The sequence below is a fragment of the Sarcophilus harrisii genome, chromosome 6 (assembly GCF_902635505.1).
Source record: "Sarcophilus harrisii chromosome 6, mSarHar1.11, whole genome shotgun sequence".
NCBI lineage: Eukaryota > Metazoa > Chordata > Mammalia > Dasyuromorphia > Dasyuridae > Sarcophilus > Sarcophilus harrisii.
In genome coordinates, this window is record NC_045431.1 from 213,367,644 (window position 1) to 213,511,822 (window position 144,179).

At 35.5% G+C, this 144,179-nt stretch overlaps 1 protein-coding gene across 3 annotated transcripts; it reads left to right on the forward strand.

Moving 5' to 3' along the window:
• The first annotated feature begins 5,036 nt into the window (after window positions 1-5,036).
• BBOX1 (gamma-butyrobetaine hydroxylase 1) lies at window positions 5,037-107,496 on the forward strand. 3 transcript variants are annotated; one of them, XM_031943456.1, is made up of 9 exons: window positions 5,038-5,391; window positions 31,055-31,300; window positions 47,926-48,170; window positions 49,713-49,827; window positions 76,690-76,888; window positions 91,553-91,658; window positions 100,084-100,280; window positions 105,266-105,432; window positions 106,903-107,496. In XM_031943456.1, the coding sequence occupies exons 3-9, from the start codon at window positions 47,949-47,951 to the stop codon at window positions 107,061-107,063; spliced, it is 1,167 nt and encodes a 388-aa protein (XP_031799316.1). In that variant the 5' UTR covers window positions 5,038-5,391; window positions 31,055-31,300; window positions 47,926-47,948; the 3' UTR covers window positions 107,064-107,496. The 3 variants fall into 3 exon arrangements, with proteins under 3 accessions (XP_031799317.1, XP_031799316.1, XP_023362074.1); XM_031943457.1 differs by lacking the exon at window positions 31,055-31,300 and having other exon boundaries at window positions 5,037-5,391; XM_023506306.2 differs by lacking the exon at window positions 5,038-5,391 and having other exon boundaries at window positions 30,839-31,300.
• Window positions 107,497-144,179: the final 36,683 nt, after the last annotated feature.

Here is a 144,179-nt window from a genome sequence, read left to right on the forward strand (position 1 = left end):
TTTTTGTCTAGGCCTATGCCCTCACTATAAGGAGACCTCCAAGATTAAATACCTTCTACAAATACAGATGAATATGTATTCTGTTACTTAGTCTTAGCTTAGTTTTCTGGAGCATTGAGAAACTTAAAGAACTTATGCAAGGCCACTCAGCCAGAAAGTATCAGAAGTGGCCCTTAAACTCATATCTTTATGACATATCTTTCTGGCACTCTATGTTGCCTCTCACAACGTCTAATAAAATAATAAATAAATGCATTTGTTCTTCATAATTCAATATTTAAAGTACCTGTGACTCAGTGAATACAGACATTTCCTTTCACATGTACATTGAGTATAAGTTCCCTGAGGGCAGTGATATTTTCCATCCACATTAATATTCCTTTTTCATGATGCAACACCAGCCACTCCATGCCTGGAGTTCAGAGATTTTAAAACTACAGCTCCAGGCCAAATGTAAGGCCTAGTTTTGTACAGTCTATTTTTACATTTAAAAATGTAAAACTATTCTTAGCTGGTTTGGCCATATAAAAATAGAGTGGTAGTTTGCCAACCTCTGGCTTAGTTGGAGGTCTTTATGAATTACAATGGATAAGGAATTCATTTCTCTGTATTTTCCCAGAAGCATCTTCAACCAGCACACATTTAGAGGTATAGCACCTAAAGAGAAAAACCCTGAAACCTTACCCATATGGTAGAACTTTCCAAAACTTGTACTCTACTATGTTTTTTGTGAACCCCGGGAACCTCAACAGCACAATGTTACACTTCAGTTGCATTCAGTTTCAGTTGTATAGGTCTGTTAGAAAACTGGAATATGGTGGAGATCTATATTCCAGTTCTCTAACAGACCTATAATATCATCTATTCCTTTTATTTTTTTATTTATGATTTATTAATTACCTCCTAGTGCTAAGAATTCTGCTAAAAGTGGGGATACAAACACACACAAAAAATGAAACTCTCTCTACACTCAACATTCTAACACAGGAGTCAGAGACATAAAAGGGTATACATAGACAATATAAAGAGGATAATATAAATAAATATGAAGAGTTAAATACTAAATTTCAGAAGGGGAAAATATAGCAATTGTAGAAAAGACATTAGCAAAAAAAAAAAAAAAGCTTTAAAAAGAAGGTGATGCTTGATTTGAGTCTTGAAGAGAGAGATTTTATGAAGAAAGGATGAGGAAACTGCTTTGGGCATGGGAGAGAGTCCATGCACGAAAGGAAGTACCTCTACTATGTGCTGGACGCTGTGCTATACACTTTAAAATTACACTGGAAACTCTGTGGAAGATGGACTAGAGAAGGAAGAGATTTGAGAGAGACTAATTAGGAAATGATTGCAAAAATGTAGGCAAGAAGTAAGGAAACCTGGACTATGGCAGTGGTCATTTGAGTAGAGGGAAGGGGACATAGGAGAATATATTTTAGAGATAGAAATGATAATATTTGGCAACCATTTAGAAATGTGAAATAGGGAGGGAGACAGTAAGGGTTTGAAGATGGGATTCTAAGTCAGTGTGGGAGACCAGAAGAATAGCGTTATCTCTAATAGGAATAGAGATATTTGAAAGAAAAACAAGTGGTGAGGAGAGATAATTAATTTAATTTTTAGACACACTGAGTTAAGATCTCTCTGGAAATTCAAATTTGAAATGTATTTTAGTAATGAGGAACTGAAGATAAGTAGAGATTATGACTCATTATTTGGATCTGAACTTCATCCTTATAGAGATGATAATTAATTAAACTAATGAGAGTTGATGAGGTCACCAAGAAAGAGTTTAAAGAGAACAGAAATAGGATCCAGGATAGATCCTTAGGGATTACCCATAGTTAGAAGGAATAGATGCAAAGGAGAATGAGATGGGGTGGTTGGACAAATAGGAGAGCCAGGAAAGAATGTCACAAAAGCCATTAAGGAGTTTTGAGAAAAATGATCAAGAGTGTCAAATACAGCAAACTGATCAAGAAGGAAGAGAATCTGAGAAAAATATATCAGATTTGGCATTTAAGAGATCATTGGAAACTTTAGAGAAAGCAATTGTAACTGAGTGATGAGGTTAAAAGCTAGATTACAAAGGGTTCAAGAGTGAGAGAAAGTGAGAAGAGAAGTCTATGAACTGGCCACCATATAATCAGAGCAAAACAAACCAATGCTCAATTAGCCCCCAACAAAAAAATATGAGAACAAAAGAATGACCAAATATGATGCATTGACCACCCATAGTGGAAATCAAGGAAAAATATCGCAAGGAACAGGTCGCCACAGGTAGGTATAATGTACAATTTTGGTGAGAATGTTGGCATTTTTGTGATCACAGCTTCAATGACATTTTGGAGTACATTTTAAAGGATGAGGGAGGAGAGGAGATGATATATATCATATTTGCCTTACTAATGATACTCTGATTAAATTAAATCTGAAGTATAATTGTATTTCTGTTCAGTAGAAGAAGCCTGGAGAGGGACATGGCATGGCTCTATGCCTTTGGGTGGAGATCACAGGAAAAATGGACCAGGAACGGCTGGAGAGTCTTCTCTTTGAGGTCTGCCCGGGGCCAGCTTTTTCACAGTTTTTTGTCAAGATTTTTAGTCATTTGTATGTCCCATCCATCTCATGTTCTGCTTCCCAGTAATGACTACTCTATACAAATACATATATAGACTGTTTACCAGAAGTAATGATCTTGAATATAAATCCTCTTTATCCACATTCAAACTCTTTCATAAAGATCTGACCACAAGCTCATTTGGAAGAATAAACTCAGTTATTTTGGGCCTGGGAGGAAAAGAAGGTACTTTATATCAACTTTTTTTCCCTACAAAAACAGTTGAACAGATTTTCCTAAACGTTTCCCAAAAGTTGCATGTTTGGGTTGAGATCAGCTATGGAAAGACTCACCCTAAAGACAGAATTTGGAGACGGTTATTAATGGCAAAAAAATAAAAAATAAACTGCAAATTGGAATAGAAATACATAGGGAAATTTGAATTATGGGTTGCATTCTGTCCCATTTCCTTTAAAAAATAGCAAGATCGACTAAAAGTCCAAGCTTTTAATAGAAGGCATCCCTTCATGTAGTAGAAATAGTTTTTTTTTTCCTTTAGCAGACTGCTGAAGTTGGAAGTCACCTCATCTCCCTGTGCCTTAATTTCCTCATTTGGTAAAATGAAAGGGTTGGACATTACCTTTAAGGTCCCTTCCAAGAATGACCTTGGAACACAGGATAGAACACAAAATGTTTAAACTGGACAGACACCAGGCAGCATCCTGTCTAGCGCCTTCATTCTACAGGCAAGAAAAATAAGGACAGAAAAGGGGAAATCACTTTCTCTATGTCATGTTGAGTCTGTAGCAGAGCCAGGACTGAAACAGAGGCCTCCTGATTTCCAAGCCAGTTCATTCCCCATCATAGTGTGAAGTCGGATTACAAAGAAAATTAGGAATGGGCGTTAGTCATCAAGAGATCCCTCATAAAATTCTTCACAGAATTTTCATAAAATTCTTCATAGAATACTTGACTCTAACATAGTGATGTCATTTCGGTTCTCTTCAAGAATGAAGGACATTCACCATAGAATTTTACAGAGTTAAAGTGCCTCAAGTGCCTCAACAATTTTTATTTTGTTTTGTTCAAGAGTCATTCTTTTGAGGCAGTTTTCATCACAAACTCTTAATTGGTCTCCTGTTCTCTACTCTCCCATTCATCCTCCACACAATTGACCGATAAAACAACATCCATTACAAATCACAACAACAACCGTTCTTCTAATGCATGATAGTGGTCATGTCTTTTTCCTGTTCAAAAATTCTCAACAGTTCCCCATTGCCTACAAAATAAAATACTAGTTTCTTATTTAGGTATTTGAGGCCCTCCACAAATGGATGGCCATGTACCTTCCCCACCTTATTTAATATTGCTCTCATTCATGCACTTTATAGTTTAACTAATAGTTATTCTGTGATTTTCCCCTGCCCTTCCATGCATTAAAGCTGGGACACAATCTATCTCCATTTATTGAGATCTACTTCCTACAAGATGCACCTCAAATCCTAGCTAATATATAAAGGTTTTCCTGATCTCGCCAACTGAAATTGCTTTCTTCCTCCTCAAATCTTAATTGTGCTTTTTTCTTACAACTAATAAGGAAGGCCTCTAGCTTATAGCAGTTCAAAAAGGACACACCATCCTTCAGATATAGCCCTTTTGAAGGGTTGAAAGAATGTATTTCTCTAGAATCTGACTCAGTAACTATGATGAGAATACATAGTTTTCTCACCGTTCAGCCTAGCTCTTGGAGAGTGAGCTCCTAGACTACTTGGTACATAAACATTATACTGTCATAAGTTCAAATTGAGATTCACCTCTTCTAACTCTCTCATTTTACATGTGAAGTCATTGAGAGTTGGGGAAATTATTGTCCAAGGTCACACAGATGATAAGTTAAGGTAACATTGGAACCCAAATTTTCTGTCTCTGAAGCAGCGCTCCATCCACTATAGCATATTGTCTCTGGCTTCCATAGTTTATATAGGATTTTAAAACTGGAAAACCCCTTTAGGTGTCTATTCCAATGGCTTCTTTTTATGGATAAGGATGCCAAATCTCAGACAAATTATCACTGGTCCAAAGTCACACAGATAGTAAATGGCTTTGATTCCAAATCCATACCCCGACTTTCTATTACTGCCCTGTCTCTTTCATGCCCCAAAATATCACAGGCTCCTTAAAAACAGATCCCGTCTCTTCCACTTTCTTCCATTGCGTTCCCTGGACAACACTGGATAGAGATTATCTATGGAAGCATTCCACAAATTCTTGTCAAATGGGATCAAGCAGAATTCTCCAGCGTTTGACTCCGTGACAATGGTGAGAATAAACAGTTTTCTCACCATTCAGAAACTTGTGAATCCGAGGTCATGTTCCCAAACCGCAGGCAGATAAGATTTCAGTAACTCTTTCTTTAAACGTCCCACGGACAAAGTGTGGATAACAACCATGTTATTAGAAATCTTGGCAAGTAGCTCCCAGTAGCACTCTGTGTCAGCACAGCAAGTTAGGCTATCAAGACATTCACATCCCCAAGAGCACTGAAAACAAATACAAACTCGGGCACCTCATGGAACCAGGAATTATGAATCCACAGCAGGATTTGCTCTTCATCATCCAGTAATGGCTCTGATTGAAGGGATGTTCCTTTCCTGGATGCTCTCCTGATTTTTGGACTTTTCTCTACCAACCACAGCAACCCTTTCATCACAGAAATTCAATCAACCCTTGGGGCCTCTTCCTCTAATCCGGGTCAGCCACGTTGACTCCTCCAAATCTCTCTCAGCTTTACTCCTGAGTCTCTGGACTTCTTTCTCCACCATAGCTCCATGGTAAGTCCATTCCCTCCCTTCCTTTTTTTCAACTTCCATTCAGCTACCATTAGAAAATAAGCTCCTTAAGGGGGAGAACTTTAATGTTTTTTTACTCCTTTTTTCCCCTAGGACTTCAAAGAATCCCTAGGATATATTCTTTTGTTTTCTAGTCATTTCTTCAGTCATATTTGATTCTTCATAAAGAAGGGCTGGGGTTTTCTTGGCAAAAACATTAGAACAGGTTTGCCATTTTCTTCTCCAGCTTATTTTACAAATAAGGAAACTGAGGCAAACAAGGTTAAGTTCCTGCCTATGGCAACAGAGATAATAAGTTTCTGAGGCCAGATTTGAACTCACAAGCAAGAATCTCCCTGATTACAGGGCCAGTACTCTATCCACTGCACCACCTAATATAATAACTGCTTAATAAATGCTTATTGATGACAACAAAGAATGCTATGGATTGCTGTCCCGTTCCCAAATCTGTAGTGCCTTGTCTGATAATACTGTATATCTTTGATCTTGATTTAAGGATAAGATAATATATTTGGAAATAAAAGGGACCTAACAAGGATAGTTGAGTGTCACAGTGATTAGAATATTGACCTTGGAGCCAGGAAGATCCGAGTTCAAAACTTTTTATTCACTTAGTAACTGCAACACTCTGGCCACCCACTTTTAGACTCACCTATAAAATGGAAATAATACTACCTGCTTCCAAGAGTTTCAAGTGAGATAGTATATATATTTAGAAAACTATAAAACACTTGAAAAATAAATTTATATAGTATTTATATAGTGCTTACTATGTGCCAAGCACTGTGCTAAGGACTTTGATCTTCACAACAATCTTGGAAGGTAGATGGTTCTATTGTTCCTATTTTATAAATGAGGAAACTGAGGCAGGCAGAGGTAACATGATTTGCTTGAGGTCACTCAGCCAGTAAGTGTGAACGGTCAAATTTTAACTCAGGTTTTCCTACTCCAGGTCTAGTATTCTATAAATAGACATATGAAATTTATAAATTCATGTGTTTTTTACATATATATTTCTTCATATGTTATATCTACATATGGGTTTGTCTAAAACTTTTTCCAACTATGTCTTCATCAAAATATTTGAAGATCACTGATCTAATCCATTTTACATTTGAGAAAACAGGCCAGCTACATTTGGCTATTGATCAGAAGTCTATTCAGACATCATAGTTTGTTTAAACAGAATAATTCCTCTTAAACAGCTCACTGCTATTAAGAAACTTTCCTTTTTGCTTTTGTTCTTGTTGCTTCTTGTCCTTCATACTGAAAGAGTGACTTTGGGAAGCTGCTACAAGTGAGCTGGATTTCAGTGAGGGAAGCTAGGCAAGGTCACCTGCCTCACTTTCCCCTCCATAGCCATGTGGGTCCAGTGGCCAGATATAGATCAGACCACTGGAGATGGTCTTGGATGTATTGAGAGAACTTGGCCTTCTTTAAGCTAAGGTTTTCAACAGGTCTTAGTTTAATTGAGGCAACACCCATTCAGTGATTAAGGCTAAGCAGCAAATAAGGCAAAGAATCTCCACTTCCACCTAGTCAAAAACAAATAACCCTAAATAAATAAATGTCTGGGAAGGAGAGACCTTTTTTAAAGTAAAAAAGCAAAAGAAAATAAATTTCAAATTACAAGGACAAAAAATGTTCTCAAAATGTTGCTATCTGTATTATGGCCCAACAGATGGAATCTTGGAGTCAGAACTGCAGGGAGGCCTGGCCAGAATGGCCTATGCTTATCTTGCAGATAAGAAAATATCTGAGAGCAGCTGTAGTCCAGGGTCACACATCTTCTTATAGGATGATCAACTCTGATGTGCTTGGCTCTTCTCAACAATGAGGTGATTCAGGCCAGTTCCCACAGCTTTGTGATGGAGAGAGCCATCTGCATCCAAAGGGAGGATGATGGGGACTGAGTGTGGATCACAACAGAGTTTTTTCACCTTTTTTGTTGTTTGCTTGCTTGTTTCCCCCCACCCATTTTTTGCTTTTTGATCTGATTTTTCTTATGCAGCAAGATAAATGTGGAAATATGTATAGTAGAATTGCACATGTTTACCATATATGGGATTACTTGCTGCCTAGGGGAGGAGATGGGGGAAAGGAGGGAAAAATTTGGAACAAGATTTTTCAAGGATAAAAACTATCTTTGCATTTATTTTGAAAATAAAAAATCTATTATTAAAAAAAATTTAAGAAGTCATACTTTTTGGAGACGATTAAGGTTTCCTGATTCCTAGTCCAGAGAAGATGCTAATTTTGAATAAATCATCAATTCCTGAACTCAATTCCCCCAGTGACATATAGCAAAATGAAAAAAAAAAATGTGTTATCTTGAATTCAAATCCTCCTTCTGATGTTTGAGACCTCTGAAACTTTGGATATCATTTAATCCCAAGTTTCTTTATCTGTAAAATGAAGGGAGGGATGGGATAGATTTTGGGTCTCTTTCAACTGAAAATTAAGGATCTCATGGTATTCTGTGTTTTGCAGTTTTCTATCTTCATATATTTTTATAACTTCTCTCACTTTTAAATTAATTACTAATCAACAATCATTTATTAAGGGTCTATTACGAACCAAGCATGGATGGAAAAAGGGAGGAAGGAAGGAAAAGAGAAAAGGGAAGAATAGATGGAGAGATGTGTGTACCTGTCAGAAGGTCTTACTTTGAAGTTCAGAGAATCTAGAAAAAGGTTAGATGTTGGGGATTATTAAAGGAAGACTCTCCAAGACTTTATTTTCAATGTTTCATACATATCTCCTTTTTCATCTGCCACAGCTATGTTGAAATTAGGACTTGGAATCAGAAACACCTGAATTCAAATCCAGTCTCAGACAGTAGCTATGTGATCCTGAGCAAGTCATTTAACCCTGTTTACCTTAATGTCCTCACCTTTAAAATGGAGAAGGTAACAGCGCCTATCTCTGAGCATGGTTATGAAAATAAAATTATATATATATATACTTTGAAAACCTTAAAACACTAGTGTTATAGTAACAGTAATAATTATTTTTAGAACTATATATAACAAAAATAGTCTTCCTAGAGTAGGTGTATGAATTTTAGTACAGACATCACTTGAGCTGTTCAAAGATCTATTTTCATTTCTTTTCTGATTTTCGTCTGGGTTCCATATAAGTGAAGTTATTGCCTATGTGATAGCCGGATAAAGGAGGCAAAACATGGATAAAGTTTAAGAACTTTCCCTGACATCTATCTCTCTTAATAGTGAAAATTCAGGGACTAACTTTTATTGTTTATGAATATAGAGAAGAAAATGACAATTCCAGTGAAAATTTTACCTGAACAACATTTTTGTTTGTAAAATTTTCCAATAACAATGGGAGTTATACTGCTGCTATATAAAAGACAAGATTTTATTGTAAACAAAAGGCTCCAGGTTTTTTGTGAATTGGGTCTAACTCGGTTCCTTTTAGAACTCATTCTTGGCAGTCATTTAGTCTTCACTGTATCAAGAGATTTGACTATGAAGAAATCAGCTTTAGAAAAAAAGCGATATAGGTGGATACTGGACAGGGTGACAGCCAATTATGTCTTTCCATGTTACATCAGGTCTCCTACTCACACCCTAAGCATCATATAGCTATAATAAGATAAATATCATAATATAGAATAAAAAGAACTACAAACTGGGCAGCTAGGTGGTACAGTGAATAGAGTACCGGTCCTAAAGTCAGGAGGATCTGAGTTCAATTCTAATTTCAGACACTTAATATTTTCTACCTATGTGACCCTGGGTAAATCACTTATCCCCAGTTGCCTCAGGAGGGAAAAATCCTACAACCAATCTATTTTTGCAAATCTCCATAACAGACTCATTTCAAAATCACATGAAAATACTAGAAAAGTATTCTGACTGATTTGTCACAATGGAGGTACAGGCTTCCAGTCTCATATTCTCACAGTCAAATCAAGCCAAACTAAACATCTAATTTAAAGATAACAAAACACAGATGCAATATGGTGAACCTATCTTTAACAACAAGAAACATCATTAATGTAAGTTTTCCAGCCTACTTGCAAATAGCCACTATATTATTAGTAGCCCATATCAAAAGATTTAAGTTAATCTATTAAATGGGAAAATTATCACCCCACAAGATAAAGAAGTTCAAAAAGTCAGAAATTATATTTTTCTTCATTTGTTTCTCACCCTGTACTTCAAGTAACATTCTGCACATAGTACATTTTTCACAGATATTTGTCAAAACTGATGTTTTAAATATTTTAAATCTTCAGGGTAAAGATTATTTGGTTAACCTCATCTTTAAGGCATGCTCTTTGAACATCTCTTTTCTCTCCCCATCCATTCTTCCACACATGTACATTTTTTTGTATAATACAAACCTCAAAAAAGTAATCAAAACAAGCCATTTTGAAGAATACGATTTTGAGAGTGGGGTAAATATGGACAGGAGAAGGGATAGTTATTCCAGAACAGAGAGATACTGTGATACTTTAATATCCTGTGATGTAATCAGTATAATAATGAGTTCTGTTTGGGCACAAGAGATGTAACCAAAGGAATATAATAGTGGACAGTTGGTTATGAAGGATCAGAACTCAAGTCGAGAGTTTGAGACTGGATATATAGATCTAGAAATCACCAGCTTGGGGATGACCATTAGATTCTGAAACCTGGAGAGATGAGTAAAAGAAAGAAGTGAGAGCCCAGGTGGCAGCCTTGGGGCATACGCCATTTAGCTTTTAGGAAACAGATTATTATCTAACAAAGTGGAGCTAAAAGGGTATCATATAAGAAAAAGTAGAGAAAGGGCAGCTGAATGGTTCAGTGGATAGAGCACTAATCCCGAAGTTAGGAAGATTCCATCTTTCTGAGTTCAAATCCAGCCTCACCCATTTACTAGCTGTATTACCCTGGACAAATCACTTAGCCAAGTTTGCCTCAGTTTCCTCATTTGTAAAATAAGCTGGAGAAAGATATGCCAATAAACTGCAAATAGGGTCAAAAAGAGTCAGATACTACTGAAAAATGATTGAATGACAGCCAAAAACAGTGATGAAAAATCAGGAAGTAAAGAATAACCAGGAGTAAATGTAATCAACAAAAGCAAATGCCATAAAAGGCATTTTAAAATAAAAATGGCATAACACTGAAACTCAAGAAAGAAACTAGGACTGGATACATACACTATTTTAAGTCAAAATTATGCAAAATAGGGTCTTTAGTTTTATATTCCCAATGAAGACATATAATATGAATCTGAATAATGAGATCACATCATGGGATTCATTATTTGCATTAGAAAATGAATAACCTTTGTCCAGAAGTCAATTTTCCAAAATCATAATGGCTCACATTTATATAACACATTATTGTTTTCAAAACATTTTCCTTATGAAATTTCTGAGGTAGAGAATGGTCATCATTTCCATTTTACAGATGATGAAACTAAGATGCAGAGTGACAATGTCATTCTTTCAGTTTTATATCACCTGCAATTATCAGGCAGAAGTCAGATCCAGATCTTCTAAGACTTTCAGGGCTTTCCACTTTAACACACGACCTCACATGTCATCCTCACCATCATTTATGGAGCATCTATTATTTTCCAGTTACAAAGGATAAAAAATAAGATATGGTTCCTGATCAGAAGAAAGTTGCAATATACTCTGGTCTCCTCTAGCTCTGAGGGGGATCATACTGCCCAAGACTAATAGTGAAATCAGAGTATCCTGGAGGAAAAAATGTGTTCTAATTCAAAGTTGTTATTGTTCATTCCATTCAGAGCCAGTCCACTAAAAGGCAATGCAGTATGGGGAAGAACACTGCATTTAAAATCAAAGGATATGGATTCAAATTCTGGGTTGCCTCTGTGATGATAAAGACCAAGTTAATCCCATTCTCTAAGTCTGAATACCTCACTGGTAAAAATAAATAAATAAATAAAGAATTTGGTCCTATTGACTGAGATTAAATCTAATACTCTATTGAATCATTTGACAATTTGAGGGAATATGCTAAGTGCTGGTAACACTAAAAATTTTGTGTTGAATCTGCATTCAACAAGATGTGAGTTCAAATCATGATGGAAAGCATTTAACAAATGATTGCTCTGACAGAGCAAACATACTCGTTTCCCCAGAACAAATAATCTTTGAAAATATTTTGCTCCTGGCCGGCAATTTTTAATTATATGTGAGTGGGTCCATTTCACAAACCATCTCGCCTTTAGCACTTCCTCCAGTACAAAGAAAACTAATAACCAAGAGACTAATAACTAAGACTAAATAGCCAAGAGAAATAACAAGGCAACTTGAGCCAAACTAGGAAACAAAAATTGTTTGAAATCCCTGAACCAATAAACTAACAAGTATTTATAAAGTATCTACTATGTGCCAGGCACTATATTAGGCACTGAGGAACCCAGCACAAATATTAATATATATATTTGTGAAAAGGAACAGAGCACTAAAACATGACTCATGGTGAAGGGGGCACCTGAGTTAAGTTTTCAAGGAAGCATGATGACCATCCTGAAATACATTCTGATACACATTCTGATATACTTCCCCAATTCCCCCTCAAATGATGAGACTAGCTCCCCAGAGGGCAATTGCTACTATTTCTTTAGGATTCTAAGAGTAACCCTAAGAATTTGTGGTGTTGTCTCATATTGTTGCTTGAGTCCCCACTTCTGTGCTCCCCATTAAGTATCAATCGGATTTAATAAGCTTTTTTTAAACTTTGTTATAAACAAGTATAACAAAGACAATTCTTATTAAAACATCTCCCTCAAAATGGAGGAAGGGGTTGCGTACTCTCCCCATGCACATAAAAGGTCCTTGGGGAAAGGTTTAAATTTAAGGGAGTCCACGTGGCTAAAGAATAAAGTGAGAACTCCTAGTTATTAGAAGTTTTTTTCTCTTTCCTGGAACCCTCATGAAGTTCCCTTTAACTGTAGTTTTATGTCAGGCTCAGACAGTCCAAGAATAAGCATCCCTGTAGAATTTTGATGATGCCTTTCCTTGGTGTAAGATGCCTTGCTCTGACTCTCAGCTCCCGATGTAAACAATTCAGTCAGCCATTGACGTTCTGAGGAGATCACGATTATTGCTGATGGATACTGCTACCGTGGCTTATTGGGAATCTCTTGGCTTTTCTAAATTAAAGGAGGGAGAGAGAAAATTCTCCCTTCACTTTCCTTCTGTTGCACAAAAAATAATTCCTGCAGGAGTCTCTGACTACTGGATTTGATATTCACTTTATTGGTCTGTTACTCAAATGCAAAAATGTAACCCCAGATTACTTTTGATTGATTGATTCAATTGAGATGTTTGGGTCTTTGGTGACTACAATAATTTTGGGTAAAGGAAGCAATCTCCCATCCTTCCAGAAGAAAAATCTTTTGAGCAGTGTTAAGGAGGGAGGTTATTTTTTAACTTGATAATATTCAATTAAACTCTATTTTTGCAACATGTGCTGTATTTATTGAATGGTTTTATGTGCTATATTCTTAACTTTTAAATTGTTGAAACTTTTATCCCCTCTAAAACATAAAACTCTATTGCAAAAAAATTGCTTTGTATTTCCATATGGCCCTTGATTTTTTTTTTTCTAGATTGGCGATTCCTAGCTCTGTAATTTTAGCCAATACCATACAGCATCTACTTGAAACCTTTAAAAAAATGTTTAAGTGATGCTTTTTAAGCGGCATTCACATTCTTCTTTAAGGATCATCTTTTTTTCTCCTAACTACATTAAGTTCAGTTTATAAATCTGTGAATATTTGTTGAATTTAGCACTTCACACCCACAGTAAATAGAGTATTACTTTGATGAAATCAAATCAACCACAGGGTATCCAATAAAAGAAAACCATGTTTTTATATTATTAGTTGGTTAAGCATCACCAAAAATATATTATCTCCTAACTAATTATGGGGATTCATAGAAAATAACTTTCTCTTACAAGAACCTCTAAGTAAGGTTGTAAAAGTTACCAAGCAATGTTAATGCACTATAAAATAAATCAGTTCCAGATTTTTTGTCTGTAACTTGGCAGAGTGTTCATTTCTGAATTCTATGTTTATCAGGATTTTTTTTAAGTCTTAATGGATCATACTAAGACCTTTTAAGTAATTTATTGGGAGAAGAACAGAACTTTTCCATTTGGATGTTTTTATGTTTGCAACTTATCTAGCTAAAAGCGTCTCAAAATTAAAGATGCCTCATGCACTCAGAAATAAAACATATATGTCAACATGAAACCTTCTTGGAGTTGGTTGAAAATTCTCAAGTTTCTGACATTTTTCCAAAGTGTTGTGTTTTCCTAAGTGATAATGAGATAATTGAAATTTTATTTGGTTTCTCACAGATGAAAACTGCTAAGAATATCTATAGGAAAGACAACCTAATACAAAGAAAGAGCCGTAGATTTGTAGCTAGACAAGTAAATATTTGTTTGTTTCTCCTGCTATTTGTATGACCACGGGCAGTCATTATTCAACCTCGTGTCTAAGGCAATGACAACAGTGTTTACAGAAGGGGAAGGGGAAAGATCAATGGTAATGCAAGACACTCTGCCCATACTTATGATATGGGATAATAACTTCCAAACCATTTGACTAATGAGGTAGTTATGACTAAAGTGTTTTGGGTCAACATGAGCTACTGTGCTATGATTTACATGAGGTATATTGGTTTCTTAGCTCACTTCCTCCATTGTTCAAAGCTTATATGTGTATTTGCGCTTTAAGAAATTCACTATAACAAGATCACAAGAAGTTCAATATCTTAGAATCTTAGATTCAGAAGAAATTTCTGCAGCCATAGAAAAATCAGGAGTTAAAGAAGAGTACCTCCTTCAACATTCCCATAGTCCAATAGAATCTTCTGTAAGACCTAGAATGAGGGAGAAATCAATTCCCTGCAAAAGTATTCCAATCCCCTTTTGAACACCTCTGATTTGTTGTTGTCATTTTTTTTCATTGTGTCTGAAACTTCATGACCCTTTTGGGGGTTTTCTTGGCAAAGATACTAGAGTGGTTTGCCATTTCCTTCTCCAGCTCATTTTACAGGTGAGAAAACTGAGGCAAACAGAGTTAAGTGACTTGTCCAGAGTCACAAAAGTAGTAAGCTTCTAAGGCCAGTTTTGAATTCAAAAGTATGAGTCTTCCTGATTCTAATTCTAGTGATCTTTAACACTGTCTAAATCCATCTCTCTGATACTAACTCATTGGTTCCAATTCTGATTTCTGGAACGATGTATTGCTCTTCTATATGGTAGTCTCTCCCCTCTCCAATCTATCTTCCCCGTAACTGTCAAATTAATATTTCCCCTAATACTTCCTCTAGAATCTTCAGGGACTTAAAGCATTTGAAGCCTATAGAAATGACTCCTGTGTCTGTTCTTCTACTGTGAAAATATTTCCAGTTTTGTCAAATGATCCTCTTCCTGTGATATGATCTCCAGGGTTTTTTCCCTTTCCTTTTTGTCCTCTAATGGATTTCTAGAGCTTAGAAATGTCCATTAAAATGTGGAACCAAGAATGCTACATAATTTTGTAAATGTTCTGTAAGGAAGCAGACCAGAGAAGAACTCTCATCTACTAATCCTGGATATTATTTCTCTCTCAATTACAGTTTCATCCTTTGGATACATATAAGGTCATTGAAGCTTCTGAGTGGGAATTATGACATGGTGTAAAATGTGTTTTAGAAATATCACTTTGGCAGCTGTGTCGAGAATGCATTGGAGAAGGGAGAGACTTGAGTCAGGGAAACAAATCAGGAGGGTTTATTTATTATAGGAGAGAGATGATAAAGGACTAAATTAGGGTGATGGATGAAGGGAGTAGAAAGAATCACCTACATAAGATATGCTGTGTCCTGAAAGGAGTATTCAGAACTCTTTCCATGAGTTAGTCTTAAACTGAAGGATCTTTCAGTCCTTTTGTGAGTCAAACCCTTATAGCCAACAAAGAGTAGCTCAGGTCAAGTCTGTTTTTTGGGAAGCTTTACTTTACACTTGGCAGGAAGCCCCCTCCAGGTTTATTTAATAGTTGGGCTGGGGGTGACTAAATCTCTTTCGACTCCCATTATCTTTTTTAAAGCTAGTATTAAAACCATGGAGATTACCCTAGAAATTTAGTTACCAATAAATACTGAGCAGGCACCTTAAGTCTACCTTCCATAAACAGAATAGCTGGTAAATGCAATCAGGATAAACAATTTTTTATAAAGATCTCAGGAAAATTAGGCAGCTCATATTTGTATTTTGGTCACATGCCATTAGAGTCTTTTTGCTTTAAAATTATATTACCTTTTCTAAGAATAAGTATCACACCATAAAAAATACTTCCTTATAGCCCACCTAATGCCTTGAAATTATTACACCATTATAAATCAAAAGACTGGTTTAGTTTCATGATTCATTCAAGATTTTGCCTTGAGACAATGGTGACTCTAATTAATTCCAACATGGAAATATGGGAATAAGACACAATATTCCCTTAAGGTACCACTTAACTATCATGAGAAGCCAATACTTAATGAATCCCAACCCCATGCTGAAGTATAATTGACCCTCTCTCATCTCTAGTTTCTCAATTTAGTATTTTCAACAAACATTACTTTTTGGTAAACACTTATTCTTTAAAGTAAACAGCAAGACATTTAGAGTTCCAGGGATGAGGATAGAAATAGAAGAGAACAGCTGACTATGATTAGTGCAAGTTTTAAGTGACTTGGGTACTCAGCCTCAAAAGATTGCTTTGAAAATCAGATGCCTTGAGTTCACCAGTTGCCAGGGATGGCTTGACAACTCCTGTGACATGGAAGAAAGGCAAAAGGAGAGAAGATTAAGAGGAACCTTCCATATTTCCTTTTTGGAGACTTTTTAACCCGAGTCTCAGATACCCATTGCCCTCTGGAATCACTTTATTTGCATTAAGATACTGGTGCTTGCACATATATTGTATCTAGGATATACTGCGACATATTTAACATATATAGGACTACTTGCCATCTAGTGGAGGAGGTGGAGGGAGAGAGGGGAAAAATCGGAACAGAAGTGAGTGCAAGGTATAACGTTGTAAAAAATTATCCTGGCATGGGTTCTGTCAATAAAAAGTTATTATAATAAATAAAAATAAATTAATTAATAAAACAAGATAGTGGTGCTTTAATATTGAATGTTTCCTAGTTCACTTCATAATCTGAAAAATGATCTCTCCTAGGAAAAGTCAACAATTAACACAAAAACCCAATGTTCTAACCCTATTAAATTAAACACTATGCTACTGTATGCTTTCTTATAGCATGGTGCTTAGGCATCCCTCAAATGTTATACCAACAGAATATTATAAAGCAAAGTCAGCAAGGCTGAAAATACAGGCCCAGTGATGGATAAATTCTGTCCAAGGAAAATCCAAGGTAAGGCTAGAGAAAATCAATTTCGTCACAACATAGCCAATATGTTAGTTATCATTCACAAAGAGTTTCTTCTAAATCACAGAGGAGTTGGAATCCCCATTTCGTGGAGAAAGTATCTCACGTAAAGCAGGATCATTAAAGCATCTTCAGACTCTTCAAAATTATAACAATTTCTATGCAGCTGTAGAAGTATTTTTCAGATGAAGCTACATTTAAAAACACAATGGAGATATTCAGATGTCTTTGCTTAGAAAAGATGTTCAAATAATCCAAAGAAGAAAAAGAAAAAGAAATCATGGAATTATAAGTATAGAAAAATTGCCAATTAATCAATAGACAATTATTAAGTACCTACTGTAAACCAGGTACTGTATTAAGCACCAAGAAGAACAGATTTTTTTAAATGAGGCAAAAAAAACCCATCACTTCTCTTAAGGAACTTACAATCTAATAAAATTCATCTAGTCATCTTCCATGTTTTAAAGATAAAGAAAAGAAGGTGAGAAATTAAATGATTCATCCTTGTTGAATGATCGATAGTTTGAAAGGCAGTCTATTATATTGGAAAATATAGAAATATTAAGTCAGAAGGCTGTTGGTTATAGCTGGGTCCAAAATTAGCTAAAATCTATCATTATGACCCCTTTATTCTACAAATGGAAAAAATTAGACCTGAAGTGGCAAAGTTATGTCCCCAAAGTCACAAAGGAGTGGTTGATGTAACCAAGACCAAAGCATCAGAAGTAGCACTTTAAGAATCACAAAGTCCTCATATAAGAAGGACATTTTTTGAATATGTGAACAATAAGCATCAGAGCTAGAATTTGAACCTATTTCTAATTGTAAGTCCAGTATGACTTCTATTATATCTGAACTGATAATTTTAAGATATTAATAATACATTGTTAAGGGACAGGTCAATTCTCCCAGAGCCTCCACAGCTGTGTATCATAACATCCGAAGGAGTTGCAGGGCAGCCTTTGCTGACATAGGTGTTGGGGATTGAGAATGAGATAAATTGGAGGCAGAGGGAAGAGGAGAGAGGTCAGATAATACAATGGCCTCTCAGTCAGAGAACAGCAACTGCCTCTCAGTCTCCTTGCATCATCTTCTCACAAGAGGAGATCCATTCTGTGTTGGATCTCCAGCACCGGCTATCAGGTGGTTCCCGTGTATTCCAACATATGGCGCCTGAACGTGGGATAAGAATTACAAGAAGAACTAGAGCTGTTAATAAGAAGGATCCTTCCACAGTTAAGGAAGAAGAGCCCTGGTAAGACTTTTTTAGTCGGAGTAATTAAATGGGACAACACATCAAAGGCAAAGGGCTGGGCCAGGAGACTGATGAGAGACTTAAATGCCCATTCTGACTACAGTCCTCTTCTCCATTTGAAAGTTTTCCTCCATGATAAGATCAACACCTGCTATAACCATCCAGAAGTGATACTGCCACTTGCATTCCTCAGTGTGCAGGCCATGCTGCAGGAGGAAAATAACAGCAAAAAACAAAAAACTGGGAATCATTTAAGGGACAGGTCAGTTCTCCGAGAGCTTCCACAGCTGTGGATCACAACAATACATCTTAGTAAAATCTTTCAATCAACAGTGGACTTGAAGTCAGGAACAGTTTGAAGAGTTGAAAGAGGTTGGTGGAGGTAGAATACTTCTTTTGAAACTTCGTGGTTGAATGAACATGGAAGGTGTAACTTAAGTCTGAGTCTCAATTTCCTCATCTGGACCCAAGAGCTTCTTTGACCTGTTATTGCTACATAAAAATACCATGACATTTCTGTCACTTTTTACACTTCAGCACTTATCACAGGATCTCACACATCATAAGGCATTTAATCAATGCCTTGACTTGATCTTTGCTGATTATGCAAAGTCTTTTATTAAGTTCCCCAATCCTTGACTAGTCATAAAGTTTAGATACATAAGATAGATCCAAGCATAGTGAGATCATTATGGTGTTAGATATCCATGTGGAAAATGGTTCTTTCTTTAAAACATGTTGCCAACATAATACTGTCATATATAATATATATAAAATGGGATTCCTCCCCAGCAGACAGCTTAAGCCTTCTGTGGTTTCCCATAACCTTAAGTACATTAGCATCACTTTCAAATAGAATTGAATATAGTTTTCAAGTTAAACGAGCAATTATAATTCATATTAATAACATGATGTATTACAAGTGATGACATCAGGTTATAGGGACTGAATGAATGGAACATTAAGGAATTAAGCCGGCAATTCATCTTGAAAAAGTTTCTCCAGTGATATCAAAATGTCTTTTGGACTAGATAAGTATAATATTTTTAATATGTATCTAGGAGGAATCTAGACTGAAGGCCTTGGGATTGAACCAGCGGATGAAAACAAAAATACCTTGTTTTTGGCTAAGCAAAACTTACTGAGCAAAAACTAAAGGATGAAGCTCTGTATCTTAAAGAGACTTAATGGAGCCAAAGCCTAAGGGGAAGAACACAGCAATTAAACACCTACACAAAACCAGTCTTAACATATATTTCAGCAGAGTAAAAGGAACACAGTGGACCTAGATGTTTAAAAAAAAAAAAACACTCATACAATTTTGCTTCAATAAAGGGCTTATTTCAAGGAAAGTATAAGGAAGATGAATACTTCCTTGTCAAAGATTAAGATATGTTCTCTAAGTACATGATAAGCTTTTTGTTTAATTACATAAATGGTTATAACTCAATCACACTTAACTTTACAACAATAAAGGTTAACAACAGTTCAATACTACTTGGTTAGTTAAATGGTTGAGTTAAGTGGATTTTTTTTTTCTAGAAATGGGGAAATTTATAGTGATTCACAATCAGATCAGTGACATGAGAAATTACAGAACAGTTATTCTTTAGCAACCCAAACTTACTGATCAATGTAGATTATGCAATGAAATGGCAGAATATAATATTGTGTTGAAAAATTAGTATTTATTTAGCACCAAGTTATTTTTCTACTAGTTAGAAAGATATGATCATATACCTAACAATTATCCACCAAACTAATTATACTAAATTATCAATTTACACAATCAAATCACATAAAAGGAAATAGGACAAGCTATAAAGAAACTACCAAAAGAAAAGAACTGCTGGTCCTGATATATTTACAAAGAATTAAATCAAATTTTTAATAATTAAGGCCTGTAGCTACATAAATATATTCACAAAAATGGAAATAAAACATTCCATTAAATTCTATTACATGGATATACTTCCAAACTAAACAATAAAAAGATGATACAAAGGAGAATCACAGACCAATATATCAGCGAATAACAATTTAAATGTTTTAAATAAAATCCTGCAAACATACAGCTATTATCCAAAAATAATTATTAATCATGATCAAGTTATAAAAATAATTTATTAGGAAAATAACAAAAATAATTAATCATGTTAAAATTAAAAACCACATCATCTCAAAAGATTCAGAAAAAGCCTTTGACAAAGTAACACAACCATTTTTGCTGAAAAAAATCTACAAAGTAAAAAAGTGAACATTATATGGGAATAGAGTAGAAATTCCCAAAATATAGGAATAAAGCAAAGATGAATATTTCCCCTACTATTGTTTCATATTATTCTAAACAGGCCAGCAATAAGACAAGAGAAGGAAACTAAAATTGCAAAGAGGGCACATATGAACTAAAAAAAATCCATATCTGTTGATGACAGAACAGTTTGCTTAGAGAATCCTGGAGAATAGGCAAAGAAACTAATTGAAAAACTATTAATTTCGCAAAGTTGCAGGATACAAAATAAACCCATAAAACAGCAAGTTGTTATATAACTTAATTAAATCCACAAAGCAATAATAGAAAGTAAGATAATATCCAAAATAATTACAAATTGCCTAAAATAGTTTGGAAACAATCTACTAAAATATGTCCAATATTTTTATACATTCGATTATATCTTCCTTAAAGAAATAAAGAAAAAACAGACAGCTGGAAAATTATTCAGTACTCATGATTAGTCTAATAATAGTAAGTTAAAACACTATTTCTATAAGAAAAATGACAAATTACCAAAGTTAATTTAGAGATTTAATGATATACCAAAGTGATACTTTCCAAGGCAAAGTAAAATAATTTTACAATTCATGTAGAGAAATAAAAGACCTAGACTATCAATATAATTTTTTAATGTAGGAATAAAAGGAGAATACTTCCAGACTAAAACCATATTATAAAACAGCCATCAGTGAAACCACTTGATACTAGTTAAAGAATTAAAATGTAATTCAGTTGAACAGACTAGATTGGTGAGAATTAGAAATAAAGGAACTCAATAACTGAATGTCAGATAAATCCAAGAACATATATTACCTAGGAAAGAACTCAACATATAAGAGTTGATGCAAAAATTGGAAACCAATCTAGAAATAATTAGGCTTAGACCCATAAATTATTTCCTATTTCTAAATCAATTTAAAGTGAATGCATGGCCTGAATATTAAAGATGATAACATAAAAAATAAGAAGAGGAGCTGATCAATCCCCAAGCTATGGGAAGGGAATGCATTCTTAATGAAAATAGGGGATAAAAGAAATTACAAAAGATAAAATGGGAAGTTTTGCTTCCTTCAAATTGAAAAGATTTTACTCCAAAAAATTAATGCACATGGGATAAGGGAAATGATCGATGTGGGAGAAAGGAGAACTACAAAATATATCTGATAGAGATTTGCTAACAAAATACATAGACAACTAATGGAAACATTTTTTTTTTCCAATAGAGAAAGCAAAGAACAAACCCTTCTCAAAAGAAAACTTGTCAATTATTCACAACCACATGCAAAAATGCGAAGAATCATTAATAATAAGAGAAATGCAAATCAAAGGACTCCTGAGGTTTCACCTCATATTCAGAGAATTGGCAGAGATATCAAAAATCAGAATAGCTAACATTGGAGGGATGTAAAGATTACTTTTTTGTGGAACTATGAATTTATCCTACTGTTATGTAAAGCAGTGTGGAATTGTACCTAAAAAATGGCTAAAACATATCCTCTAAGAACTTTTTCTCTTAGGAAAGTTCAGTGGACAAGGAGTTCACTGACAAAATAATAAAAAAAGTTTCATATACCCCAAAGCATTTGTAGCAACATCTTTTTGTGGTAGCAAAGAACTTAAAACAAATGAGATACCTATCAATTGGTGAATAGGTAAATAAACTATAGCATATAATTGTAATAGAATATTATTACAATGCTATAAGCAACAATGAATATGATCATGAAATAATGAGATGTTGAATATAAACACTTGGCAAACTTTTTAATGCTATAGAAATACTTATTATTATTAATATTATCATTACCCTACAGTAAACCAGGTCTCCAGTCTGGTGACAACTTCATTCCCTAAGGCTCATAATCCACTCCTACCTCTCTCAAGTAAGATTTAGAGAATAACAGAGTCCCAGGGGTACATTTTTAACAAAAGGGTGAAAGTAAAATATACACTTTGAAATTTAATCTGCATTATTAATACTTTTTCATGTTTAGATAATTAACAAAAATGCTTTGTAGATTACATACACTAAAAATTTAATAACTGGTCAAGCTTAGAGCTGGCTCTAGTTCACTCTTGAATATGATGAATACAGAAAAGCATTGAAAGGTTTACATAAACCTTACATAAACTTATGCATACTCAAGTAAGCAGAGCCAGAAAATATACACAATGGATAAAACAATGGAAAGAACATAAACCACAAAACAATAAAAAACAGAATGTTATAAAATTATAAAAAAAAAAAATTTGTTCCCAAATTCCTCTGCAGAGGTGAGAAGCCTAGAAGTGTGAAATATTTTATATAATATGAGGATTTTTTATGTCTCAATTACTTTTGCTGATTTTTTTAATATTTTTTTTTTGTAAGAAATGGTTCTCTGGGGTGGGGGAAGAAAAGCATTGCATTCAGAGAAAATCTAGAAGAAGGAAAGAAAAAAGAAAAAAAAAAAAGAAAATTCAACAAATAAAATGTACCCAAATTGAAACTTTTCCCCACAACCATTCACATATAACTGTGATCCATAAAAATCTAAGAACAAAATACTTAACAGATGTTACTAAACCAAACATTCATCATTTCCAAATCTCATGGAATGAAAAGCTTTCAAAATATAGAGATCTAGCAGAAGAAATGAAAGCCAAGTGGCAAGAGGATGAGTTATATTATCATCTTGTTATTCAAATAATACTCAGAATGCATTTAGGGAGTCCAGAGAAGACGAACTTATTTCATAATATTTAATCAACTACAAAAGCAGTTATTTTATTTACCCATCCAAAGGACACTAAATATACGCAAATAGTAAGTGATTTGTTCTAGAACCATTTCTATCCAAATTCCTTTAAATGATTGGAGAAGAATAAGATAATAACATTAATGATCTCATTATCATGCAGAAGATAATTAAGACATCAATAGCTTCAGTGTTGGTTTGGGAAAAATACAAAATTTGGAAATTTTTCACAGCTGCTTTGAAGACAGCAATTCCTCTTCACAGAAGCAAAGTTCTTATTCCTGGGAATCATTATAAAAACAATGTTCACCCAAAGTGTGCACTACGTCATAGGAACAATTAACAGTCAGGGAGACAATTATTTCACATGGAAAAGTCTGCTTACTAACTTGGATTCTTGGTCCAGGAATACTTAGTTCACTTGCTGTACCTCCCCTCCCCCTTAGGTCTTACCTAGATTGGCCACTGGGGGACTCCCAGAGTTAACTAGTGATTGTTTCCTTATTTCTCAGCTGCTCAATTTGAAATCCTTAGTCATTTTTTGCCGAGGGCAGGAGGAGTAAGCTAAATTTAAAGCATTTCAAAAAATCCATTTTCTCTTACTTATTCCAACACACAGAATACTTTGGGGGGGGGGGAGGTTGGGGAGGTGGGGAGGTGAATGCCTGGAAAACAACTCTTCATCCCTCAGGCTCAGATAACTGACAGTCAGCCAAGTGGAACTGGACCAAGCTTTCTAAAAGGAATAAACTGTGTGAGCTCGGTTCCCTTGGGAACCTCCTGAAAGAAAATAAGATGTCTATCGCACAGATTCTCCCACAGAGCAATGAAAGAAAGAAGAGTTTGCTTTGGGATTAGGGGATTTTTGCAGGAACACCTAAGACTGGCTTTTCTCTCTTTCTTTCTTTCTTTTTCTTTTTTTTTTTTTAAGCAAGGAAGATGAGCCAATCCTGAGTACAGCTCTGAATCATCACAGCAACAGTCCTTCCATATGCTTCCATCACCAGCAAAACAACTTGCAATTCTTTCCTCCCATCCTCTCCCACTTGTTCCCAGAGGGACAGAGCAAAGTTCAGGTCTTCTCTAAGTGGTGATGTGGGGCAAAGGAAAGAACTTGGGACTTGTAGTGAGAAGACTCAGTTTAAACTGATAGAAACTGTTGTAAGGATGTGTGAGAAATGCTGAAAAGTTGGGTTTCCAGAGTGTTACAAGCTTCTAGGTAGAGTGGGACAGTGGGTACCACTGAATGTTAAGGAAGGTTAAACAGACCAGTTAAGTGATCAATAGAAGCTTTGAGCTAGCAAGGAATCAGAGGGCTAGGAAGGCACAGGTGGATTCAGCCAATCAGAAAGAAAACCACAAACTTAAGATAATGGCTGATCCAGCCAAAACTAGTTGGGGTCAGTGACCTGACTTGACCAAATCACTACTGCACCTGCTTAATAGGCTAACTGATTATTAAACAACACTGTAGGAAGAGTTTTCAACCATTTTTTTTTTAACATGGGATACATGATGAGGGAGGGGGAATATGTTTATATATTTAAGGGGAAAACCTGGCTAGGTGTATCAGAAAGATTGTAACCCAAAAGAAATGGACCAATCCGTTTTCTGAAGAGAGGGGCTACACCAAACTAGCAAGTATAAAGCTTCTCCCACTTCCTTCTTTGCCTTTGAAAGAGGCCTGTTTCTGGCCAGAAAAGCTGCCGATTCCTTAAGATTCTTCTTCAATAAATTGTCCTCGCTATCTGATTTTCAGTGTCAAGAGAGTATTTCTAACAGATGGAATAAGATTCCATTGGTAAATTACTCAGTACTATATAAGGGGATTTTTTTATACTACCATGTGCTAAGCACCTCAAAATGCCTAAGCAAAAATAGGTGCTTTGCAAAAGAAAAGATAACTGCAACTAGAAACTACACAATTCTCCTCACCTGTCATTCATACCAGTAACTTTGAGTTTTGTATGTGAATTTATATGTACATATTTATATATGCTTATATATGTGTGAATTACATAAGCATATATATTTGTGTATGCATACATATATTTTAGTGTACATGCTTGTACATATGTAGTATGTTTTTATAATGTAGTATACATAACTAAACTATGTATTTGCATGCAGATACATTGTATGTGTTGCTATATACACATTCATACATATGTGTTTTATGTACGTATAAATGTGTGTATAAATATATATATATATATATATATATATATATATATATATATATATATATATATATATATATATGCACACTAGGTAATAAGGAGCTATTTATAATTAAAGTGGCCCTATAGTGTGGCAGGAACATCTTATCCAATGATGGGTTCCAAGAACAAGACAAATTTGACATATCTTGAGGAAGTATGTGTCCTGTTCATTTGCCATAGTCAGCAATTTAGTTCTTCCATTTTTCCTCCAGACAAATTCATATGCCAGAGGTTGGAAACCATTAGCTAATTTCATTTTTTTAACTGAATAAAATTAAATTGCCAAAATAAAGAATGAATAAGACATATTCATTCATAAAAATAGCAAATAAAGAGAATACCAGAAAATATTATTCATATTTATATACAAATTAATATAGGAAATGGATGAATTGTTCAATAAAATATAATAAAAATAGACAAATTAACAAAAGAGGACATAGTGATTTCAAACTCAAACTCAGAAAAAGAAATCACATAATCATTAATGACTACAAAAAGCACAAATTTCTGGCTTATACGTATTTACAAATAAATTCTACCAAACAAAGAGCTATGGAACTCTATAAATTATTTTCAATAATAAAGAGCAAAAACCCTATCAAACTCTTCTTGAGAAAAATATGATCTTGATAAACCATGAAGGAATAAAATAAAGAATGATTTTATTTTTTTTTTAACTAGGAAACACTGATAGTTTTAAAATAACATTTTATTAGAGTGATTACAATAGCACATCCAGAAAAAAGAACTATTCATTATGATCAAGCTGGATTTTTACCAAGGAAGTGAAGACAGTTCTTAGGAAATAGTGTAGTAAAGTGGTGTCCTGGAAAGTGAGTCAGGAAAATATGAGTGCAAATGGGAAATTGATTTAACCGAGAGCCCCAGTTTTACCGTGCATGTGTAAAATAAAGAAAAAGGTCATTCTAGCATTTATTTCACAGAATTATTATATGTTTTAAATCAGATCATATGTGTAAAGCATTCTGGACACCTTGAAATATTATATAAATGTGAATTCTTACTACCTAATATTAGAAAAACAATTGATGACTCATTAAATATAATATAGCGCACCAAATTTATTCATATATGACCCATATATGTGTTTGTAACATATGTATCATGTGTGTTTGGTGTTATGCTTGTATCCTATATTATTCGATACATACATGTACATATGTATCGGTATCATATTTGTATCTTATTGTTTGTTACATATGTGTATATGGTATGTTTGTACCTATATTGTATGCATGTGGAAACTCAGTCCTTTAAAAATATTTAACTTAAAAAGAGGGAAAAGGCTCCATATGTGCAAAAATATTTGTAGCAACTCTTTTTTTGGTGGCAATATGGATACCCATCAATTGAGAAATGGCTGAAGAAATTGTGTATGAATGTAATGGAATACTACTGTTCAATAAGAAATGATACAGGCTGATTTCAGAAAAGCCTGGAAAGATTTACATGAACTGATGCTGAGTGAAGTGAGCAGGACCAATAGAACATTGTACACAGGAGCAGCAACATTGTACAATGATCAATTATGATAAAGTTAGCTCTTCCAGAAAAACAGTGATCCAAGATAACTCCAATAGTTTTGTAATAGAAAATGCCATCCTTATACAAAGAAAGAACTACAAAGATTGAATGTAGATCAAAGCATACCATTTTTACCTTTTTGTTATTTTTTTCTTTCTCATGCCTCTTGCTCTTATTTTTCTTTGCCAACATGACTAATATGGAAATATATTTTAAATGATTGTATATCTATATCAGATTGCTTGCTGCCTTGGGAAGGAGGGAAGAAAAGAAGGGAAGGAGAAAATCTGGAATTCAAAATTTTACAAAAATGAATATTGAAGACTATCTTTACAAATAATTTGAAAAAATAAAATACTATTAAGTATAAAAAAGTTTAAAGCAAAGTTTTCTCAATAGGATATATGTGTGCATGTATATATATGAATATATATGTACATATATATCTATACGTATTGAATATCAACCTCATCAGAAATATTGACTTCAAAGATATTGTTCCTTGTTGGCCCCTTCTTTAAGTATGTCTTTTTTGTTCATGCAAAAACTTTTAAATTATTATGGATTATATTCTTTATGATCATCCCTCTCCCTTATTTCACTAAGAATTCACTTCACCATGAAAGTGCTTCTCTTCTAATATTTCAAAGCATATAAATATTATTATTAAGTTCATGTATCCATTTTGAGTCTATTGTGGAATATGGGGGGAAATGTTGGTGAAATCAAGGGGAGGCTATTTTAGGAATAGAGCTCTAAGCATATTTATAGCTGAAAGAAAACAGCAGATAAGAAAAAACTGAAAATTAAGGAGAGATTCCAGTAAAGAGGGGAAGAATATTTCTTAGGAGTAGAAGCCGTTTCATTTTTGCCTTCATAGTTCCATGAATTAATAAAATGCTTGGCTTGGAGAAAACATCCAATAAATGCTAACTTATAGATTGAGTGCTGATGGACTGATTGACAGGACCAAGGACAAGGGAGAAGAATCAGTGTTTGTAAGAAGAGTTACCTCTTTCTTGGATACTGGAGCAAGGGAGGGAAGAGTAAATAGGAATGTTGAGTAAATAAAAGTTTTAAGATATAAATTTGTAGAGAAGAGGGAATGCCTGATGGATAGCCTCGGTTTTCTGAAAAGTATATATAAGTCCATCTGGTTTAAAAAGAACAAAAAGAAGAAAATAGTTATCTCAGGCAGAGAAGATATGTCTAATAATAGATTCTCAGGGCAATAGGATAGATATTCAGATAAAAGCCTTGGACTACAGAAATGAACACCTAATAGAGATGAGACAACATGACTCTGTAGTAGACCTATTCAGCACAGGTCTGTGACTCCTCCATTTAAATATTAGAGAAGCTAAGAAATCAAAGTAGAAGCAACCCAGGGTAGTGGCAAAGGAAGTGATTAGACTAGAAATCCACCATGACAGAAGTAAAGAGAGAGATCACAAAGCAAAACTAGCACTCACTTCCTACTCAAGCGATCAGTCAACAGAACAAAGTACTCTAGGATAAAGGATGGTATGAGATTGAACTAATTAATTGCTAGGTCAATGTTTTGAAGGGAAGAAAATAGAAAATTAGAAAAGACGGGGGGGGGGGGACTGGGAAAGCAGGAAGACAGCTAGCTAAAACAATGGATAACATTGGGCTTTAAGGAGGAAGAGGGAAAAGGAGAATTCATATCCTGCCTCAGTTCTTGCTATGTGACACTAGGCAAATTTTAACTTCTCTGTCTCAGTTTCCTCATCTGTAATATGGGGATGATAATAATACCTCCCTCAAGGTTTTTGAGACAATCAAATCAGATAACATGTTATAAAAGAATTTTAAATTATTGTTACTATTTACTGTTGTTAGAGTAGAAAACAGGATGAGACAGAGAGAAAGAAATTAGTATCAGATAGGAAGGAAGGAGAGAATAAGGGAAAGAGGAGAAAGGAGAAATAGAAGGAAAAGAGGAAGAGAGAGAAGGGAAGAGGGAAGGAAGGGATGTGGTAAGCAGGAAATGGAAAAGGCAAGGAAGGGAAGGGAGGAGGAGAAAAGGAAATAAAGGGAAGGAGAAAAAATGAAGAGGAAAAGGAAGAGAGGAGAGAAGAGGAAAAAGACAGAGAAGAAGGGAAGGGAGAAAGGGAGGAGGGAAGAGGGGAAGGAAAAGGAAGAAAAGAGAAAGGAAGGGAGGGGAGGGAGACAAGTAGAAGGGAAGGGGGAAACAGAAGAAACATGGAAAGAGAAGAGGAGGTAAGAGAGGAAGAGAAGAAGGAGGGGAAGGAGGAAAAAAGAGGGAGGAGAGCCAGCTTGTCAGAGGCACCACGATGCATCATCCATTCTGTTCCAAAAAAGAGGCTGAACTCCAGAGGGTGCATCTTTTTGAGATCTGGCCAACATACCAGACTTGGAGCACAGGGCTTCCTAGATGAGCAGCCACCACCTACGGGACAAGGCAGACGTTGCTTCTTTCTCTGCTCTCTCCTTGATTTTCTACCTGTCAGCAGCTGGGAAAACCAACAAGACAAGAAACAACAGGCTGCGGGCTGAGGTGACTACTTTCCCAGAGAGGAGACTGGTGGAGCAGGGGAGGGTGTGCGTTAGGACGCAAGTCCCCTACAATCATTCCCTTCTTCTCCCCCTCTCCTACGTGGGAAGCCCTCTAGCCCCAGGCTGCCAATGGCCTAATTAGGCTACTTCCTTTTCCCAGATTTCTTTCTAATGCCTTTCTCCCTTCTTTCTCCTGGTCCAATAACCTCCTTCTCCCAGAATCAAAAGCCTCCATTCTTCTTCCTCCTCCTCCTCCTCCTCCTCCTGATATTCCTCCCTCTTCTTCCTTTTCCTCCTCTTCCTCCCTACCTCACAGGCACATGAGAAGTTAAAAGGATCAAGAAAATTACACATAATCCATCCTTCCTGGTTAATCTTCCTCCACCTTCTCCCCCCGGAGATTCCTTTTTACATCTACTCTACTCTTACTTTATTACTCCTCCTCCTTTTTCCTCCAACTCTTCCCTCCTCCTAATGTTTCTACCTTGGACCTGAAGTCAGGAAGTTCTCAGTTCAAATCTGGCCTTAGACACTTACCCATCTTTATGTCCCTCTTTGCCTCAGTTTTTTCATCTGGAACATGAGAAGAAATCAGTGAGGATAAAAGGAAATCATATTTTTAAAGAGCTTTGCAAACTTCAAAACATTAAATAAATAATGGCTATTATTAATATTATTTCCTCTTTATTCCTCCTAATCCTCTTCTCTGCTTTTCCTCCTCCATCCTCTTGATCTTCTTCTTCCCCCAGATCTTCCTTCCCCTTCTTATTCCCCCTCCTCTTCCCTGTTCTTTTCTCCTTCCTACTTACTCTTCCCTTCTCTCTTCATCTGGTCTTCTGCTCTCTTCTCTCCACCTTTCTTCCATTGTCCTAAATCTCTCCCTACCCTTTTCTTCTTCCTCATCTTTTTTCCCTTTGCCCTTATTCTCCCTTCCCCCCTTCCTCTTCCTTCCAGCGTCTTTCTTCTCCTCCTTTTTGTCTTATCTTGGTCTTTCTCCCTCCTCTTCACCCTTCTAGTCTTTATCCTTTTCTCTCTCCTCCTTCCTTTTTTCTAAGGAGACTTGTTAGCTTATCAACTAATTCATTAGGCGGTGCTTGGGTGATAAGGAAGCCCTGTGCCAACTCTAGGAGCTGCCAACCTTTGGGCTAGAGTTTGGAGGGAAGAAGGCAGAAAGGTACTGGGTTTGGCTCTTTGGGGATCAGCGTCCAGGAGAGCTGGATACTATTCAGGGTTGTGACTTTGCCCCTCTCTTTGACCTTCCCAAGGTCACTGTTCTGGGAAACAGAAACTGGGCATCCTGGGAGACCAAGCTGTTTCTGGTCACAAGGGTAACCTAGGAACTGTTTGTCTTTTGATCTGTTAAATAGTTGTAGCTCCAAGTCCTAACATTTTACCAGGAAGAAGTAGGAGCTAGGAACAGATGGAGGGGGGGAGAGCTATGCAGCTGACTGGAAGCTGCTGCTGCTATCCCGGGACCAGGGAAGGGACTCAGAAGCCTCAGGCAAAAGAGGCTGGATCCTCCTAAAGGCTCTATGAGTGTCTCTGGCAGCCACAATTTTCCTTGCTTGGTTTCTCCACTTTAAGACTTGGAAGGCTTTAACTTCTCTTTATTTATTTGTTCACTCTCAGGATCCCTCCAGAATTTGGCTGTGCCTTCTGATTGGGCCATCCCCCTTCATTTGCAAGTAGCTTTGTGTCATGTACCCGCTGGGGGCAGGGCAGCAGGGCCACTGGCAAAAGCAGGAAACACCAGCTTCTTAGAAAGAGTTGCACCAAAGATAGGACAAGTTTGCAAGGAAGATTGGGACCAGTGTTTGATGTGATTGATCTCCACTCATTTGCAAAGGGAGCAGTGGAGGAGATTCAGAATAGGAGGTAATTTTTTAAATTATTAATTTCTTTGTTTCACCAAAAACTTTTCATGACTTAATATCTGAAGTGTCATTTGGCCCCTATGAGTTGGGTATTCTTTTCCCTTACTCATAAGGGAAATTCAGAGCAATGCATTGTGAGGGAGAGCACTATGACTCTCAACAATCCAATCGAGGTAATGATGGGAAAAGAAAATATGGATGAGCCAACACTGCCTTTGTATAATTGGTTTGCAGCAGATCCCCAAGTATATTTGGTTTAATATTCAAATGACCAAATTTTCTGGTTTGTCACAGGCTGGCCAAAAAGAGGAGGTAGACTGAGGCTAGTAGGTGGTAAAGAAAACCTATCTTGAGATTAGAAAGGGGTTCTCTTTAATATCCAGGTAGATCTTAGCCTTGTTCCTGGTTATCCCAAAGGACTGAATATAGATGCAGTCTAAAGGGATCTATTATCCAAGTTTTTTCTTTTGAACAGTGGGTGAGATAGACAGGGAATATATCTTTAACTAGTAATATAAGATGTTCAATACTGAATGAGATTTTTAGTTTATTAACTTCATTTTCCTTTCTAAATTTTATCAGTAATAGAAAATACCTTATTTTGGTTCTGACCTGCCATTTCAACCAATGTAGGGAAATTCTTGTGTGGAGACTCCCTTCATCTAAGCAGATAATTTTTTAAAATCTCCCCAGAGAACTGGGAAATTAAATTATTTGCTTAAGGTCACACAGTTTGTACATGTCAGAGGCATTTCTGGCTCCAAAGGAAGACCACTATCCAGTATACCAAATGGCTTCTCCCTATTTAAAATAAATACAGAAAAATCTTATTACAATAAGCTCTATAACTTCTGAAAAGGAATCCCACTATGGGTAAGAGCAAAGTATATCTTTAAGCTTTCTGTAAAGGTACAGTTTGCCAAGCTAAGCCATAGTACAGAAAAGCTACCTATGGAAAAAGATATTTGACCTGCTCAATAGAACAAACTAATTCCAAGGATGTCCACTCTTAAGAGACTTGACATCTCTACTTTGAAGCTTTTTTCTTTTAGCAAATACTATAAGTTCTATACTGGAAAGTTATAAAATTACATTTTTTAAAAAAATTAAACATCAAATTTTCACACATTCTCATTAGCTCTTGTACCTAAAATTAATAAGTTAACTTCTACTAGCTGCCTAAAAGGATAAGATCCAAAGAGCTGAAAATATAGAAATAGATGTATGCATACCCCTATACACATATATATATATAAATATATACAACATTATAATTATAATGTTCAAAATGCTACATATAGAGAAAAGCATTATTCCAGATATTTGATGGTGATAGATGGCATAGTGGTTAAAATACTGACCTGGGTTCTAGTCCCAGCTCAAAACTGCCTCAATGTATGACTTCCCTAAGACTCAGTTTCCTCATCTGTAAAGTGGCAATCAAAAGTTCCTAGTGTCCTTGATTCCTTTGGATATCAGATGAAGTCCAGAACCCCTTCTCTGACTAATGATGTAAAATGGATGACAAAGGAAATCATTTTTATTGAAATAAAGATGACATTTTTCCTATACAACTTCACTAACTCCTTAAAATCCATCCACAGACCCATTGGAAGTCAGTAGAACTCAGGTTAAAAACTCCCAATGATTCCCAAAATCTCCCCTCATTCTAACTGCCCAAAAGATCTATCTAATCAGTGCTTTGCACAATTCACTGATTTGAATTCTGAATCTTGAGTGTTTGTGAGTGCTACAGCATACTTTTAAGTGAATGTGTCAGTCATTTAAAAAAAATATTCCATCTTCCTTTGATTGGGTATTATGTATTAGTGTCTTACTTATTCACAATTTATCAAATCCACGGCTCTCATCCTAAAACTGCCTCTTGGCCCTCACATTGCCACCAGCCTTTACTTTCCCTTACTGTTAAATTTCAGTCATATATGGTCTATTTGCTCCCAGTACTTCCTTGCCAATTTACTCATCAATCTATAATCTGCTTTCCTTCCATACAATTCCACTGATACTGTTCCCTTTAAGGTCACCAATGGTTTAAACTACAAAACCATTGACTTCTTCTTAGTCCTCTCTTCCTTGACTTTTTCTCAGCTTGGATGATGATCATACCCTCTTTCCCCCCACCCTCCCCTCCCCGCCCAGTTCTCTTCCTTGATATTTTCTGACTACTATACCCTTACTACTATTCCCTTGACTTTCAGAATCCTGATGCCTTCTAACACTCTTAAAATTGAAAGTTTCACCAACTTTTCCAAGAAATTGTTTTTTCTTTCTCCTCCTAATCTTAAGTGTTTGGGGCAAATAACTAGGTTGCCAGATCTCCCAGCCTAGATTTAGGAAGATCTGAGTTAAATCCAGGCCCAGAGACTTGCTAACTTTGTAACCCTGGGCATGGCACTTAACTTTGCCTCAGTTTCCTCATCTGTAAAATGACCTGGAGATGGAAATGCTAAACTACTCCAGTATTCTTCCCAAGAAAATTCCAAATGGAGTTGTGAAGAATTAAGCACAATCCAAGTGGCTGAATGACAATCCTTAAATGTGGACATCCACTAACAAGTAGTAAATGTGGATGAGAGATCTGGATAAGAGGCAATCTACATTAATAGAGGAGAGAGAGCAACCCAGTAGATGAGATCACAAGTTTATTATAATGTTATTTGTTATTGTATATGCAGATTTTAATTTAAATTCTTAATTTTTTCTCATCATTTTAATTTTATAATTCAAATATTATGAAGAAAGGCAAAGTACTAAATGGAAAATTTTAATGGAAAAAATTAAAAAAGTTTTTAGTCTTGTGAAGACACAATTAAACTTTCACTGCAAGCATTTACACCTCAAATCAGAAAGTTACAAATCAGGACTTGATTGTTTTGTCAATTGTCTAGACTTAAGAAAGTGTTAATAATGCAAATTAAACTTGAAATTGTGTGCATCCATTTTTTTCCCTGGAGACCCTGATCGTTAAATATATGCCAGCACACCACTTCAAGAACATTACTTAAGCTCAGCAGAAATGTAGTAGAAGGCTCAAACAACAAAGCCATCACCTAATTCTGTCTAATAATAATAACAGTAGTAGCAATACTAATAACTGGCATATATAAAGCTCTTCAAAGTTTACAAAATCCTTTATGTCCATTATCTCATATCTTCTGATATCTAGAATCTTCTCTCTTATTTGTGACCGAGTCATTTTGGCTGGTTCTTTCTGGGATTCATTTTCTTCATCTGTAAAAGAAAGGGGGTAAATTGACTACTAAGGTCACTTTTAGTTATAATTAATGATGATTTACTATCTGCAGAATCTTGACTAGTGTCATTTAAGGTCTCCATGCCTCATTTGGGGGGAGGGATTCCATATCTGTAAAATGAGGGATCCTTCTAATAGCCATCGCTGTTGTTCAGTCATTTCCTGACTCCATTTAGGATTTTTCTTGGCAAAGACACTGGAGAGATTTGCCATTTCCTTTTTTAGTTCATTTTTTATAGATGAGGAACTGAGCCAAAGCTAAGTGACTTATACAGGGTACCATAGCTATTAAGGCCAGATTTGAACATCCTGACTTCAGGCTTGACACTCTATTCGCTGTTCTAACTAGCTGCATTCTAATAGTCATAGAATTTTACTTTTTGCATATTTCTATGATCAGTTTACAAAATTATTTTCTGGATCCTCTTTGACTTTGCAAGTCAGGCTAAAGAAATCAATTCATTCAATAACAGACATCTAGAAGAGAAATCAACTCAGCTATAATTTTATCTTTCAGCAAAAGAGTAAATAGTCATAAATTTAGTATTGGTAGCTATTAGAAAGGCATATATAGTGATTGAATAGAACATTATTGTGCTTTAAGAAATAATGAGCACAATGATCTCAGAAAAACCTGGAAAGACTTATATGCACCGATAACAGAGTGAAGTGAGCAAAATCAGGAGAACATTATACAATATTGTTATCACTTTATACAATGGACAACTGTGAATGTCTTTCAGCAAAAACGATCTAAGACAATCCCAAAAGACTCATCATGAAAAACATTATGTCTCCAGAAAAAGAAGTGATGATGTCTGAATACAAACCAAAGCATACTATTTTTCACTTTCTTTACTTTTTTTTTGGTTCAGATTTTCTCTTACAAAATGACTAATGTGGACATCTGTTTTACATGTTTGCACTTGTATAACTTATATCAGTTTGGTTACCATCTTAGGGAGAGAAGACAAGAACAGGGGAGGATAGAATTTGAAACTCAAGTTTTTTTAATGTTAAAATTGCTTTTACATGTAATTGAGGAAAAATAAACTCTTACTTTTAAAAAGAAGCCATCTCAGGCCAAATGCCTTATTTTATGGAATAAGAAACTGAGGCTAATGAGATTGGAACTTGGCCTGGCCCCAAGGGACAGTACCCATCTGAGGAAGGATTTGAACCTTTATCCTGACTCCAAAGCCAATGTTTTTTATTGTACCACTTCTTAATATGACTCCCCATAATGAAGCAGGCTGATGTGGAAATTTGTTCACATGTGTCCCGCAGGAGCTTACCAAGCTCAAGGAGGAGAACTAATGTGGTGGGTGGAGAGGAAGAAAAAATGAAATGAGTATAGAAATACAGATAAATAGGTCCCATCAGATAAAAGCAAAACCCGAAACCCAAGTGCTCTGTTTTCAGGGAGCAGCAGGGAATCATTTCCATAGCAGCCAAACCTGATATTTCATAAACTCTTGGGTTGGGAAATCAGCAGAAGTACTAGATGAACTTAGCAGAAGATAAAACCTTCCTGTAATAGGCGTTCCTTGAGAAAGGTCAAGGGACCCAAGTAAGCGGTGGCCTGAGAAGCTGATAGATCCCCAGAAGGGTGTGCATTGTTGATCTTCCTGACCCCCTCATTTCCCTGAATAGAAATGTGGCATTTTCTTTTGGTCTCTTTCTTCCTAGAGAATCAGTTTCTCATCTACCAGCCCAGGTATTCCACTAAAACATAGGTCAAATACATGAAAAGATAGTTTTCAACATTCATTTTTATAAAATCTTGATTTCTAAATTTTTCCCCTCCCTCTCTTAGTTTCTTTTGCACCAAGATAGCAAACAATTCGATATAATATGAGTTATATCATGAGCAATCAATAGGTCAATTTTTCAAGAATTTTTCTAAGAGAGATCAGATGTTCAATAATAACTTCAATTTAAATCTACAAATTTTCAAAGCAGAATAGACTTTGAATATGGATTTTCCTTTGTTATCTTGACTTTTTCCTGCCATCTTACTGAACAATGGACTTCCATGGAAACAGTAAAAGTTAGAAATGGAAATTTTCTTGATTTTTACTCATTTTCATATTACCATACACATTTGTCACAAATAAATACACATACACAAAGTGGATGATAGATTCTTTCACAATTACTCAAATAAATTCAGCTGCACAGATCTAGAAATCATCCTTCAAGGGAAAGCTGAAGGAACAGCACCATTCCAATTCTTCTTCCACTTTGACCCATCTGCCTGAAAATTTCCCAAAAGTCAAGCTCATTTTCTCTCCACCCTTTATCTAATATCTTCCTTGGCATACTCTTTTGGCTAGGTGAGTTTGGGAAAGATTCTAATTTTCCTTAACATCTGGCTAACATTTTCCCTTCCCTGTGATATCTAGTTCAAATATGTCAAAAGAAGATAAGAAAAACAGAAATTATAAAGCCAAAACTTCACAATAGCATATCCAAGAGTGATGAATTTTTATCTGGACAATGTTGGTATCTTTCAGTACAGAAACTTCATCATGTCTTATGGCAAGTTGGCTTTGTTTTGTTTTCATTTAAAATGTTTATTAGTATCTCACTATGTGCCAAGTATTGTGCTAGGAAGTTATAAAGATAAGTAAGATGCATCAGTACTCTTCAGAATGCATAATACAGTAGAGGAGGTGATATTATTTTCACCTGGGAAGATCAGAGAAAACTTGGCAAAGAAGGTTTAGCCTTGAAGGGTAGGTAGGAGACTTTAACAGGTGCAAGGAGGAGGGCAGTCCAGAGAGAGGAAATAACAAAGTCAAGAAAGACCTGTTCTAGGAAGAGTGAAATCAGTTTCACTTCTTTGGAGATGTTCCATAAATAGGAATGCTATTACCTTCAAATCATTGAAATGTCCATGAGAGCAACAAAGGTTGAAAGCCATTAATGGATTTGAATTAGAAATTGAGTTGGAAACCATTTTTAAAATTAAATTTGTTTTGAAAATTAAAATCAAAGGAGAATATTATGACATCATCTATCACTTCAAAATTGATGGTTTCCAAATCTATGTCCCTACTTCTTTGACCCTATCCTGAACTCTGGTGCTGTTTTTTCTAGTGCCCTTGAAGTATCCATAAATGAAATCCCATCTTCTCTCTTAAAATGTTTTGGCTGGATCCGGATCTGCTCAGAGAACCTGGTTTCAAACCCTATCTTTATTTATGGATCTCAAGCAAATCACTGTTACCTTAAAATCAATCTGGTCAAACTCCAACTCATTAATTCCTTACATGGAGATGCTGTATGAGTAAGTTACTTGATGTTGGGAAGACCAGGATTTAAATTCTACTTCTAACATTTACAACCTTTGTGATTCTGAAGAAGTCACTTAATCTTGTTGAGCCTCACTTTCTTATCTGTAAAATGAGGGATATGGAGTCAAGGGTACCTGAGGACCAATCCAGTTTTTCAGCCTGGATCTCATGATCCCAATGTCCAACCACACCTACTCCCCCAAATAAAACGGCTCCCCTCTCCCATAAGCCCATCCCATCAGTTTTTCTACTACTAATAATAAACCATCTCTGTCAGACCAGTAAACTTGGAGTCTTTCATGTAAAATAGCCAATTCCACTATGGTCTATACTGATCAAACCGTTTCTAGAGAAATAAGAAGGGAAGAAGAGAGAGAAAGGAGGAAGGAGAGACACAGAGAGATAGTGAGAGACAGACAAGGACAAAGTCAGAGACAGAGAGGTAGAGGGAGAGACACATATATGGTTATGTGTATGTGTGTAAGTGTGTGTGTATACACACATGCACACATTCATATATGTGCATCCCTATATATACACACATATTTCTACAGGTCTATAAATACTGACACATATTTAAGCTTTAACACATGAACTGAACTTTTTGGAATACTTTATATATGTAGGTATCTTTTTTTTAAATATCATCTTCACTTCTGAATCATTTCTCCCTTGCTAACCCAGCAAGTCATCCCTTTTAATAAAAAAGAGAGATTGAAAAAGTCCAGCAAAAGAAACTCATCAATATATCTGATATCTCTAATATTCAAAACTTTCCATAATATGACCTCTCCCCCACCTTTCCAGCTTCTCTTACCTTAAACCACCCCTGCCTTCCACCTACGACCTAGTGACAATTTTCTTCTCTTTCTCACAAGAAATTTCCTTTCCTGATGAGGCGTTTTTAGGGGCTGTTCTACATGTCTAGAATTTTCTCTACTCATCTTTCTCTCTTGTTCTTCTGTTGATTATCTCCAATTTGTTATACGTGGCTTGTTTGTACATAGTGATTTGCCTGTTGTCTCTCCCATTGGATTGTAGGGTCCTTGAGAGCAGGTCTTTTGCCTTTTTCTGTATCCTCAACACTTGGCATAACACCTGGCTCATAGTAGCTTTCATAGCATAAACATCAATATTTATTGACAGATAATGATATTTCCCATTTATAATCTCCTGAAAATATGTAGCAGAGAGATTCCAATCTAGAACGGGAAAAAACATGTCCAGTCCAAGACTAATTTTACAGACATGTAAACAGTACTAGGGAGGTTAAGTGATTGGCACAAAATCACAGAAGCAGTAAATATCAGAGATGGAATCTGAAATTAAGTATCCTGACAGCAAGGGAGGGAGATGTATTCTTTCTCAGCTTTTTTCTGGAGTATAAGCATCACATTTTAAGAGGGACACTGACAGATTAGCATCCAAAGGAGAACCACCAGAATAGTGAACAGGTCTGATAAATCTTTTTTCACCTATAACAACCCTATTATTTTATTTTTTATTCATTTTGAACTTAAATATAGAAGACCCAAAAACAAAACATTTCCATGTATGCGGTACAACTTGAAGATTAAATATAAAATCATGTTTCCATTTCACATTGTTAAAAAAAAAAACTGTGATGAATACTATGCATTATTTTCAAAGCTATTTTGCTTTTTTGTGCTTCTTTCTAACTTTTCTTTTGGTCTCTGCTATGCACTTTTTTCTCCCTCCCTTCCCAAAGTCTTTCCATAGAAAGTTGAAAACCAGAGAAAATTTAGCCAATAGGAGGGAGAAAAACTAAACAGAAACAAGCATTGTCTTCAAAGGGTTGGCAAGCTGTAAGGAAATAGACCACTTCTATGGTATTCCAGAAGATAAAACTTGATGCAATGGGTCAAAATAACAAAGGCCACTTTGGATCAAAATAAGGAAGTTCTTTCTAATGAACAGAACAGTACAATATGTACACCAGGCTACCATGGGAGGAAATCTAATAACACATATTTATGTAGCATTGTATGGTTTACCCAAGTCTTTTCACACATGTTTTTATCTAACACTGACAATAACCCTGGGGGGTAGACAGGTAGTCAATACCTTCATTTGACTGATCAGATGGCTGGCTGGCTCAGGAATATGTGGTGAGACAGGACTTGCAATTAACCTTCAGTTTCTTAGTTCAGGATTCTCTTTCCAGCTACACACATTTCTTTTTTTCCCCAAGATACCTAATCAAGGGCTTGAATGATCTTGTATTTGGCGATACAACAGATAGGTTTCCTCACTGCTTAGATTGTTGAATTATAAAATCTTTACTATCTTTTTTTTTGAAAGTTTTCTGATTTCCTTTTAACTCCAGTGAGTTAAGGATTTGCTAAACCTTGCCACCTCTTTCACCTCTCTTTTCATTTCAATGACTTTTGCCACAGTTTTAAGCCAAGTCCTTGTTACCTTAAGCCTGGATTTTTTCTTAATCTGATCAAAATAACAATGTTTGGATCAGACATTTACTATCTGTGTCATCCTGGACTAGTCATTCATCCCTGTTTGTCTCAGTTGACTTATATACAAAATGAGCTGGAGAAGGAAATGGCAAATCAGTCTATATTTTTGCCAAGAACACCCCAAAAAGAATCACAAAAAGTTGGGCATGACTGAAAATGACTAAACAACAAACAACAAATTAAGCTCCTTAAGGGCAACTGATGTCTCATTTTTGTATTCCTTTGTATAGGTCTGGCATACAACAAGTGCTTAATAAATGCTTATTTTCTTGCCTAACTGCTGCAGTACCTTTATTTTCGCTCTTTTCTCTACCTCGATTGTTTTCCCTTCTCCTCTCTATTTAACCAAATCCTATCTATTCTTTGCAGTTTCATATACTTTGTCAGAGTTTCCCTGACCACTCAAGTGGTCACTCATCTGTTCTCTTCTTTTTCTGTACCATTTCAAAAAGTCATTTCTCTTCACTTTTTAATTATTTAATATTTCTTAGCCTTGTATCCCTCCCTGTAAGATTACAGGCTGTTTGTGGTCAGGAACCAAATTTATTATTTTGTTTCCTTTCAGGCTTCTAGGTAAGTATATAGAAGACACAAGTGTCTATTCATCAGGTACATATTTGCCTATGATTTAATTGGTCTGGATACACCCTGTAATAAACCAAGCATAGTCTCTTATACATAAATATTTGTTTTTCAAGTAAATCAAATCACTCCTTGTCTTAATAGATAATCTTCATGAGTTTCTGTGGTCAAAAATAAGTTTTTACCAACTGTGAATGACGTGGCTCTTCTCAACAATACAATGATCCAAGACAATTCCCAAAGGACTCATAATGAAAAATATTATCTGTGATCTGTAGATCAAAGCATACTATCTTTCTTTCTTTCTGTTGGAGTTTTCTTCTACAAAATGACTAACATGCAAATCTTTTACAAAATTATTAATTTATAAACTATACAGAGCTTCTTCCCCCTCAGGGAGAGGGTAGAAGAGAAAAGAAGGGATATAATTTGGAATTCAAAACTTAAAAAAAATTTAAATTATTTTACATGTAATTGAGGGGAAATAAAGTATTATGGGGGAGGGGAGGAGAAGTAATTCTTCACCCACTGGACAACATTCTGGTGAAGAGCTTCCCTGAGATTACTAGTTTAGAATTTAAAAATCTATCTTCAGGCCCCATTCTAAAAGCTTTCTAGATAATAGAGAACCTGCTCCAGCTTACATTCCAATAGCATAACCTTCAAGAATCTTATTTCAAATCCAAGCCACAATGAAGCATCCATGTAGAAAGATACAGAAAGAGCCCAAGATTTGAAGAAGATTCAGTGTCACTCCAATCTCAGTGACTTAACTAAGCTATAGGACTTATGCTAAGCACTGTTGTCTGAATGTCAGCTTCCTTATGCATAGGACTAGATCTAAGCTTCTTAAACTGTGGGTTGCAACTCCATATGAATTCTGATAACAATGTGGGAGTTGTGAAATTATGATTTACTATCAGGAAATTTGTATGTACCTATTTTCTAAACATATATCTGGAGTCACTTAAAAAGGTGAAAAGAGGTCATAACTGGGAAAAATTTAGAAGCCCAGGACCAGATAACTGTTAAGGACCTTTCCAATTCTAAGTCTATAATCCTATGATCCTAAATGTTTAATAGAATATGATAGGTAGATTTTTTTCCTGAGTTAATTGGGATTAAGTGACTTGCCCAGGGTCACACAGCTAGGAAGAGATAAGTGTGAGACTAGACTTGAACTCAGGTTCTCCTGACTTCAGGACTGGTACTCTATCCACTGTGCCTCCTAGCTGCCCCTGACAGGTAGATATCTAGATAAACAGACAAATATGGAGTTTTGTACTAATGATGCTCTACTTCATGAAAAGGAATTCTAAAATATGGATCTTAAAACTTGGTTAGGGACATACCTAATTTTTAAAATCTTAATTGGAATTGAGGCAGATTAATTAGCATTTGATACTATAAATCAAAAAGCACCTAATTGTCGTTCATTTTTTGTTCTTGAAGAGAGCCAATGGCATCACAAAGGTGATGTCTTGACTTGTGTGTGAATTAGGCTTTAATGAGGCAACACTTAGAACTATTAGAGATCTGATCTAATGCTGTAATAGATAAAGATCTATTGAGGAGAAGTGTTTTGTATAAAATGACACAGGGAATTGACGGCAGTTGGGACCTAGAACCAAGTCTCCCGATAACAATATTCATATTTTTTATAATGTGTTATGATTCAGTGCAGTGCACTGCAATAGAAAGAATGCTGTATTTGGAGGCACAAGACCAGAGTTCGGATCTCTGCTTGGGCAAGTTACTTTATCAACTTCCTTAATATAAAATTGGGGGGGGGGTGGATTAGAAATCTCTAAATTTCCTTTCCAGTCTCAAGTTATGATCTATTAATAATGTAGTAATAGATTGAGCTGAGCTTGCTCTGATGTTTTCATTGAGGCCTGACTCCATCAGCATAAATGTCACCTCCAATGACCAGCTACAACTTATGCAACAATTCTAACAATGTAAAAACCCATAAAAAAAGCCATATTCAAGTGATTCAATTTATTTATGGAAGGCATCATATTAGTTGGGAGCTAAGACAAAAAACAAAGTCTCTGCCCTCGATGAGTTTCTACTCAAAAGACTCAACAAGCCTGAATGATTGACCAAATCTAATAAATCATTTTTTAATATTACTGAACCTGTGATTTAAGAGGTACAGAGAGCACTTGGTGAGGCGTTTCCTTTACCAATATAGATTGGAAGGCTTTCTCTGTGATTCAGTTGTTTTTGTTTGTTTTGGAGGGTTGTTTTTTTTTTGAAGTTTCATGTGCAATCATCTTTTTCATTATACTCATGATTAAAATGTCTATTTAAGTTCATTTTTTATAAAAAGTTACCCTAAGCACTGAGATATGATTTACCCAGTAACATATAATAGTAGATGTCAGAACCAGGAAAGAGTTCCTGGGTCGCTGTAGACTATACCAGTGGTATGGAAGCTATAACAATTCCTACCAATCTAAAAAGCTTTCAGATATACTCCTGAAGACAAACTGTCCAAAGCTCAATGTAATTCATTTCAGTAAAGCTCTTCACCAGTCTGTTGCCTTGTTGCTGTTATTGTTGTTCAGTAAATCAGTTGTATCTGACTCCTTGTGACATTGTGGACCAACTAACCATGGGGTTTTCTTGGCAAAGCTGCTGGAGTCGTTTGTCATTTCCTTCTATAGTTTTAATCAGCACAAGTGCCAAAGATTTCCTGGCAGGTGACAAATTATTTCTTGGCCACAAAAACACATGAGGACTATTGACTATGGCAAGGAGAAATTTCATCTCCTTCAAAAACAACTCTTCAAGGAAGCTTTCAGTTTTAAAAATTAGCTGCATAAATAATGATAATAGATAACATCTGCTTTACATTTTGGAAAGTATTTACATATTATAATAGAGGCAATATAGTTTTAAAAAATCAATTAGTAAGCATGTATTAACTATCTGCTTGTATCAGGTATTGTAAATATACATGGGGTGCTGGCCAAAGAAAGAACAGAGAATTTGGAGCCAGAGAGCCTGGATTTGACTCCCCAAACTATTAATTATTCAAAATGTTTGATCTTCCCAGGCCTTTGTTTTCTTGTAACTGAATCCCTTTCTACTATGAAATTCTATGAATCACTTGATTCTAAAATGAAAAGCATAGATATGGAGCATTTTATATATAATGGACTATGAGCTCAATATGAATCAACTTTGTTGCAGCTACAACGATTTGAACTTATGTAAGCAGCATTATGGCAGATAAGGTGTTCAATCAACAAGCATTTATTAAGTGTTTATCAAGCATCTTGTTAAGTTTTGGGGATACAAAGAGAGGCAAAAATATAACAAAAAACACTCCCTGCCCTCAAGGAGCTCACCTTCTAATGGAAGAAACGAAGTACAAACAGCTGTTCTTGTAAGATAGCTCCACGGTAAATGGCAGAATTTCAGCCTAGTCTCAAGTCAAGATAAAGGTGAGGAGGGACACCATTCCAGGCATAAAGGACACAGAACAGAGAGATGGAGTGCCACATAAATGGAACAAAATAAAGTATAAGAAGATTTCAAAGTGGCCAAATTATGAAGAGCTTTCAAAGCCAATTGTTAGCTATCTTTACCAGTTATCATTGTCCAGCAAGAAAATGAAATAGATAATAGTCTCTGAGGTCCTGTCCAACCCCAGTATTTTCTAATACTAATTACTTAAAAGTTTAACTCATGAGGCTTTAATTTATTAGAACTAACTGTCTGATTTGGATATAGAGAAGCATTTTAATAAGCTTAGATATTTTTATAGTGATATTAAATGCCAGGGATGAGGATAATGAGGTGCAAATGATGAGGTTCATGGTAGTGAAGAGGTGTGAGAATTGGGGTGGGGAATCCCCTCTGTTTGGCACAGGTCCAATGTGAAAGAATTCACAAACCTAAAAATCTGTGTGTGACAAAAAAAGGGAATTTTATTGTTCACTAAGAAGGAAGCTTTCTTAGCTGTGACAAAAAAGGGAATTTTATTGTTCAATAAGAAGGAGGCTTTCTTAATGGGCAAAACTCTTCATTAGGAGTTTGCCAACGAGAAGTCAGTTTTGCTAAGACAGTCTTCTTAGTGGCAAGGCCCTGTCAGGAAGGCAACAAAGGTTAACACTGAGAAGAGAATATCCTCACAGTGGGCAAAAGTCCCATCAGGCAGCTTTGCCAAGAAGAGAGCTTCCTTGGCAAAGCATATTCCTGCTTAGAACTTGTGCAAAGATTCAGGGTTCAGAGTTGTCTTTTATTAGCCATCTGAGGCTTAGACTTCAATGCCCTGGGCCTAGATTTGCAGTTGAAACGAGATTACTTATCTTGGAGTTTCTAGCCACTCAATAGGACTAGCAGGCTCAGATCTCCAACTGAATGAGACCACTTAACATGGGGAGGGCTTGGAAAGGTATGCTTTTCCCTGAGGGAGATATTGAGACTCCAAATCATCCTTCTTTTACAGATTAAAGGGGACACAGTTTCAGGGTTCACTCCCATCAAGGAGGGAAAGAATTGTGCTTTTGTTTGGTTTGATTTGGTTCAGTTTGGTTATTTCACTGATCAGAAGGAAACTCCTATCAAGGTAACCCTCTTTACCAATGCAGATCAGCAATTTATAATCTGAAAGAGATGACTAGGCTATTTGAAAGATCAAATGATTTTTTCATATATAACTCACTGGCTAGGTCAGTTGAATGAAGCTTTAAGCAAATCCTAGTAATCTAAAAAGTCTTGTGGAAAACACTTTATTACATTGTTTAAATATGACTTTATGCAACTTGAGACTGTTTGAACCCAGAACACTGCCCTGCCCTCAGTAACCCTCTAAGAATACTAGAGATGTCTTCCAGGAATTTTGGGGGCCTCCAGTTGTGGATCCATTTTCTTGTGGGACAGTAATAATTGGTAAAGATAGCTAATAATTGGCTTTGAAAGTCCTTCATAATTTGGCCACTTTCTAACTTTGAAAACATGATGTTTTGGATTCACTTGCTTAGGACATGTTTAGGGCCCAATCAAGTTTGTGTTTTGGGTTTGCCTGAATTTTATTGAATGCTTATATTTACTGATATCCATCTCAATTTACTTTGTTTTCAAGTTGTCCTGTTCGGAAACTTACTTAACTGTAATTGTATTCACATGTGGGTACACTTGTCTAAAATCCTACATAATATAAACCTTCCAAAACCTGGAAGAAATGGAGTCACTTTAATTTTTTAGAGCTTGAACTTGTGTGCTCTCACATTCACTCTCTACTTTACTACTTCTTTTCCGCCCTCTCTTCTTCCCTTCCTTCCTTCTCTCTGCTCCAAAAAACCTATTAAATTTCATTCTAAAACTATTTCATATTTTGGAGTTTGGTCTCAAGAATGACAGTGTTCAGAAGGCAAATTCTTCCCAAATGTCAACATAGTAAAATCAGAGACTCACAAAGCCGTCACCCTAGCAGAGACCCTAATAAAACTCATATATGGATGACTGATTTCTCCCTTCACTGAAGGTCATCCTCCACAACTGACAAAATGATCTTTCTAAAAACAAAGATCTGACCACATCAGTTCCCCTTGTATTTGAACTCAATAAATTCCAGTTGTAACTTATCATCTCCAGGATCATATATAAAATCATCTGTTTAGCATGAAAATCGCTAGTCCTTTACTCCATTACTACCTTTCCAGTCTTTATTCCCTTCCACTCCATTCTAAGATTCAGCTAGACTGGCCTCCAGTTATTCTACACACACAACATTCTCTCTCTCAATTCTGCACCTTTGCACTTGTTGACTTTCATGCTCAAGATGATTTCACTTCTTTCCTTTGCCTCTATATTTCTGGCTTCCTTTGAGATTCAGGTTTTTTTTTTTCTTTTTTTAGTTCTTTTCTTTTTTTATTTTCTTCTATTTTAGTTTACTCTTCCCAATTTCTCTCTCCCTCTCCTTTTCACACAGATACATACACACTAGTGCCTTCCCTGAGAGTAACTTTTCCTTATATTTTATAAATGTACGTGTATGTATAAAATTTTTATTTATTTATATCTTGTCTCTGTCTAGTTGTTTACATGTTGTTTCTCCCATTGGAATCTGCGCTTCTTGAAGGAAAGGGCTATATTTTGGCCATTCTTTGTATGCCCCAGCACTTGGCAGAGTGTCTAACATATGATGATACTTAATACGTTTGATCAATTAATGTAGGCTAAATTCAAATTAGAGTTTTGTAGATGCCAAATATAATGTTAATTTACTCAGTGTAAACTGAGTTTACAGTCGCATATCTATGAGCTTCTGTCTTGTTATTCTTCCCCATCTTGTCATCAAAAGGAACACAGACCCCCAGCGTTGGAACAAGTTCACTTATTTTATAAATGAGCAAACAAGTTAAGTAACTTAATATTAAGTTAAATAACTAGATCATTCACATATCTATTACATTTCATATACAAGCTTGAATTTAGATCTTACCGTTTGACGCCATCTCCTTCTTCATTTTCTTTTAGGGAATTGACCTGTTAAAGTGACTAGGGTGACAGTCAATCCATGTCAAAGGCAAGATTTCAACCTAGGTCTTCCTAAGACTATCTTTCTATTTTTCATAGGCATTTGTTATTAAATAACAAATAACTTTGATTTATTTTTCATTTATGAAGAATTTTGCTTCCTAAAATTTTATAGAGCTAATATCCAGATATAATGATGAAAATGCATTTTTTTTAATTGTGTCAAAACTCAGTACATATGATTATCTAACATCACAGTGAAAAAACTAAAGGATTGTGTTTTTTTTCCCCAATCCCAATACAAAATAATTATCTTGTTTATTTTCCATCAATTGCTTCTGTCACTAGCATGTAAAAATAATCTAACAGGAGCAAAGGTCTCTTCAAAATGTGAACTATGGTAACTAAGGGAAGAACAAACATGTACTTTGCTTAGAGGACAAAAGAACAAATACGTCCTTTTAAACTGGGTCTATCACCACAGGTGGACTACTGAAAGCTAGCAGCATGAGTTCAGCTATCCTGAAGGTGGAGGCTCTAGATGCTGACCGTTTGGTCCAGATCCATTGGGACGATGGGGAAGAGTCTCTCTACCCTGCCGTGTGGCTGAGAGACAACTGCCAGTGTCCTTGTTGCTACCTGGATTCTGCAAAAGCTCGTAAACTTCTCATCGAAGCCCTGGATGTTAACACATGGGTCAAGCACATGACTTTGATCAACCAAAGAAAGGTATTTCTATCTTTAAGCCTTGAATCTTGCCTTTAAAAGAGTAAAGTGAATTTTGAAGCAGTTGCATTAGTGGGCTTTTCTTTAAACTAAATAACCAAATATATACTTGGATCCCTAAAACCCAGTTTCTGACCCATAATAGGTGCTCGATTGACTTAATTGAGTCCAAAGCTCAGTGAGATCTCCAACCAGAAGGTTGGGATCTACCAACAGGTCCTAGAATTGAATTTTGTACTCAGAGATCTTAGGGAACAGTTAGACTAGGCATTGGGGATCATTTGTGTCATGGACCATATGGTAAAACCCGTGGAACCTTTCTCAGAATCATGTTTTTAAATAAATGAAGGAAATGCTCATTTTACTTATAAGGCAAGTGAAATGAAGATTGATTTATTTTTCTATCCAAGTTCACAGAGCCCTTGAAAACCCAGGCTAAGAACCTCTGAGCTAATCCAACTTTTTCATTTTTTTGTTTGAGGAAACTAATACTGAGAAAGGCTGTTCTGTTTCAGATGTGGGTTAGACCAGATGGCTGTTTTAATTCTTCTCTCCTCTAAAATTCTGTGCTTCTGAGTAAGGCTGTACTTACAGTTAAGACCATAGCTGAGACTAAAATCCAAATATCCCGACTCTTACCCTTAATTTTTACATGATTTTGGCTACCAATCTGGTTGGCACAGTCACATACACACACACACACACACACGCACACACACTTTTTCTTTGTCATATTCTACTTCTCTAATGTTGAAGTGGACTCCTGGGGCAAGAAGAGGAAGTTAATGGCAGCCTGTGCTGTCCATTCTTCAGGCTTCTTCTTGACTCAACAATTTAGGGGCTAGCATTCATAAGTTCCCAGACATCATTCATTTTCTTCCCTTACCCCAATCCTGATCTCACAATGAATCAACAAGATAGCTCATCAAAAGGTTGAAACCTTGTGCTTTCATAGATACAGACAGTCAGAGATATCCTTAACTCTATCTAGAATCCTACCAGGTTTATATCCCAGATTTAATATCCCAAACATACTGCTTTCTTAACTATCCCTATCCTCAAAATCAGGGTGACGTAGCAAAAAGGACAACGAACTGGGAACCAGATGAACAGATTTTTTGTTTGGACCCTTGCCACTAACAAATCATGTGATCTTGGGCAAGAGATAGCTCTTTCCTTGGCTTCAATTCCCACATCTACAAAATGAAAGGATGGGACTAAAGAGACTCAAAACTCTAAAATTCTTGGCTTGCATACTAAAGAATAATTTGTTTCATTTTCCAAGTTTGTACATGTTTGCTCAATTTTCCAGTTCTCCAATTTTTTTTAAGTCATGATAGAGCAGAGGTAGCAAGCTCAAAACTCCAGAAAGGTTTGAACCAGATTAAAACGTAATTGGAAAATGTTTAACAAAATAAATAATATAATGCTAATTTGTGATTTTCTAAATGGACATGATTCATTTCTGTTTGAGTTTGACACTTCTACCAAAAAAAAGTACTGAATATCTAACAGCATATAAATATTTGTTTATTGTATTAAAAGGTACATATCATTTGGCCTGATGAGCACATTAGTGATTTCGAAGCAGATTGGCTAAAGAAAAGATGTTTTTCCCCAAAATCCAGAGCAAAAGTACAAAAAGAATTGTTTTTGCCAGGTAGGTGTATTTTTAAAAATATATTATAATCATTAAAGTCATGTTAAAATTCCCTAGGATTCATTTCCCAATACATGATTTTTTTAAAAAATGATTTTCTAAAGAGGGTTTACCAAAAGATCATTACATTTGGTTCTGATGTTTAGGCAAGAAGTGGTTACTCAAGAAACTCAGACAAGAAAGAAAGGCACCAAAACCTAATGGATCAGTCTCATTTATGGGTGTTCCTTCAGTAAGGACAGTGCAATGAATATGAGAAGAATAGAAATGGAACAGCAAACACCATTCCTGCTTCAGATGAAACTACAGAGGCCGTTTGGCCCCAAGTGACCTTTCTAGGTTTATTACTGCCTGTAAGACTACTCTCCATTCTTCCTTTTCTGTCCATTCTTCTGCTTGTTCATAACCATTCCTTCTACTTAGTTCATCCTTAACCTTCACTTCCTTTCCTGTTCTTACCACTCACAGGTCCAATCTGAGCAACATGCAAATCTAATGTTATCTTCAAAATGTCTTCACTTTTCATCCCTCTATTGCAGAATTGTCTTCCCAGCTTATCGTCTACTGATAATCCAATCTTAATTTCTAATACGACCCTTTTCATAAGCAGATAAAAACCAGATTAAGATTAGAGGGCTTTGATGTACAAAAATTAAGTTTTCACTATTACTACAGATTGCCAGATAGTGCAATGGATAGAATACTAGACCAAAAGTCAAGAAGACCTGATGCTAATTAACTGGGTAACCTTGGGCAAGCCATTTAACTTCTATCATTATCAGTTTCTCTCTATATAAAATGGAAGTAATAATCATACTTAGTTCTCCGGGTAGTTATGAGATAACATAAGACATGTGAAAACAGCTTTGTAAATCACAAACTAGTATATAAATACTGAGCATTTAGAGAGTGAGTGATCTTTAATGGTCTAAGAGCCATCTTCCTATCTAGAGCGTAACTCTCACGAAGGCAAGAATTCTATCTTAATTTTTTTTTGGCTTCCCCAAAGGACAATGTTTTAGACTTTCTAGACATTTAGGAAATGTTGAGTGACCAAAAAGATGAGTTGGAAAGCCAACGCCACTGATCTTTTTAGGCACAAAGGTAAGTTTAGAACTCAGTCACTGGATAGTATAGCACAAATCAGGAGAGACTTAGCTTGTAATCCTACATTTTATTCTTAGTAGTTGTGTAGCTATGAGCCCATCCTTTAACTCCCAGTATGTCAGAGATGAAACTTGAATTCAGGGTTCCCTAGCTTTAGAGCTGTTCTTCTATACACTAGGTCACTGCTATCTCTTCATTGGTTGTTGCTGTGTATTCATTTTTAGTCACATCTGACTTTTCATCACCCCTTTTGGGGTCAATATTGGATTGGTTTGTCATTTCCTTCTCCAGTTCATTTTATACATAAGGAAACTGAGGCAAACAGGATAAAATGACTTGCCCAGGGTCACACAGCTAAGGTCTGAGATCAGATTTAAACTCAAAAAGATGAATTCATCTATGGTGCCACTTAAATGCCCAGAGTCTTCATTTATTAAGTGCTTAATAAATGTTTATTGAATTGATTGAATCCAGCTATAAAAACTGCATGATTTCTCTGTGAATGTTTTGATGGCTTCATGATTGGATTAATCAAGATCATTATTACCTCTGTGAAAAACTTTGCATCCGTATTTAAAACTAGTTAGCAAAAGACAGATGGGAGATCGGGGTGTGGAGAAAGAAATAAAGATGGAGGGAAAGATGCAGAGTAATAAGGTCATGTTGAGGACTTAAGAGTGGAGGTTTTTCAAAATCCACACTGTGCCTTTTTGATTCAGACTGGTAGGAGTTTTAGCATCTACTTTGTAATAGGATGTTCCCAGTGATTTTGTATTTTACAAGTTTTACATATCCAAAGAAATATACCTTCTTAGATCCTTTTCCCCAAAGGGGAACCAAAAACATGAATTATAACAGCCAACTTTGGCAGAGCAGAGTATTTTGAGACATTCTCTTATTTGATCCTACAATAGCTTTCTGTATTATAATCTTCCCTGTTCAGATGAGGAGACCTATTTTCCGTCTGTCTCTATGACCCCAGGAAAGTCATCTAACCTGTTAGTACCATAAGCAACACTGGGATACAAAAGTTGTAGAGAAGGTACAAAATAATACTAGCACAGGCATTTTCCTGTGCTGGAAGTTTCTTATACAATGAAATCACTAGGTCTTCTCTCAGTCTTACCACAGACATGATCCTGTAGTGTACCTTGGGAATATAAAAACAAACTAAGAAAATTCTTGCCTTCAGAGAATTTAAGTTCTATTGGGAAGATACAACGCATGAGTCACTAATGAGATGCAAGGTATTTATAAGCTGATTTTAAAAAGTTGAGAACACTAAGAATCATGAGGATCAAAAAACTTACGTGTCAAAATTAGCACAAGGACTGTTACTGGAAGGAAGTGATGAGTAATATTACAAGGGATAGAGGTGAAAAGATTATACATTCCAGATATAGGTTAACAGACTGTACATAAACATGAAGGTGGAAAATGAATTTCTACCTTCTGGGAGCTGTGAAGTCAGTCAACAAACACTTATTAAGTGCTACTCTGTATTGAGCACTGTGTTATACATTGAAAATCCTTCTTGTTAGCAATTTTGAGAATGTACTCTACTGTAAGGGGCTAGACAAAATTCTCTGGATCCATTCTATCCTTTGTCTCATTTTGGCTAAGTCGTATAATCTGGAGGAGATGCTATCAAAGGATATGCTTCCTTCCAGTGTGAAGGAAAATAATGTATATATTAGGTATATGTACATATGAGATATAACTAAAATATATCCAAAATAGACCACTGGGGACCAGGAAGGATCAAACAGTCAATACACATTGATCAGATACTATTGTATGCCAGGCAGTGTGCTAGGCAGGCCAGTTTAAATGTAAAATGTATAAAGGGGAGAAAGATGTGGTAATACTGGAGGAAAAGTGAAAACCATATTAGGAGGCAAGTAGGTGATGTGGTTGATAGAGCTCTGGGCCTGGAGTCAGGAAAACTCGAGTTCAAATCTAGCCTTAGATATTTACTCAGCTTTGTAATCCTGAGTAGGTTATTTATCTCTGCTTGCTTCAATTTACTGCAGAAGAAAATGTCAAATCACTTCAATCTCTTTGCTAAGTATGAATTACATTGATCCACAGAGTCATGAAGAGTTGGGCACAAGAGAACAATATTAAGAGGATTTCAAATGTCTAGGTGATGGATTTTTTTTTTAATTTTATTTTTTTGGCAATAGGGAGTCATTGAATTTTTTCAGTAAAAAAAAACAGTAAGTTATATTGATATTTTAAGAATAATATTTTAACAGCCTTGTGATTGATGCATTGATGAGGAAAGAGTTTCAAATCAGGAAACAATTAGGAGGCTATCGGAAATTGTCTCAACAAGAGGTAATGAGAGCCCTATATGGGTAGAGAGAAATGAACTCTTGCAAGAAATACTGTGGAGGCAAGCCAATAAGTTTTATAAAGTGACTAGATATGGGAGATCAATTAATACAATCTTGTTGTATATAGAAGAGGAAATGACTTGTATATAAGGTGGCATCCATGTGCTGTTTTTAATTAAGGTAGAATTTGAATCCATATTTTTTCTGGAAACATTCAAATATAAGCCTAATTCAAGAAGTCTCTTAGTTTATAACAGTCATAAGCAGACCGAGCGTCCTCACTTGGCCACTAGAATCAGGTCATTAGAACTTTGGTTGCTATAACAACTGCTTCCACCTTTCCTGGACTATCAGCACAGCATATAAATTTGTTTCTTTCCTATTTTGAAGATCAAAACCTGAAAAATCCTTCTTGTTTGCAGTTTAAAGGCAGCATTTGATTTTCAAGGAGCTGTATAAAATTCCCTGGATCTATTCTATCTTTAATACAATTTAGCCAAAATGAGAATCTGCATGAGATGCTAGCAAAGGATGCTCTTCTCTCTTATGTAAAGAAAAATAAAATATCTGTGTTTTCCTTAGAAAAAGGAAATATAACCTGTTTTCTTTCCCAATTTTTTCCAATAAAGAATCTGATTAACAACAAAGTTAACATGAGTGTCAAGAAAGCATGTGATAGTAAAAAAAACACTGGAAAGAAAACAGAAGACTTGGATCCTTATTCAGGACATGACATTAAGTAGTTCATAACTTGAACAACTCCCTCACTTTCCCACAGGAACCCTTCCCCATTTGTTGAACTTAATGATTTCTAAGCACCTTCCCAACTAACATTCTGATTCTATAATTGCAACAACTATTAACTCACTTTTTTGACAAAAAGATTTCTATGGAGAGATTCATGACAGAATATTTGATGTCAACATATTTTTATTTTTGTTGCTTCACAATCAAGTGACAGTATGATGTAAAATCTTTGAAAACTCAGTAGAGAGAAGGTTAGACCTGTAGTCAGGAAGACCCAAGTTCAAATCCTGCCACAGATATTTACTAGCTGGGCAAATCACTTAACTTCTAAGTGCTTCAACCTCATTTGTTGTTCAATCATTTAATCATATCTGACTCTTTGTGACCTCATGAACTATACTATTCTTGGGGTTTTCTTGGCAAATATTGGAGTGTTTTACTATTTCCTTCTCTACTGGAGTAAAGGGAAGTGACCTACCCAAAACCATAGAGCAAGTATCTGAGGCTATATTGGCACTCACATCTTCCCGATTCCCATACTGAATACAGGAGTAGACAAGATTAATTGATATCTCAATCCTAATGAAGTATGATGCCAAAGAATATTCAAATTATCAAATGATTGTACTCATTTCACATATCAGCAATGTTATGGTTAAGATTCTGCAAGCTAGATTCAGCAACATATGAACCAAGAATTATCTGAAAAACAAGCTGGTTTTCAAAGAGGCAGAGGAACTGGAGACCAAATTGCCAACAATAGCTGTCTTGTGGAGAAAGCAAAGGAGTTTAAAAAAAAAACAACTATTTTTGCTTCAATGATTACCCTAAAACCTTTGACTATGTGGATTACAACGAAAAATTGAAGGTGAAAAGAAGTGGATGGCAGAGGATAAAATGGATATATAGTGTTATGCAAACAATGAACGTGAATTTGGACAAACTAGAAAAAGATTGTGGAGGATAGAAAAGCTTGGAGCACCATAGACCACAGGGTCACAAAGAATGAGACATCCCTGAACAACAACCACAACTTCCTTATTCCAAGCCCATGCTCTATCTTCTGAGTTTCCACTGTCCCAAACTTTAAAACACTTTATAAATGCCAGCCATTATCATGATCATTATTAGTTGTAGCATATTTGTTATTGTTGTTGCTATTACAGGCAGATTAAATCATTAAGCGCGGATACTTACAGGCATGGGAAGAGTCACCCAGGAATATCAACAGCTCCGTCTTCTTGTTTTCTCCCCACCCAACACCCCTAGTTTTTCAGACACAATATAATGGAACAGCAAATAAGCCCCTCCCCCCAAAAAAAACCCTGAAGCTTAAACCACAACAAAAACCAGGCTGAAGGATTGAGATTTTCCCACCATTCTGTGCTACCTACAGGCTATATTTAAGAGAGAGGCTGATGCCTTCATGGATATTATTAGCTGCAGATTGTACCTTTCAACCCCAAAACGAATTGCCTACCTTCCCTACTTGTGCTCCCAAAGGGGTCATATTTAGTTAGCTTCAGTAGAGGGCATACTCACACAAATTAAAAAAAAAAATTATAGTTACTGATGGAGAATAATGTAGACGAGGTTTAGTAAATATCTGCCAGTCTTGCAGAATGCAGCAAACTACAAGGGATGTGATTTCCATTTAAACAGTGAGGAAATGGAATTATACTGAGAGAATACAGACCAGAACAATAAGAAAATAGCTGGTTGATACAATCAGGACACACTGGAAAACTTCTTCATGGTTTCAAATGGGCTCCAAATTTTAAAATATATTTCTAAGCCATAAAATGTATAGGTTAAAAAAGAAACAATACTATGTATAGATTCTATATGGATATATCCATATGGGGATATCGGTTTTGATTTTTCTAACTTGTTACATATTTTATTATTACTGTCTTCCCTCAACATTTGTACTCCATAATTAGTATACAAATTAGGTATATTTATTAAAAAATTATCCAGTAAAGTTCTACTCTGATGCCTCATGTTGATAAGAAGATAATCTTGGGTTCTCAGGGTCAATGGGGGCAGTGTACAGACTCTGAGAGGTCCTACCAAGCAGGAAAATGCTTAGAGTAGTGATCCTACTGATTAGGGATGGGAGAGGGATAGAGAGAGAAGAGAAAGGATGATTCTATTGTTATGAACCCAAGAAACTCAAAAGATGTCATATCCTTGACAAAAATATGAACATTAATAGGAGAGGCAGAGTTAAGGAGAAAGGTAAACAGTTCTACTTGGATCATGGAGGTAGATGGGTATCACATGGTTGATAGATGCTTAGAAACAGAAAGATCTTCATCCAAATCTAGCCTCAAACACTTTCCAGCTGTGTGACTGTGGGCAAATCACTTCCTCAATTGTTTCAGTTTCCTCAACTGTAAAAGGAACAAATTAAATACAAAAGCCTTTAAGGTGATTTTCAGCTCTAAAACTATGAACCTCTAAGATTGTGATACCTACAGGTCTCATCCAAAAGGAAATTTCCAATAAGCATGAGATAAGGGATACATTTTTTCAGCCATAGCAATGACAATCTACTCATTGACAAATAGCTGGGGGAAGTACTTACAGCGAAAATTCTAGATGGTGAAGTTAGTACCATGGTATCACAAGGATTTGTTTTCCTTATTCTTCTTTGTCTTTTCATGACTATAAAAATGACTTGGCAAAAAGGAGTGTGGCAGGGGTTTCCCCCAGCTTTCCATAGTGAAACTCCTAATGTTGGTTGCTGGCTCTTAGACAAGAAGGCACTCATATTTCAAGCCAATAATTCTCATAGCCAGAAGTAATTTTTGCCACAAGGAAAGTGTTGTGGGTTGTAAAAGAATATATTCCTGCTGAAAAAAAATCAGTTTTTGTGCCAAGAGTATGCTGATTCTTGACTTAATATAGGAAGTTCATTTTGATTAAATTTAGACTCGCTTTATCTAAATTCAGCACTTAGTCAAATGTGGGATTCATTACTGTAGGTACTTTCTCTAGCAATACTGGTCTCAATCCATTTCTTGATTAAACCCTCCTTAGGTGATCTCCCCATTGTGCTAAAGGTTTTCTTCTAGTCCAAGCATTCTTAGCCAAGAGGCCATATTTACCCAGGAGGTCCATCAATAGACTGGGGAAGAGTTTATGAATGTGAGTGGGGGAAAAATACATTTTTATTTTCACTAACTTCTATAAAACTTTAGTCTTTTCTCTAGTTACAAACACGGGCAACAAATATGATTCTGAGTAGTCTGTAGACTCTACCAGATAAACCAAAGAAAAACACTTAAGAACTCTTGGTCTAAGCTCTTGATATCACAAGATACCAATGGAACCCACAGAATGTCAAGAATTTAATGCCTTTTCTTCTTATGAATTAAACAGCCTAATAACATAATAGTTTACAGTATAGAGTTAGGAATACATGATATCAGATCTCTGACCAAAAACTCAAAATGTCATTCAAAGATTTTGAAACAAAGATTTTTTTTTGCTGAATTTTGCTATTGTTGTATAGATGGCTAGAAGAGCCAAAGATTCATTTCTATTTAGAAATGCACATTTTCCATCATACAGTCAAAATGATCAGTGCTTAATGCATTTCACAGAACAAGGGAAAAAAAATCTGTAGAGTGTGTGATCTTCCATATGTGACCCTAAGTCATATACTTGACTCTCTTTTCCCTAATTGCCAGAAAACTAACATGTTTTTCCTATTTCTTTGAAAAGGCACTGAAATATTTCAAGTTAAACTCTGATTTTGAATGGTACATTTTATTATAAAGTGAAATTTGTAAAGTTGTTCCAGGTTCTTTTCAAAAGACTATCTACATAGTAGCCTGGAAAAAATATAATGGGGAGGGGAAAGTAGGAGGGAGGGGGAGAAGAAAGAGGGGGAAGAAGAAAGGGGAGAGAAGGGGAGGGGAGAAAGAGATAGAGAGACAGAGGAGGGAGGGAGAAGAGAAAGGAGAAAAGAGGGAGAGGAAGAGAGAGAGAGACAGACAGACAGAGACAAAGCAGGGAGGGGGAAGAGAGGGAGAGAAAGAGCAACAGAGAGAGAATAAGAGAATGTGCGTATGTGTGTGGTTGTGTGTGGGTATAATGGAAGGAACACTGCAAAGGGAATTTAAAAATTCCAAAGAACTGAATTTGAATCCCTGTTCTGTCCCTTAAAATCTATGCATCCTTACACACAGTATATTATAAAGGGGATTCTTGGATAGGTATAGATCAGACTAAAATGGTGGCCTCCGAGGTCTCTCTATTTTATTTGAAAATCACTTCGGTGCCTTCCCTCCTTTTTAATCAGAAAAGATCTAAAATATTGAATATTTTTAAATATGCAATTGAGGGGGAGGCCTGCTGCAGTATTCTCGAGCAATCCTCTTTCATTAAGGGAACATCATTATGCAGTGACCTTTATTTTTCATTAACGCTGTTATAGAACTAATTTCACCCATGCCATTTTGAGATAAGTCTAGTTGCTAGCTTTTTTCTTATGTGAACAAGCCTTCCTCTACGTTCTATCACTCCTCGCTCTTTTCTCTGGTGATAAGCGGAATGTCTAATTTATTTGTTATAAGGTCAGAAAATTTCATCAAAAATGATGAGACTAAAATATACATGGATCATTCCTTTCCCTTTTATTTTTTTCCAATATGATAATTACCTGAAAAATTACAGTAAATATATTTTTGTTCAGTCATTTTTTTTTCCAGTCATGTCCCATTCTTTGTGACCCCATTTGGGGTTTTCTTGGCAAAGAGATCGTATTAGTTTGTCATTTACTTCTCCAGTTCATCTTATAGATGTGGAAACTAAGGGAAAAGGGGTTAAGCGACTTGGCCAGAATTACACAGCTAGTAAATATCTGAGGCCAGATTTAAACCTACCAAAATGAGTCTGACTCCAGGCCCAGAACTCTATATGCTGCACTATCTAGCTACCCCAGCAAATATTTTAACTTTTATAAAATCAGAATAATTTTTAATAAAAATTTTTTTAAATTATAAAAAGAGTTTTCTAAAGGGGCACTTTCCTACCTTCTTGTTTTCTTCTACAAGTGCCCTGGGAAGAATGACCATTTAATAAACATTTGTCCGATCAAAGTAAATAATCATTTCATAAGAATGAATTAACATTTTCGAGTAGGAAAAAAACAGAAAGAATTTTTTTCCAAGGCTGAACAGCATTCAGAGTTCTCTTGAGCAAGGCTGCCTCCCTAGTCCATGCCCCATTTTCCTTTCCTTTCCATTTTATAGTCAGAGAATGTTTTTATAACACTGGCACTTGAACAGCAAACCTCCAATTCAGAAACATTATATGGTATGACACTTTCGTGAAGTGGAGTTGGATGATTTTATGCATTGGCTTCCACTTTATCAGAAGCTGTACACCCAAGGGACAGATTTTGGCTTGCCGCTTTTACCAGTGCTCACACTGGGAAACTATATGCCAAAAAAGAAGCCCAGAGTCAAAACTTGTTACTCCTGGACTCTGATTCTGCCCTAGTCCCTCACATAGCAAATCCATGTGGTAGGCTTACACTCAGTAACCGAGGACAGCATTCACATGTGGAGCCCAAAAAGATACGTAGATTATTCTTAATTTCTCATTTGGTATTCCAGATCTAGATACCCCAATGTTCCCATCTGCAACTGGTGAGAATCAAGTATGGACTGCCATTTTTAATTTTCCATTTGTATAGTGATGAAGTCATTCATTATTGGTTCAAACCAAAATCCAAGTGAAATAATTAGGAAGATTGTATTTAAAATTCCTTGGCTTTACTGGACCTTCTTTTTTCTTGTTTTTTACAAATAATAAATATCACAACAACCATTTGCCAGTAGCTTGCCATATTCTTGTGAAATGTTTTTGATGATGATAGAAAAGATCAATATTTCCTTCCTCTTACCACAGAATGAATATATATATATATATATATATATATATATATATATATATATATATATTAATTATAGTAAAAACAAAGTCTCATTGAGGTTCAGAACTTGTCCTCAGTACACATTTTTTTTTACTTTTCTAGTCATTATTCATAAATTTAACCATTTATTAACCATTTGCTTAAGAAGAGAAACACTGTGGAATGAGGGCAAGATAGCGTCGGCATCAGGAAAATTTGTGCTCAGGGCTCCTCTGACATTTACTGACTATTGGGCAACTTTCTGTAACAGATCAATCTTCCTATTCAGCGTCTCTTGTGAACCATAGTGTTTTTTAAAAATAAACAAATTACTTATTATTAGGTTATTAATTATATATAATCAATATATAATAAATTAATTATATTATTACTCATAAATGTATAAAGCTAGCATTTATATAATATTTTAAGCTTTGCAAAATGCTTTAGTAATATTGTTACATCTGATCTTTAAAACAACCCTGGGATATGGATGCTATTATCCCCTTTTACAGATGAAGAAACTGAGGCAGGTAGAAAGTCACTTTCCCAGGTTACATGGCTAGTAAATAATAAATTAGTAAAACTAAAATGGTAAATAATTGGTTTGTGCCAAAAGGATCCAGAGCACTTAAATAGAAAGAATTTGAACTAGTCTTTGAAGGATAAATAGGAACGGGTTAGCTGGGCCCAGGATGATGAGGATATTCCAAACAGGAACAATAACCTGAACAGAGACACAAACAGAAACAGAAATCCACTGCCCATGTTTGGAGTACAGCTTGGGATCCAAATTTTCCAGGACATAGACTGTGTGAAGGAAAGAAGCAGAAAATAAGACTGGAAAAATAGATTGAGACAGGATTGGGAAGTTTTTGAATGCCAGATGGAGGAATTTGGAATGTGACTGCTGAATTGTGCATGAAATCATTTTCTTGTTTGGGGCCCTGTAAAATAGCTTTAGTCTCCATATTTCTGTGCATAGCTGAGATTTCTTTCAGGTTACCTCCCTTTGTGTCACGGGACCCTTGATGTAGTAGACATTTGTTGAGGGCAGCTAAGTGGTGTGACGGATAGAATATTGGGCTTGGAATCCTTTTCATGAATTCACATACAATCTCAAATTCTAGCTCTGTGATCCTAGGCAAGTTGCTTAGCACTGTTGACTAAGTTTCCTCATCTATAAAATGAGCTGGAAAAGGAAATGGCAAACCACACCAGCATTGCCAAGAAAACCCCAAATAGGGTCTCAAAGAATCAGACCTAACTGAAACAACTAAACAAAAGGATGTCAGGAATACTTTTTGATTGTTTGATTTACAAATATAATACCTTAGGAATAGAATAGATCAGTGGTTCTCAAATTTTTATTCTCAGTATCTTTATGCTATTAAAAATTGACGATTTGTCCAAATAGTTTTTATGTGGGTTATGACTATAGACATTTGCTATACTAAAATTAAAAACTAATTTTGAATTTGCAGATCCTTTGAAAGGGTTTCAGGGACCCCTAGGATTCTCTGGACTATACTTTGAGACCCAGATGATCATTGCTTCCAGGAGTTCTTAACCTGAGGTCCATAGACTTTCTTTAAGAAATTTCTTGAAAACTGTATTTCCATATAGTATCCTTTGTAATCCTATGTATTTTGTTTTATGCATTTAAAAATATTATTCTGAGGTGTCCCTAAGTTTTAGCAGGCAAAAAATGTTAAGATCCCATGGAGCAATCATTTTATCAGTAAAGGAACTGAGTCTCAGAGAAGATGACAGTGATAAGTGGCAATCTTTCACCATATTCCCACTGCAATATTTTAATTCCATGGAAAGAGAGAGAAAGGGGAAGAAGAGAAAAAGGGGAGAAATAGAAAAAGGGGGAAGGGGAGGGGAAGAAGAGGGGAGACGAAAATTGGAAGAAGCATATTTAATACAGAAACCAATTTTAGATTTGCTTTTTTTTCTCCTTCAAATATAAAATTAAGCTAAAAGTCAGTCATTGAGAAATTGTCAAAAGATTGAGGGAGGACGATCAAGTCCATTCTTAACTAGATAATCATGCCAGAGTCCTGTGTTCCTAGTGAAGTTTCTTTTACTCTGCAAGGAATTATTGTTCATTCTTATTTTGCTTTTTTTTGTTTGTTTGTTTCCTGAACATTCCTATTTGCCTTTGTTCCTCTTTTTTTTTTTTTTTTTTTTTTGGTTCCTGGGCATAGCCCGGGGAAGTTATTTACAGGAAATGATACAGAACAATTGGCTCCTCTTCTTCACAGTAGATGAGCTGGTCTCAGAGCCAAAGGAACAGTTCATAGTAGGTAGGCAGAAGTTCCTGAGCTTCTGAAATAATATATTTCAGCCCAAAGTCCTGGACTTCCAAGTCCTTCTCTAATGAAAATTTTGGGTTCCTTCCCTTTTGTAATGAAACTTAAGATTTAGGAATCTGACAATGAACCTTTAAATATGATCCCAATAAATGGCCCCTTGAAAGCCAACATACATCATGTGAACAAATTTTATTATGTGAGAAGCAAAGAAATATTTACATTAGTATATTTATATTAATATATTTACATTTGTGAGGTCACAAGTTAAATTGGAAACAATGGGTCATATCTTAAATATTCTGTAATTAGCTACACAATTTATATTCCCATGCTCAAGCGTCAAACAAATTTGTTTTGAATGCATTCTACTGACACATGATTTATTATAGTCAAATGTGGTTTTATTCAAGTTCCTGGCTATTTGCTTTCTATTTGGGAAGGGGTAAAAGGGAAAATTCTCTTAATTTTTTTAGTTTCTAAATTTTTTTGGAGAGAATGATATTGAATAACTTCAGTCAACATCTTTTTTTTTTTTGCAAGGGCATTTTAATGAAGTGTGCTTTTGCTTCTTCCCAACCGTTGGGTTGTTTTTGGCATTCTTTGAAAATATTAATGAATTTGCTAACTGGTTTGTCCCAGAGGTATTCTTTGAAATAAAATAGGCTAAAAGATGGCATGAATGATTTCCAGTAGGATACATGTGCTTGATCCTTATTTCTATAGAGCTTATGCACTTCAGAAGACTCCAATAATGCAATGGTGATTGGGAATTTGCAGAATTTCAAGATAATTGTAACCATTCTCTCTTAAGTCTGGTAAGTCAGGAAAATATTGTCCAAATAATGTGTCTATAATAATGGTTGTGGTATGGTACCATGCTGTTCCCGATGAGCAAAGCAGCAAAGTTGTGCAGCACTGTTTTTCACCACTACTTCTCTGTAGACTAGGACATTGTCTCCCTGTTGGTGGTAATAATTTTTTATGTTATTCTTATGCTTTAAGTGCTGCAGTACACATAATTATTGATAAAATAGTTCTACGTATAAATGACTTATAATTAATAGTGGTATATACACTCAATTTTTGCTGACAGGGTTTGTAGTCAAAAAAGTTTGAACAAAGAACTGGAATCAATTGGGTAATGGCTAAACAAATCATGGTATGTAAATATAGTGAAATACTATTTTTCTATAAGAAATGATGAACAGATTTCAGAAAAACTTGGAAAGACTTACATGAACTGATGTTAAAGTGATCAGAACCATTGTACACAATAACAACGATATGTTTTTCAACTTTGAAAAACTTGACTCTTCTCAGTAATATAATGATCCAAGACAAGTACAAAGGGCTCTCAGAGGAAGATGCTATCCATTATCAGATAAAAAACTATGGAGTCTGAATACATATTGCAGCATATTATTTTCACTTTTTTGATGTTTTTCCCCCTCTTTCTCATGGTTTTTCTATTTTCTTTTGATTCTTCTTTTACAACATGACTAATATGGAAATACATTCAATATGATTTTACATGTATAACCCATAGTAGATTGCCTGCCATCTTCGGGAGGGAAGGAGAAAAAATGGAAATCAAAAATAAACATTGAAAATAATCTTTACATGTAATTGGGGAAAAATTAAATATTATTAAGTAAGGAGGAAAGATTGAACAGGGAGAGAACTATGGAGACTGAATGTAGATCAAATCATGCTATGTTCACAGGATTTTTTTATTGCTTGTTAATTTGATTTTTCTTATTTTTTTTTCCTTTTTGGTCTAATTTTTCTTGAACAATATGACAAATATGGAAATATGTTTAAAAGGATTGTACATGTATAACTTATGTAAGGGAAGAAAGGAGAAAAAATTGGAACACATAATCTCATAAAAATGACTGTTGCAAACTATTTTACATATATTTGAAAAAATAAAATTTTTATTGAAGAAAAAAAAAAAGTTTGAACATCATTCATCTGAAGAGGGATATTAAGAAAGGTAGGCTTGTCTACTAAAAAGCATTGGACTCAGATTCTCAAAGACCTGAGCTTGAATACTACCTTAGATATTTATATATCTGTATGACCCAAGATAACTCAATTTCTCTGAGACTATGCCCTCTTCTAAAAAATAACAAATACAATACACTTTTCAAACCTAAAATATTATATAAATGTGAGCTGTAGGTATTGATTTAGTCCAACCTTTTCCTTCTACTCATGAAAAATATACAACCCAAAGAAGTTAACTCAATTTCATAGCATACCAAATGGCAGCTCTGTTGTTCAAATCTGGTGTTCTTTCCCCATACTATGCTTGGAAAATCTGATTTAGTCTATATTTTAAAAGAAGTTATTTCTCTTCTGTGGTCTTAAGAGAAAAAGTGAACAAAACTATAAATAGCAATTGTAGCCAATCATGCATAGTCTGTGCTCTGTGCATATCTTCTTTTGGATTGTCAAAGTATTTTGACTAGCTTTAGGCATGTTAAAATATTTACATTCCTGTGAATGTGTTTCTTTTTTTAATTTTATTTTAAAATTGCATGAGATTCAAGTCAATGAAACTTCCTTATAAAACTGGAGGCAAGTCTTAAGCAAAACCAAATGGTTCAAATAAATGGGCTACCAAAAACACAGGCCCATGCTAACAAAGGGAAAAGCTGGTTGATTGTTAGCTATGCTGAAGCATTATTCATTTTAGAAATGACTTGTCTCCATGTTGTTTTATCATCTTTGGCAGTGAAACTTGCTTTTTTGAAAACCCTGGGTTTTTCTGCATTAAAAGCCCAGATTCAAGCTTGGTGAAATTAAAGTTCACTCAGTTCCAACATCAAATTCAACAAATATTTGCCGAACACTTAGTCTGTGCTAAGCACTGTATTAAACTCAAAACCCAAAGACAAGCCTGAAATGGGTTCTCTCTGTGATTTAGGCAAGCTATTCCACTTCTGTGAGACTAAATTTCCTCAATTATAAAGTGAATGGGATGAACTAAAATAATCTCTAAAGTCCCTTCTAGCTGATAACAAATCTATAAGAAACTTCTCATCTTACTTTTACAAGATAATAGATAGATTTAGAGCACTATTCTACTTGGAGTCTAGAAGACCTACTTTTAAATGCCTCTTGATAACAACTACATGATCCTAGGCAAAAGAGTACAAATTCTGCCTCATACTTTAGCTGTGTGACCCTGGACAACTCACCAAGCCCTTCTAAGCCTCAGGTAAAATGGGGATGATAATAGTACTGACTCCCAAAGTTATAGTATGGATCAAATAAGATATTATAGGTAAAGTGCTTTACAAATATCAAAGCCCTCTATAAATGCTAGCATTATTATATTAAATATCAACTATAAAAATAGCAATTCACATATACACAGTATTTAAATGCATACAAAATACCTTATATTCTTCATTTCATGTGATTCTCCAATAGTCCTACGTAGCAGGTGTTATTTTACAGACAAGGAAAACTGAGACTGAGTTTTAACACCAAGCTAGTGTTCTATATCGAGAATATGATCTATATCTTTCCAACTAAAATCCATTATAACATGCCAAACATCAGGTTTCATTTATTTGTTATTCATCAGTTAGTCAGGAAGTATAGCAAACATGTAAATAGTTAGTATGTATCTAGTGCTTTAAAGTTTACAGGCACTTCATATCTTATAACATTTTATCCACATAATGGAAACATATTATATATCTGGAAATATAAAGATATATAAATATAGCTCACCATTTATCAGATGGGAAAATTGAGACATCTAGAGATTAAGTAACTTGACCAGATTTATACAGCTAGGGAGTCTGAGGCATAATTCCAATTCAGCCTTCCTGACTCCAAGTTCTGCTATCGATTCACAGAGTAATTTAAAAGCTTGATATAAAATGTCATTGCTGGATCAGGAAGGCAATAGACATGCACAGAACTCTCTGTACACCAAGGGGTAAAACCCATTTGTCTTCCAGTATTGGTGAAAGGTGTGCACAAATCCAGTTATGCTCTCTCTGAAGTTCTCAACTAAAATAGGGGTTCTCACCTCAGGACCCATTTATAAAATTACTGAACACCCCTAATTCATATCTTTTGTTTATGTGGTTTTATCTGTGCATATTTACTATATTAGACATTAAAAAGTCTTAATATTATGAAAATTTTTTCATCTTATGGATCTCTGAAGAGACTTGAAGATCTCAGACTCCACTTTGAGAATCTCTGAACTAAAAGAGATATATTTGCAAGATGCCTGTTTTAGACTATTAAAAGAACAGAACAGAATAAGAATTTTAAGTAGACAGAGTATTATCTGAATATTTAATTGTATAACTCAAAAAATTCAAAGTATTATTTGAGGGGAGAAGAGAGAACAGAATAACACTAATCAACCCATACTTATTTATATTTTTCTAACTAGCTACATGAAATAGTGGGTAGAATTCTGAGTTTAGCTTTAGGAAGACCCGAGTTCAAATCCTGCCTTAGAAATTATAAACTGTGTGACAATACAAACTGCTTACTTTTTCTATGCCTCAGTTTCCTTATTTGTAAAATAAGGGAATCAGACTTCATGGCCTCTTTGGTCCCTTCCAGTTCTAAATTTTGTGCTAGATTACATTTACAAAGTCAATCATAGAAATGTCACTGATTCTCACTAGATTCCCATGGAATAGGTAATTATAAATATTACCTAAATAAATATAAAATAGTAATATTTATAATACTATCCCCCTTTTCATAGATGAGAAATTAGGTGATTGCTCAAAGTCATACAGCATCAGAGCCAGGACACCCAAATCTTTCTATGCAAAGTCCACCATTCTTTCCATATCGCCTCTTGACAAAAATAATCAATTGGTTTGTTGACTACATGGAATGTGGAAAGTCCAAGGAACCCAACAGACTAAAATTGATGACAAATTAATCATTTGATCTCTAAGCATCATGTCAGCTCTAAAATTATAAGAATATATTATTAAGTTTCAGGCTTGGTAAAATTTAAATCATTATCTGTATTCAATCTAAGCTGACAGTTATATTTCATTTATTTATAACATTAGATAAAAGTAAATGTGCTTTCTTTTTTATGCCTACATGCTGAAATTCTCTTCCAACTTGGAGTTGGAGAATTTTATTGCCTAGAGATCAGCCAACATCTGATCATAAATACGCCAAGGTATTTATGACTATCTGGTCCTTTTCCATTGATAACAGATTATATAGCTTGATAAGTGATTTAAAATCCCAGGAGTGGCTAGAAAAATGTTGGAATGATATGAACTTCCCCACTAAGTGGAGATATCTTCTGGAGAAAGCTGGCTGGTTTCATGGTTCTGAAGCTCATTTGGCATAGAAAAAGCAATTGAGACAATAAGGGCCACCTAAAAGAAGAATTGATCTCGAGGAATACAGAGACTTAAACAATTTAATCCTGATTTCTCACAATATAAAGTGTGCCAAATATTGGACTCCATCAATTTTTAGAAGAAATTGATTAGAGCTGGCCAAAGTCACCATGGGCTCTGTGCCTTGTCAAGCTTACTAAGAAAAAAAATCATGGCCTCTTTGGTCCCTTCCATTTCTAATTTTGTGATTCTATGATGCATTAATAGATTACATTAACAAAGTCAGTTATAGAAATAAATATCACTGATTCTCACTAGATACCTATGGAATAAGTAACTATAAATATTACTATCCCCCTAAAGTACTAGCTGTGGTTCTGTATCTTTAAATAATGTTTTGTAATTGAAGATATGAAGGTTTTAAGATACTCTCAATCCTCCCTTGTCCTTTAAAGACAAGTCAGCATAGTTCCTGCCTTTACAGCAAGCCTTATAAAACTCACAAGTTTGAATAGATGTTTGCTCTTCATCAGCTTGTTCAAATACTGTCAAAACTGCTGATAGTTCTGCTCAGATGGCTTTAGACAAAAATGTACTGGGTGGAATCCACAAAAATTTGTTGCTTATGGCACCAGGGGTGCTTGTTACATCACCATCCTGACTCCTGGTCTGGGAGGGCTTTTTCCCCCTTCTACATTACTCTTATCCTCACCTGTAGGGAAAAGGGGAAAAAACTTTGCAAAAACTGTCTTAATAGATCCCAATTCCATTTTTTATAACAAAGACAAGTATAGTGACACTAAAATCTTGCTTTAAGAAAAGGCTAACCATTTTTTTCTTCCATTTCTTGTCAATCAACAGATTCTACAAACCTGTTACTCACTAGACCAGATCCCCTACACTTAGACATACCAGAGAAGTAGAAGAGAGACAGTGTGATATAATAAAAAAGAAGGGAATATATATTCTAGAATATCTACTACATAACAGGCACTGTGCTAAGCACTTTATTTCATTTGAAAATATCATTTGATCCTCACAACAACTCTGAGAGGTAAATATTTGTATACCTATTTTATATATAGTTGGAGAAACTAAGGCAAACCAAAATGAAGTGATTTTCACAGGGTCTTACAACTAAAAAGTGGTTTGAGGCTAGAAAAAACACCAGATTTGGAATCATAGGATTTCCTTACTACTTGGATGATCAAAGCACATCATTTCATTTTGGGCCTCAGTTCCTTCACCTGTAAAATTTGAAATCTGAAGTAAATGCAAGATCTCATCTAACTTGAATTTCTGTGATTAATTAAACAACAAAGAATTCTTGGGAACCTACTATGTGTAATATGCTCTGGAAAATAGCAAAAAAAAATTTAATTTACTATTTGTTTTTAACATTCTTTTCTTTTTGAGTTTTGAGCTCCTAATTCTCTCCCTTTTGCTTATTCCCTTACCCACTAAAGAGGCAATATGATTTCAATTATATATGTGCAATCATACATCCATTTCCATAATAATTTTTCTTGCTTTTTTAAAAATATGGGTAAGTGAAAGAATCATTTTACACTCAAGTTTCATCAGATATGTCTCTGGAGTAAATAGTATTTATTTTTCATCATGAGTCCTTTGACTTGGATCATTATATTGACCAGAATTACAAAGTCTTTCACAGTTGATCATCACTTTAACATTGCTGTTACTAGGATTCTTTGCACTTCTATTTTACCCTCTAAAATATCACAGCAGTTGTTCTTGATAATTTCATGAAACATAATGTTTAGCTTCTTTCTTTATCTGGGCTTTCAGGAAATCCAATAATTAAATTATTTTTCCTCACTCTATTTTTCCAGGTCAGTTGTTTTTCCAATGGAATATCTCACATTTCTTCTATTTTTTGATATTTTTGACTTTACTGTTTCTTGGTAGCTTCCATTTGCCTCTAATTTTTATAGAATTATTTTATTCAGTGAGCTTTTCTGGCTCTTTTTCTAGTTGGCCTATTTTCCCTTTTAAGGAGTTCTCTTTTAAGTGATTTTTGTATCTCTTGTATTTAGCTGTTAATTCTCTTTCTATAACTGTCTTGCATTACTCTCATTAATTTTTCCTCTACCACTTTTATCTCTTTCTTCAACTCTTCCAGAAATTTTTGTGGGCTTATGTCCAGTTAGCTTTGAGGTTTTATTTGTATGTTTTCCACATCATTATCTTCTTCTGAATTTATGTTTTGGACTTCTCTGCCACTATAGAGATTTTTTATGGCCAAACTCTTTTTTGTTTTGTTTTTTGCTCATTTTTCCAGCCTATCTTTTGACTTTGAACTTTATGTTAAAGTTGGACTCTACTCACCTAGGGGTGAGGAAGCACTGTTCCAAAGCTTCAGGATTTTTCATGCTGCTATTTTCAGAGCTATTTCTGGGCTCCACTAGTTTTTGATGCTTCCAAGGTGGTTTGATAAGGGGAGATGTGTGAGAGAGGTGATCCCTTGGTCTTCATTTTTGTCTTTGCCCAGGAAAGGCCCCTGGTCCCCTATAACTACAAGCATTGGAGTTCCTGCTGGCCCTGGAGTTGTGACCAGGTTCCTGCTCTCCTACAACTCAAAGTAAAAGCTTTCTTCTTCCAACCTCCCAAGTTTTCTTAGTTTTCTCCTAAAATTTGATTTAAGGCCTTATTTAAGAGTTGTTTGGAAAGGAATGTTAAAAGAGCGCAGCAAGGTGGTGGCCTCTAATCCATCATTTGACTTTACTCAGAACTTAAAAACATTAAGGAACTTAAGATGGAATATTGAACTCACTTTGCTTCCAGCTTCTGATTTAGCTAGTGTCTACTGCTATAGTGCTATCTCTTTCTAATGAGAAAAGTAGGTTCTGATATAATTTTTAGGTCTAAACTTTCTATTGCTTTTTTCAGACCATCAGCAGATTCTATTAGTCTTGGAACTTGCCACTTAAGGGAAAACCTTTTTGATTGTGTTCTGGTTCATATTATGATAACCTTAGATCAAAGATTTGAACAAATCATCAGTCCAACTCCCACAATTTAGAAATGAGAAAACAGAGATCCATTCCTTGTAGTGTTTTATTTTTTAACTTCAGTTAGAGGTTCCCTGTGCCAGGTATTAAGCTATTTAGATATCAATTTAGTCATTTTTCAATCACGTCCAATCATCATGATCCCATTTGGGGTTTTCTTGGCAAAGATCTTGGAGTGGTTTGACATTTCTTTCTCCCGGTCATTTTACAGTTGAGGAAATAAAGGCAACCGGACTTGTGATCTGCTCAAGATCACACACTACTGTCTGAGCTAAGATTTTAATGGATGGAATTCCAGGCCCAGAATCAAGAAGATTCTCTAGCTCCTTTTTCCATCTAGCTACTTTTATTCCTAAGGCATCTTAGGGACTAAGGTCTTCTGGTTTCTAAATGTCAAAACCCATTTAAATTTATTTATTATTAGAACAGGGGGAATAAAAAAGGCACAAATACAAAACTCATCCCAAGGGACAAAGTCAGTATCCTCTCCAGTCTACAATAATTCTTTTCTTTATTATATTCATGAGGCTAACAAAATCTAAACCTATTCAGGCTTACAATTCCTTTTTATCAGGAATAAGTTAGGTTATATGGACACCAAGATTCCCTCCAACTCTTAAATTCTGTGATTCTCACTGTACACGGCAACAAGAACATTATACAATGATCAGTTCTGATGGCCGTGGCTCTTCTCAACAAAGAGATGATTTGGACCATCTGCCCTGCAGAGAGAGGGCTGTAGGGACTGAATGTGTTTCACAATATAACATTCTCACTCTATTTGATGTTGTTTGCTTACAGTTTATTTTGTTTCTCACTTTTTCCTGGTTTGATTTGATTTTTCTTGTACAGCAAGATAATTGTAGAAATATGTATGCATATGTTGCATTTAATATATATTTCTGCCATGTTTAACATATATTGGACTACTTGCCATCTAGAGGGGAGGGAGTAGAGGAAAGGAAGAAAACTGGAACATGAGATTTTGCAAGGGTTAATGCTGAAGAATTATCCATGCATATGTTTTGAAAAATAAAAATCTTCAATAAAGTAAAAAATTCATCATAAAAAATTCTATGATTCCATTTTAGATGTAATAAGATTGAAGGAGTCTCTCTATTTATCCATGTCTGGCAAATGATAAGTGTTTAATGGATGCTAATTGACTCAACCTGATGATGGGAAGGGTACAAATAGAAATATTCAATAAATACTTGGGATACAGAAATCAAGAAAATCATTACTACAAGAACAGATTTGAAATTTAGCTCATGACAAGTGATGGTTGAAACTTTAAGGTTAAAATCATTTCTAATGGAGCAGTAATGAACTGAACTAGCTATGCCCAGAAAAAGAACTCTGGGAGATGACTAAAAACCATTACATTGAATTCCCAATCCCTATATTTATGCACACCTGCATTTTTGATTTCCTTCACAAGCTAATTGTACAATATTTCAGAGTCTGATTCTTTTTCTACAGCAAAATAACGTTTTGGTCAGGTATACTTATTGTGTATCTAATTTATATTTTAATATATTTAACATCTACTGGTCATCCTGCCATCTAGGGGAGGGGGGGGGGTAAGAGGTGAAAAATTGGAACAAGAGGTTTGGCAATTGTTAATGCTGTAAAGTTACCCATGTATATATCCTGTAAATAAAAGGCTATTAAATAAAAAAAAAAATAAAAAAAAAAAAGAAACTTTAAGGTTAGATTGAGTCACCCAGAAATTTAATAGCATCATTTCCCTGTTTGAGAAGCTTAAATGATTCCTTGTTATTTCTATGATAAATCTTCCATCTGGAATTTAAAGTTCTTAACAATCTTTCAAAGTTACTTAACATTATTCCTCACACGCTACACATTATGTTAGTTTACTTTTATTGTTTTCCAAATTCAATATCGTATCTTCCAGTTTCATTGCTTTGCACAGGCTGACCTTTTCCACCCCTAAGTGTGAAATATTTTCTTTCTTCACTTAGAATTCCTTGTCTCATCTCTAACATAAGGCTTTTCATATTTCCTTCCCCATCATCTGTGTCTCTCCATCCCGTTCCCAATAAATCATTTCTTTCTTTCCCATGTTTTTTTTTTTCCTAGCTCTAGAACTATGATCTTAAGATTTCTATCCCAGAGTTTTTCATATATCCTCATAAATATTTCATAGAAGGGACATCTAAAGTTCTTGAGAAGTTTCTCTTATTTTTTAAAATAAATCTGAGCAAAACCTACCTGTTGATGATTTACTCTATAGAACAACATGAGACTGGAGGTAAGGGAAGAGGGGAAAGGGAGAGGAAAGGACTCTAAAAAATGACAATAAGGAAGGGGATGAAGAGAAATTGACCATAATTTTTTTTTCCATTGCTGGTTGGTCCATCAGTCACTTAAAAGATGCCATTAGAAATAATTCAGTAGGAAAAAGAAAAGACTTGAACTCAGCAGACCTGATTCCAAATTCTGATGTTGGACAATCGTATTAAGTACTCTCGGCCTCCAATTTTTTTCAATTTATAAAATTGAATTAGATAAACTTTGCTATTCCTCCCAATTCATGTACTGTAAAGACAATTAGATTCTTTCTAAAGAACAAGGGTTCTTAACATTTTTAGCGACCCAATAAGCACATTATGGATTTCTTTTCAAAATACTGTTTTTAAATGCACATGATAAAATTCAAAGGATTCACAAAGGAAACCAATTGATAATAAAATTCTACTAATAATATTTTTAAAACAATCTCATGAACCTTATGTTGAAAACCCCCATGACAGAATAAGCTACCAACTCTTTCCTCAAATAAGAGGGTTGATCTGATTACATTCATTCATTCTTTTAGCAAGTCTTGGTTTTTTCCACTATAAAATAGGATGTCTATTATAGAATCTGTATCATCCTTTCAATTCTGATATTCTAATTTCTATTGTTGATTGATTCTCTACTTTCCCCCATATTGTTATTCAGTATGCTGGGGTTGAATCAAAGAATATCAAAAACAACAAGGGACCTTAGTGGTCATTTAATTCAGCTTCTAACTTGAATCAAGAATCTCATCTACATCATCCCCAATAGGAAACTCACCTTTGGTGGGGATCAAAAAGGGAATGGTAAGAACAAAGAACAAGTCACAGGTTACAGATCTGAGTGAAGGATAGTAGTGAAATCAGCAGAAAAAGGGGAAAATGAGCAAAAAAAAAAACTTAGGGGAAGATTCGAAGGGTTCCATTTGAGTTATGTTGAGGCCAATTTGTCAACAAGACATGTCACTGAACATGACGAGCCAGCAATTGTGATATGTGCTTGATGTTCAGAATAGATACTGACATGATATATATATATATATATATATATATATATATATATACACACACACACACATATCTACACACACATATATAATATAAAATCTGTGTAGGTATGTTATCTACATAGAGAAGATAATTGAGCCCATGGCATCTAATGCCATTAAGAAAGAATATAGAGTGAAAAGGGCCAAGAACAGAACTTTGCTTGAGAAATTAGGAGATGGGTGATGGTCCAATAGAGGGGACTGAAAAGCTTTCACACGCTTCTATAGGAGAATGCACTAAATGGGAATGGCCTCAATCCAACTGAGACCTATTGAAGACCTTAGCTTAAAACCTGTCATCCTGATCCATATCTTACTGGACCCAAATGATTCTGAAGGGGAAAGTAAGACAGCCCTCCCTCACTTAAATCCAATTACTTACATGTCATAACATCACCTCCCCTTGATGTCATGGTCCTCTTCGAGAATGAAGTACAAACAATAACAATTGGAGAACACAGAATATAGTAGAATCACAAAAATTAGAGAAGAAAGAAACCAAGAAGACAGAGTAGTCACATACAACACACAAAAACTTGGCACATAGAATTGAATACAATAATATAGATGTGTTTAGTCTGGCTCAATTATGATTCAATAAAGGGAATTATAGTAGTCTGAGTTAAAATAGCTTCTAAAGGAGCCAATCCATCAATCAACAAGCACTTATTAAATGTACATTGTCACATGCTAGGGACATAAATAAAAATGGAAGAATCCTGTCCTCAAGTTTTCATTCTATCAAGGGAATACCAAAACACACAAGCAAGGAAAAACATCTATGACCAGTATATAGTTTTGACCCGGCAAACACTTAGCATGTGGTATAAGCTGTTGTACCTAATAACTTAAAAACTAGGGTATGGCAAATAAATACAGATAGATAGATGATGGACGGATAGATAGATGATGGACGGATAGATAGATGATGGACGGATGATGGATAGATATTAAGCCTTTCATGATGATAGGAGCATATGTGCACATAGCAAGTATATATACATCTCACAGATACATATGCATGTGTGCTTCTGCAAGCAGGAGTATGCTGTTGAATATTCAACCAGCTTGGGAGGGGAAGAGGGGAAGATGTACATACAATAGGTTTTTAAATCTTATCAGCATTATAGACATTTTGTCCAATCGACAAAATCAAATCCTATTTTGTAGCTTTTGCTGACTTCCAAGGGTGAAAATGCTCACACTGAAAATGTTACAATCAGTTCTTTAGCTGGTTACATTCAAGCTGGCTCCACTACCCCCATCTGAAGGTGTCCTTATACAACACAACAGAAGAAAGACCCCTAGGACTGGTAGCCTTTGAACTTTCCATTTTTATACAAGGAGGACTCCTTTCAAAATAAAATAGTTATTTCCCTTTTTTCAGCAAACCTGGGAAAAGTGAAAATCTCTGGTAGGGTGTCATTGGTCTGTTATTCATTTTAAATTGTAGATCTTGTCCCTTAACATGAAATAGATTTCAAGTTGGAAAAATAAAAAGGTTTCAATGACACAAACTAGTTCCAAGATCTTGAACACTTAGCCTCCAACTTAAAATGGGTTTTAGCTTCATAACAAGATATGAATGAGCACTAAAAACCAAAGTGAATAATGTAGATATCCTTTTTGAATATAGTTGTTAATATCTAAATTATTTCCCCTGGCAAAGTTTGATTTCTTTTCTGTTTTGCCTTCTCTTGAAAACACTAGTTTGCAATTCAGAGGGTTTTAAAAAACATTGATTTTACTTTCATCTTTCTGCAGTGAATAATTCTACTGAATAATTTACATATTCAGTATTGTTCATTTAGAAGGAACAGCTCAGCATCCATGCCTCCTATTATTTATTCTTTTATCTCCTGTGATGCTGCCAGCAAGAACCTGCTTCACTGGTTTAGAGCCCAAGATGCAAGCTTAATGTCCCAAGACCAAGTTCTCATTCTGCCCTCACTCTGGGCAGCTTCCATTGAGCTCCAGGGAAGTCCTATCTCAGAAGAAGCAAGCTGTAGAAAGATTTATCCTTCTTCTGATGAAAAGCATGTATTCTTCCTTTTCTATTCTCATTCTCATTTTTCAAATGGCATCCCCCATTGATTTTATCATACCCTTTGCAATAAAACAACTAAATGGTAAATAAAGTAGAAATCTCCAGAAATATTTCTGAACAGATTCCAGGCACATGAGGGGCACAGAAATAAAGGATGTATCTCATCAATTCCATAGGTAACAGCAAATGACTCTCATAATGGATATCACCCTCAAATGTTATTTATTTTCAGTTGGTATCCATCTATACACTGAGGAAAAACGAGATCCGAGAGTTAAGTCCTTTCTCAGGAGTTTCATAGTAATCTATTTTTCTATCCAATTATAATTTTGCACTCTACCTCTTAGCTAACTTGGGTACATCTTATCTCCCCTACTTAGCAGAAAGAACAGAAAACTTAAGGTCCAAAGATATGAGTTTTGAGCTCCCCATTTTGTCCCTTACTTGTTGGGAGTATTTAAGAAACTCACATTGTTAATCTGGGCCTCAGTTTCTCCATTGGTGAAATAGGGATAGTAATGTCTATACTACCCTATTTCACAGGCTTGCTGTCTTGTCATGGTAACCTTTCTGTTATAACATGAAGGAATAGCAATATCAAAATAATGATATTTTGCCTTTTCTCAATCCTCAGAATGTCATTATTGGGGCTCAAATCTCCAGCTTCCTACTCTGGATTTTGAAGATGTTTTAACAAGTGATGAACATACCTATAATTGGCTGTCTACTCTTAAGAAAATTGGTATAGTACGGCTGACTGGAGCAGCTGCACAGAGAGGAGAAGTCGCTAAACTTGGCAAGAAGATCGGCTTCCTCTATCTCACATTTTATGGGTGAGTTACTCAATGTTCCAGTTCAGCCAACATACGTAACACTTGCACCACTTTGTATTAAAGATGAATCCTTACACTGGAATTGTTTCAGCCCTCAACACTAACTCAGAAATTTCCCTAACCAACAGGAAGCCAGATAAGAGGAAAGTCAATAAAAGAGAAGTCTGCAACAACTGGGAAAATTTTAAAATTGGCTTAAAAGTCACAAGCTTCCAGGAACAATTGGTAGCTCAGTCTTGAGTGTGGAAGATCAAGTCATCCCAGTTTTATTTCAAAATATTCAAAATTCACCAGCATTGATATTCTCTCTCCACAGAACTATAATATAACAAAACTTAATCTTGAAACCAATTGCTACACATGCGGGGAAAGGGAAACAAAAGGTGGTGACTTCCATTTAGATAGTACTTTGAAGTTTGAAAAGTGCTTTAGGATCTGTATCTCATTTGATCTTCCAACAATTCCAACTACCACAATGCCCATTTTACAGATGAGGAAAACTATCAGGATTATTTCCTTTTTATGAGCCTTAATCATAGAATGAGGTCAGCTTTGATTACTTCCAAGGTTCCTTTCTGCTTTATTATCCATGTTATAAATAGGATTTGAATCCAGATCTCTCTGAGTTAAAAGTTTGCATATGTAAAGATAAAAGAGACGTCAGAAATCATTTAGTCCAATCTACTCATTTGACAAATAAGGAATCGAAAGCCAAAAGCTGGACTTCCTATGACTTACCAATGGGTATATAAATATCATCAGAATAAGGGTTGCAACTCAAGCATCCTGCTTCTAAATTGCATGCTCCTTCCAAAGTCCAACATTCCATCCACTTGGCAATACCAACACTGTATCTCTTATAAGAAAAGCAGGATTAAGTTAGTTTTAAGTGAACGGAAACAACATATTTATTCCCCATAACAAATAGGCAGAAATATAATGCATTTCCATTTTGAATCAAAAGATTGTTTAAAAGGTGGGTCCCAAGAGGTTCTTCAATAAAGGAGAAACAACTGATGAAGTCTCAATGCAGATCAGAGTATACTTTTTTTTAATTCTCCATTTTTTGTGGATTTTTTTTGGTCTGTGTTTTCCTTCACAACATGACTAACATAAAAATATGTCTTGCATGTCTGCACATGTATAACCTAGATCAAATGGCTTGCCTTCTCAATGAGGGAGGAAGAAAGGGAAGGAGAGAATTTGGAACTCATTTTTCAAATGTTAGAAATGTTTTTACATGTAACCAGGGAAAATAAAATATTAAGTAAATAATTAAGAAATAAAGAAGGATCACAAATAGCAGTTAGACATTCTAATCAGCAGAGAGATAGTATATTTATAGTCTTCCACGTTAAACCTCCTATGAATTTGAGACCTTTAAATCTAGGATATTTTTCTTTCAGTCATTTCATATTATCTAAGTTTTATACCTCAATCTAGTTCCAAAAAGGCTTGAGGCAACTTAATGATTCAAATACTTCTAACAGATTAGACATAACAATTCAATAATATTTTATCCAGGGTTTTTTTTTTCTTTTGCATTAGTAACATTTTGTTATTATGTTATGTCATATAACATAATTTGTTTTTCCATTCAAAAAAGTTAAGCATCCCCCTTAACTTCCAATTTTAATTACCATAAAAAACAGCATACATACACATATACACACTTATATATGTAAAATGCATGTGTGAATATATACATATTGCATATTGTATATGTGTACATGTATATTTGTATGCCTGTATAAATTTATATGTGTGTCTATATATGTATACATATACATGTGTATCTACATAATCTATATATGCACACATGTGTGTATTTACTTACACATATGCAAATGGGTTCTTTTCTTTGATCTTTTAAAAATATAGTTCTAGTCACAGTTTCACTATTTCCAAGAATATGTATAATTCAGTGACTACTTTAAAAAATTCATTTTAAGGTAAAAATTAATTTTAAGGTGCTACTGTATAAATAATAGATCAAAATAGCACTAGTTCAGAGGCCAAAACACAGTCATTTTTAACAACTTTATTTTCTCAGATGATGTCATCATATTGTCAGTTTATTATCTGGACAACTAGATGAGATGGTCATTAAGTCCCTATTTTAAGAAGGATGAATGCTTACTAGTAGGATAGAAACAAAAGCCAAGAGAAATCCATGCTGTCACATCAATCAATAAAGATTTATTAATTGTCTGACATGTGCCAGGAACTCTGCTAAGCACTTCATGTATATACATGGAGAGTAGTGCCAAAGATTGAGGACTAGAAGCTAATACAACCCCTGATTTTACAAATAAGGAAACTGAGACCCAGAGAAATTAAGATATAGAGCACCATGGTGAGGGAAAGGGACTTGGGACTTGCAAGTTTTTTTTTCCTTTGAAAGTGGTATAATTCAGTGGAAAGAATACCACACATTCTAAATTAAGATCACACACCTCTAGTATATACTACCTGATTAAGTCTGCATTAGTCATTTCTTTTCTCTTTTCCTCAATTTCCTCATTTGTGAAAACAGAATTTTAGCTGAGGTGACCTCAGAGCTTCCTTCTAGCTATAAAATTATGATCCTGTAACTCCAGGGAATATTAACTGATGAAAAGCAATTCAGTAACTGGGTTGAATAAATAGCCTAATAATGATGATGGTGTGGTTGATGATGATGAAAATAATAGCAAGAGATCCCTGGAGTAATTTAGAACTGATATGGGAAATTGAGGGTGGAGGGAAGAGGGGATGAAGTGAGGAGGAGGAGAAGAAATCATTTGCTGTCTTTTTGTAGAATTAGATGAAAACAAGACCTGAGATTTCAGAAAGTCTGAAAAGGAGACATGACTTAATCAGAAGTGGAATGTTCCTAGGACATGATACTTCTTTATACCCAACCATCTTCAATGAATATTCCAAAATTTTGAATGATGCGTCCCAGAATAAATTCCAGAGGAACCACATCCTCTGGCAGTTAATAGGAAAATTTCCTACTCTATAATCAGTCATCTAGTGGAAAAAAAATCACCAGACCAAGAATTAAAAGGACTCCCGAGTTCCAGCCCTGCGGCTTGGCCCAAACCTTTGTTGCCAGGCTGTTTAGAAACCATCTCTTCACCTGTGGGTCTCATTTTTCTCATCTGTAAAAATAAGAGATCCGGACTTGTGATTCCCAAGGTCCAGCTCTTAAATTCCTATGTCTTGATCTTTTCCAAGATCTCTTCCTCACAAAAAATTGTTTTTCATGGATATTATATTTTATTTGTAAAAAGCTTTGATGCATTTTGTTTTGCTATTACAGATACTTCCTAATACCCAAACCACTTTTCAATTTACATTATTGAAGAAAAATGATTTGATTTTTTTTATTAACAGAAAAGTTAGATTTGTCCTTGAACTTTGGCAGGGTAGCAATAAAGATGACCATGTAAATAAATTATCAGAGTTTGTTTCCTCTCCACTATAACTTTTAATTGATACTGTTTTAGTCACTGCATATGCTATTCTTTTGGTTCTGTTTTCTTTACTCTATAACACTTCATCTAGATATTCCCATATTTCTCTAAATTTTTCATATTTGTCATTTCTTATGGTCCAGTAATGTTCAGTCACATTTGTTCAACCATTCCCTAATTGTTAAACAGAGATTTTGCTCTACCAGCAATGGAATAGTTTATCTGCCTTCAGCCAATCAAATATGACTTTTCCCATCCAGTAAAGATGGGATGATAAGGATGAATTCATACCTCAAGATTGTTTTAATGAACCTATCTCTGGCTATTAGAGATTTGAAATATTTTAGAGTTGTGAATGATAGTTTGTATTTACCCAAGATTATAATAAATTCTGGAAAAGACTTCACAGACTATCTAGTTTTACCCTGTCATTTTGCAGATAAGAAAACAGAGGCAGTAGTTTCATCATTTGAAAGTATTTGTCTGACATCGTGTATTTAGAGAGAAAGGGATACTTTTTAATGTTTAAAATTTTTACATCAAATATTCTAGACCAATGACAAACCTACTGTAATGAGAGAAGCTAGGATGCCTTAGCAGTACCATGGAAGAAACAATATAATACATAAATCTCAGATTAGAAATATACAGAAAGTTTTGCAAAAATTCAGTGGGGCAAGAAACAAATCAGAAACTGAGCAATAATCTTATAAATAAAAACACTGGAGTCAGCCAAAAAGTGTATGGAATTCAAATCCCATCAACAATTGTTACAAAAAACATATATTGGTTATTTCATAACAAAGCTACTCATTTTCTGAGAAATAAAATATGCTATCATATAAAGGGAAAGTTTCTTTAACTTGTATATACCCATAGATCTCAAAGAAATGGACAAAATGTTTTCTTCTACCAAACATGCTGTATATCATAACATGTCATAAAGCAAGGTGACAAATGTCTCTTTTTAGATGCTTCCTTCTTGAGGACATAGCATGGTAGATAATAGATTATCCTATTGTAAAAGAAAATGGCTATTTCTCAGTTTCATTGTAGTGGTGGAGAAGGTATAGGGCTGGGCCTGAAGTCAAGAATCTGAAGTCAGGGGCAGTTAGGTGGCTCAGTGGATAGAGCACCAGCCCAGAAGTCAAGAGTATCTGAGTTCAAATCTGGCGTCAGACACTTAACACTTCCTAGTTGTGTGACCTTGGGGAAATCACATAACCCCAACTGCTTCAGAAAAAAAAAATCTGAAGTCACATCCACTGGATCCACTACAAATTAATGCTACATAATCTCAACTGAGCCCTCACTGTAACAAAGCAAGCTATTTTTATCCCTCTAATCAATTCACTGTCCCTTTCACTATAGCAGATTTTCCGAGTCTTTTCATCCCTGCTCAGACTTCCTAGATTCCCTCTGTCCCAGCACTCTGGAAAATCTTAACACTCACTGAAAAAAAAAAAAATGAGGACATTTGCCAAGATGCTTCTGGCCATCATTGTCATCTATCACTAATCTCATAAGAGCAGATAACTTTTCTAGAAGACAGGGGACCCCTAAACAGCAACAGACAGAGTGGCTGATTTGCCTATCAAATACAGCCTCTGAATTAAAGTAATTATGTAAGCCCTCCCTTTTTTACTATTAGCTGGTTTCCTCCTCACCTCTGCCTTCTAAACTCCATCAAAGCTCATTTCAAGCTCCATTTATATAAGAATTTATATATATATATATATATATATATATATATATATATATATATATATATGAATTTTTCTAATTACCTCAACATCTTGTGCCCTAACACACACACACACACACACATACACACACACACACACACACACACACACACACACCACAATTTATTATAAGAACAGATTTTTTAAATTATCAACATAGAACCCCATTTTCCCAAATGAAACATAAGGCAGAGATTCTCCAGACTTGAGTTCTATCCTTACAATCTATACAATGTCTGATTAACTAATTGATTGTCAGAGTACGACACCACCTTTACGCTCTAATTTCTTCAGGTGGAGTTCTTCATCTCTCAGAACTAGAAACAACATTAAGACCAAGCTGGCAGCAGACAGGCAGAGTGTATGCATTCTCAATGTCCTTTGCCCAGTACAAAGTTTCTTACTTTATCAACCCATCTCATAGATATATTAACTGAGCATGAGGCTCCCACACTAAGCAGTCAGTACCTTTCTGCCAGAGACAGCAGATATACTATTTCTTTACCCCTTTTTTAATCTCAGGATCTTTGCTTAAAAATCTCTACAGGCATCTTAGAGAAATTTCTCCTTCACCTGAAAAGCTGTAAAACAAAAAGAGGGAGGGAATAGTTTCAACTTTGGCTAGCAAGTTGTTTTCTTTCAGATGAAGGTGGAGAAGTTAAGATTTATTTCCCTCCTAAAATGTTTACTAGGTAGTTGAACAAATATCTTGACAAATCAGTAAGCAACTGTATTAGCAAGCACTTTGTGTAGATAATAAAAATGTGTTCATATGAAATATTGATTTGCACTGCTAGAGATACGGAAGGATGAAGGTGGAATTTGTACTGCCTTACTCATTAAATTTGGATCCAGTCCAATATGATACAAATCAATATGGCTCCCGTTTACCTTTTCGGAGTTGTTTCAAGAGTGCAGTCCAGTCCAACTGGCCTGCTAGCTATTCATAATACATAAAGTTCCATCTCTTTCCATGCATGTTTACATGCTGTTCCTAAAGTATTTTCCCATCCCCTTTAGCATCACTAGCCAGATGAAAACATAGCTCAGATGCCATCTCTTCTCAAGATCTTTCCTGATACATTCCCAACTCCAGCTAATAATGCTAGTTCTCCTTGGAAATTACTTTGTATAACTTAGTATTTATTCATCTATTCACAGAAGACATCTTCCATATATGAAGCAAACTCTTAGATGGAGGGTACTTTTTGTCTCTCGGATGTCCACCTTGGACAGAGTAAGAGCTAAATAAGTGTTTAGAGAAATGAAAAGGAAAAAACTAGCAAGAGCCTACATGTATGACATCTATGCATAGGGATATAGGGACAGAATTTATTACCACATTTATTGTGTCTGTGGCATATAAAGCTCTGTGCAAAGCATCAGTTCTATGGATGTAAATGAAAATCTAAGGGAAAAATACTAAGAAAGATCAGGGGGCATCTAGGTAGTATAATGGATAGAGCATCAAACCTGGAGCCAGTAGGACCAAAGTTCAAATCCAGCCTTATTCACTTGACACTAATATTGTGATCCTAGTCACCTAACTCCCATTGCCTCAACAACAAAAAAATCACAAGTTATAATAAAGGAATAATTGAATCTTTATGTATTCTTTAGAGCTCTAGTAGAGAGCCCCATATATGGTAGGCACTCAATTCATATTTGTTGGTTACCTGAGAATCACTATTTTATGAACTGAGAAAGGACAACTACTCAGACTTAATGGATACCTTGGACAAATCATTTGACGTTTGCCTCAGTTTCCTTAACCATCAAGTAGAGATAAAACAACACCTACCTCTCTATTCATGCACTGCCTTAACTCTCACTTATAAACTGGAGAGGGGCAGCTAGATGGTACAGTAGATAGAGCACTAGCACTGGCCCTGAAGTCAGGAAGATCCAGGTTCAAATGTGATCTCAGATACTTAACACTAATTGAAGGACCCTGGGCAAGTCACTTGACACCAATTGACTTGAAAAATTAAAAAAAAAAAAGAAATAAAAATAAATTGGAGAGGATCAGTAAACAATGTCAACGGGATTATTGTGAGGATCAAATGAGATAATATTTGTTTTAAAAAATTATCATAGTTCACTGCATAGGGTAACTACTTATTTCCTTTCCTCTCCATTGTTTAGTGCTTTAAGGTTGGCAAAGCACTTTATATTATTTGCTTTGATCTTGTCAATATCTAGAGATAAATGATATTAGTATCCCCATTGTGTACATGAAGGAACTCTGCAAGATTACATAACTAGTGAATTTCTGACACAGGATCCAAATCCAGATTATCTGTATTCAAAGTCTGGCACCCTATCAGCCAAGGAAGTCATTATAAGGAACACAAAAGTAAATGTAATCCATCAAATAGAAAAAAAAAAACATAAATGGAAATAAAAGAAAGAGAAACTGAGTTTGAGCATGGTCCTATCACTAGTTCTTTGCTGGGAAGAAATTGGTCTCACCTTACCATGTAATGCTCCCTATGCCTATGACCCATAGAGTTCTCAGTTAACACATAAGTTATAGGAGTTCGTTATTATCTTAGTCGAACACTCTCAGAACACAGAAGCTATTTGACAATAATAAAATAATAAAGTGCTACTGCCCTAGCTCTGTCATCAACATGGATGACTTTTCTGTAAGCCTCGTTCACTGATAAAGTAAAAACAAAATGTGCCCTTAACATATTCCTGGTGGGATCTTTGTCAAAGAAAACATGCCAGACCATATTAATGGTATAGGAAATAGCCTCTGTGGACAGGAGGTAGGGAAAGGTGGATAGATCTATATAGCCTTTCCAACACTCGCTATATTCCTGCAAGCATTTGTGAGAACTGTCTCTAAGCCAGCCCAGTGGCATTTCACACATTTGCTCATGTTATGGATCCGGATTGTATGTGAGAAAATATGATTATTTCTTGGCATCTGACTCACTGGAAGCACAGGAGTGACTGAGTATCACCGCTGATGTGCAGGTTTTAGCCAAATAAATCAAAGAATGGTTACTGATGGGCAGCATGTAACACACCCTTTTGGTTAAGTAGACAATACTATTGATTTTAAAAGAACCACCAACTTAAAAATCCAGAAAACAGACTAAATTACAGGGATTATATTGTAAAAGCTAACAATCATATATCACCTTATGGTTTGCAAAACCTACATTGTCTGCATTGATGCTACTAACAACTCCGTGAAGGTTATTATCTCCATTTCACAGATAAAGACATTGAGAAGATGGGAGACTACATGAATTGTGTAAGGCTATGTAGCGATAGTTTTTGAACTCATATCTTCTGAGCTCCATATCTACTATTCTATCCATTACACCATCTACCTGCTTAGAGAAAGAAAGATAAGTTTATTCATTTTACCGTAGCTCCTAACAAAACTACGCAGACTGTCCTTGAAAAAAAATGATCTCTCTCCTACAAATCAGATTTGCAAGGAAAACAGAAAAGATCTCTTTAAATTTTGAAGCTTGTTGGAAAAGCACTTTTCATATCTATTTTGGGGTATCTTAAAAACCTATTTTAGATAAATTTGTTATTATAGTAAATTGGGGAAGGTAATATCTTGAAAAACGTATACCCCAAAGAATTGCAGTTTTTCCTCCCTCAGTCAAGTCAAGTCAAGCTAAGTTCTTTCAGGCTGTTGTGAGCCCCAGTTCAGGTTATCAGCCAATAGTTCATCCCTTGGGGTCCCCTTTGCTGCATTAGGTTTCTTTGTAATGAATATGGATGCCAACAAAACCATTCGAGTATGAGGTCACCTCGTAAGTGAAAGGAAAAATAATTTGTGAGTCTCATGCTCTTCTAGAAATCATCTGTGGAAATTCATGAGAGACTGAGAAAAACACAGTCTTTTTTCACTACAGTTCTCAGGACTTCATTGCCTTTCCTTCTTAAATTCGGTTAACTGGCATCCTTGCCAACTCCACTACAATCAGATGGCATGGTCCTTGTTTCTGACATGATTTTCCCTTTATTCCCTGATAAAGAATTCATCATCAGATTCATCTTTTGCCAAATGACCAACTCTGAAATTTAAGGAAACAAGCTAAATGGCCTGTCTAGAAAATCCAAAACTCAAGGAAGTATAAAATACAAATGCAGCAAGTATGGATTTGTTATAGGAATAAAAATTATTCCTACAAATTTAGTGAAGTATTTTTAAAATGCCTAGTAGGCAAAATTAAAAGTCTTCTATTTAGGCTTCTCTGTTTTTAATCTTTAAAAAAATAAAAATTAAAAAAGTTCAGTAGCCAATCTTTGTTCTTCTCATAGTCCTTTATATAGGACTATAAAAATTACTCAGTATGTTGAGGGACATGATGTATCATGTCCCTCCTCCCCATTAAAAATAATTTCTTCTTCAATTGATTTGATACCACTTGTTTTACTCCTCTCATGTCTTTTATGCATTTATTTCTATATGAAAACACACACTGATCTCCCACTAGATTATAAATTCTGAGTGTGAAAACTAAATCTCATTTACCTTTTTATCACCCAAATACCTAGCAAGATGAAATGTCTATAGTAGGTGTCTTAATTATCATTTGGTAAATAAATCAATGAATTCATATTGAATGCTCACCAATGAGTTCATTCTGTAATGCTTGACCTTATCAATTATTTTGATATTTAGCTAGTTGGACATTTAACAAGAACATTTGTTCTTTGAATGAAAAGATCTTGAACTCAAGGGCTAAACTATTTCAGTTTTGCCTAGTATGGATTTTAAAAATACTTTACTAAATTTGTAGAATCAAAGGTCAGAGGGTGGTAGAAGTAGAAATCAAAGGGATCTCAGCAAAAATCTAGTTCACCTACCTCATTTTTACAGAACCTTAATACAAGGGCACTTAAATAAGTTGGGGCCGATCACAGCAATAGTAATATTCAGAAGAATTTTGAATCCAGGTTCTCTAAATTCTCCAAAGGCATCATACTAAATGAACTGAATTTTTAGGATTGAAATGATTCTTTAATTTTTATAAGTTTGGTCAATATCTGTGGTTTTAGTGTGGTTCACTCCACCAATGAAGATCATAGCAGCACCTTTTTTGCAATCCCTCATATTAGAGAGATCTCTGGGAGACTCACAAATTAAGCAACTTGCTTAAAATCAGATGTTTATTTTTAGCTTGTTTTCCATATCAAAAATGCCATATTTTTTTTTAATTTAAGGAAGAAATATCCAAAAATGGAAAGCTATCCTTTGCTTTGTTCATAATTCATTTTAGATCTTAAGATAGCCACATATACCCCCCAAAAAATCATTTTCATCTACATAAAACTACTTTCATAAATACTCATTTAATAAAAAGGGGAACTGATTGTTTTTAAAATTACAACTGCCAAAATAACTCTATAAATTATCATCAACATCAAGTCAACTTGACAAATATTTAGTGGCTTGAAAACAGATTTTTATGATTGTTAGTTGTGTTCAATTCTCTGTGAATCCATGTTGGTTTACTTGACAACAATATTGGAGTAGTTTGCCATGTCTTTCTCCAGTTGAGAGTAGGTGTGTGTCAGTAAATATTTAACAACAAGCTCTCCAAAAAAAAGTATGCCCCACATACCTGTAAGTTTGATCTTCATTACTACTATTTTCCCCATCACTTTCTTAAATTTAAACAATTAGCAGAGACATAAATCAGGCTCTTTTTGGTAGCTTGCCTATTTTGGATGTTAACCATCAATTTTTGTGAATAAGTTTGAACCATTTCTAAGACATCCCTGCACGAGGAGCAATTAACTGTGGAAAGCATTCTATATTTTGAGTCAGAAGACTTAGATCCAGACTTGATTTCTTATGTATTAGTTGTGAGACATGTTAAAAACTTTCCAGATATTATTTTTCTCGTATAAACTAAGGGAATGGAATGCTTTCCATAGAGTCAGTTCAAGGTAGTTCAATTAAAGAATCAGTTTTTTAATTTCTTTTTAAAATTAATTTAAAGCATATTAAAAATAGGAGGGAAATTGCCATGTCCACAGCAGAAAATAAAAGATTCAAAAGCAAAAGCAAAAAATTTCCATTTAAAAAAAAACCTATGTAATAAATATTACACTTTGTCTTTTTTGCTTCCTTGTAAGTTTTCTTTTGTTCTCAGCTATGTACTTTTTATTTTATTCTTTTTCCCCTTTTTCCCTCTACTCCCCAAAGGATATAATTAAGCAGAGACATATATATACACACATATGTGTGTATGTATATATACATAGAGAGAAATAGACACATAGAAACATATATAGCTATGTAGACATATGCACCTAGCTGTAGACGTGTGCACCTAGCCATAGAACTATACATGTAATGTATGTATGTATACCTGTTTATGCAGATATACAATATGCATGTGTGAGTCCTAAGGGATAGAGGGATTTGGCAATATGGGAGTTTGCGTTCTATAAAATTCAAGATTGAATAGTACACAGATTCATTGCATTTATTCCTGCTGTCTTCTTGAAGATTTAATATGTGGGGGGGAAAATGATGGATGTCAAAAAACAAATTGCCATCTCCCTGGAATGATTCAATTCTATCTCAGAGAAAGAGGACCTCACAGGATCCTTTTCAGACCAGCTCTGTAACCATTACCAGAATATGTTGTGAACAGAACTTATTCATCCCATATTCAGTTCTGTATCCAGTCTGGCTCATCCAATATCATGCCTAAGTTAATAAAGAGCATGAGAAATATTTATTCATCACCTGCCAGTTAACTACAAGGAACACTGACAAAACTTGGGTCACAGCACAGATATGATCCCCATGAGATCTAGTTAACTTCAAAAAGAGAAAAGTTCTGGGCTTTTTTTTTTTTTTTTTTTTTTTTTTTTTTTGAAACAGATGGCACCCAGTCTAGCCAGCTGCCTTGGAAATGATTCCCCTTGATCAGAAAGAAAACCAGGTTAAAAAAAAGTGAGCAGAAGATGATCAAGGCAGAACCATCACTACTTGAGGGCAGGGGGTAAAAATCAATTCAAAACACATGTCCCACAAAAAACCAGGAATGTTATCTTCATGTAGAGGAGACAATATATTCCACACCTTGGCAGAGTAAATTTATTTTTCCCCTTTCATTTGGTCCTTTTAAAATTTGATGATGCATAGATTATGTATATTGACAACATTATAGATCTAAATTCTGTATTAGCTATGTATGGAGTGCATCCAATGACATGAACACCATAAAGAACATATTTTTGGCTCTAGTTGCTACAATATAATGGATTGTCAGACTTGAAATGTGTTGCAATAAGTTATAAATACCTCTGCTTCTTTCACTCAGTTTTCAATTCATGACTTTACACTGCCTGATACAGCTCAGAAAGTTTTGCTAGCTCTTCCATCTTAAATTTAGATGAGAAAAACAGAGAAATAAAGAAATTCATTCTTAGCCCTCAGGATTGGAAAGAAATGTACTCTTATTCAGTAAGGAAGATATTCTCAGATGATGGAAAAGATTATGATTTTGCTATATTTTAAAGAAAAGACAGTGTTAAAATTTATTCTCCTCATAAGTACTTCTAAAATTCCTTAACATAGATAATAGATTCTTCCCCTACTCCCAGAGAATTCAAGGAAACAAGCAAGATTTATTGACTATAATATATTTTATAACATGTAATATAATAATACAACATAATGTAATAGGCAATTTAACATGATATGGCAAGTGATACAAACAACAAAATTTAAATAATATATGATGTTACATAATAACATGTTTATGTGGTTTATGGAATAGCCCCTAGATTCAAGGAATTTACAATTTAATGGGAAAGTAGAATATATAGAGTCATATACTTAATATAAGATCCTTCAAAGTAGAGCTTGTTTCATTTTTTCTGCTTGGACCTTCAGTGCCAAGTACAGTGACTAGCACATGTGCTTCATAAATATCTATTTACTGCCTGGTATATTTTAATAAATAATAATAATACTTATCAAAATGAGTGAAATAATAGTTCAGTCAGAAATTGATACTCGAATTCAGTTGTAACAGAAAACATTGCAAGTTGAAACACTCAAAGAAGCTCGGTGATGCAGTGGATAAAGTGCAGGGTCTGGAGTCAGGAGGACCCTCAGCAAGTTACTATACACTACCTCAGTTTCCTCATCTGTTAAATGAGTTGAAGAAGGAAATGGCAAACTACTACAACATCTTTGCCACCAAAATAAACCTAAATGGAGTCGCAAAGAGTCAGACACAACTGAAAATGCTTAAACAACAACAGGGTGGGATTAGATTTTTGTAAAATGACTACAATTTTGGAAAGGTAAAATAGAAGGGAAAGGGAATTCCAGACCTATGGATGGACCTAAGTTACTAAGAGAGAATTTAATGGTGGAAATGTAGAAATTTGCACTTAAGTTAAAAACAAAAAGAAAAAGCAACACATATATATAAGGCAAAATATACATGGTTGAATAATAATTTATTCAATGAGGATCTGGGGGTATTAGTGTACTGCAAGTTTAGTGTGCATCATCTATGTAACATACTGTATTTGGTAGCCCAAGAAAATAAATGAAAGCTATAGTGACCATGATTCTATAGAGTGCCCTGTATTCTGCCATGGTCAGGCACCCTCTAGACTTAGCTTGAGATGCCATATTTTAGGGAGGATGTCAATCAGCTGGAAAGAAAGCAGACTCATTTGGAAAGTGAAGAACATGGAGATCATGTTTTATAAAGAGCAGTTAAAAGGAATGGAAAGGTTTAGCCTGTAGTCTAGAGTAATCCAAGCAAGAACATGGTGATTGTCGAACTCTGAGAAAAGCTGTCATATAGAAAAGGGATTCCACTGGTGTTTGGCTCCCTTGTCTTTGTGTCCCTATTGCTCTGCATAAAGAATCAGTGCATATTGATGGGGATTAGAGACCAGTTTATCCAGACTTCAGGCATGGAGTTGGGCAACTCCAAAACCAAAAGTCAGTTTCCATGTGCATATTCATATATATGTGCATAAAATCAAGAAACAACATCAAAATGTTCATAGAACAGCTGGAGTGAATTATGGGATAAGAATGCTCGTGAACATTAAAATGTCACAAAGAAATACACCTCACATCAGTCAAACGAAGGGCTAAATACCAGCAAGAAAAGGGACCTTTCCTCTAGAACACTATGGCTATGGATGCATCCCAGCTAGCCCACATTATCAGCCCTGAAGAAAGTTTGTTGGATAAAAAGCATTTGTGCAATGCCCCTTTATAGGCGATGGGAATAGGAGAAGCCCCTTTGCCAGTGAGTGATTGGGACAGGACCACAGCGATTCCTGTTCCAGTCATCAGCATCATCCACCACCCCATGTTCTGTTCTGAAAAGACCCAGCAGCCTCTGGGTAGCGAGTTCATACTTTCACGTTTTGTCTGTCTGACTTGGCAGCAGCCTGTGCAAACATGTGTTTCTCTTATTTTACAGACATACTTGGCAAGTACAAGACAAAATCGATGCGAATAATGTGGCTTACACAACTGGAAAGCTAAGTTTTCACACAGATTATCCAGCACTACATCATCCACCTGGGGTAAGGTGAGCCTGATCACTTTTTCCACAAGGCAGGCCAGGGAATTGGATTTTTTCAAATATTTTGCAGCCAACAGATTATGGGTTCCGTGTGTGTGTGTGTGTGTGTGTGTGTGTGTAAATATATGCATGTGGACACACACACAAATATATGTATTTTATATATATATATACACACACATCTAAATTATATGCAATATACATGAGAATGAAACATGTATGTGTATACTTTAGGTATGATAACTCATCACTTGTCAAGGATGACCATTGAGGTTGTTAGAGAAATGGATTGGACTATATGCTATATATTTTTCAAGGTTCCTTATAATTCTGAAATTTTAAATCTGTGATATGAATATCTTTGAATTATGAATATATGTGTAATAAAATATAAAATAAAATATAAAATGTTTAATAAAATAAAAAGATAATAAAATATAAAAAAGATAAATATGTTTGTATGTTTACATGTGTGTATGAATTCCCTTTGAAGATCTTAAACTAAATGCTAAATTACCACTTGTAATTGAAATCAATGAATGTTAGAGATGGGTTGAATTATATAATATCTTCAGGGTTCCCTTTCAATCCTGAAGTTCTAATTTTGTGTGTGCATTACATATAGGTCAATGATTCTTAACCCGGACCTGGGAACTTTTTCTGTACATATTTAGATAATTGCATTTGAATATAATCGGTAACCTCTTCAATGTGTTTATTTTTGCATTTTAAAATATTATTCTGAGGAGAGAGGAGTCTAGAGGTTTTATCATAATGCCAGAGAGGCCCTTGATATAAAAAAGGTTTAGAAGTCTAAGATCATTCTTACAGACAAGCAAGACAGCTTTGAAATATGATGGATTTATTCTATTACTTTGAATTTGTATACATACACACACACATATGAGAAATGTGTAGTTTCATAAACAATCCTTCTTTATGTCATGTATAGAAATGTTTATATCTGTGGCAGAGTGAGAGAGACAGATACAGAGATGGGGATGGGCAAAGGAGGGAGAGAAAGACATACAACAGACAGATGGGGAGAGGGGGGAGAAATAGAAGGAGTGAGGAAGGGACTCAACACTGGGGAAATCTATCCAGGTAACATCACCTAGCTGATCAGATTTTTAACATTGTTTCTATGGAATTAATGAGCCTCCTGTAATATAGTTTCATCTATATTCATATTTTTGTAGAACCAGTAAATTACTTTAGGTAAAATCTACCTATAGACAGGTATTAAAGCCTTGGCCAACAGTCAATAATGAAGTTCAGTTCACGAGTGATTCCATCTCAACATTTGCTAGGCACATGAATGTACAAGACACTGACTATGCTCAGTATTATTATACAAAGATAGTTATGAGACAAGGTCCAGCTCCAAGAAACTGACAACTTAGTGGAAGAAAAAGCAAGTCCACAAACCATTGGGACAAAAGAGAATGAGAGCATTATACAAAGCGAAGCAAAAAAACTCCTTGTCTGTATCATAGAGGAAATGACAACATAGTTGAACATTAAAGGAAAATCACCAGATGGAACTGGGAGTTGATGATAATTCCATTCCAAGAGTGAGGGACTACATGGGCACAGAAACAAAAGCTGAAGCTGGAAGGATAAATACAGAACAAACTACAAGGTGCTACTGGACGTCCTGGTGACTAAAAGAGTAGGAATCAAGTAGAACTGTGTCTAAATCCAGCTCCAGACACTTACAAGTTATCTAACCCTTCTCAGTCCCGGGATAATAATAGTACCTATTTCCTAGGATTATTGTGAAGATCAAATGAGATGTTAATACATACATATATATATATATATATATATATATATATACAAGTCTTTTGTAAATCTTAATAATAATAATCATGATATTAACTAGCATTGAGATACTTACTGTACAAAGAGAAAAGTTTATCTGGAAATCAGAGTACGTGGAATCCTAAGACATAGCTTTAGAATGGAAAGGATGCTTAAGAGTCTATGAGTCCATCCTCATGGCCTCATACAGCTGCCTAGCTATTTGAGTTTAGAGTCCTACAATTCTTAAATGCTTGAAGTGGGATTAAAAGGAATCAATTCCTGCTTCCTAGTCCAGCATTCTAACCATTATACCACAATGAATGGAAGAAGTATAAAGTAAAGCTGGATAGGTAGGTTAGAATCATTCTGGAGTGCATGTAATATCAAGATCATAAGGTTATTCAATGCAAAATTGAAACATCAAAGGTACCTCCTGGAAAGATTATTCAGATATGGGCATGAAGATCAGAGATTTAGAATTAAAAGACACAATATAGGCCTTCTAGTCCTATCTCTCCATCCTTCCTCCCTAATTTTACAGGAAAACTGATTAGTTTGTTTATGGTCACACAGGAAATCATCACTAGGATAGGATTTGAACCTTACCCCAGAACCACTGTTCTTTCCCATGTAGAAGATGAAGGGTCCAATCTTTTCAGACTTGGATGATTCACATTATGTCTTTTGTTCTCAATATTCACTGAATTCTTGGTAGGCCTGAGAGTTAGCATAGGGACAGAGACTTGGGTTCAGAACCAACAAGTGTTGGATTTGTGTCCCATTTCTAACACAGGTTGCTTTGTGAACCCGGGCAATTCACCTTAGCCTTTCAGTTTCCCAGAAACCTCTCTGAGAATATGGGATGCAAAAGAGATAGACACACATATTAGGAGAGTGAATTCCTTTATCAAGAGTTCCCTACATGATGATCACAGATCTAGTTAAAGTACCACCTCTCAATTGAAAAAAGAAACCCTATATATAAATTTCCCAAGATATGGTTTCTATCCTTCACATGGCTCATGCATATCAGAGATGACTATACAATAAGAAAAAAAGAACAATGTTGTCAGGATGTGCTAATTTAATAGATTTTAGGCATGAGACAATATTTTTGTAGTATTGCATGGTAAGGGGAGATTTTAAAGAAAATAGGATTAGAATTTGAGGGAATTAGGCAAACAAGTACGAACATCTCTCCATTTAACACAACATATCATAATAGCTCCATAACTTAGTCAATAATCTCATGAGTTATTGTGGCCAAAAATATATTATCACTATAGATCTTGACATGTATATTTATATATCACTAGGAGACCAGTTTCTAGGCTTAGGTAAGTCTGTCCTCAGATGACAGTCAAATATGTCATTGCCAAATCCAGACTTGAGTCCTTTCCATGTTGGCAAGTTCTCTTAAAGCCTGTACCCTGTTGGTATGGCCTTTGAGAATCTCAGGGTCACCTCTGTGACCTAGTGAGCCATTAGAGAGGGCTTTTCATGGAAGGCATGCTATCATTATTACAAATAATCCTGGCAATCTAAGGTTTGACTTCACATGTTTTAAATTACTGTGTTGATTCAAAAATACCATATGTGTTCTTTGAACTAAATGATGACAGAGAAGTGACCCTCCAGAGGCACCTTTGGGGGTGGGGGGGGGGGAAGAGAAACACAATGTGATTTGTTCTTAAGTCCGGAGGTTAAATGCCAGACTGATCAGCTCAGTCCTTTCTCTGCCAAAGACCAGTTGAGAAAGAAGGGAAATTCAAAGTTTTTTGAGGATGACACTCTCAATCCAAAGGCACTGCTTGATTTTCAAAAGTACTACTTTTCACAAAATTACATATTGTTTCTGGGACATAATCTAAACTTACATAAAACTGCTTAAATGACCCCGAGCATTTCCCTGCTGTATAATAATGACGCCTAACATTTGAACAGTGCTTTATACTTTTTTTAAAAATGCTTTTACATGCCTCTTATTCGAGCTTCCCAAGTATTCTTTGACAACTATAAGCTTTTAGAATAAAAATTTATTTAAAAGTAAATTCAAAATTTAATTATGTGTTTGTGTGCTGTTTCCACCCAGTAGAACAGAAGTGGTTTTTTCCCTATAATCCCCAAAACATCGGCCAGCACACAGTAGGTGCTTTGTGGATTCAACTGAAATTCACAAATAACTGCCTACTTTGTACAAGGCACAGTACGAGGCTCTTCAGGAGACAGTAGTCTCTGACCTAACAGAGTTTACACTTTACAGCTTAACTCATTTTACACTGAGAAAATTGAAATTTAGCAAAGTTACTGAGACAATGGCTAATAATGAACTATTTGTTGTATAATTAATCACTGCCCAGGATGAACCAGAACTCTTTCTGTCCAATCTTCCAAATTCTGAGTAACAGTTCTTCACTGTTTTGAGTCGCAGTTACCATATGTAAACAATGAATTTTTATAGAATCATTCAGATCTTGATTTCAAGTTCTATGATTCAGATACCTTTTTTTTTTCACAGCACTTCACTTTTTCATATCACTTGGCATAGTGTCTTGCACCACATATATGCTCAACAGATACCTCTTTTTGATTTAAAAAACTTGACAGTTTCCCAAGTTTTCATCTTCTCTTGGCTAATATATTATAGCAAAGTGGCGAGTTCTCTCGGATTCCAGACAAAATGATAAATAAAAAACATAAAAATACATGGGAGAGAATAGATACTCCAATGGATTTTTAGTAGAACTTAATTCTTGACATCTTTAGCTCTAATGGAATAGTGGTTAACCTGGGCCTAGTTAAAGTTTCCATTAAAAAAAAAAGTTTACCTATTACATAAAATTATTTCAATCCAGTGAACTGTAATTTTAATGGAACAAGCAGGTCAAACAGTTGAGGTTGATTTTTTTTTTTCCTTCCTAAAGGGATACCAAGTGGTCCAGGTGACAAGCTAGTTACCTGTTGTGAATTCATTTTGATCAAAATCACTAACACAAGACAGGAAGAGTAGGTTCACTCTATTAATTCAAAACACATGTGGCTTAGCTCATTGTCTTTATCTGCGCCAAAAATCACATGCTGCTACAAAGTAACATAAAAAGGCTTTTCAGCTCGGAACCATTTGCATGGAATAAAATTTGGTTTTATGTATGTCAGACACATATTAACCATTTGGATTAACACAAGTGTTAACTTGTCTGGCTCCTACATTTAAATTCTTTCACAAAATTATATTAAAAATCTAGATGGCCAAGACATCCGTGGTTCTTACCACACGTAAAAGAAATCACCTGGATTTTTAAGAGATTTTGTCCTCAAATGCGCAGTTCTCTTATGTTAAAATCTAAAACGTGATTTTAAGACCACTTTTCTACTTCCCTGAAGGAACCTTTTATATCATATCATCAGAGAATTTGGTTAATTTTGACATTGACTTTTCTGTTAACACATTTTTTTCTAATCACTTAATTCTCCATTATTCTGAATAAATTAGTTTGGTTTTAGGGTTTTTTTTTATTTTTATTCTGAACTTAAACACCAAATGAAATGAGCATTTCCACACACAAAGCAGAGCGGGAAAGAAGACTATATATTTAACTGCAGGTCTCTTATTATGTTGGTTTTGCTTTTTTTTTTTTTTTTTTTTTTTTTTTTGGCAAATATGATTAACTGAAGATGCAACTTTCAAAGTTGTCCTGCTTGTCTGTTATTCCCTCTGGCCTTTCTTGTGTTTTCATCTCACTTGGGGCGAGGGAAGGAGGAGCATGCTATTTCTAGTCTCCCTTTCTTTCACACCTACTTCCAATAGGAAGGAGGGAGCGTGAGAGGTAGGGAAGGGGAAAGGAAGAGAAGGAGGGAGGAAGGAAAAAAAAAATAGAGGGAGAGAGGGAGGATCTTGTAACTAATATGCACAATCAATTAAAACAAATTTCCACATTTGGCCATCTCCAAAAATGTATGTCTAATTATGAATCTTGGATCCATCACCTCTCTCAGGAAGTAAATAGCACATTTCATCCTTAGTTCTCATTAAAATATGAGTTCCTCTCCCTCCCTCAATGGCTTTGGCATAAAATAAGGGCTTTTAATAAATGCTTATTGAATGATTAACTCAGTAGAATCATGATTGGTCATTGATCAGAGTTCTAAAGACTTTAAAAATTATCTTTCCAACAATGTCACTGTAAAAATTGTTTTCCTGGCTCACTTCAATTTTGTATCAGTTCATGCTGATCTCTCCAGGTCTCTTTGCAATCATCCCTCTCATCTCCTTCAAGTACAATCATATTTCATTCAAATGCCACAATTTAGTTTACCATTACTCACCTGATGAATGGCCCCTTAGTTCTAATCCTTTGTCACTACAAATAACAACAACATGATAAATATTTTAGAGAGCTAGATCCTTCTCATTTTTCTTTATCTCTTTAGGTCCTAAAATTTAGGTTATAAACCTGGTGACTATATCACTGGGTCAAAGATTATGCTCAACTTTGTGATATTTTGGGGTATAACTCTAAATAGCTTTCCAGAATGGCAGGACTAATTCCCAGCTCTACCAAGAGTCTATTAATATACCTGTTTGGACACATCCCCAACCATATTTGCTATTTTCTCTTTTGTCATCTCAGCCAATTTGATGTGGGCATGAGGTGGTTAACTGACTTTGTGGGACTGGGGTTGGGGTGTTGCATCCCTGAAGATCTTAAGAAATTATGGCTATTTTCTTCTTTATTTCTTGAGACACTCAAATTTAAAGTACAGACCCAGTAGTGTTATCACCATATCAGATGGTATGTACAATTTAGTGACTTTAGGATCATAGTTCCATATTTCTTTCCAGGATGGCTAATTCATCACTCTACCAGTAATAGAGTGTATCTGTTTTTGTGCACTCCTTCAGTATTTGCCATTTTGTTTTTTTTCACTCATCTTTCCCAATCTGATATGGTATGAGATGGAAAATTTGTTTTATTTCCATGAAGATCATAACAATACATGATTGTTTTCTTCATAGTTTTGTTTTTTTTTAATCATTTTGATCTTTTGGACTACATTATTATTTTAATACATTTTAGCTCACAACAATAGTTTATGGCACATATTGTTTCTATTTGGCTATAAGAGCACTTTAAATATATAATTTAAGTTCTTTGAGGACAGAGAATCTTTATCTTTGTCTATGTGTCTCTAGATACTAATATATGATAGGCATTTAATAAATGGTTCATGATTAATTAATTGATAGATTTATATTTGTATTATAAAGCATAAAAGCTGGTACTTTGAAGTGGTAGCATTATTCTAAGTGGGACTTTGTGTTTCTACTAGACTGGAAGGAGTTACCATATTTTATATAATTATAACTCTCAATGGTACAAATCTGAATCCCATAATTTGAATTACTACATTCTCTATTGAACCTTGTAACAATCCTGTGAGGTTAAGTACTGTAATTACTAACCCCATTTTAAGGATGAACAAAGTAAGGCTCAGAAAAATGAAATTAATTTGTTCTTTGTCACATAGAGTGCTGGGGGATAGTAGGAAACATTATGCAGAGTTCTTCCCATTTCGACGCAGTCAGCTGCCACAATTGCTCAGCAAGCCAAAGAGGAGAGTCCTTCATGAGTTAATGCTGCTTTTTCCTCCCAAGCTTTGTGCACTCAATGAGGCTTTTTTCTCCTCATCTTCAAGTCAGGGTGGAAGTTAGGGGATTGTTATATTTGGCCTGTTGATTGGAGGGAGGCAGGGAAACCAAGCAAACTAATTTTAAAATTCCTTTTCACTGGACCTGCTACCTTCTAATATCTGAATTTGGTCATGTTTGGCTCTCCCATTCAGAGATCCTTCCACCAGACATTGGCTTTTGTTTTTATTTTACTTTGGCATGTACAGTTTTCACAGCTGAATGATGTTAAATGGCTTCTTCTTGACTAAAATAATTCTCTATATTTAGTTTTATAAAAACATCCACAGTGATAATAAAAATAAGTCACATATCCAAATAATTCAAAAGGACTCCTCCCAGAAGATTATGAAGAAACAAGGGATTTTTCAGTTTTCCTAAGAAGTCAACCTAATATTCTCATTCCTAATATTCTTTTGGTATAAAATTGATAAATACTTTATCTCCCTTTCATTTCCTTGTCCAACACCCTAGTTGACTGAGGTCACGATCACCCTCTCAATCTGAAACTACCCACCCACCTACTTCTCCCTCTTCAGTCTAAGAATACATTGACTGGATCATGCATCATATTATTAGTTCAATACTGCTCACCATTTAATATTTCTTCAGTAGTATGTTCAATTATCATTAAAATCTCATATTGTGATTTAACCCACTAGTCATTCAACAAAAATGTATTAAACACTTGTTATGTGTCGGGAACTGTTTTAAGTGTTAGACATACTTTACATCTAGGGGGTAGAAGTCAAGAATAGATTGAGTCTTATACTCCTATCAATCCCCTAGGATAACTTGAATACAAAATTTTGCTATACATGTTTGACTATATTTTTAATACTAATTTTGAGGATGCCAAAAAAATTGCTCTTAATCATGGGACATTTTTAATTAAGTATCTTCTAAAAACTATTTCTCCATTTAATTTCAGGTTCAATTCCTTCACTGCATAAAGCAAACGGCCACTGGTGGGGAAAGCGAAATTGTAGACGGATTCAACATATGCCTACAGCTCAAGGAACAAAATCCTAAGGCATTCCAGATCCTCTCCTCAACTTTTGTGGATTTTACAGATATTGGAGTTGACTTTTGTGACTTCTCAGTGCAATCCAAGCACAAAATTATAGAGTGAGTAATACCTTTTAAAATCATATGGATTATTAAGTGGATAGTATGAAAACATAAACAACAATGTGAGATTATGAGTTGGGTTCACTGAAAACAAGTCACTGACAAACTAATCTTACTTTCTGTTACGATTGTTGTGTCAAATTAAAAAGTGCCATAGGTATAGAATAGTAGATTTCATCAAGGCATAGATTTCCCATAGATTTAGAGCTACAAGGAACCTGCCTTAAGATTTCCAATATCCCTATGGATAAGAATAAACTGAACAACAGTAAATAGATGCGCTCACAGTCACTCAACAGCTGCCTGAGTTTCATCTGTAAAATGGAGATAAAAATAGCATCTATCTTCTAAGAATTATTATACGATGAAATACTATTATTTATAAAACATTTTTCAAATTTTAAAGCGCTATATAAATACTAGATAGTGTTATTAGCTAATTGATTATATACAGAATGGAAAATGAAAGGATCAATATCAGCCTAAACCAAATTTCTAGTGATATGCCACAATATTCTGTGCTCAGTCATATTCTGCTCAATGATTTAAAGATGTCAAAAGTATCTTTTATCATATTTGTGGGTAATACAAAGCTGAAATGGATACCAAATACACTGGTTGAGGAAAAACTAAGATTCATAGAGATTTCAACAGACTAGAACAAATGGAAAGATATGTTTTCACTTAATATTCTGCATTTGGATGAAAAATGAATTGTTTAAATCAAGAACAGAGACAGAATATAGCTTGATTGCTCTTTGTGTAACAAAGGCCAAGGAGATATCTGTGTACTACAAGTTTAATACAGCAGAGTGATGTAGCCCCTGATATATCTTTGCAATCAATCCCAGGCCCAAAATATAGCAAAGGTATCAATTATTCCATTATTCTCTCAACTGGTTAGACAAGATATAAAGCATTATGTTCAATTCTGGAAACTACTTTGACAAATAAACTCATATCCAAAGGAGAGAAATTAGGATGAGGAAAAGACTAAGACCATCTACAAGAAGCCTGTCCTCTTTCTCCTAACTGCTAGCATTTATTCTAATTTTTTACATATAGCTTGTCAGTATATAGTAGGTTACATGTTGTCTGTCCCATTTTACTCTGATCTCCTTGAGAACAAGGACTGTCTTTTACCATTCTTTATATCCACAGTACTTAGCACAGCTCCCAGAACTTAGTAGGCACATAATAAGTGTTTATGGAAACATATGTAAGACATGAACAGGCCTGAATTTTAGGAAGGTTATTTTGACTTCTGAGTGGAGGATGGACTTCAATGGGGAGAGACTTGTGGCAGGGAGGCCAAAAGTAGTGTAGACATAAGGTGATGGGGGGCTATCATCAGGTAGGTGACAGTGTCAGGAGAAAAGGGAGCTTATATAAGAGAGAGAACAATGTAACATCTGCAGAATTAGTGCTGATCTAAGTTGATAGAGGGAATTTCTTTGCTGGAAGTTCCCTATTCCTCCTAAAATAAAAATGATAATTATAATAATATTTATTATTTGATACATCTGATATCTGAAATATAATATTTATTATCTGATACTTCAAAAGTTAACAACGAAACACATATACATCATCTCAGACAACAAGGTTGCACTAGATGATCTCTCAGATTCCTTCAACTGTAAAATCCCATCTCTAATGGAAAGAAGCATCTGGGTATGTAAGTGCAAAAGTGAGACAGTTGTTGCCCATAAGGAATTTATAATTTTTCAGTGGATTAAAAATTTGCAGATAAGTCAACTCAGGATACAGATAAAATAACTATATGGTGATTTGTTTGAGATAATTATGGAACACATAGGTGGAGATCTCCATCAGGCAGCTGGAAATGTGAGCATGGAACTCAGGTGAGGGGTGTGAACTGGATATGTAAGCTTGAGAGTCATATGCCTAGAGATGATAGATTAAAGAAGTGAATAAAATAATCAAGAGAGAATGAGAAAGAAGGAGAGAAATAAGAGTAGAACTAAGACAAAACATTAGATTAAAAGCCAGGAATCCCATGTTCTCATTGTGGAGCTAAAGCTAAGTAGCTCTATTACCTTGACATGATGCAATTGCATCTATTGATAGGGCACTGGAAATATGGACTTGAAGTTAGAAAGTTGTTGTTGTCCAGTGATTTCAAATTGTATCCAACTCTCCATGACACCATTTGGGGTTTTCTTGGCAAAGACACTGGAGTGATTGGCCATTTCCTTCTCCAGCTCACTTTACAGATGAGGAAACTGAGGCAAACAGGATGAAGTGATGTAACCAAGGTCATAAAACTACTAAGTGTCTAAGGACAGATTTGAACTCAGGAGGATGAGTCTTCCTGACTCTAGAGTCAATCCTCTAAAAGCTATCTGGAATCAAGAAAATTTCAGTTAAAATCCAGCCTCAGATATTAACTAAGTGACCCAGGATAAGTCATTTACTTTTCTGAGCGTCACTTTCTATAAAATGAGGGATTTTGACTCTATGGCTTCTAATCTCCCTTCTAACTCTAGATTTATGACCCTGAGAGGACCCCATGATTTCATCTCTCTGGGTCTAAATTCTTTTTGCTGAGTTTGTTCTCTTGAAATTGTCTATTACTCCTAAAAATGAAGTATAATTTTTTAATTCATTTAACATATAATTTAATTACTAGACTTCAGATTAATTGAGGGTCATTAATTGAGTACAGATTTATTCATCCATAAAATTATGGGGTTGGATTACTTGATCCTTAAGGCCCCATCTGCCTTCCAGATTCTGAAATCCTACAATGCTGTAAGAGACAAGTACGGGCAAAGAAGCTCAAACCAATGTCAATTATTTCATGATGATGTAATGTTTATAATATAACAATATGATATTTTCTTTCAAATGAGAGTAATTAAGAAAATTAATCTTAGAATACATCAGTATGGGGGCAGCTAGATGGCACAGTGAATAAAACATCAGTCCTGAAGTCAGGAGGACCAGAGTTCAAATCTAGCCTCAGACACTTCTGAGCTGTGTGACCATAGGCAAGTCATTTAATCCCAATTGCTTTGCAAAAAATAAAAAAATAAACAAATAATATAAATATAGAAGTATTTCTATATTTCACTCAAATTAAGGGTCTACATTATATTAAGTATAGGTAAAATAACTCACTTGGCTAGCAATGCGGTATTCAAATTGTAACTTTTGATGGTCAACTGAAAAAGATCAATATAGTTAAAAAAAAACCTTGTGAATCCTGGCTGTTGATACTAAAGACCCTTTGGGATCTCTCACTATTGTCTCTTGTATCCAATAGAAGTAAAAACTCATGTTTAATCTGGAGGAGAAAAGTCTGACATAGGCAGAACTGCTGCCTTCACATTTCTGAAAAGCTATTGTGTGTAGGAAAGTGACTGAGAACAAAATGGTTTATTGGAATTGATGCCCAGTGTTGGCAGATCAGTGAGTCCAAGACAAGTTACAATAGACCTTAACTATAACTCATTATTTAGCTTGGCAAATGCCTTTGCTCAAAAACTTGGAATCTTGGCTCTTAGAACAACTAGCCTTAAAAAGGGTGGAGGAAGGGCTTGGGGGGTAGAAAAAGAAATGCATTAATCTCTGCTTCATGGCTTCCAGTTTTATAGGCCGTTCTCTATTCCCTCTCTTCATCTTCTTTTTTCCTTCTTTCTTATTCCTGGTCCAGAAAGTTTGAATCAATTTGTTTCTTCTGTTCCAAAAGAATTAGATTCTGTCCTTAAGGTTTGGAACAGACTTTGAAATAGTGGTAGTGACTGAGCTTGAATCTATAATTTGGAGTCCGTATCTACTCAATAAGGAAGCCCTGTACACACCATCCAAACAATTAAAAAAAAGGGAGAGGGAGGGAGAGAGAAAATAGAAGGAAAGCGAGCCATGGTACAGTGGAAAAACCATTTGCTTTGGGAGCATGGGACTTGAATTAAAATGTCATTTTTTACGCATACTAGCCATGTGATGTTGAACAAGTTAATTAATTTCCTTGGGCCTCAGTTTGCTCATCCGTCAATTGGGACGGGGTAGTAAACTAGGTACTTTCTAAGATCCCTTCCAGCTTCATCTTTAGGACTCTATACAAGCCATTGCAAGGTAGAAGAATGATTCAGCTTGTTCTGCCCTGTCCAGAGCAGGGGTTCTATATTTCGGTATGTCAGAAACACCTATGTCAAGCGGTATAATTTCTGGACTACTCAGAATAACATTTTAAAATGCAAAATAAATAAACTAGATTATAAAAGAAACTAAAATGTATTGAAAATTAATTATTTTTAAAATGTTTGTTTATAGACCTCAGGTTGAGAACTTCTGGTATAGAGGGCAGACCAGAAATAAAGGGTGAAAGATAAAGGAGATAGATTTGACAGCAAGAGCTATCAAAAAAGAAAATTGAACAGGCTGCCACGGTTGTTGAAAACTTCCATACCAAGGCTTAGATCTTCTCCTGAGACATTTCTTTATCCTCTCAATGAAAAAGGGAAGAGATTAAAATGTACAAACTCTTTAAGCAGCGAGCTTGACAGTGATAACCTGGTAAGATTCTAAAACACATGCTTAAAGGAGAGGATTTCTAAGCACTTGAGAAAAGAAACAAAGATCATTACACTTCAACATGGCTTCCTCAAGAAAAGGATAAGGTCAGACTAACCTGATTTCCTTTTCTGACATGATAACTCAACTGGCTAATTAAGAAATATGCTATTAGTACACTTTCCCTCTATTTTAGCAGACTATTTCACTATGACTCATGTTATGATTGTTCATATTGGCCAACTTTACAACTGCCTGTGGTTTAGTAGGAGGGATTCATACTATAGCTACCAGTTGAACTGGATGACCTGTCAGGTCCTGGTGATGGGGTCTTTGAGTTATTATGATCCTAATAAAAAGAATGATTTCTTTAAAAAAAAAAAAGGATATAGCTGTGGCTTGGGCTATTTAAAATTAAAATACCTTTCAAATATTTTTTACAGAGTAGACAATAGAGGTCAAGTGATTCGCATCAACTTCAATAACTCAACCAGAGATACAATATTTGACATCCCTGTTGAAAAAGTACGGCCATTCTATGCTGCCCTGAAAGAGTTTGTTGACTTGATGAATCACAAAGAAAACAAGTTTACCTTCAAGATGCATCCAGGTCAGTATGTGAGCTTTGATCAATGTAGAAAAAGAGAGGCTTTTTGTATTTATTAATTAACCAAAGCATAATGTAGAATGGGAATTCTCAAACCAAAGGTCCATGAACTTTTAAAATATATATTTTTTGGTAAATATACTTCAATATGTTTGGACTTCAGTTGTTTTGGTGGGGTTCTGGTAATCACATACATATTACTTGTTACCTTTAATAATACATTCTGAGAAGGGATCAATAAGTTTCACCAACTTGCCAAAGAGGTTCAGTATATAAGATAGCTGAGGGATTTCTGATTACACAGTTTAAATTTGTTAAATTTGTTAAACTACTGAAGAATGCTATTCCTCTATGATAGCATTTTATGCCTGATACTCATTTATCAAAAAAAAAAAAAAAAAAAGGAGGGGGCTAATTATTAATTCCTAAGTTTTGAAAAACTAGAAAGATTCACCATTCATCTCATTTAAAACTATATTTAGTAAGGAAATACTATTTGCAACAATCAAGTATCATTTGTATCCTGGAAGTTCTAATTCCCCTACTTCCAAAACTTCAGACTGTAAAAGACATGAATCACGGTCTTTCTTTTTGCATGTAATTGTATCCCTGGTTCTTAGTACAGTATCCAGCACATAGTGAAAACTTAAGAAATATTTATTGACTGATAATTTACATATTAAACTTACAAAACAAGAAACTATTTTAAACAAATGAAAAGAGGAAACATTCTTATTTTTTTCAGCGTATTTCTATAGACATGAACCCTCCCAACTGTCCTTAGCTTTATAACATGTTAAATGGAAAGAACTCTAGAAAAGGGATAATTATTTTCTGTCTATAGACCTTGATTGACATAATAAAAAAAAAAAAACTACACTGGTTTGAAATGAAGAGATCTGGAATTTTATCAGTCGATCCATAAACATTTATTAAGAGCTGACTTATATGCCAAGTACCAATGATACAAAGGCAAAAAACAAACAAACAAAAAAAAAACAATACTTGACTTCAAGGAAGTTGTATGCTGTCATCCCAGCTCTAGGTATTGCATTGTGATCTTTGGATAAATCATTTTTCCATTAAAGGCCCTCAGTTTCCTCATCTGTAATAGGTGGACTAGTTGAAGTCAAATTTCCCTCCCAACTCTTTGATTCTATGAATCTTGCTGATAAATATGTCATATCAGTTTCTGGTTTTTGTGCTTTCTTCCTATCTAAAGTGGAAAAATTGTTCCTTTCCATGTCTTAGTAACATGAAAGATTCCCCTGATTTAAGTTTCACTGTAAAAATAACAGTTTGCCATATTATAGCAACACCAGAATCTTCAAGAAGGCTACTACCTTTAATTTCAGTATCACGAGTCCTAAATTAGCTTACGCCATGGTTAGACTCAAGTGAAGAAAGATATGATAAGTGATGACACTGATTCTTAAAGTATTTGCATTTATGTTTCACAATGATTGGTTCTAGGTGACGTCATTACATTTGATAATTGGCGTTTACTTCACGGCCGACGGAGTTATGAAGCAGGAAAAGAAATATCTCGCCATCTTGAAGGTGCTTATGCGGACTGGGATGTGGTTATGTCAAGGCTCCGTATCTTAAAGAAGGTTGTCAAAAGTGAAAATTAAATTTACTAGCTGCACTTTTGATTTTAGTGGAACTAAGGATGATTTTGTAAGATACAACATACTTAATCTCCACTTGCCACAATCACTAGTATTACATAAATGGTCCTATCTCATAGACATTAATTTCTTTAATGTTAACAATGCAGCCAAATTTGCAAGGTTACTGTTTTCTCTGTTTCTGCAAATGTTATGGTAATGATACTGGATCCAGAAAAGAGATGAAGAAAGACATCCCTCTTCTTTCCTTGGAAGGGCAAGGACTGTGGGTACATAATATTATTTATGTCATCATATGGTGTTGCAGTGTCAATTAGTTTTACTCATTTTTCTTTTGCATTAGAGGAAACTCAGTAATAGGGAGTAAGAGGGGAGCTATATCTAGAAATGACTAATATAAAAATAAAAGTTACCAATAAAACTTTTTTAAATGCTATGATAATTCATTTTCTTTTCAATTTTATTTTTTGTAGGTAATTTGTTCCTTGATTATTAATTTTATAAGTAACTATTGTATCCATAAAAATGAACTTTCTAATTATTATGTTCCAATTACTTAATGAGGTACTCTTTGGATACTAACAGAAAGAAAACAAAAAAAGACACCAGAAGGAGGTCCTGGTTACATAAATAGAGAGGATATCTTTGTACAACTGTGGGCTTATAACTTAAGGAGGACATGATACCCTTTTTTAAAATCTCATAGAAATTACAAGATTTTTTGCAAGTAAAATAAATACCTAAACAATTAGATATTCATTGTTCACGGGTGGGCTATAATAAAATTAATGATACAGCTCCAATTAAATTAATAAAGCATTTACTAAGCTTTCTATGTGCTAAACTCTGGGAATGCAAAAATAAAACAGACTATATTTTTAAGAAACTTGTATTCTATCAGAAAAACAAGTACCCATAAGATTATAAACATCTAACATATGCAATTTTTCTCTCCACTCCCTCCCAGCTCAATTGTTAAAATCAGCACATGTTCACATATCATGATCCAGTTACCAAGATACCTTCCATAAGGTAGGAATTCTCTGATTTGAGAATTTGGCTAGTTGAGCAAACAAATTAGCCATGTCTTTGGAGGTATAACATAGCTCATTTCTAGATAAGTTTCAGAAATTTGGAAGTTTGAGAGTTTGAAACCAGTATTCTTAAGTATAGAAAGAAGAAGACCCATGAGAGAGGAAAGGCGAGGGTTTTTTTCTCTCCTTCCTCGACTTAACCCTTGGTCATATTGCTTTGAGGTGGAGCATTGAATCCATCTTATAACAGAGTCACAATCTCTAAATATTTGGATAGAGAGAGGGAACCACTTGAAGGAGGAAGCAGCTTCAAGGGACAGAATGCTTTGCCAGCAGAGAAGAAAACTAGCTATGGAGAAGAACAGAAACTTGGAACCCACCCAAGAAGCACAGTTCTCAAAATAAGCAGTTAGGATGAGGGCTAGGTATGATGACGCAGAAGAAGAAAACCAATAAGGAGTGAACCCCTTGCCCCCACAATGGGAAGGATACCCTCCCCCAAATGCTGACATCCAGAGATAAAACCCTGGTCACTAACTATAGACAATCCCAGAATGGCATCCTTGTAGATAGAATTCACAACATAAATGAAATAGATTTTGTGCCTCATTTATGGAATTAGTCCTTGTATTCAAAGACCTGAGAGGCAGTTTGGTGTAATAGATAGTGCACTGAGCTTGTAACTACAAGATTTGAGGTTGATTCTCAGATTTGTCATTTGTTACACCTGCATGATGTTGGGTAAGTCATTTGTTCACTTTCCCATGAAACTAATCTGTGGTCTTTACTTTCCTCATTGTTAATATAAAACTAGATAACTACTAAATTTCTTGTAGTCTCTGTATGTTATTATGAAATCCATCGAGTTCTTAAGCCTTTCATTAGATTGCTTTAATGACTTCATCTCCATCCCTTCCAACCTGGCACCTTTTATTCATCATGTTCTTCTCCATCAGACTCCTTAAGGAGATGGTGTTTTCTGCCACTAACCTTCCATGTTTATTGGAGTTTTTAAAAAAATCTGCAAGGAAATGGGGATTGTCGAAATGCATGTAATCTCTACAATTTCCAAAGTGTTAGAGATGACATGACATATTATGGGCTACAGCCATTGTTACAGTTTAAGGATGATTAGGTTTCCTGGATACAATACCCTACAGATTTGACTTTCCACCAAACTCATAATATAGTTGATGTTACTTGGATTAGAACCCAGGCCTGGAATGTCAAAATGAGATTGTCTGCCAACATTAGTTGTCTGATCTTGGAAAGGACTTTTGTTGTTGTTATTGTGTTGTTGCATTGAATACCATCTTTAGTTCATCTGAATAGCTTGAGAAGTCACCAAAGATCAAACCCTGAGATTCTCTTCAGCCCTTTCAGTTGCAAATGGCACATCTCCCAAATGAGAGAGGGGAAAAACAGCTGAGAATAAGGTAAGGTTCTTCTCCAGAGGAGTTGCAAGGAACAAGTCAGATTTATGCTATAAAAACAACATGAGATTTTCCAGTTGAACTGTACTGTTCTCATCAGGCTCTCTCTCCATAACACACAAACTCTCTATAGGTGAATCTTTGCTTCTGGAGCCACTCTGTGCTATTGTGACTATTGGGGGTCTTGCATAGAATGCATGAAACGTCACATCATGAAATAAACATCCACCTATATGTACCATAGGCAATATGATTTTCTGATATTAAAAAATGCATAATTTTTCAAAGTCATCAATATCCTATGTTTTTGGACCCTAGTGAATTTCCTACTCTAAGTCATAATACTCATTTTCTTTTTTTTTTTTGACATTGTTTTGACCAGCCCTCTTCTTTCAGTCTTAATTATTTTCCCATTTTCACAGCCAAGCCCTTTGTTCAGTTCAAGACTGCCTTAATCATAGCATTTCTCTAGTATAGTAAGTACAATATCTTCTTTGTCCAATCACAATTATGACTGTAGCACCCTCATTCTTCCCAAAGGAAGAGACCATCCCATGATGCATGAAAGGGGAGGAAAACTGACCCTGACCTCATAAGTCAAGCCTCATGTCTTAATTTGTTACAGGGTTAGAGCACAAGTGGCCCACTGAATGGGGCCAGGATCAGGACCATCCCCATGCATGTTCCATGAATGTTCCCACCACAATGTCCAAGTTGTCACTCTGTCTGACATGTTCTTATCCCTCCCTTCTACCTGATAGAATTCCAACCTTCCATCAAAGCATAGCTCAAAGGCAACCAGTTACACACCTTTCTAGATTCTTTTACCATTTTGAATTTTTACTTTTTTCCCCAAACAAATTATTTATGCATTTACTTTGCAAATTTTTTGTTTGTAATTATACATGGACATGTTTTGCCCCTATTAAAATGTAGGCATCTTGAGGACAGGATCTATTTCTTTTCTTTTTCTTTATGCTCATACTGTGGCTTTGCCAGAGACTCCCGAGAATTTCCTTAGAGGTAGATAAGCAGAAAATGCCAACTTTGGCATCAGAAATGAAAAATCAGGAACCTGGGTTTGCCAAATTTGAGAGTGACTTCTTGCGAAGACCATACATACATGTGTGTATACACACACACACACACACACTCCTCTTTCCTTCTCTTGTGGTGGCCAGAAAAATCAAACTTTGATTTTATATTTCTGATTGTCCCAATCCCTTTCAACGTTTGATCTTTTTCTAAGCGAAATTAATATTAAGACTTATTGCCTCATGTATCATTGGCAAATGGACTGGACTACTTTTCATTGACCTTTGCTAAGCCATATTTTATTCTCTTCTCAAAAACAGGCTTCTGTGAGTAAAATACTTTATAAACATATTTTAAAACACCATATACTGTCCCTATGAGTTATATTGCTGAATATTTGTGTGACATCAGGTGCCATTTGTAACTGTTTCTTATTTCCTCCAAGATAACAATAGAAGAAAGAAGTAACAGCAGTAGCAATAGCAGAAGCAATAGCAGCAGAAGCAGTAGAAGTAGCAGTAAGCAGTAATAGTAGCAGCAAGTAGTAGCAGAAAAGGAGTAAGTAGTAGCAGAAAAGGAGTAAGTAGTAGCAGAAAAGGAGTAAGTAGTAGCAGAAAAGGAGTAAGTAGTAGCAGAAAAGGAGTAAGTAGTAGCAGAAAAGGAGTAAGTAGTAGTAGAAAAGGAGTAAGTAGTAGTAGAAGAAGTAGGTAGTAGTAGAAGAAGTAGGTAGTAGTAGAAGAAGTAGGTAGTAGTAGAAGTAGAAGTAGTGAGTAAATAGAAGTAGTGAGTAGTGAGTAGCAGTAGAAGTAGTGAGTAGTGAGTAGTAGTAGAAGTAGTGAGTAGTAGTAGAAGTAGAAGTAGTGAGTAGTAGTAGAAGTAGAAGTAGTGAGTAGTAGTAGAAGTAGAAGTAGTGAGTAGTAGTAGAAGTAGAAGTAGTGAGTAGTAGTAGAAGTAGTAACAGCAGAAGTAGCTAGTAGTAGTAAGTAGTAGTAAGTAGTAGTAAGTAGTAGTAAGTAGTAGTAAGTAGTAGTAAGTAGTAGTAAGTAGTAGTAAGTAGTAGTAAGTAGTAGTAAGTAGTAGTAAGTAGTAGTAGTAGAAGCTAGTAGAAGTAGTAAGCTAGTAGTAGAAGAAGGAGCAGTAGTAGTAATAGAAGTAATAGTAGTAGTAATAGAAGAAATAATAGTTAATAGCAGTTAGAAGTAACAGTACTTGTACTTATATAGTATTTTAAGGTTTGCAAAGATCTTTTGCTATGTTATCTCATTTGAAATAAAAACTGCAAAATAATATAACATTTTGATACTTACTATGACCTTTTACGGAAGGTCTTTGACCTAATAAAATTTTTGAAAAGGCTTCTTTTACCAGCTACATGGAATTTTTTCCTCTAAAGACCCATGGAATGCATAATGGCTATACTGTGAATTAGCTCAGAACCTTATTTCAGCAGGAAATTAATTATTTTTCTTACTACAGCTAAATATTAACAATGTAAGAGGAATGCAGATGGGGTTAGCAGATGTTATTAAAGGAAATATTTTCTGCCTTATGACTATAGCATTGATGTAAGCACTTAATCATATATTTGGGCAGCATAAAAACAATTTTACAACAGATTTGTTTATGGGATTGGAGCCCACTGTCAGCCTGCATTGATTCCTGCAGTAATGTGCTTTAATGAAACATTGGAGTGGAGTGAAATTTTTTGCCTCCAAAGTCATTTCCTATGCGGCCGGGCCATTTTGTTAGCTCAGAAACTGGAAAGGTTTTTAGTGCCACTGTCTAATGAATGTCATTCGATTCAATCTAGCAATAAGTGACCAGCCTGGAATAAGACCTTAAAAAAATTGAAATAGTCCAAAAGAGAAGTTTCTAAGATCTTGGGTAGAATCTCCAAGGCAAAACATGGAAACACTCAAAAAATATATGAAAAGTCAGGCCTGATGACCCCTGAAGTTTGCTGTTTGACCTTGGGAAAATCATGTAACCTTTCTGGGTCTCAATTTCCTCATCTGTAAAATGGGGTGATTGGACTAGATGGATTCTTGGCTCGATGATCTCATGATCTTAAGAGGCAGAGAAGGCCTATGTCCCATACTGAATCACAAGCAGTCATCTTTTCTGAGAGAATATTTGTGAATTTGTTTAACAGTACCGAGTACATAGTAGGATCTTAATAAATGCCTAGACATAATGAAAGCATATACATACGCATGTGCACACACATTCAAAATTAGAAGGAACCTAAGTAGCAATTAATCCAACCCATACCTAAAAGGAAGAAAAATTTCCTTTCTTCCTGTTTTCTTTCCTTCCATTAGAATACCCTTACACAGGAGCACAACATAGCATTTACACTCTTTCTGTTATCGTTTGCTTGCTTTTTGTTTTTCTTCTCAGGTTATTTTTACCTTCTTTCTAAATCTGATTTTTCTTGTACAACAAGATAACTGTATAAATATGTATACATATATTGTATTTAACATACACTTCAACATTAACATGTATAGGACTACCTGCCATCTGGGGAGGGGGTGGAGGGAAAGAAAGGAAAAGTTGGAACAGAAGTTTTTGCAAGGGTCAATGTTGAAAAATTACCCATGCATATGTTTTGTTAATTAAATAATAAAAAAGAATATCCTTACACATAAGGATTGCTCCAGTAACCACATTTGTATCTTTAGTACTTCGTGCATAGAAAGCTTGTTGGTTGATGGTCCAAGGTCACACAACCTACTACACAAAAGTAAAATCCAGACCCAATCTTTTTCCAATTCAGTGCATGTGTGTCTATGTGTGTTCATGCACGCATGCACACACCCATGCATATAAGCACACACTACCATAGCAAACTGTTCATCTGGAAGATCTGACAGGTACTACGGTTCCAAATTAATTCTGTCAAAATAAAAGTATCAATGATCTTCTCCTATTGCATCGCCTTATGACATTTCAGAGTATTGAATAATACATGCAGTTATCACTTCCCACTTCAATATTTCAAATCAAAGATACTTTCCTTTTCACTGGGCTTAAGCCACGGTGTTAGATCAAACACAGATATGGGTCTGAGTGGTTGATGTCTAGATGTATTCAATTCAATTAAGCCAACATTGATTGGAATATGGGGAAACTCAGAACTGGAGTGATTTAAGAAGCAATCAAACCTAACATATTCCCTAAAAAAAAAAAATCAATCTCTCTAAAACACCCGACATGCAACTATTTAGCCTTGACTAGAGATCCTCTAACAAAAAAGAATCAGACTACTCCCTGAATCAACACATTTCACTTATAGAAAACTCCAACTGTTTCTATATTCTTCAGAACATCAAACTTAAATCTCCATACTTTCTACCCAATGTTTCTACTTCTGTTTTCTGAAACCAAGCCAAAAAAAAAAAAGTTGAATTTCTTTCAATGAAATAAAACCAGGCTAATTATCACAGGTATTGATTTCATATTATTAATTCTCTGTGGTAGTGGAAAAAGTTCATGCTTGCACACCCACAAAAGCATACATGTCCACATATATGCATTCACAAACACATGAAATTAGAAGGAATTTAAATAGCAATTAACCCAACCCATACCCCCACAAAAAAAAAAAGAAAGCCTATATAACATATCCAATAAGTGGACATCCAGCCTTTAAGACCTCCAAAGTGGGGACCTATCACCTCTCAAGGGAGTCTATTTCACTTTGGGATAGTTCTGATGATCAGGTGATTTTTCCTTATGTTGTCCTGAAATCTGCCTTTCTAAAACCCAGTAAAAAGTTTTGGGTTACTTTCTATTGTTCTTAATTCGGTCCTCTGGAATCAAACAAAACTATTACAATCCCTCTTCTGCTAGAGGATTTTTCAAATACTTGACAACAGCTATCCCATATCCCTAACTCTTCTCCAGGGTAAACATATTCATTTCCTTATACCTATCCTTAAATGGGATAGTTTCAAGGTACTTCATTATCTTGGTTGCCATTTTGGGTCACTTTCTAGCTCAGTGTTTTGGGTTGTTTTTTTTTATGGGATCTATGATGTCATCCTTGTAGGATCCTGCCTATGAGGAACTTCATCTAGCAAAGCATACCAATATCTTCTCTGCAACATATAGTCTTTATACACACACACACACATACATATAACATATTTACATATCTAACAAATTATAGTAAATATAATATATAGTAAAATATATACATGAAAGTAATGAGAGTGCAAGGCTCTTGGAACCATGAGGTAGGACCTTAAACTCAGACATTTAACCACTGATAGGTTGACTGTCTCCTCAAAGACCCTCCTAAAATGTGATGTCTGCAATGGAAAGCAATATTTCCTCCATGGTCCATGAAGAGAGAAATGCAATAAGGATATCAATCATTACATCCAAGGTCCTAAACTACAACCAGAGGGACAGAAAGAACTCTGGATTTGGTATTTGAAAAAAAAAAAAAAAAAAGTTGGAGTAACAAGGGACTTTTTTTTCCCTTTCCATATTAGGTGGTGTTTCTGATAGTCCTCTGACCCATTGAGTTTGGAAGGACATATTAATACACTTATTCCTCAAAGGGCTGAATTTAATTTCATGGTGAAATATTTTTGCTGACTATGAAACTTGGTTTCAGGGCTATTTGTGTACAGACAAGCTATAGTACCTGATTCCTATTTTCAGTTTCAGAAAGCCATATGGAAGCAATCATTGTCAGTAATGGCTGATGAACCCCCAAATCACCATAATCTCTGTCCAAGAGATATCTGGAAGCTGTCCTGGGTGCCTTGTGTTCACTCATTCTTAAACATGTAAATCCTAAGGTTGCCTTTTATTGCCCATGGACAAAATTAATAAATAACATTACCATCTAAGAGGCATTAAGGGACATTGTGGTCTAGCAAACAGAGTCCTGGCCTCAGCTGCCTTGAGACTTTCCTTCGGTATGTATGACCCTGGACAACTTCTCATGAACGTCCCAAGTGTCCCCCATCCCCAAATCCCACAATTCTCTAAACTTATAAATGATAGTAAATTACTACAGTCAAGGAAGTGGGAAAGGAGGCAGCAAAGAATCTAATTTGACTGGATATCAACATGTGGTTTACATCCAGTGGACAGATTTTTTTCTCTAATGCAATCCTATTCTTCCTTTCCTTTAACTCCCTCGCCACTCTCCTCCACTAACCCCCCCAAAAAAAAGTACCTGACTCTCCTGGGTTAAGTAACATATAGGAGGACCTAATTCTTGATTTTAGACAAAAGAGGGGATGACCCACAGAGAGGAATATATTCTGGTAAAGGTTATTTTAAAAGAAAACTTCTTAGAAGGTCCAGTTTGTTTTTGTAAGCGCCCATACAACATATTTCCTAATTGGTATATATAGATAGAAAGCATTAGAGTCTTCCAAAAAGAAATGACGTGTCTTAGCAATTTGATATTTACTAGCTCTAGAAAACCCTCCACTTGGTTTTGGGATATCAAGCCAAGACTGGTACAGGCTGGATTGAAAAATGAGCGGTGGCTAGAATGAATAATGTGCCATTCATAGTTAGTGAGAATATACACTGTTCCATGAGAAATGCACTAAGTGCTCCAGCGTGTGGTATGGGAGGATGCTATTGCTGACCAAGATGATCAAGGAAGACTTCATATAGGAGGAGGCATTTTGGGGTATCCAACAGGCAAAAGGAGAAGCAGCCAAGAACTCTAGCCACAGGAAAGAAAGTGTCAAGGAAGTGGGAAAGCACAAGCTATTCAGGGGGCAGCAAGATGTCCAAGAGAAGCTAAAGCAATTAAGGAAGACTTTCCCTTCCACAGGAAAAATCTGTCCACTTGTTGTATACCACATGTGATATCCAGTCAAATTAAAGATTAGAGTACAAGAAAGGGAGGAAGCATGAGATAGGACTGGAATACCAGTGGGCTCCAGAACATGGAAGATCCTGAATGCCAGGCTGAATGAAGAATCTTCTCTTGACTTGCTGGGCAATAGGGAACTGCTAGTCAAGAATTTTGAGGAAGAAATGATGATGTAAACAGAGCATCACAAACTGGTTATTCTTTTCTTTCCTAGAATCCCAGGTTGATAGCTAGAAAGGACCTTAGAGATCAACTAGTCCAACTCCTTGTTACAGATAGGGAAACTGAGGCCCAGAGATCTTAGCTCAGGAGTTCTTAAGAGTTTTCTGTGTCATGGACCATTGCTTAAGCCTATATGTTGAAGAAAATGATACATTTCAGTAAGAAATTAGTGAAATTAAAGATGTGGGATTTCCCCCCTATCCAAATTCATAAGATTCCTTGATTCATAGAATACAAGTGAAAAGCTCTTGTTGTTGATCAGATTTAAATCTGGAAGGGCCTTTGAGAGCCATCTTGTCCAATCCCGTCATGTTACAAGCAAAGAAACCCCAGAAATGTCATAGATCATAGACTCAAACCCAAGAAGTAAGTGTCAAAGACATCAACATTCCTAATAGGGTCACATTTGAAAGAAGTCAAGGAAGCTCTGAGAATGAAGTAAGGAGGGAGATCTTTCCAAGCATTGATATTTGAAACCAGATCCTCTGACTTGAAAGTTAATTTTCTTTCCAAGATACCATGATAAAGGCAAGGATTTTTTCCTTTCTTTTTTTATCTCCACTGCCCCAAAACCTTGTACTATGTTTGATGCTAGGAGTGGCAGCATGCTAATAAATATTTAACAACCAGCTCTTTTTTAAAAAAAATAATTTTAAGTATCCATAAGACACTTAAATTTAATTCACATTAACACTTTTCCCATCATTTTCATAAGACTGGCATTCAACAAACAATACATCAAGCCCCAATTTGAAGCCTTTACTGATTTCTAGGGTGCAAATGCTTACAATAAAAATTTAACAATCAGGTTGACTCTAAGACATCCTAGGATATAAGGCATTTATTAAGTGCTGATTGAATAAATGGCCTCCAGTTGAGATGAGCTTCTCCGCAGCCTAGTTCTAACCCCATATAAAAAGAGTCAGAGATAGGATTTACCACCCTCAGAAACATCCACTCTACCAAGGGCTTATTGGCATTGTATGAGTTCCATGAAGGGTCAAGAATGCCACTGACCTCTCTTTTTAATTATTTACTAGAAATAATAAATGATTAATTACATAGAAACTATGTCTTTCAAACTTTTTATATATCACACTTTACATCAATAAAGTGGGACTGAGCCGATTTTTTTAGAAGACTAGTATGTATTTGCAATAGATGAGATATGTTCACAATATCCTCAAGTGGTTTTTATGTTTTTTCTAAAACACATATTTTAGAAGTCAAAATACACTCTGATACATTTAATCAAGGACTTCAGCATAATTAGCTTTGGTCTTTGAGCAATGGGATCCTCTTGAACTGGGGCCTACTTTGCATAGATGGTTATCGCCAGGGTTTGATTGGGGGTACAAAACATTTCTTCATTATAAAAAGAAGTCCATAAAAACACATCCACATGTTCTGCACATCTGTCTGTCTTTGGCTTTAGTTCTAAGCATAAGGAAGAAACTGTAATATTTTATTACTTCGAAATACCAAAAGGATTTGACTTTTTTTTTTCAGTTTTTACTTTCTTCCCTGAAGAGTCCAAAGGAATGGCTAGATTAAAGTCAAATCCTTGAAAAGAAATAGATATTATAAAGAGATCAGAAATGAAATTACATTTGCATATTTCTTGTACACCTTCCACCACCTGATTTTTTTTCCCCACTAAGCTCTCTCCTAGTTTCTATTTGAGATATTCCCATGCAAAGAATAATGTGAAAGCTAATATTATAAAGTATTGGTGGATCATGGAGATTTGAATTTGTCAGCCCCCAAGTGGTCATTTTTATTTTGTCAAATGTCTAACCCATGTGGACAAGATTTCACCCTGTGGTCTGGAAGAAACTTCTCTATTTCCATGCCTGGTCAAAGAGGACATATTTCTAGATTAGTTTCCCTTATGCACAGTTCTGCACATGTGACCCCATTCCCTCCAAATCCTTTTATTGCCTACCAACTAAAAGCTAAATGTCTTAATTTTATGGCCTTCAAGGCCCGCCATAAACTTACACCACCAACTTTTCAATTCTTGTCATATACTACACTCTACTCAAGGAGAATCCTTATACATACAAACTCTCTTACCTATTCCTTTGTTTAATGTATTGCTGCCTTCTCCCAATAGAAGTCTTTGGGAGAACCAAGATCTGATACTAAATGCAATCTTAACTAAATCATTTATGCTAAGACTCAGTTTACTTATTTGTAAAACAAATGTGAGACTGATGTGAGAAAATAACTCTAAATTGCCCTTTTTAAAAAAAAATAGCTCTCAATGCATAAAATCAGATATTCAGAGTGAGAAAAGACCTTAAATGTTATCTAAGCAAACTCCCCCATTTTACAAGTAAGGAAAATGAGGACCAGAAAAAAAAATGATACCCATTGTCCTAGATCCCACAATGACAAAGGCAGAATTCAAACTTGGGTCTCTCTCCAGATGCAGAGTTCTCTCCATTGTTTGTGGCTCCTCTCTAACATTAGTTAAGAGAGATGTCACCATGGCTCCCAAAGGCTCTCTGCTTTACATTTTCTTCTTATTCCTCCCAAGCTGATTGGAGAAAGAGTCAAAATGCTGAGGGATCACACTAGCTTGGATTCAGGACAAGCTCTCCTAGTCCCTCCTCCTCCTCTCTTCCCTCCCATCACAACTCTTCCAGCCTCTAGGAAATAAAGAAACAGGTTTAGCCTCAGAGTTCCAAGCACTCCCAAGTGAATCAGAGCCCGAGTCACAGAACAACCAGAGGCTAAATTCATGGGCTGAGAGGCAAAGTCCCCAAGATGATTCCTTTATTTCAGTTCTGTAGTTAGACGAGTTAAATCATGAAACATGTCCAGGGCTCAATATATATTCATGTCTTCTGATTCTGGGTTTTCAGTTTTTGTGGGTGGCATCTTCTGTTGCCAGTGGCATCCAGAATATCATACCAAGTGTTGAAATGGGCAGACACCCAGAATGCAAGGTACTCTCTCGGGTCAGCCCAGAACCACACCCTCTTCTCTACTTCCCCATGGCAAAAGAACAGCTCCTTCAGTCAGATGTCCTAATGAAGTTCTTTTCATTGATCCAGATTACTTTCTCTTTGTATATATATATCTAATCCTCCTGTTATACCATAAGATTCATGATGGCAAGGACATTAAGCTCTCTGAGACTCAGTTTACTTATTTACCCATCTTGATGTCTCCCTCTACCCTGATAGTTTAATACAGTGCTTCGTAAACAGTAGATACTTCATAAATGTTTGCTTAAATGAACATAACCATTTTAAAATCTTTTTAAAGCAAGGACTGCCCATGCAATGCATCAAACTAAAAACCTTCTTGGCTGTTGCATCAGAGTAAACCGGGCCAGCATGAATAGGGCTTTGTGTAGTTTATAAAACTATTAGTTTGAAAGTAACTGTCTGGACATAAAATGGGAGAGAAAGATTAAACTAGAGAGCTCCAAATTTAATAAAAATATAATCTCCCCAAAGAAATCCTGGCAGACTGGCAGAGAATGACTTAGTCACTTCTTAAGCCTTGGGGCTCAACATGCATCCACATCTTCTGAGTCTGGTTTACAGTTTCTGTGGGTGGCACCTCCTGTTACCAGTAGAGTCCAAAATATTTCGCCAGGTGTAGAAATGGGTAGACATCCAGAATGCAAGGTACTCTCTCCGGTCAGCCCAGCACTGCACCCTTCTCCCTGACTCCTCAAGGGCTAAGGAGTAGCCCCTTCAGCCAGATGTCACCATGAGGACGTAAAAAGGGCAGACCTCCGGAAGCCAGGGGAAGCTGCTGCCCTCAATTAAACCTGGACTCCTTCCCATAGCTTGTAAAATTCAGATCAGCTTCAAAGGGCAGTAGCTCCTGCAGAGGGTGGCTAACACTCAAATGTCTTTAAACCATTCAGTGGAAAAACTCTGCCATCTACTGTAACAACAGGGGGATGTGTAACTTAGTCCAAAACTGCCTCAGACACACTCTTCAGGCCATTTCCCAATTTATACCCAGTTTCCCAGAGTCCCAGTAACAGAAATAATTACTCAGTCTCAGATCTTCCATTATTTAGCCAGAAGAACATAAATCATGACCTTAGAGTCCATCAAATCAATTCATCCACAATTTAATATCCATTAATTAAGCACCTACTGTGTTCAACACTAGGAAGCGGAGGGGTACAAAAATGAAAACAAGAATCTGTTTGCCTTGGAAGCAGCAGATGGTTCAATGGGTAGAGGCTGGGATCTGGAGACACTATGTGATCCTGAGCAAGTCATTGATCCTGTATGCTTTAATTTAATGAAGAAAATGGCAAACCACTTCAATGTCTTGCTAAGAAAACCCCATGGACAGTCCGTCCCTGTATAGCAAGTATATCAAGAAGCAAAAATCTAAGGAAGAAGAGAATTCCAAACTTGAGGAACATAGCAAAGGAAGAAAGAAGAGAAATAGAAGCTCATGTGCCAGGACCAGGAAGTAGGCATTTGGTTTGGAACACAAAGAACATGAAAGAGACTAAAGGTGATAATATAACACTGAGGGTCCAGACAGGCTGCCACTTTATACTATATGGTCCCTTCCAGCCCTAACTAGCATGACCTAAGGTATGCAAAATCAAAATGAATTAATGGCTTCATTTAATTCACTTAATGCTTTAAGGGTGGCAAAACACATTATATCCATTATCTCTTGAACTTCTCAACAACCCTACAAAGCAAATAGCATAAATGTTATTGTATTCTCCTTTTACAAATGAAGAAACTGAGGCCTAAGGAAGGTAAATGACATTCCAATAATAATGCAACAAAAAAGTATCAGAAACATACTACAAACCCACCAATGTTCCTTCCATTCAAACTTACTACCATCATATCTAAATCCACCTTTCATTTGGAAGACAATGGCAACCTGTGACTCAGGGAACCAATTTGAGCTGGTTTTTAGAACCAAGAATTCTGGATCACCAGAAAGAAAGGAATTGCGTGGGACCCTGCCAGAAACTAGGGACATTAAGAAAGCATAGCCTGCTAGTGAGTTTTGAATTATTCTGTTGCAATTGCACAAAGTCAAAAACCATCTGACTCCGTTTTTCCATATGATATGGTCCAGCTTATCATGTTATAGATTACTTGGGCATCTTAGTTTTGAGCCAATTGAGCCTATTTTCATTTGTTTAAATCAGAAATTGGGAAAATAGATTGATTTAGTGGGAATAATTAAACCACTCATCAGAAAGATACAAGCTAAATGAAAAAATCAAGAACAATGGAAGAAAGAATCCATGGGGACAGTGTAGAATCCCAACAAATAAGTATCAAGTAGAATAAGTCTTTGGAAGGTTGTATATGTGGCAGATCAGTGGTGCTATCATTTCTTTGTCTTAGACTTTCTACAGGGATTCTCTTCAGAATTAGGCTTCAGGTCCAAGACAAGCCTTTGAAATATCCTAAACAGAAGAAAATCTCTGTCCTTTGAGGATGAACTTGACATCTAGACAAGACAAAAATCATCAAATGTCAAACGTGGTTAATAAATTAGTCTGGAAAATCCTGCCTGAAGTCACAAAGATCAGAAAATTCAACCAAAAGAAAAACATTTCTGAGCCTCATTACCAGAAGTCATGATCACTGATCTTGAACAGTATTCTCCAGTATAGTTTCCCACCTGACTCTCCAAACATCAGAAAGGTGGTTTCTCTTCTGTGGCCTGTTAACCAACTGTGAAAGCTACTCTCAAAAACATCTTCCTTCTTGTTCTGAAGAATGGCAATTTCCATGAAGAACATCTTTGAAATCTATTCCCTTCTCTCAACTCATAAAATCTCTCCCCTAACGAAGGTACTGATAATGTTTCACTTAGTCTATAGTTGATTAAAAAGTGGAGTTGAGCTAAATAAGACCTGAATTTGAATTCTTCCACAGATAATTACTAGACATACTACACATATATGTGTATGTCTAAATATATGTGTGTATACACATTTTATATATATATATATATATATATATATATATATATATATATATATACATACATACATATACACACACACATATATCTTTGCAAACCTTACATCACTATATAAATCTTAGGCATCTATAGCCTTTTGATTGGCATCCTTGCTTGCAGACTCTCTCTCTAGTTGATCCATCCACAGAGCTCCCAAAATGATATTCCTTAAAGGCAGATGAAACCATGTCACTCTCTTATTCACAAAGCTTCTATAGCTCACAACTACCTTTAGGATTAAAATACAAAATCCTCAGCCTTGTATTTAAAGCCCTCTCCAATCTGGATCTCTCATTTCTTTCTGGGTTTATTCCCCTGAATATGATATTAAATATTTTAAATTATCTATAATATCATTGATTTGGCTCTTCCTTCCACAACCTAACCATCTTTGCTTGCCCCTTTACATAAGTTCTCTACAATTGGAACAATCATGGCAGAGATCTTCACTTACTTTTATCAGAAGGGTGTTTAGATTCTTCATCCCTCATTCTCACCACCACCACATAACCAATCAATCTTGTCTTCTGATTGCTTTTATAGCAAAAAAGGTCAAGGGTATTATGATTCTTCCAGCAGTATTTCCTCTTGCTAATGACAATCTCACATAATGAATACCAGCGGCCAAGTTAAAATTTACCAGCTCTAATAATTATGTTATTCTTGGCATCCTTCTGCATAAGGAAAGGCAACTATATAGAATTTGAGCTATTTAGACTTCTTTTTTTTTTTTTGGTTTCGAGGGTTTCCATGAACAAAGAAGTCTTCACCAACTGGTCAGCCCATTAGTCATATTACGTTCTCTAGTAAATTGGGAGTTCCTTGAGGACAGGAATGTCTTTTGCTTCTTTTTGTATCCCCAGTGTTTAACACAGAATTGGGCACATAGTAGGACTTAATATTCAGTAAGTATTTATTAAGTGATCACTACATGCCAGACCCTGTACTAATGACTGAATGGCGATGTCTGTCTGTGTCTCCCTCTCCCCCCTCTATATTTCATACCCATCCTGTCCAGAGTAGACCATCTTTATAAATAGTAGCAGCTTTACATTTTTAAAAATTAATTTAACCAGCCCTATTTTAAAATTTAAAAAAATTAAATAAATTTTAAATGCATTCTCCTGGTGGTAATCCTTTAAGTCTTTCTGCACTTAGCTAGAAGAAAACATCTATAGCATCTGAAGAGATGGAATTTAAATTGCCTCAAATATCTATCATATTGGTTTCTATTGTACTGATTCTAGAATTTATTTTATACTGTATTAATTTTGTAATTAGGTCAGCATTTATATCAAGACATGTTGCCATGTCCTTGAGCTGAGCTCAGAAATTTAGCTTTGCTTTTGAATTAGTTCAAAAGTATAATTAAAAGAAAAGTTTGTTCTCCTACAAGTCTCCATGATGAAATATAAAAAATAATAATAATTAAAAGAAACTGGCATACAGCTATACCAGTAGCTTTTGGTAAAATTTCCAAGCCCCATAAGTTGCCATCAGCAAAAGATATGTCATCTGTCCTTGTCCTTCCTTGTGAAATTAAGAGATTTTATCTCTTTCAGGGAGAAAACACATCTGGTCATTTTCATCCCCCTAGCAAAAATTACAAAATAAAGATGGATCCCATAAATAATGCCAGAGAGGGCAGTATTAGGTTCACCTCAATGCCACTTCATTTGTCTTAGTATGGCCAATTATGTTCCATGATTACCAAGACCCCCTTCCTTCTTGTACATCAATAAAGAGGATCCCTCTCCTCATTAGGGGTTGATTGCTTTATTGAGTCTGACCCACTTTATTAACAATTATATGTATAACTGTTAATAAACTAAATTTGCAAAGATATACTTCAGTTTACCTTTATCAAATTTATTTAAGACACATCCAATCATTTCCTCATTTTTAAAGCTTTCTACCTCTTAGAACCTGAACTCTGTTGATAGACTGATAGACCAGAATCACCTCAATATCATAAAGAAGAAAATAATTCCTTAAATTCAAGCCATTCCTTAGATTTTGACAATGAAAAAGCTGACAATTCTATCACTCTCAAGGATTGTAAATCTCTGTAACATTATCTGATTTGTGCTTCTCAACAACCCTGGAATCTGGGGACCCCAATCTTCCTTGAACACTATTACCACCACTAGTTAATATATCTACTTGGTAAACTCCCAGTAGGAAAGTCATTCCACCAATTCAAATTAGTAATTCTTTTCTAATTAATAATCTTGAGATTAGATTAAAACATTTATTAAATGGTTACTATGGGCCAGGTATTCTTGAAAGAGTTGCTTAGAACACTCAAAGATTAAAGATCAGATGAGCTAATATTTGTAAAATGTTCAGAATAGCACCTGACACCTAGTAGGTGCTTAAGAAATGCTTCTTTCCTTTCCCTTTAATTGCCTGGAGTACATCAGAGCTTGAATCTAGATTTCCCTAACTATTTCTCTGTCTACTATATTAAACTGCCTCAAAGGTAGGTCTTCTGGGTATTATCTTTATTTTATAGAGAAGGCTCAGAAATATGAAGTCACTTGTCCACACTGAGGCAGGATCCAAATCCAGATCTGAATCCTTTGCTATCTTTCCAGATGCTAATATGTCTCTCCCTCCAATTACTTTGTAGTTATTTATGTAGATGTCGTCTCCCCTGATAGATTATAAGTTCCTTGAGAGCAAAGACTGTTTCATTTCAGTAGCCCATCATCTAACATAGTCCCTGACATATTGTAGGTGCTTAATAATATTTGTTGACTGACTGACTCGTATGCCCAGTGGTTAACACAATGATTGGTACCTACTCGATGGTTAATAAACACTTATTGATTCACTTCTGACTCCCAACTCAGCACAAGTCCAGGACTGATCCACTGCCACTCCTTAGCCAATCCTGTGAATCTTCTAAGAGTATGTTTGTTCTGCTACAAGTCTCCATGATGAAATATAAAAAAAAAAAATCACCATTAAGTTAGAAAGGCATGTTGAATATTTATAGCTCACTAAGTCAGACTATATATGTTTAAATTGATGCTATTTTATATGCAGCATAAATACCCAGTTACTCCTGGTGTTACTTGCAAGGAAAATAAAGTCTGGCCCCCAAAGGCTAAGCTTCTGCTACGGGTAATTGATAGCAGTCAGAAAAGCCAACTCCATTGCCAAAAATATCACTTGCTTATCCCTAGAGCTAGCTGAGTCTCCCGTATTAAAAGCCCCAGTATTCCATGAGGAGACCTGCAAGAAACAAGATTCTCTACATTTCCCAGATTTCCCTTCAAAGGACAAAGAACTCTTCTTAGGAATAAACAGTGCACAAAGTTCATGGAATATCCCATAAAAGCAACAAGGTATATGCTAAAATGCCAAAAAGGGGAAAGTCCTCATTTGTGGTCCATTGCCAATGTGAACACTAGGGCAGCAGTCTCAGAAGTGGGTTCCTTTTCCCATCATGGGCCTTTGCATTAATCCAAGAGGTTACCAACCAAACCCAAAAATGGGAAGAGAGGTCAAATCTGTACTCTTCTCAATTCCCAGCTAATCAAGGAACTTGTCTCTATACAACATGCCACCCCTTTTCTCCATTAACAGGAAATACTACACCATTTTTCTCCCTTCTCATAGCAGGCCTTCTGTGGTTGGGCATGCTTTCAGCCTCTCTCCTTCTGTTCTGAGACATTGTGCCCTCAAGGCAGTTAGCTGTTACAGGGCACCCATAATAGAAACTGCAAAGCAAACCTTGCCCCTATTCATACACACCCATCCTTGCCCAGACCACATCATTAAGGTTTCAGGGACCTCAGACTATATTCCCAATTTGTCTTGAATAAGAGCCACAAGCCCAACCTTTGTTCTCCTTCAAAGAGAATTCAATACACAGAATGAGAAGATGTGGATACCTTACAATCTACACTGCAGATTTCATTATATTATTTTTCTTGCCCTTCTTCCAAACTTCCATTTCTATCAAGGATCCCATCATCCTTCCAAGTTACCGGTTTCTCAAAACAATTCACTGTCCTTCATCTTTCATTCAACTGAAGCCTCTTTAAAGCTACAATGACTTCCCAATTGTCAAATCTGGTGGTCCTTTCTTAAACTTCATTTTTCTTGCCCTCCCTGAAGTATTTGATGACACTGATCACCATTCCTGGGTTGGTGAAAAATCATGGATGTCATCTCTTGGGGGAAAAAAACAAAACTTTCCTTTATGTTTACACACTTTACAAATATAGAAGCAGTGTTTTCTCACCCATTTGAAAATTTCCCAAATCAAGGTTTGTATTGGATTTTGAACCCGTTGTTTTAAAAAAATACATGAAATACAGTATCTTACAATAGATTACAAGAACAATTGACTATCCTCAGGAAAGATAGAAATTTACAAGCCAAATTTCTATAAAAATCTTTGTATAATTGATAGATGAGATCGATAAATGAATATCAAGATATAGCTAGCCCAGTCAACAATATGCTTCTTCCTTTTAAAGCAATGCAACTTTGTAGAGTATTTTTTTTTTTTTTTTTTTACTATTACAATTAAACCTAAGTATCAAAATAAGCTAAACTTAAAACCACACCTTGGAATTTTGGTATCATGAAGTACTAAAATATTTATTTCAAAATAATTCTGTATAAAAACTAATGAACTTTATTCAAATGAGTATCATTCAAAATACTACTATGAATTATGATAATACAAACAATGATTTTGCTATTAATTTAGTGAGCAGAAAGTTACATATTAATAAAATATTTTCAAAATATTATTTTATCTGGATCTCTTTTTAAATTCTATTTATGTATAGCTGTATAATAAATCAGTATTAGTATAGCATAGGATTAAAATATATCCTATTTTATATTCTATATATGGAATATAAAATCAAAAAAAAAAATCTGCAGATTGCTCAGAGGACCAGACACAGTCAAGAGAGAGGAAAAATGAATTTTTATTGTCCACTCAGTCATAAAGCCAATATGATGCGCCTCAGCTTTCCCTACTCCACTCTCCACGCCAATCCCCACAAGGGAGCTAAATTTTTCCCATAGTAGAAAGGCCCAGAAAAAGCTAAGCACTTGCCTTCCTAAGCAAGTCAATTCTTTAGGCAGTACTTCCACCTAGTGGTTTGCATTGGAAATAAACCCATGAGCTTTGGTTTAGAAAAATACTCAAACTTCTTATGCCCAAAGAACTATCACTTGGTTGGTACATCATCTACATCTGCCCCAAATCAAGCCCTTTCCCTTTCTCTTAACTCTCCTTCTGACTTAACCATCTCTGTATGGTACTTCTCTTTGCCCAGCTATTCTCATATACAAAACCTGTTAGTCTATTTGAGTGTTCTGTTTCCAGAATATTTCAAGTGGTAATCAGGACCTATCAGTTCTACCTCTCAATTCTTTTTTTTTTTTTAATATATTACCTTCTATATTCCCACTGTCACCACCCCACTATAAGTCCTCATTACCCCTTGACCAATTTGATTGGAATCAACTTTCAGGATTTCTGGTTGCTGCCCTGTTCATTCTACAGCCTAAATAATCTATTTTTTTTTTTACATGAAGAGTGGGGTCATGTTATTTCTCTGTTCAGAATCTTCATGGTATCCTATTACTTAACGAATAATACTCAAGCTTCATTGTCTGGCATTTCAGGACCTGGGTAAACTCTCGGTCAAATTGGACAGTTCTCTGTACTTCCTCACCTTAAATACACTTTATTCTCATTTGCCCATGTATAAATCTAGAATTCCCTTCCTTCTTTTCTTTGCTTATTGAAATATTATTCTTTCCTTAAGACCCATCTCAATGTCATCTTCTTCATGAAGTCTTCTCTGATCAGCAATGATTTCCCCCTTAAATTTTTTCCCCTGAAGCAATTGGGTTTAAGTGATTTGCCCAAGATCACACAGTTAGGAAGTATTAAGTGTCTGAGGCTGGATTTGAACTCGGGTTCTCCTGACTTCAGGGCCGGTGCTCTATCTATCATGCTGTCTTAGATTTTAAAAAAGCCTTTGTCATATAACACATTTATCACATGATATCATACCACCTGTGCGGTGTATCTGTCTTATCCTCTTATGAAACTTTGAAAAGACAGACTGTCTTATCTAAACTTTGCATCTCCTCTACAGAACATAGCACAGCACTCTGATTACAATAGGTACTTAATAATTGTACTAACCTTGAGCCAGGATTTTTCTAATGAAAGATCTGATTATACTTTTCTGGATCATTGAACTGTGAAAGTCAGTATCTACCCATATGGAGAGGGTACAATATTAATCACAAGCTCCCCTTAGATGCATATGGACTCACAATGCTCAGAACATGAACAGTTTTTATTAACAATGAATGAAAACAGAGAACTCATATCCCAAGACCATAACAAGTGGCGACAGGATTCTACACACACCTGTCCAGGAAGCAACTCAGCAACTAGAAATCTGTATGTTCTCCATGGCTTTCAGTATTGTTTTAGTTCAGACTTTCAAGTAGTAAGCAAAGGTTCCTCCACATAAATCCTTCCCCTCTACAATCGGTTTGTCTCCACTACAAGGGTTGCATCTGACTGCCTAAATTTCCTTCCAGTCTCAGTGCACATCACTGGTTATAACTCCCCATTGCTAACTCTCTAGTGTAGTCTTTCACAGCTTCATTGCAAATATGCTCAGCTCTCAGCTTGTCCTTAGTCCAATTAAATATCCCCTACTATTCTACCCCATCTCCTCAGGTACTAGCAAGTGATCCTCATGACCTTCATCAGGGGACCATTGTCTTAACAACTGGTACATATAAGAACAAAGATAAGATTCTCCATGCATTTTTACAGTCATTTTTAAGTCTTCTTTTGTTGTTGGTTTCATACCTCACACAAATTGTGTGTTGGGACATGAAGAGAAATATTCTCTCCACATACCCTATAATCAAATTTATCTCCAACATCATGTAAGCTCATGGCAACCCACTATTTTTCTTGTCTCTTTCAGGATTTAGGCAGTGTATCTCCCATTCACTTCAACAAATCCTACTTGATAGAGGGTTTCAAGAGGAGTCCTCAAATTGATTTCCCACGATCCCTTGAGAACAATTCTTATAGTTTATTCAAATGGACTAGGATTGCTTTCCATAACATTTAGAAAACAAGAAAAATTGTTGCCATCTCTCACCAGTGTGGATACCCATTCCCTGGGGAGAGACTGATTTGTTTCCACGGCCACAAATGTTTGCTTTGTTGTCACTCTTAATATGGTATCAAGCCCATTAAGGAGATAGATACCTGAATGCAAGTCCTGGGCTCATATCATCTCAAATATAATACTTTGACTCAGCCAGTTTCTTCATCTACAAAATGAAGATTGAATTAAATGATTTTTAAATAGGCACAGAGTGGGTGGTACAGTAGATAGAATGCCTGGCCTGAACTCAGAAAGATCTGAGTTCAAACCCAGACTCACTTACTTAGCTATGCGACCCTGGGCAAGTCATTTAACCCTTATTTGTTTCAATTTCTCATCTGTGAAATGGGAACACAATGAAGAAGAAAATAGCAAATTATTCCAGTATCTTTGAAAAAAAATACAAAAACTCATTCATGTAGCTCAAGGGAGCTACTTGAAGTATTGGACACAATTGAACAACAAAGTTTCTGCCAGCTCTAATATTCTCTGGGATTATAAGAACCATTATACCATAAGTGTATAGACACTTACAACAACTATTTAAGTCATAATCTTCTCTTCCTTTATTATAAAGCATAGTAGCTTCTTGAACCTTTGGCTCTTAGGGCAACAGCTATAGTAATAAAGAAAAAAAATACATCACTATACCCAGAGGAAAGTGGTATCTCTGTACCCCTAGAAAGGATGAAAATCACAGCATATCCCCCTAAAATTGAGGTGAAAACAATTATCAAATGGGAGAACAGAAAAGGATAAAGATGGAAGTATAGAACAATGCTGAGATGAAATATAAGCTTATCCTAGCTTTAAAACACTTCCTTCAGCATAATAAACTTTTCTTTCTAATCTTTCTTTCCTACAGGTCCTCTTTACACTTCCTATGTTCCATCCATACCACACCCTCTTCCCAAACTCCCAAACTCATTCCATTTTCAGTATTCATGGGCTCCATCCTTCTATCTCTCTTCAAAGATCAGTTCAAGCTGCCACTTCCTCCATTAAGCCTTCTCCGATCCTGTTCTTCCCTCAAAGTATCTTAAGTATCGAAGTATCTTCCCTCATAGTCCCTTAAGTTTTGCCAAGTAGGGGTTTCCAAGGAAAAAGTAGGAAAGGGGATGGGAGCAGGCCAGATAAAGCAGAAAGCCAGTGACAGCAGAAACCAAACTTTCTGAGGGTAAGGACTATCTTACTTTTGTGTATATGCATTGCTAATACTTGACACATAGTAGGTATTTAATGTTTGTGTTGATTGAAACAAATGGACAAGGGATGAGAAATAAGATATTTTTAGATGTAGTAAGTATTTGAATTTTGTTTTTCTCACTCTACTTATATACTCTTTCCAAGATTGACAGAGAAACAAACAGGTCCTACTGGATGACAAGCTGTAAATAGGACAAAAGCAGATCAGAGCTGGTCACAAAGAACTGAATAAATTTGTTGGTGATATAATAGGAGAGAGAAAATTAGAGGCACTGTGAGACTGAATCCGAAGGACAGAATTTTGGGGGGTAAATAGTAGACCTGGCTCTGTATGAAATTGGATAAGTCATTTAATTTCTCTGGACTTCAGGTTCTTCATCTGTTAAAGAGAGGGTTGAGCTTAGATGAGTAGTTCTCGAAGTTTGGTCAGAGTACTCTTGGGGACTCCAAGACAATTTCAAGGGAGCTGGTCACTATTTTCATAATAACAATAATAAGTTTCTATTCAAATCTCCTCAATTTTCTAATTACATATCTCTGTGAACCCAGAGTTTCTTCACATACTTAAACCAAAACAACACATTACAATAAATAAAATGCAGAAACAGAGAGGAAAATCCAGCATCTTTTTATTAAGTCAACTATTAAAAAGAATTTGCAAAAATTGTAAAATAATGTCACTTCTGACTGCTTTTTGCTTTGGAAAATAGTTATTAAAATTTTATATTAACATTTGTTTTTAATTTTAAAATTTAAATTACAAATTTATATTTTATTAAGGTTGTTTTATTAATGTAATGAATTTATTTTAAATATATTGATAAATATTTTGAATGTGTCAGTTTTAATTTCTAATATTATAGGTATTGATAAATATAACCCATATAAATAAAAGTTCTTTGGGGGGAAAGTCTTCAATTTTTAAAAAGGTTTAGAGATTACAAGGCCAAAAAAATTTAAAGTTCTAAGATCTGCATATATGGCATGTGTCCTCAGTAGACTGTAAATAAAGGTTTGTATTTTTATCACTTTATTCCTGTCACCGCAAAAAATATTTTTAATATATTAGTCACTAAAGAAATATTTATTAATTGAATGGGAAAAATTAAAAGAAAATACAGAATGAATGTAAATACAAAAAAAAAAAAAAAAAAAGCTGGACACTGTAATTAACCTTAACCCCAATTGAAAACTGTATTCTCGATTGATTCCATCACTTCACTGTGGGCAAACTAATATTTCTGAGACTCAGTTTGCACATCTGTAAAATGACTGATTTGAACTCATCTATATGATCATATGAAAATGTATTATTTTACAAAAAGCAGGCATATAAGCAGAGGGCAGAATTAAGATACCTGTAATAACCTCAGCTAAACTTTATAATGAGAGAGAGAGTTACACAATCACAGGATCTACTTGGAGCTAGAAGGAACCTTAGAAGTCATATGCTGAAAAAAAATGACAAAAGAAATGGATTCAGAGAAACTTCAGAAGACGTGTGAACTAACGCAAAGTGAAATCAACAGAACCAGGAGAACAATGTGTACCAATGACTACAATAATATAAATTATAACAATGTTTGAATAACTGAAGAACCTTGATTAGAATAATAGTCAATCATGATTTTGGATGATGGAAGAATGTTTTTCAACTCTTGACAGAAAACTAATGGACTAGAGATACAAAATAAAACATTTTCAGATATAGCCAACAGAGAAATACAAACATGTTCCACAGGATGAGAAGTTGTAGATAGGTTTACACTCCCTGAAATTGAAAAGAGATCATGTGGATAAAATTCTGGGAAAAGTAGATTCCAGTAAGATCTATTCAAGCTAGAATAATGGTTCAATCAGATAATCATAAATCAAAAGATAATTGGGACCTCAGCATCTATTTAAACTTTCTCATTTTATAAATAAGTAGGTGACACAGTGAATAGAGCATTGGATGTGGAATCAAGAAAACCTGAGTTCAAATATATCCTCAGACATTTACTAGCTGGGTCGCCTTGGGAAAATCATCCAGGATCTGTTTGTCTCAGTTTACTCATCTGTAAAATGAGAGTTATAACAGTATCTACCTCCAAGTGTTGTTGTAAGGATTAAATGAGAAAATAATTGTAAAGCCCTGATCACAGTGCCTGGCCCATAGTAGATCCTATATATAAATGTTCCAATCTCATCATCAAGAAGCTAAGATTCAATAAATGTTTGTTATTTGCTTATGATCACAAACTAGTATTGTCTAAGAAGTGTTTGAAATCCAATCCTCCTGATACCAAGCTTAACTTTCTATCTCCTATACCACCTATTAAGTCATCATTTAATGGAATATTAAACTAGGAATGAACTAATGTTTTTATTAATGTAGCCAAGACTTCTTTCAGGGCAGCCTCCAAGCCATTCTGTATACAATTCCTGTAAGTATTTATCCACAAACCATCTAGAGAAGATCTAACAAAGAAGACTGGAAATTTCTCAATATTTTGCAGACATTAAACATGGTTTAACATACAGGTTGTCTTTTAGCTATACATTAATTTCACTACATGATAACCATGACCTTCTTTTCTATTCATCCATGTCCCTGATAATTAATATCTTTTAAGCCAGAGGCAAACAAAGACATTATGTACAGAACAAAGCAAGTAATAGTCCTTTTGTCCTCTGGACTGGTTATACTGTTCCTTAAAACACTGCCTTCCACATTTCAGGAAGGGCAATGGAAAGCTCTGAGAAAAACAGAATGGTGAAATGATTGGATCTTTACTAGGATCTCTTGGGGGAAATGTAGATATATAAGTTGAAGAAGGTTGGGAGAAATGTGATTGTTGTTTTTAGTCATATTTCACAATGCATTAGAAACTTCTTAGGAACAATAAAAGAGAGGTTTTCCATTTCCTTCTCCAGCTCATTTTACAGATGAGGAAACTGAGGCAAACAAGATAAAGTAAATTGCCCAGGATCACATAGCTAATAAGTGTCTGAGGTCAGATTTGAACCCAGGAAGATGACAGAGTCTTTTTGACCTCATCCCAGCATTTTATCCACTATGCCACTGTTGCGTTTTTGAGGAATTTGACTCCTCCTTGAATCCTCCTTGAACTGGAAGACAGTGGGATTAGAGACAAAATTTGGAGGCAGGCAGTTTTCTGCATTATAAAAGAAAAAGCTTCTTAACAGTGCTATCCAAAAATAAAATGGGAGGAAACAATAATAAAAAATAGTTCATATTTATATGAGCACCTACTATGTACTAGAAACTATGCTAAGCAGATATTTGCAGTTGTATTTACATTTTTTATTTCATTTGATCCTCACAGCAAACCCAGGAAATGAATGCTCTTATTTTCCTCATTTTATAGATGAGGAAACTGAGCCAGACAGTGGTTAAGTGATATTCCCAGAGTCACAATAAACGTCTGAGACTGATTTTGATCTCAGATCTTTCCAACTTCAGGTCCAGTATTCTATCCAGTACATGATCTAGTAATAGATTTCCCATCACTGCGGGTCTTCTAGTAGAAGACTAGAATTGTGAAGGATATTGTACAGAGCGTTTCTGCTTAAAAAAATAAATGGAACTAAAGCAATGGCATTAAATTCAAATAGAAATGGGGGCCACTCAAGGAACTAGAAATTGAGTAGATGCCCATCAGTTAGAGAATGGTTGAATAAGTTACAGTATATGAATGTAATATAATATTATTGCTCTATAAGAAATGATCAGCAGGATGATTTCAGAAAAACTTAGAAAGATTTACAGGAATTAATGCCAAGTGAAGTAAGCAGAACCAAGAGAACACTGTATCCAGAAGCAACAAGATTATGTGATGATCAACTGTGACCAACTTGACTCTTCAACAGTGAGGTGATTCAAGGCAATAAATCTGTGATGGTAAGTATCATCTGCATCCACACAGAGAACTATGAAGAATGAATGTGGATCAAAGCATAGTTTTTCACCTGCGTTATTGTTGTTTGCTCGTTTTTTCCCCTTATGTTTTTTTCTGATTTTTTTTTTACACAGCATGACAAATATGGAAATATGTTTAGAAAAAATTGCCCATGTTTAATCTATATCAGATTGCTTGCTATATTAGGGAGAGAGGAGAAGGGAAGAGAAGGAGAAAAATTTGCAACACAAGACTTTGCAAAAGTGAATGGTGAAAACTATCTTTACATCTATTTAGAAAAATAAAAAGTTATTAAAATTAAAATAAATACTCCAAAAAATAAAAGAATCCTTCTTTTGTCACATACAAACTTCTTTGTGATCCATACACTGAATTAGAAAAGCATTTTAATATTATCTCTGCATATCTTCTTTACATCTATTATATTTTTATTTATTTTTTAAAATATTTTCCAATTACATTTTTATGTACTTACCATATCCATTGTTATATTTGACACTTCTGAACTAAAGGGTTTCTGAAATTCAACTCAGATTCCGTAAATATTTAAAAAACACATACTTTTCTCCTAGAACTGGGGATATAAAGAAAGGCAAAGACACTGTTCCTGAAACTCATGATAATATAAAACAGATAACATGCACATCACTATAAATATAAGATATGGGTAGAATAAATGGAAAGAAATCTCAGAAGGCAGACACCTGGGGAGTGGAAAGGGAACCAGGAAAATCTCCAGAAGAAGGTAGATTTTTGAGGTCATTGGAAGGCAGCCAGGGAATCTGAGTCATTATATATTGATGGAAAGAATCTCCCACCTGGTGCCATCCTTTGACCGTTTCAAAGGAATTGCTGGAGTCCAAGAGCTTTAATGTAATGAGATGTCTCCAAGAGAAGTGTGGGTCTTGGAGCAAGCAATAAACCAAAAAATATTAAATACCATAAAAACACAAGGACTAACATGAATAGCTCCTACCCTCAAGAAGCTTAAATTTCTTTCAGGAGAAACAATGAATACTAGTCGGATACAAAATATATACACAATAAAGAAAGTTATCTGGGATAGAAACAATTACTAACACATTTGGCCTCTGTTTACTATTAAGGGTCTAAAACTTCAGATAGTAGGAGCCCCGAAGGTCATTTTCTCAGCAAGGATGGAGTAAGAAGCTGAATAAGGGTGTTTCTCTTGGCCAGTTGCTCCACAATTTAAACAGGCAAGTTTAGAGAGTAGGAAAGGAGGAAAAAAGGAAAGAAGAAGAGAAAGACTTTAATATCAAAAAAGTCTTTAGTGGATGAAGGCAACTTCATCATTTTCATCGCCAAGAAGGGACATGTACTCTTTTTTGTAGCGTAGTTCAGTAGATAGAATGCAGGACCTGGAGTCAGAAAGTCTCATCTTCCCAAGTTCAAATCTTCATATATTTAATATCTATGGGACCCTATTTGCCTCAGTTCCTCATTTATAAAACAAATTGAACAAGGAATTGACAAGCCACTCCAGCATCTCTGCCTAGAAAACCCCAAATAGGATCACAACTAAAAAACAGCTGAACAACAATAACCATCTGCTGACATATGTGACCTTTAGCTTCCTAAATAACTACCTTTTCTCTTCTGAAAGGGGAAAAATTCTACCATGATAGAAACTGCCTAAAGTTCCAGGTGAGGAATATAAACAGCAGGAGATTATGGGCTTCTCTCCTAGAAAAGGGAAGATTTTGGGGGCAGCTTTAAAGAAAAAAATAAACTTACTTTTAGCTGCTTCTTTGGTCTATCTTGCAGTCCTCCAGAGGAATTGGGGAACACCCTTGGCCTTGAGCTGATGTAGGTCCTTTGGAAGCAGTAATGACGCTCTCCTTAAACAGTTAGCAACTCAGGCTGAAACCTGTATTAAGACACAGCTCCACTAATGTTTTTCAAAAAAATCCACACTCCATGGAACTTCCAGCTACCCCCTGCCTTCTATCTAATTCCAGTCACTTTCTTTGTCCCCATTGCCCACTAGACCAAAAGAATACAAGGACTGGTTGAGGTCAGCCTTTTCCAGCTTCTGCCCATGCTGCCCAGGTGTCTCTAGGACACAAAGACTGAGGCCCTGAGATCCGGCTTGGGGTGGATCTCACTCTGCAGGAAGCTGGTTGGACAAGGACTCAGAGAAGCAATTTGCAGGGGAGACTGATGGGATTTTCCATCTAGGACCTGGGCGGAGGAAGATGAAAGGACATGTTAAAGATCAGGTGTGGACAATTAAATTATTATCCTCCACTATCCCTACTGCTACCCACTCACAGAGCAGGTGTGACTGCTTGGCCCCCTCCTCCAATAGCAGGTTAATTCCATGGAGATGAGACCTCCTCCAAGCTTTAAATTCTGTGAATGTGTGAATTTTCCACTTCAAAGTTAGGTTTATCTTGATATCACTAGAATATGAATTTTAGTGAGATAAAAGGGCTTTTAATAAATAAGGAAGCCCACTCTACTCTTTCAACCTGTTGTATCGCTTTCCTCTACCAACAAAAAGGTATTGATTGGAGGTTGTCCTTTATGGAAAGGATTTAAAAGAAAAGTCAGAGAACAAAATTTGGATTTTAATTTACCAAATACATGGGTATCTGGTAAATACACACACAGGCCCAATTGTGTGTGCGCTCAGGTGCATCCTTGAACATATACACACAAACACAATCATATTGAAGTATTTCCTCAAAGCAATTTTCTCATAACCACTCTATGAAAAAAGGCATTCTTATACATTTAGCCCCATAATACAGATAAGAAAACTGAGGTTCAGAGAATTTCAGAAAACAAAAATCAATGAAAGGAACCAGTCATCATATCTCAGCTTCTGGCAGCAAGATGGCATGGTGAAGAGAGTACTGGACTTTACAGTCAGGAAGACCTGAATTCTAAGCTCATTTTAGACACTCATTAGCTATGTGACCCTTAACAAGTCATTTAACCTCAACTTCCTAATCTGTAAAAACCGGGATCATAACTGTGCTACAGGGCAGCTGTTGTTAATGAGGTAACATATGAAAATCATTTTGCAACCCTCAAAGCACTATTTCAATGCTAGCTGTTTTGTCCTTAATAATAATTATAAATAAAAGTAAATGCAGAAAGTATGAGTGATCAGCAAAATGAAGTCGGCCCAGGGGACACCACTATAGCCACCCCTCCCTGGAGAAGCTAATGTGTCCAATCAATCTCTAGTCAGAGGATTCAGTCTTAAGCATTTTTCTTCCCAGGTTTCCAGATCAAAAATGAACATCTCTCAGAAAAAAAAATTCCAAAGAATTTTAGAGTGAGGAGGAGCCTTAAATATCATCTAGTTCAAACTCCTAATTTTGCATTATAGTAAACTGAGACCCAGAGTGGGATAAATATTTTCCCAAAGTCACACAGCTATTAGTAGCAAAAACACTGGTTTTATTTTTTTGGACTGTTACCTGGGAGCTGTCTTTGTTGAAAATGGATGTATCATTCTAGGATGTCTTCCCCATCCCCACTCAGAGTGTTTCTGGAGCTCAGAAAGATTCCCCTTGATCACATAGCTGCCAAGAGATGGAGGCAGATTTGAGCCCTGGTCTTCCTGTTGCTACACCCAGCATCCTATCTACTATGCCAAATGACCTCCCTATAAAAGACATCCTAAAATCCCAGAATCCTGGAGTTAGAAGGGATTCCAAAGATCATCTAGGTCAGACAGTCTTAGCCTAGAGTCTAGGGCCTTTTTTAAATAATGTTTTTGTAATTCTATTTTGGTTTCTTTTTAATTCTATGCATTTTATTTGAAGAACATTCTGAGAAGGAGTCTATAGGTTTCATCTATTTGCCCCAAAAATCTATGCCACCGAATATAAGGCCTGAGAAATCATTTGCTAAGGCTCCCCCAGGCAATGATGAATTGAAAGCTAAATACAACCTCTCACTGCTTGAATTCTATAAGGTGATAGTTTGTATGACCTACAAATGATGTTATAAATATCCAAATGACCCTTGACAGAAAAAAAAAAGTTCCCTACCCCACTGTGCTATGACTTTATGATTGTTTTTTCATTTAATCCTCACAACAACCCTTTTAATTCCATTTTACAGATGAGGAAACTAAGGTTGGTTATGACTTATGGCGTACCTCCTACGTGCCAGGTACTCTACTAGGCTCTTTAAAATGTTTTGCACATAATGGAAGCTTCCTGCATTGCTCCAGTGTGAATAATATAAAGGCCAGTGGGCTTTGCTGGAGCTGGTATACTTGCTAACAATGAAGGGAAGTCAAAGATCTCTGTGATTTGTACCAAGATGCTTGGGATCAGATTGAGGGTATGGACTCAGAGTGAAGAAAATTGATGAAGAATAGGAGAGGAGATACATGTAGAAAATAGGGACCCTTGTCATGGTGGTGACCTTTGCCCACAGCATGCTTGCTGGCCCCTGATATTTCTCTAAAGAAGGCAACAGCCAAAATAAGAAGCCAGGGGCAGGACCCAAGGAGTGAGAAATATCACCAACATAGCAACACTCTACATGTTCAGACTCTAGGGACTGGGAGGAGGGGTCCTGGGTTCATTGACCTTATGTGGGGCCAGTTGGGAATCTAGAGATAGAACAAAGGCAACTCTAGCCCTGAGGGATCACAGAGGATTCACTGACAGCCCAGTTTGGATCACTAGCCTCATAAATTTTCATGTGAAGGTGATGATATCTCCACTATCTTGAGGGATGTGGGTTTTTTGGGGAGGCTTTGAAAATTATTCTATTGCCTGTTTGTTCTTCTTAAACACGCTACCCCAAATATTTTGTTGTAATCAAATACTTTCTATTTGATTCATTGTTTCTGTCTTGTGTGGGAATATAAATTGTACTGTCATGATCAAGCTAAGATTTATACAAATATGATTACCCCAAATCAATCTGAAATCATAATTTTCAGGGAGATTTAATTTAGAGGAAATCTGGAAAATTCACTTACATGGCACACCTCATCCTCCCCAAATTGAAGATAAATAAAGTGTCATTTCATATAAGTCTCTTTTCCTCAACTATAATATCTCTTAGAAACCTGAGAGCTGTGTTATAATTAAGGGCAGAGCTCTACATATGGATTTATTCTGAATCTAGGAACCAGCCCTCCAATTTAGGAGCCAGATGGATTTGGTCAGCTGTTAGGCAAAAACAGAACAATCCTTCTTATTGAGAGGATTGAGGGTAAGCAGCAAGTCAGGCAAAAACAACACAATTCCTCTTTTTGAGAGAATTGAAGGTAAGCAGCAAGTCACAGAATCAGTTCTCTCAGTTGATAGCCAAATTAAGGTCACTAAAGAGCTACAGAAAATCTTCATGTGATCGATGATGATCTTCCTCAAAAGTTCAAAGTGAAAACTCAATAAATCTTGCCAGAGTATTTCTTTGGCTAAGGGCTCAGAGAGAAATGAGGATGACATGGAACTAGATGAGACAGGGTCTGTCATTTCTGTCCCTGAAATCCCTGAAATCATCATAATAATTCACATGTATATAATGTGTTAATTCCATGAGAAAAATTATCATTTCTCTCTCCTGTTAATAGCCAATCATTAAAACTGAAGAGACAACAGCTTTCTTTCCCCCATCCTATTTCCCTTTCCAGTCTCTCAAGGATGGGGCTGGTGGAAGATACGATTAACATTTTCCTCTTTTTTGGTATTCTTATTTCATCCAACTAATTCAGGCATGAGTGGGAGGGTATATAGATTCTTTCTCTAGATTGCCCAAGGCTGGGGAAGGTCAGGATATAGGGACAGTCTCTCTGGCCAAGAGTGACATCACGTCACTCTCAGCCCCTCACTGGAGGAAGCCCACTTCTCTTTGTAAAGTTCATATCTCATTAATTGTTAACCAATTGGATTTGATTATCGTCCTCTTTGAAGACCATACAAGCCGTGAACCTAATAAATCTGTGATATGAGGACAATCAAAAGTGCTACTGACCTTTTCTTTAAAATGCTTGCATTGTTATATAAAATCACTAATTACCCAGAAATTATGTCTCCTGAACTTTTGCCATACCTAAAAGGTTAGAGAGATCTCCTCGGTCCCACAGAGACTGCAAAAGCTCATGGAACAGCAGAAAGAACACCGACTAGTCTAACAAGTTACCAAAAGACCAGAGTACTAGATCTAGTTGTATCACTGACTTCCTGTATGTATTAAAGAAAACCATTTCCCCTCTTTGAGTTTCAGTTTATATCTCTGTAAGATGAAGAGGAAATAAAACCAGCTGATCCAGATCCCTTCCATCTCTAACCATCTAGGAGTCTATCCATATATCTCTAATTAACAAGAATGTCAAGTGGAATAATGGCCGATTGTTCCAATATACTAAATATTGACTCTGGGGATCTATTTTACATGCCTGTGTTTGTACTATGAAGGTCAAATAATGTTAGGAGACATGAATGACTATTGACCTTCCAAATGAAAACTTATGTTTTCAAACTCCAAGAGTCAACTTTAAAAAAAAACAAACAAAAAAACTAGTATTGACATAGTGTTTACCTTAACAAGGAAAGGGGGAAGCCAAGACTTGTGTTGACAGAGTTTGACTGTTAGAGAAAAATACATACCTGCAGGCGGAACCATGTTTAACAAGAAACATTCTATCAGGCTCTGTTACTCAACCAGGCACTACATCCAAACACAAGATCAGAAGGCTCATGTGAAGACTTGCTGGAGTCAAACTCTATCAAAAGTCATACATCCTGGCCAAGATAAAAAGAGAAAAAAAGCAACTAACCAGGAACTGAGAGAATAAGTGCTCCCATGAAGTGCCAGTGATGCCCATGGGGCCTCCAAAGGCCCCAATTTCCAGAAATTTCCAATCTATTTTGCCCCCCCTCTCTTTCCCAACCCCAGCCTTAAAATTTTCTCTTTTTCCTTAGTCCTACCCACCATTTTTTTTTCTCAACCACAAAATGCTTTGCTCAGGTTTAGCTTTGGGGAAAGCCTGACTTTTCAATAGAGGAAAGGACTTCCCAGTTATCACCTTTCTTGATTCATCATGCCAAATGGGTTCCTGAAAAAAGTTGCTAGTTAAAGATTCCCTTGACAGAAAAAGGAAATGGGGTAACAGAGATTTTTTTAATAGTATTCATTGTACAAATCTGAATTTAGTATAGAACGAGTTTATTCCCACTCAGAAAAGGAGATGTTAAATATAAAAGTTTCATAGTGTACTTTACAGAATGATTAGGACAGAATACAGTAATTCATAAATATGAATAAAATTTGATAGAAGGCTAATAATCAAGCCTTATTGGAACATAAATAATTTTTTACAATGCCACTAATTAACCTTTTTCTACTTCATTTTCCACCAGTAATTTACCGGAAGGTAAATGACTTACCTTCATTTTAAATGAACCACAGTTCATTTAAAGAGTAATCGATTTTCTAGTCCCTCCTCTTTCTCCAATGTTGATTTTTTTTTCCTTTGGTTCTAGGCTGCTGCTATTACCAGCACTATCATTTTAATTGCTTTGAGAGATGTTGGAGCTTCTCACTGCCAATCACAAAATATTCAAGATTAGTGGATTTCACAAGGTCAGTGCTAAAAGAGAACAAAAACACTTAAGAAAGACAAGGGGCAGTTGGGAGTCTAGTACAAGCCCAGGTATTGTCTTTATTCCACATGGGAAATAATTACCTCTGTTATGTTAGGAAAGAGATGAGCCATCCTTCTCACCCTCTCACTTAATATCTTATCAGCAGATGACAAGCTACATTCTAAAAAATGGCCACCAGATGGAAACCTCTTCTGTTATGCTATATAGCAACCTACCTATAGAAATTGACACAGGGCTAGGAGTCAACTAAGGGATCAATTAGGGTCTAGCACATCCTTCTAAAGCACCAAAAAGTTCTTTCAATGCTGAATCACCACATGTCCAGGAGCAGTTAGGAAGTCCATCATCCCCAAATTCCCCAACAATGAATCACTTTGTCCTTGGAGTTCTTGGAAGTTTCCAGTGGCACTCTGAGTCTGTACTCCCTGGGATGGCCTCTGTAGGATCCTTCAGCCTTGAGACATGTACATGCTGAGCCAGTTTTACTTTAACACATTAATGAAGTGAACTATCACTCTGCAGAGATGAAAAAAATAGCACAGGCAGTCAATCAACATGCACCTGCCTTCGATAAGAAGTATTTCGTATCATCTAGCTTCAGAACACTCGAGACATTTGGGGCTAAAGACTCATGCTCTGACAGCATTCCACTTACCCTGGGGAAATGCATCTAGTCTTAGAACATTCAACAGACAAGATACTTGTGGCTGGAGACATTGTCTCTGCGGACATTCTAATTACTATAGGCTTGCATTCTGGGGAAGTCCATCTAGCCTCCGAAGACTCATCAGAATTATTTATTATATGCCAGGCTCTGTGCTAATGATATAAATGCATTAAATGGAATAATCCCTCCTCACAAAAAACTTACATTCTAATATATACATATAATGTGTATATATATACATATATATATATTCTAATATATAATGCCAAATGATTGAAATGCATCAGAGAAAGCAACCAGACAGGTATGAATGATCCAGAGTGATAAAGTGGAAAGAGTCCCAGATTTTAGAGTCAACAGACCTACATTTAAAATCTTACTCTTATCACTTACAGCCTGTATAATCCTGACTAAACTGTCTGGCCACTATAACTTTCGATTTCCTCATTTGTGAAATAAGGATGACCAGACTGGGGTTTCTTCATGCTCTAAATCTGTATTGTTATAAGGATTCTATGATCCTATGTGGTGCAGAAAAAAAAATGCCCTAGATTTGCAAAAAATTTTACAAATGTTTTCACATTTAATCCCCACAAAACCCTCTAAGATTATTATTATCTCTTTTTTTTCTAATAGATGAGGAAACTGAGTGTGAGGGTTTAAATGACTTACCTAGAACTATATGGTAAGTACATATCTGAGGCAGAATTTGAACTCAAATTGTCTTGATCCAAGTCTAGGGGTCTTTCTATCTATTATGCCATCTAGCTGCCTCAATATTTCCTTTAAATGTATTATCTTATTGAATTCTCAGAGTAATTAAAAACCCATTTTAGAGATCAGGACATTAAGGTTAGAAGAAAGTAAATATTTGCCTTAAGGTCACACAACTAGAAAATACCTGAGACAGGATTTGAAGTCAGGTCTTCCAGACTCTAAGTCTAGCACTGTACTACAGCCGCCTAG

Excerpts from the sequence above, each read along its gene's own strand:
- BBOX1 (XM_031943457.1), top strand. The coding sequence starts at position 47,949 with ATGAGTTCAGCTATCCTGAAGGTGGAGGCTCTAGATGCTGACCGTTTG. Across the intron at positions 48,171-49,712 it reads CTTTGATCAACCAAAGAAAG|GTACATATCATTTGGCCTGA; the intron begins GTATTTCTATCT and ends TTGTATTAAAAG. Across the intron at positions 105,433-106,902 it reads TACCTTCAAGATGCATCCAG|GTGACGTCATTACATTTGAT; the intron begins GTCAGTATGTGA and ends GATTGGTTCTAG.